This window comes from Zootoca vivipara, chromosome 5, assembly GCF_965207765.1.
Source record: "Zootoca vivipara chromosome 5, rZooViv2.hap1.1, whole genome shotgun sequence".
Taxonomy (NCBI): Eukaryota; Metazoa; Chordata; class Lepidosauria; order Squamata; family Lacertidae; genus Zootoca; species Zootoca vivipara.
The window spans coordinates 90,120,666-90,263,608 of NC_142588.1; the positions used below are offsets into that span (position 1 = coordinate 90,120,666).

The 142,943-nt window shown below is 47.6% G+C and overlaps 4 protein-coding genes and 1 pseudogene across 10 annotated transcripts in view; 2 read left to right on the top strand and 3 right to left on the bottom strand.

The window, feature by feature from the left end:
- Positions 1–7,312, bottom strand: part of EIF4G1 (eukaryotic translation initiation factor 4 gamma 1) — an 83,668-nt gene extending 76,356 nt beyond the window's left edge. For 4 of the 7 annotated variants that reach the window (XM_088669236.1, XM_088669235.1, XM_088669233.1 and 1 more), the window contains exon 1: positions 7,172–7,312. The gene's annotated coding sequence lies outside the window, so the exon portion shown is untranslated. Of the gene's footprint in view, positions 1–781; positions 826–2,546; positions 2,640–7,171 lie in introns of those variants that run through there. The other 3 variants (XM_035133984.3, XM_035133981.3, XM_088669234.1) reach the window with 3 other exon arrangements.
- Positions 7,313–12,273: 4,961 nt separating this feature from the next.
- On the bottom strand, positions 12,274–33,032 carry PSMD2 (proteasome 26S subunit ubiquitin receptor, non-ATPase 2). The gene is made up of 21 exons (XM_035133418.3): positions 32,848–33,032; positions 31,464–31,520; positions 30,474–30,638; positions 29,915–30,036; positions 28,993–29,217; positions 26,846–27,004; positions 26,039–26,183; positions 24,722–24,782; positions 23,331–23,477; positions 21,329–21,435; positions 20,720–20,847; positions 20,550–20,637; positions 20,096–20,258; positions 19,872–19,973; positions 19,627–19,772; positions 18,197–18,280; positions 16,827–16,995; positions 15,768–15,862; positions 14,276–14,402; positions 12,825–12,943; positions 12,274–12,586 (listed from the first exon to the last, which is right to left on the bottom strand). The coding sequence occupies exons 1-21, from the start codon at positions 33,007–33,009 to the stop codon at positions 12,404–12,406; spliced, it is 2,754 nt and encodes a 917-aa protein (XP_034989309.1). The 5' UTR covers positions 33,010–33,032; the 3' UTR covers positions 12,274–12,403.
- Positions 33,033–41,576: 8,544 nt separating this feature from the next.
- ECE2 (endothelin converting enzyme 2) lies at positions 41,577–97,706 on the top strand. Its single transcript, XM_035133145.3, has 19 exons — positions 41,577–41,916; positions 55,678–55,764; positions 60,085–60,232; positions 62,467–62,682; positions 63,959–64,083; positions 65,384–65,530; positions 65,904–65,969; positions 69,855–70,043; positions 75,500–75,642; positions 80,352–80,466; positions 80,887–80,997; positions 81,722–81,820; positions 82,640–82,717; positions 85,309–85,412; positions 86,600–86,710; positions 87,834–87,901; positions 93,434–93,624; positions 93,815–93,910; positions 95,205–97,706. The coding sequence occupies exons 1-19, from the start codon at positions 41,884–41,886 to the stop codon at positions 95,379–95,381; spliced, it is 2,304 nt and encodes a 767-aa protein (XP_034989036.2). The 5' UTR covers positions 41,577–41,883; the 3' UTR covers positions 95,382–97,706.
- LOC118094105 (U2 spliceosomal RNA) lies at positions 84,679–84,857 on the bottom strand (annotated as a pseudogene).
- Positions 97,707–102,835: 5,129 nt separating the features above from the next.
- Positions 102,836–111,300, top strand: LOC118093875 (mitochondrial ubiquitin ligase activator of nfkb 1-A). Its single transcript, XM_035133665.3, has 5 exons — positions 102,836–102,905; positions 104,582–104,717; positions 106,648–106,735; positions 107,931–108,051; positions 109,215–111,300. The coding sequence occupies exons 2-5, from the start codon at positions 104,601–104,603 to the stop codon at positions 109,939–109,941; spliced, it is 1,053 nt and encodes a 350-aa protein (XP_034989556.1). The 5' UTR covers positions 102,836–102,905; positions 104,582–104,600; the 3' UTR covers positions 109,942–111,300.
- Positions 111,301–142,943: the final 31,643 nt, after the last annotated feature.

Sequence of the window (142,943 nt, forward strand, 5' to 3'; positions counted from 1 at the left end):
TGAGGGGAGGCTAATACTGGCTTGCGTAAGTTTTTAATCTGGGACTTCCTGGCTCACACTTCTACTCGCAACGCTTCACAACTTCTCAAGGTAGCTAAAGTTAATATTCCAGATTAACAAAAATTACAAGGGAGCGCTCTTGTGCCTCTTGCCTGTGGCAGTATCATTGTTTCCTGAAATGACTTCTCCAACAAGGGATTTGGGTAAGATAAAAGAAACCTGGAAAAGCAGGATTCTCTCCAGATGACGAAGTGGGGAAAGGGAAAGAGGAAGCATTTTGCACCTCCACCCTGTCATTAGTCCCTTCCTTGCACTGCTCCTGAAGGCAGAACTTTGTTCCATCTTCTCTGTGACAGGAAGTGAACATGGAACAGAGTGCAACAGGCACCATTTCTAAGGGAAGTTAATTGAGGGAGGACCTTTCTGGGTGAAAGGGAAAGTCTTGAGACTATAAACTGCTCTTCTGAACTTCTTAGGGGTGTTTTAAGACTTCTGCACAGGGAATTCTATAGGCATCACTGCATGCAATGAGCACTTGTGTACTTCACCAGTATACAGACTGACCAATTCAGGCTTTTTGCTACATGTGGACTCAATAAAAAACAAAACTTGACCATTTAACACACACACCACTATGTACATACAATTCTCTACACAGAAGCTACTGTCCATTACAAATATTTATCTCGGGTTAACGAAAGGTAGTGTGGTAAGATGAACAAACTTGTATCCTTGGATTCAGAAGACCTGGGCTGAAAACCCAGCTTGGCCACAAACTCACCAAATGGCCTTGGGGAAGTCACACTCTCAGGCTCAGCTCCTAAACTGCGTAATGAAAACAATAATATTTAGCATTTATGTAGCACCTTTCCACATTTTATCTCAGTATTTTTCAAAAATAGCAACAATGTAAGGTAGGTTAGCATTATCCACAAATTTCTGAGGCTTGACAAAGGCCTCCCCTGTGAGCGATTACATTCATATTCTGCCTTTCATCCATCATGGAATAAGGTAGATGGGGGAACTTTCCATCCAAGCACTAATACAGACCTGCCTTCAGAAATGCATCCTGTGCCTTTAAGATTGTACAGTGTGAGATTTGAACCAGGACCTTCATGGGTCACAGCTTAATCCTGTAACCACTTGCAAATGCCAACAGTGAGAGAAGATAAGCACAGGGAACATGTAACATGCTAGACGACAAGGGAAAACCGCTTTGGATAGAGGGGAAACTGCTTCCCATAGGACAAGGCCAGCAGCTGCCCCACAGTATAGCCCCAGAAGTACAATGGAGGCATCAAACTAGGAAACCACTCAGTTTGACTTGTGATTCTCACATTTGCCCAGTGATAGGGTGATGAAACATGGTGGTAGTTCCTCTGCATTTTGACACTTCCTGCTCCTGGGCAGAGCTGGCTCCTATTTTTTTTATTTTTATTCTAGAGCTGAGGAATTTGAAATATTTTTCCTAGCCCTACTTTTGAGGGACACACCCATGTGTTCTGCAATTATAAAGAGGAGCCACAGTATTCCTCCATTACAGAAGGCCCCACACTCAACTATGCAGGAAAGTGAAGCAAGTCTTCAGATGTGAACTGAGCACCCTTATTCCCTGACTCCCTTCACCCTTTCACTTAACACAAACACACTCCCAGACAAAATAGCAGAGAATTCCACCCACCACCATTGCCAGAAGCAACCCAGTAAAACGCTGTTTAGCACGAAATGCGAACGTGGACTGTTACGTTACAAGCCTTCCACCCTCCCCTGTAGGGCAAACTACATAAAACCAGGAAATGTGCAATCGAGGTTCAAGATGTCCTCCCTCTCCCACACTTTCAGAGACAGTTGGTGCTACTCCACACTGTAAGATCTCCTTTAATCACCATCCAAACCCACCATGACAGCAAGCCTCCTTCCCAAAAGGAAAATGCACAAACAAGTGGCAGCCTTTCAGGGACTGAACAAACAGATTAATATGGGTTGTTGTTTTTTTTCAAAATAAAAACCCAACAACTCAACTAAATCTTAAAGTTTAGATGTGCACAAGTAAAACTGGGTTGCTTAAGAAATTGCTGAGTAATTTTTAACGTCTGATCTGGGAGGTAAGAGGACTAACATATGTTTGGGGGAAACAAGGCGCAACCAATGTGCGCGGGCATGGGGGGGGGAACACAAGCAAAAACTAACAGAGGGCACAAGACAAAGGAGATGCAAAGGTTTATTTACCCTCTGCATTTATTTTATTTTGTACAAAGGGCCGGAAGGCAAGCATGAAGAGACATCCATTGCGCAAAGGGCAGCAGCCGGCAAATAAGGGCGGGCCAGGAAATATTTTAGAGAAGGGGGTGCCTTAAATACAAAGCACCAAGATCCCCCACCACCCCAAGCCCTTTGCCCCCCTCTCCTGCTCTGCAAAAGCCCCAAACCCAGCCGCAACCAGAAAGCGAGGGGTACAGGTAATTTGGGCCGGGGGTTGGAGAGAGAAAGGAACCGGACGCTCATCCGCCAGTGGCACATGGGCGCAAAAAAATAGAACCCCAAACCTCGAGACCTTCCTCCTCCGGGGGTGGAGGGTGGCCTTTCTTCCCCTCCGAGGTTCCCCCGCGCGTCGCGCCGGCCAGGATGGCAAGCAGGAAGCCAGGCCCCGGCCCGCCTGCTCCAAGGACACGTGTCCTAGCCGGGCGGCCCCGCAGGGGAGGGAGGGAGCCGCGGCCCACGCGGTGGCGACTGCCGAGCGCCCGCGGCGGGCGGCGAGAGAAAGGCAGGCGGGCGGGCAGGCGTAGCGCGGCCGGGCCCCGTCCCCCCACCGCCGCTTCCGACCGTACCCGAGTTGCGCCGCAAGCACGTGGGCCTGGCCCGGTTCTCGGAGGCGGACGCCAAGCACCGGCGCGGTAGCAGCCACAGCCAGCGAGGGAGGAGGTGGAGGGAGCGGAGGAGGTGGAGCCGCAGCAGGGCCAGCCCCGACGGCGGCCTAGGGCAGGGCGAAGCGAGCGAGGAAGGAAGGAAGAGGCGAACACGTGGGCCCAGCGGGATGCAGGCACCGGTCGGGCTTCGGGCCTACAAGCGGGGTGGGAAAGGCCGATCCGGCGCCGCAGGGTCCTTGCGCGCGGCGACTGCTCCGCAGATGTGGGCGCGCAGCTGCAGAGCAGCCTTCGCCCGGATTCCGCCCCGTTCCCAAGTGCGCAGAGGCCACGGAAGGGGAGACTCTCCCGGGTGCGGCTGCTTGGAATTTTAGAGGAGGGTGCACCCTCTTCCCCCGCCCCGATACCAGTACAGAACGGGGCGATCCTAAGCTTACCGGCTTCGCCTGCGCACACGCGGAGATGCCTAAAAGCGGGCAACTGCTGCGCCGATGGGCCCCGTTAAGGCGTGCACCCACCCACAGCACCCGATATGTTTGGATGCAAGAGTGAAGATCTGCATTTCCCAGCGTGTTCCATAAATTCAGACCCCGCAGGTCCTATGCGCTTAGGGCAGGACCATTCCGAACTGCGCGGGGTGCTTACCTATGCCAAATGAACCAAAACACGCAGCACAACAGTAGTCTTAGATACCACAAGTTATGCGGGGTCGAGAGCCCTGAAGGTTTCAAACACGGGGTGGGGTGAGAGGAGTGCCACATTTTATGAGGTCATATACTGGGACTGGGAACTCCGGAAGCGGGGTGGGGGTCGGAGTTATCGCCTATCTGAGCCCCCGTTTCAGAGCATATGGGGCGGGGTACAGGATCCAGGAATCTAAATACACCACCACATGCTAAACCTCTACAGAGGAACGCATGCAGACCTTGCAAGTATATCACTGAGTTCAATGGGTTTTATGAGTTCAATGGGACACGGGTGGCGCTATGGTCTAAACCACTGAGCCTAGGGCTTGCTGATCAGGTCTGCGGGTGAGCTCCTGTTGTTCAGTCCCAGCTCCTGCCCACCTAGCAGTTCAAAAGCACAAGTAGATAAATAGGTACCACTCCAGCAGGAAGGTAAACGGTGTTTTCGTGCGCTGCTCTGGTTTGCCAGAAGCGTCTTAGTCATGCTGGCCACATGACCTGGAAGCTGTCTGCGGACAAACGCCGGCTCCCTCGGTCTATAGAGCGAGATGAGCGCCGCAATCCGAGAGTTGTCCGCGACTGGACCTAACTGTCAAGGGTACCTTTACCTATACTGAGACTAGGAACTCCAGAAGCGGTCGGGGAGGGGGCGTTGCAGTTATGGGCAGATCTGAGCCCCCTTTTCAGAGCACATGGGGTGGGGTACAGGATCCAGGAATCTAAATACACCACCACATTGTAAACCTCTACAGAGAAACGCAGGCCTTCAATGGGTTTTACTTCCAAGAAAATGTTTACACAATCAGCAGGCACATCACAGCCTTATATGGGGCATGCGTATTTCAGAGGAGTGGCTGTTTTGTTGCATAATATCAGCCTTCTCCAACATGGGCAAACATCAGAGAAGCTGTTGTCCAAAACATGCAGGTGGTTGGGAAGGCTATGTAAAGGGACTGGTCCTCTCAATAAAGGTATTCTGTCTGGGGACATTCAGTATACATGCAGAATAGGAGACTGGAATGTCACAAGCATGTACCAAAACAATTGATTCCTGCCTATATGTACTAAGAAGAACAAAAGCTTCTGTGCCAGAAGATCTTCAGATGTCCACTCAAGGTTATGCAGCTTTCACCTCCCTTTTATTCATATTTTAATCCATGTTACAGAGTTCAGAAAAGGACTAGATTATGGATTAAACTACCGAAAAGGCATAGTGGTAAATCCAAGGACACCCCGTAGCTACCATGAACTCTAAAAGGAAAAGTGGGGTAGAAACGTTTTTGGAAAGAATGAGAGGAGGGTGTTAACAAAAGATTTGTTGGGGACAAAGTTACAATTCAGTGGAAAGCAGGATCGGACTCTCCAGATGCAGTCTAAAAAGCTTAGATGTAAAGAAACTCAAAGAGAAAGAATCCTATAAGAAAATGAAATAAACTATAAGAACCTTTTAAAGGTCCAGTATTTTAACAGTCCAAATAGGGTGGGGGCTAGTTGAAGATATTAAATTTCAGGCCTCAGAAGAGCATAACCTCATAAAATACAAGCTGCCAGTACATTTTGGGACAGGCCTGGTTTGTCTCATAGTACTGGCCAAGAAGGGAACCTGGTTTAAAACCTCAAGCTATTTAAACTCAAGTTGCATAAAATTAAAGCTCAATCCCCATCAATGCTATGAATATCATAAATATGACATATAGGGGTGGCTGGAGGCCTTAGAAGCTCCACACTTTCTTCTAAATTGTGGAACGGGTGCCCTAAATACTGTGTGTGCTAGATACTGGGCTCTATAGATAAGCAGGGAGGGGACTTTAACAAGGTCTAACAGAAATGAATTGGTTAATAGTTTCAGCAGCAAATAATATAATATGAGATAGCAGCTGGTCTCAACTTTAGACATTGTAGTACTGCGCTAGCATGCCAAAGTTGTCATGCAACTAAGCTCTAGAAGACCCCTTTAGTTTCAAGTATCCTTTCAGAAAACGGGATTTCATGTCTTAAACAGTGCACAATTCATGGGAAGAAGGGATTTGTTGACCCCATACTTTGTGGGGGAGAATTGATTATGGAGCTGGAAATTCTGTTTCTTTGGTAATTTTGATTAACACTTTCAGAGTGCAAACTTATTTAGAAGTCATGTTTTATTCATGGCACACTGGCTTCAGACTTTGTTCACACTGTACTTATAAGTCTAGAGCTAACTGTACATATAGCAGAAACCCTGAAGAAGCTTGCATAGAAAGGAATTGGGCTCCATACATATTATACAGATTCAGCAGCAGAGAAGTCTGTTTATTATAGTGATTGCCCATTGGAAAGACTGTGTTTTGAGTTCCTACTGATACTTACACAAGACTGGCTATGCTTCTAGAGCACAGGCCTCTCTTCTGGGCTCATATGCAGAGTTTGAGAGAGGCCGAATACCTGTAACTAAGGCCCTATAACAGCAGCACATATAAAGCACTCGAGTTTTAGGGTCAAAATCTTCCTCAGTACCTGGATAGATAAGGAAAGGCTCCTCTAAGTTTCAGGGCTTTCTCCGAAAGGAGGCAGACTATGAGGGTGGACCTTTGTCCCCCACTACTGGCCAGTGCCAAGGGCATATTTGCTTGGAAAGCTCTCATCCTTAAAACACAGCTTGAGTATGATGCAGGGGGGGAAATAAATTTACTGCTTATTAAAATACAGGCACCACAGGCACACTAACAGGAGACTGCATTTGGGATGGGGAGGGAGAGAAAGAACTCGAATTCAGGACCGAAAAACCTCTGTTCCAGGTGCGGAGACGTTTTAAAAACAAGATACTGGCGTTATGTGAAAGAAAGGTTTGTTTGGTGGAGTAGACAGAGCCTCAGAATGAGAGGCGTAGCTACGAGGGGGCTAGCCAGGCTTTTTTGGCCCGGGTGAAGCTCCCCCGAGGGGAGCCATGGAGACTCTCAGCCTGCGTGTGTGTACCCAAATGCGCGTGCGAGGGGATGCCAAACTGGGTCTTTGACCCGGGTGAAATGGAAGTCCAGTGAAATGGAAGTCCAGTTTCGCCCCTGCTCGGAGACACCCTTTCCGTAACCTTGCGCTTCGCACGCACGCGAGGAAGCCGAGAGAGAAGCACCGTCTGCACGCGCCCAGGAGCACCCTGCGCAGGCCGAAGAAAGCAGGAGCACAAAGGCCGGCTCCACTCTCCCAGAGAAAGCCTCATCAGCGGGATAAGGAGGAGGAGGAACCGGGGAGAGGCCGGGTCTCTCTTCTCTCTCCCGGCAGCCGCCCTTCACCCAGGCGCGGGTACCACGAGGCCTAGCCCGGCCGGCGTCTCCTTCCTTCCTCTTACCGCCCCACGTGGTACTCAGGCGAGGCCTCCGAGGACCAGGCAGGCGGCCGGGTAGGCGAGGGGGCAATGGCGGCCGGAGCCCAGTCAGGGCGCGACGAGGCGGGTTGGGGGTGAGGGTGGGGGAAATGCCCTCGTCGCGGGAGGGGGGCAGCAGGGGGAGGAGACCGGCGAGGCCCCGCCTCTCTCCTCCCACCCACCCCCCTCCACCGCGCCAACCGCGGCCTACTCTGCCTTTCTCTCTTCCCCCCCCCTCCCCCGGGTCCCCCCGCACCTTCCCCCCCTCCCCCCACCGCGGTTACCTTCAGTCTCCTTCAGTCCGGGGAGCGGGGCCCGACGCAGCCGCAGCGGAGCCCAGCACGACCATTTCCGGAGCCGCTCTCCGAGGGGAGGGGCGGGGCAAAAGGAGGAGGAGGAGGAGGAGGGTCGGTCACGGGGCGAGGGAGGACGGCGGCGAGGGGGCGGGGCTCGCCTGAAGCCTCTCAGGGGGAAGGGAGGGAGGTGGGGCGAATTAGGAGGGGTAGAATGAGCTGCTGCCCCGCCTTCGTCACGTGGCTCGCGCCATGCTCTGGTATTGGGGGACGAAGGGGAGAGAAAGAAAGAGGCGGTCAGGTGACCCCCGCGCGACCGACGCGGCCTTTTGGGCACGTGACCTCCACGCGACTCAGAGGCGGGCGGGCTGGACGGCCGGCGCGCGCACCTGCGTCACGTGGTAGAGAGGAGCTTCCGTTTCCCCTTTCCTTGTCGAAAAGCCTTCTTGCCGCTGCCCGGTGCCACTCTATGGCTAGTGACACGTGTGGGTGGTGGGGGAGGGGATCGGGCCCGGAGTACTTTCCTCACTCTTAATGAATAAGCACAGGGAGATTTTATACACACACACACATATATTGTATATATACATATATTGTTATAAACACACACCAATAATTTCAGAGAGCAAAAAATGTTTTTATTCTATTCCTGTTTAGTTGTTTTTAATCATTTTTTTCTCCCTAAGTTTTTAGCTCTTCCTATTTTATCTGTAGGGACCCAGGTGGTGCTGTGGGTTAAACCACTGAGCCTAGGGCTTGCTGATCAGAAGGTCAGCGGTTCGAATCCCTGTGATGGGGTGAGCACCCGTTGCTTGGTCCCAGCTCCTGCCAACCTAGCAGTTCAAAAGCACGTCAAAATGCAAGTAGATAAATAGGAACCGCTACAGCGGGAAGGTAAGCGGCGTTTCCGTGTGCTGCTCTGGTTCGCCAGAAGTGGCTTTGTCATGCTGGCCACATGACCTGGAAGCTATACGCCAGCTCCCTCGGCTAATAATGCGAGGTGAGCGCGCAACCCCAGTCGGTCACTACTGGACCTAATGGTCAGGGGTCCCTTTACCTTTATTTTATCTGTACGCCACCTCGAGACCCTGTTGGGGGAAAAGTTGTGATATAAATAAATGCACAATAATTATACTAAACATCCCAGTGTTCCAATAGGACTGGCCCTAACAGCATACGCAGTATCAGGAGCTGCTGGTGGCCAGGGGCGGAGTCACCTCATTCTTCTCTTCCACCTGGTTCAGAATGTGATGCTCCCAGCCAATGATTGACTGACATTCTGTAAGGCCCCTGCCGTTCCCTTACAGCCTCCACCCTGGATTTCCTCATGGCACCTTTGTATCAAGTTCAACCCACAAGACCTAAATGGAACTTCCAGGTTCACAGGAACTCTGCTCCCAGATTGCAGGTCTTGGAGGACAAAAACATATAGAGGGTGCCTCTGAAAACTTCAGTTGGCACAGAATGTGGCAGCAAGGTTGCAAGTGGGTGCTTGGGCACGGGAGCTCATTATACCTATCTTACAGAAGCTGCACTCATTGGCTGGCAGTGTGTAAATGGGCTTAATTCATGCTGGTCAATACTTCTTAAGTTCTAAATGGCTTGAGTGCAGGCTGACTTGAGCGGTCATCTCCTTCTGTTCCCAACTGTTCACTCTTAACACCTTCCCTCCAAATATTGCTTATTTCTAAATCAGGTTGTTCCTCTCCTGCCTCTCCCTGCCCCTATTCAAAAACACATATCAAGGGGCATTTCCTCACTTTTTCCTCAACTCGCCTCTATGACTTAGACTCACTAAGCTCCAACTAATAATAAACTGCATGTTGATTTAAAAGTGAGTAAATTATGTACTGATTGACTGACCCTAGACCACAAGATTGGATGAAGATCCTATGTATGAATACGTTGGTTTAAAAATAATAATTGAGAGTTCCATATGAAAGATTTACCTACCTGTCAAAATGGCGTAATGAAACAGACAGTAATGAAAAACATCAACTGAAAGTGCCCTGCAAATATTTTGCTGGCCTTTGCTTGCAGATGTTGAAAAGTGCCCTCTCTGCGACAACAGCGGGTAGACTCTTAGTCGCCAAAAATTGGAAGAGCGAAAAAACACCAAATAAAGAAGAGTGGTTGACCAAATTAATAAATTATCAAAATTTAGCAATCAAAGTTGGAATATCTAAAGGTTTAAGCGAAGAAAAAGCAGAAGAGTGGAAACCGCTCAAGATTTATTTACAAAAACAAGTGGAAAAGGCGCAACTAATAGCGGATTTATGAGGGTCTTAATATTAAGAAAACAAATTAAATTAGAGAGAGGTATGCGGTCTATCAGTGAAACCTAAATCAGAATATAGGAGCGGTTGGAAGTCACGATATGGTGGAGGGGGGAAAGGGTGAGGGGATAGTAGATTTTAGCAATGCGCAATGCTACAGTGGTTGAAATATATATGTTCTTCTTTTTGCTTTTTTTCTCTCTTTTTCTTCTTCTTCTTTCTTTTATTTTCTTCCCCTTTTTTCTCTATCTTCTTTCTTTCCTCTTCTTTTTTTCCCTTCTCTTTTCTTAAATTGTACCTGTTATGTTATGTGAAGATATATTAAGTTATGTTATGTTATGTTTTGCTAAAAATAGTTATATTTTACGTTATGTTATGTCAGGTCTTTTTAAGTTAGATTTTTTTCTCTTTCATTTGAAGTAATTCTTGTGTCGACATTATTTTTTGTTTCGTGTGGTTATGTTTGTTATATCTGCTATCTATATTTTATTCTTTCTATATGTTGAATTTTAAAGATTTTCAATAAAGATTATTTTATTATTTAAAAAAAAGAAAAAAGAAAAGTGCCCTCTCTTGGATGTAAGTTTGTATACAGAGGAAAGGAAAGGCCGTGAACTTGCCTGAACCCAAAGTCATCAAATGTTCTTTTAGACATTTGTGGAATTTGAACAAGCTAGAGTCAGAAAGGACACTTTTTAAATAACATAGTACATCCGTATCTTGAATTCTGGCTTTGATCAGCAGATGAATCCAACTGTCAAGAGATGCTTCAAAATCACACACTGTTGGTTAGTCAGCAAGTAAGATAATTGCTAAGTGTTGCTTATGGTGACAGATAACGATGCAAACTCTCTGCAGTAGTCATCTCACCCCACCATCCTCTCACAAAATGAGCCTGAGTATGAATGAGCTAAAGTGTTTCTTTCATACGAGATCATGCTTGTTCACCATCACCCAGTGTTCAAGTCAGGAGGGACGGTTAGTCTTTTCTGTAGCACTGACTGAGCACGTAAATCCCTTTTCTTCCCTTCAGCCACCCACACTACCTCTGCAAAAAACCTATCCGAGTCAGATATGAAACCCACTCACTCCTCTGCCCTGCCTTTCTGTTCCCTTTTATTTTGTAAGGTTGTGTTCTGTCCCCAACCACTAAAAACTCTCCTCCTTTCTTGTCATTTATAATCCAATATATAATATTCTCAGCTTTTATTCCAGTATGTGGCCCTGCTCATTTAAAGTTCTCTTTTCCTTTTCCTACTCCCGCTCTCCCAGGCACTTCTCCTCCCTGATATTGCTCCCAGTTATGGAAAAGTGTTCCCCTGTTGAGCTTTGGTAGGATTTTCCAAGATCCAGGGTCCTCTAATATTTAGATTTTTTCCCAATCCTTCAGTCACTTTCATTCACAAAACAGCTCCACCATTCACAAAAACTGAGGGTACTCCAATTCTTTCATTCATGAGTACTCTTTCAAAGTTCACAAAGCAACAGTTTATTTCTTTATAGCCAGTGAAGAGATGGTTGCTAATAAGTGCAGTTTTAAAAGTAGCATAAGACTGATGTATCTCTAAGTATCTCTTATCCCTTTCACAAGTCTGTACTGCAGAATCTGTCCTTCAAAAGACGGAAGTTTACTTCCTTTTTAGATTCAGTCTTTGCCAAATCAATTTTAATGCAAAAAAAAATTGTTTGAAGTCCAAATAATCTTTGCAATAAATACCTTGTTTAGAAAGTCTGCTGCTTCAGGTGGCGATTCGTGGTTTTGGACTTTTAAGCTGCATTGGAGCCATGGGCAAACTCTAGCCACTTCTCTCGCCCCCCTGTATAGTTAAAGCTATGGTTTTCCCAGTAGTGATGTATGGAAGTGAGAGCTAGACCATAAAGAAGGCTGATCGCCGAAGAATTTATGCTTTTGAATTATGGTGCTGGAGACTCTTGAGAGTCCCATGGTTTGCAAGAAGATCAAACCTATCCATCCTGAAGGAAATCAGCCCTGAGTGCTCACTAGAAAGACAGATCGTGAAGCTGAGGCGCCAATACTTTGGGCACCTCATAAGAAGAGAAGACTCCCTGGAAAAGACCCTGATGTTGGGAAAGATGGAGGGCACAAGGAGAAGGGGACAACAGAGGATGAGATGGTTGGACAGTGTTCTCAAAGCTAGCAACATGAGTTTGACCAAACTGTGGGAGGCAGTGGAAGCCAGGAGTGCCTGGCGTGCTCTGGTCCATGGTGTTACGAAGAGTCGGATATGACTAAACAACAACAACAAAAGTGTGGGAGCCACGGCAGAACAATTTCTGCAACTGTCTTTGCATTTTTAAAGACCTGCGCTTACCACCAAGCTAGAAGGCATGCTAGCAACGTGGAGTGACCCTGTAATCAAAGCAGGGGAACAGGATATGACACAGATAAGACTTGGAATCTTCCAATGGCTAGGGGCCTTCAGCCCTCTGCCCAGTTTTGTTGTAATCTATAGACCTCTGTAGCCCGGGTTCTCAAGGGAATCCTTTCTTTTCAAGCATTACAATCTTTGTCAAATAGTTTTCCAGCTGTCAAAACCACCCAAGTTCTCCTTGGCCTTTTCAAGTGTAGTGATGAATATGAGACACTTTGTTCAGTCATCGATAGATGTCAGCTACAGAAACCTCTTAATAACAGTGTCCAGTTTGCAGCTGCTCCTGGAAGACTACAGGCAGCCCTGTGCACAGCCCAACCAGTTTACAACCTACCTTCCCTATTCCTAAGTAAGAGCCAAGGAATTTCTGGTTACCTCCGTTCTACAGATAGGAAGATCAGAACAAAACAAACGGGAAGCCAAATGAACTCCGGTCAATTTATTTTCCTAAGAAGAGCTCCTTCTGTAACAAAAAAAGATGGAGGAGGCCAGTTCCTCCTCACAGTGCCGCATCCTATTCCCCACTCCCACCCCATCCCAAAACCTCAGGCAATTCAGACATCATAGTTGGGATTCTTGCGAAGAATAACAAAGCCCTCCAGGATGGGTGTCACTGGCAAGTGCTCCTCTGTCGCCAGCTCTGCCCGCTCACCATGGGCCAGCAGCACTGGTGTTGTGTGGGTCTGGAAGCCAGTGATAGTCTTCGGTTTGCCTGCCTGGCCCACCACATCCACCGCCTGAGAGGAAGGCCAGAGGTTAGTGCTAGTGAACAGGGAAGTTACTCCCCCAATCCTCTGGTCCATGGTTTCCTTTTCCTGATCAAGACTTCAGGAAAGCCAGGAAACAAAAGAGCTCCAGATCCCCATTCTCCACTAAGGCTACCCATAGTAACCCATGAACAGCCAAATTCCAGTGCCCCATGGGATCCCCAAGTAAAGCAGGGACCCTCCCAGCTACTGTTCAGAGCCTACTTACCTGCCCCACTCTCACAGACACTGGCAGGGGGCGCAACTCCTCATCAAAGGTCACAAGCATACGTGGCTGCATGGCAGCCACAAGGCCATACAGTACATAGTGGGACTTCCCCAAAATTACTAGGAGAAAAAGGAAAACTTAAGTCAAGGCTTGCAGAGACTGGTCCACTAAGGAAGTTTCCTTATTCAATCCAATGGTGCCCTCATACTTAGATTTGTTCAACAGTAGAAGGCAGAGACGAATTCTGGGGATCAATGAACCACATTAAAAAAAAATATCTAGTCTATTGATTCAACCATCATTTCGATTCACAGTAATATAGAACAGAAATATCATTATCTTCCTTTGATCATCAACAGCACTTTCTCACATTTTATTTAACTAGAACACAAAAAGGACATGGTCCTCATCAGCCAAGCAAGCTCTTCTCAGCAAAAGACAAAGGAGTGCACTTACCATATTTCTCTATCTTTTTCCAAGTGGCAATTTAAACGGGCATGTGCTATTCTCTACTGCCACTGGGAACATGAATGTTGCTCTTTGTCATCTATACTCCAGTACAAAACCGAAGCAGGATTATGGCCCAGAAGCCTAGGCTCACACACATACGAAGGAATCCTTTATGCATGTCAGAACAATAACCCACCGAACTGGATAACTGTCAAGCCTGACTTGACGAAAGCTCTCCAGGATCTCAGGCTAAAGAGAAAGGAGAATTCTAGGGGCACTGAATTTAGGATCTTGTGTACTAAGGCTTCTCCCTTGCAGCTATGTGGATCTCTAGAGGAAAGGAGCAGTGCCGCCGAGCGAGGCATTCTACCGAGAGGCTGGAGCTGGAGGCTCAGCTTTGGAGTTGCGGGGGGGGGTACCCCTTTACGTAGCACGCATGTGCAGCGTCGCACTGCGCATGCATGCTACGTAAAGGGGTAGCGCCCCTGCCATGACTACAAAGCCGAACCTCCATTCTCCCAGTAGAAAGCCTCGCTTGGTGCGGCGGGCGCCACCCTGGAGGGGGGTGACACTCCCCCCTTCCCGGCGACTCCCAAGCCGAGCCTCCAGCCTCCCGGTAAAAAGCCCGCTCGACGCGACGTGCCCACTGCCCCGAGCAGGATTTTTACCGGGGAGGGGGGCTGGAGGCTTGGCTTGGGAGTCGCAGGGGGGCACCGAGTGTCACCCCCCTAGAGTGGAACCCGGGGCGACCCGCCCCATTGCCCCCTTGCTACGCCCCTGGAAAGGAGTTCCAGAATTAGACACCTAGAACTCCTCCACTTACTCTCAACTGTTCACATCTGAATGATGGCTGCAAATGGGGGCCAAAAACATTTAATGATGGCACCTGCCTCCAGTAAAAATGAAATAGTCTCTTAACCACTGAAAAGTAATTAATTCCAGAGATTACCATTAGAGGGGCCAGCCAATTATACTCCCCAACTCCACAGGGCAATACTTACTGTTACGGACATCCAGGAAGGACACCAGCACAGTCAACAAGCCTGCCACAGCCACCTGGCTCATGAGCTGCCGATCACTGTGGTAAGGACAGAGAGTGAGGGTCCCTTTCCCAAGGTGTGTCAGGCCCTGCATAGCAAGCGGAAAACAAATTGATGATGGGGGAATCCGTGGCTGGGACCAAAGGACCACTCACAAGCAGCCTTGAGGTTCATTCAACTGAAATGTGGTGTATAAACCTAACATTTAATAAATACCAAACATTTGGCTATTCAGGACTTCTTGTCACTATGTGAGGAGTGTAAGGAGTCAGCAGCATGTATGCATTATCATTCCAAACTGCTACCATATATCTGCTCTGAGTACCCGGCGGTGGTGCTTCACCAACCCTTGCAGACCTGCTCATAAGCTATAGTCCCTTTCCCTCCACGTTCTCTCCTTGCTTTCCTTCCTTCTACAGGAAGACAACCCACCTCACCATGACAGTGATACAGGTCACAGCAGGGACTGTTTGGAAATGCAAGTCCCAAGACTCCAAATAATTTCCCCAGACTGAAAAGCTTTCATGTGGTACTAGACTGCATCATTATTATTTTTACAAAGCCCCAAATCCCATTTCTTTCTCAGAAAGTTGATAAGCTGCTTGATTTCTAATTGCTCTTTTCTAGAAATCCCCCTAAACTCCCATTCAGGGTTGCAAATGCAGCATGATCCTGTGAGTGCTTGATGCATGGGCAATGCTTGTGGAAATCTTGAAAGACTGAAAGGTGTGGCTGAATATGGTCCCCAGGATTCAGAGCAGGGGCTTTGGTACTCTCCATAGCCCCTTGCTCCACCCAATGACGAGCATAAGCAGATTACACAGTGCAAAAATAAGTGTAAATCTGCCCAATCTGCATAATTTTTTACAAGTCACAGACTGCCTTGGTGCATAATTATTATTTTACTGCCTTTTCTTGCAGTTACTCTTTAAAATGCCATGGGCATTGACGGCACTGGAAAAATATTATTCGGAAAACAACAGGATGGAGGCAAAACTGAGAGGGGGGATTTTCAAATACATTTCTCTCCTTTGAGAAAAAAAAATGCCTCTGTCTTCTGGTAATATTTAGTGGGGATGGAAGCACACCAAGGGGGATGAAAATCAGCACAGAACACACAACAATCCTATACAGACACTTCTGTAGCCCCCCCCCTTCCGCCACTGCTGCAAAACCCTGCAGACATACTTCAAAGCAAGCCCATTAGCAACCCTAACATAGTTCTGCTGCTGTGAAACCTCTGCCTAGTTACAGTGGCACAGTACAAAAGCACAACAAAAACCCACCTATGCTAAATTTCAGGCCTCATCAAAAATCACTGTTTCTGCTGAGAAGGTTAATCACAGATACAGCCTAATAATAATATTTGGTATGTTCATCTAGCTGTTTAACAACTCTAAAGTTAACAATGCTACCCATTAGCTTGGGGCAGAGTTTAAGCTGAGCCACTTACCTGGGCCAACCGCACCATGAAGAGGTTATTGGGATCCTTGGCATGATATTGTGCCAACTGTCGAAGCATCGCAGCCAGGCGGGCATTATTGGTACCTGTGGGGTCCGGAAAGGAGGGATCAGGAAGCAACCAAAGCGAAAAAGGCCAAGCTTCCACAATCACTTTCTGGGCAGGACAGGGGATTACTGTTGCGAGCAAGGGGGATTCCCCACCACCACTAGACAAAACGAAAAGGTATGCACGGGGAGGCTCCATAGGGAGTGCAATTTAGGGCATGTAAAGGGGTCTGCAGGGAGGTACAGCCCTTAATCTCCCATCACAGAAAGATCCAAAAGACTTTAGCTTTGTTATTGCACATAGTTTAATTCATGCTTAATGGGGGAGAAGAAACACTGAAGTGAATGTATAGAGGGGCACTGTGGTCCACATGTTTTCAGTTTGTTTTCATTTTAGTTTGTTTTCGCATGCAAGAGCCCAGCATCTGCAGGTATGGCCAGGAGAGACTTCCACCTGAAACCCTGCAGTCACTGACAGCCAGAGCAGACAAGACCAAGCCAGATGGGCCAATGGTCGGACCATGTGTACAGCAGCTTCCTATGATGCTGTGCCAAAATGAATTCTTAGGTTTTTAAAGTGCCACGAAATACTTTCTCTGAAATAGACTTAACACTGTGTCAGAACAGAGCCGACAGTAAATCACACCATTCAAAGTTGGAGTTAACTCTTTATCAGCAAGAACACGATCTGCACAGACTGGGCGGTTTGTCAGGCCTAATGAGCACAGTGGCTCCTCCCTGGTAGGTCTTGCCCCATGGATCAGTTGCCAAGACTGAAAGTCCCCGCCTCCCTATAGCCACCTAAATTCTCTCCTCTCCAGGGCTTTCCCCCAAGCAATCGGAGACTGCGCCTGCATGAATCCAACCTCTCCTCTGCACTTGTCAATGCTGTATTCTAAACACCAGAGCATTCTGGATCATCAGAAGGCATTTCAGACCAGCTGCAGGGATTCCCCTTTGGCCCATGGCCTGCACAGTCACCCAGGATTCTGGACGTGCTTACCGCTGCCTACCATGCCCATGGCAAAGATAGAGTTGTAGGACACTTCTGGGTCAGCATCGTGGGAAAACTTGCTGAGGGTGTCAAGTATATTGAGGCGGGGGTTAGAGACAGAGATGAGGGCCAGGGCTAAGGGGACAGCTCGGCGAAGAGTGGGTTCCCCATACCGCAACTGTAGAAGGAAGAGGAGAAGGTTATGCCACTGAGGCCAGGATTGCAGAGCACTATGCACACTCTGACACACGCAACCAAGGACAAAATGCAGCCCTTCTGAGGGTTGCAGCAGAAGCCCAAGAGGCATCAGAGCATCCACCAGCTGACAGGGTAACAAAAAGTAACTCCAAACTCTTTGCAGAAGGGCTTCACACAGACAATATGTACCAACCATCCAATTTATCTGGAGATAAAGCAAAGCTAAAGTTTCAACAAACCCAAAAACATCTGTTAGATGCAAAGCTTTGTAGTTTCAAACTGCAACTCCCGCCCCTCCTAAATTCTCAGGAATGCAATGCTCATTTAGGTCCACAGCTCACACCCTGCATATGGCTGGCTGACCAGGGGTGGGAGCAGTGCAGCTCACAGGGGCAGTAGCAGCACTATTTCTTTGGCTGAGGTCACCCTCCCTTTACAGTGGTGCACCAGAGTGCAGACCACCCAGCAAGCCAGTATAAATTGTGATGTGAAGCAGGGCCGAGAAATGTTTTGGAAAACATGGAATGTAGATCTTGGAACTTGCAGGCAATGAACAGGATGGGACAGACTTTCACTTTGTTCCCCAGTGCAGTGCAGTCCCTTAGGAGACACATTTCTAGTTCAGAATTCTTCTCTCAGGGTAGACTTAATATATCTAGCTGTATTACACACAAACACCAAAAAAAGGCATGTTGAAGCAATATATTCCTAGGCAACTAGGGACTTTCCAGAGACCTAGCCTGATCTGCATTATTCACACAAGAGAGGGTTGTTGTTGTTTTTAAAGTCAAAAGGCTCTCTCTCCTCTACCCCACCCTTCCAACAAATAGTATTTCCCTTGTCATGACTTAATGGTAGGTGCTGCTCAAATTTAAGAGCAGACCAATCCCTTATTTGTAAGGCTAAATGAAGAATATGGCTTGTAATCCTGGAAGGTCTTCTCTCTTTTCCATTAGTCCTGCAAAACTATCGTATTTCAAAATTGTGGCAAACTTGGCTCCACTGAGAAAGGAATTTAGACAAGGGGGTGGGGACAGCAGGCAAGTTTATTCTGTTTTTCAGTTCAGACTACGGCAGGGCTGGCCAATGACACAGAACGATCCCTGACTGCACAGTGGATCCCAAGTGACAATCTTTGCCCCCAAATGGGGAGAGCATTTCCCCCACACCATCCTACTCACCAAGTGACCGAAGGTGCGCAGAGCCATCTCGGCCCCAATCTCTTCCCCCATAGCGATGAGTGCAATCCCCAGTACAGCTACACCCTACAGAGGGAATTACAAATTCTGAAACCACAGGATACCTTGTGACATGGATGAAACACATTTTCCCCAAAGCTAAGTGTGGCATCCCAACTTCCTCAAGCAAGGCCACCGTAAGACTGCCCCAGAGCTTTTTATAGTGAGAGTAAGAAAAAAAATGTGTCCCAGGCTAGTACTAACTTTACACTCAAATCTGTCAGTCCAGTTCTGGCTCGTTGCTGTCCATTGGTTTAGTTGAGGACTTTTTTCACAGTTGCACAAACACGCAAGTTGCAATATGCAGTGCAATATCCAGAGAATCTCAGCCTTAAAGGTTACATAGGCAACACACCACATAGTATTGGGTCCCAAGGAGAAGCTTCTGTTGATAGGGGAGATTCTTCAGCGCCCCATATGGACCCCCCCCCCATGACTAGAAGAATTAAATCACATTTTGCCAAACAGGAAGGAGACACCATCCAATTGGTAAAGCACCTGTTTACATACAAGCTCAATCCATGGCATCTCCCAACTAGGGCTGGTAGTGTCCCTAGTTTCAAATCCTAGTGTCCCTAGTTTCAAATCCTGGAGTCACTGCCAGTGTGTGTCAACATCCAGTATAATACAGCTTCCTATATTCCTACAACCATGACCAAGTGCTTTCAAATACCCCATGGAGTGAAAGAGCGCCCTTGTGCTGATTTCAAGATGAGGAAAGGACATAACTGAGAACATTATAACCAGCTGATGCTGCAAATTATCAGCAATTTCTCCTCAGTTAGGAACAAGGACCCACACTTCTGGGCTGGTACAACCAAAACTGCACTTTAAGACCAGCTTTTGGTGTTGATTGTTACTATGCATATACAATTATACAACCCTACAAGCAAATGACATTTGTTCAGGATTTATTTTTTCATCATTTCTGAACTAAGTTGGTGGTTTCATTTGAAGCACAAACCCAAGGCAACAATTTACAATTATTTAACCAGACTTTTTGTCTTGTTGCACAGTCAATCCCAATGCCAAGGAGCAGAATCACCTTTGTCTATTGCAGCTGCCAGCCCATCTGTCTAGGTTGGGAGCACAGGAATCAACCTTATACCAAGGCCAAACTGTTTGTCCAACCAAGGAGAATCAGTTCCGACAGGCAGTGACTTTCCAGGGCTCAGTCAGAGGCACTTTCCCATCATTGACTATTGGTTAATTCGAGTAAAAATGCCAGGGATTGAGCCTGGGAACCTCTGCACACACAGCAGATGTCATGTTTGCCATGCCCACAAGCTCCTGTTCTCCCACTCACAGCATCCAAGAGAGAAAGAGAGAGCGCGCGCGCTCGCCTTTTCTCAGACCTCGAACCTTTACCCTACCTGATGGGCCCCCATGTCGGCAGAGTTCTCTTTTTTCTCCTTGTCCTTTTTCTCTTTCTTCTCTTTCTCTTCTTCCTTCTCTTTGGAGTCAAAATGCTCACTACAGATGTGGAGAAGCTGTTGCACCTTCAGCACATTGCCGGATCCTGGAGGAAAAACCCAAGACCACGAGTAAAATTGGACTGGGGCCTCCAACACCCAGTTCTCTCCAAAAGCAGCCAGAACAATGCTGAGCCCAGACTCACCTGCATAGGCACAGATGTCCACCAGCGTGTTGGCAAAGCTGCGGAAGGGCTCCGACACAACCTGCAGTGCTGCCAGGATTGCTTCAATGGCCTCGCCCTTTCCTGTAGGAAACATCACAACAGCAGCTCAAGAGAAGCCCAAAATACTGAACAGAGACCCTTCCTCCTCACTACACAAGTGTGTGCCTGACACCCACAGATCTGGCCATAGTGAATGTGCTTACCAAGGTGATTCAAGCCCAAGCCAAGAGGTAGCCATCTGGCATAAGTGTCCTTCAGCTCTGTCTCAGATTTCTCCATGATGGTTTGGAGGATGGTGGAGGTAACATCTCCATTGCATGAGCCCACAGCAATCATTCCGCAAGCCAGGGCTGTCACACCGGCCACCTGGGGAGAAAAATAAGTGTCACACCAAAATCCTTGCAGCTGGAAAAGACAAGGAGGGCCAGCTAGATCAGGCCACTGGCTCGGCTAGGCCTACACCCCAATATTACAACATAAAAGTCTGAGTCAACTAAATGGCCCTCAGCCATTCACACAAAGACAAACCCAAAGCTAGAGCACAGAAACGCTGCTTCTAATTGCCTTCTACACTCCATGAAAGACACAGCCCCACCCATCCACCCCTGGGCAAGCAGCTGACCCAAGCGCAAGATGGCTGTGGCGCTGCTCCCTCACCTCCATGTTGGACTTGGAATCTCCCATTACAGGAAGCAGCAAGGTCAGTACATCTTCTCGATTGGAACCAGCATACGCCAACCCCAGCCTGCAATAGAATACCATTTCACTTAGAATGATATATGCGATGCTCTGCGGAGAAGAAAATGGAAGCCTAGGCAGGTCCTCACCCAAAGATGGCGCCGATCCTCATGGTGTTGCTATTGTGGAGGACATAGTCCGAGAGCAATGCAAGGGCAGGGTCACACTCGTTCCTCACGCCAGAGTTCACGATACCACAAGCCAGAAGAGCCCCCGACTATAGGACACAAGATAGGAAGCGGGGAGGCACTGTTAAGTACAACGAATGTCATGACAAGCGTATACAGTATCTAGTAAGCTATAAGGGCTAAACCAGGCATCCCCAAACTGCGGCCCTCCAGATGTTTTGGCCTACAACTCCCATGATCCCTAGCTAACAGGACCAGTGGTTGGGAAAGATGGGAATTGTAGTCCAAAACATCTGGAGGGCCAAAGTTTGGTGATGCCTGGGCTAAACTAACTGGAGGGTGGCATTATGTTAAAGACTGAAGCTATGTAGTCTTTGCCTGGCCAGAGGATCTGTCACTCGGGTGCCTCACATGCCAACCTAATAATCAGTAGAGTCAATAAGGAGATAGATGGACTAGTGGTCTCAGTATAAAGAAACTTCCTATACTATTAAGAGTCTGTCTTGTTATTTTGATATGACTGGATTTCTGTGAGCAGTTAACACTCAGGCTGAAAGGAAGGTCACCCACCTTGATGTAGTCTTCTGAGGAGTACAGGTACTTGTCAATCTGTGTAAGCCCCCCATCCACATCCCACAACAGGATCATCCCCAGTGAGGCTGCAGCACTCAGCATCCCTATAAAACAGATTTAAAAGTTTCTTAGGGTGAAGATGGACGCGCTTATAAGAGAATGAGGGGATGCGTGTCTCGTTGGGGTTATGGGAATTTACACTGGGGAGGAAGGAAGGGATTCAGGACAACTAGGAGGGGCAAGCAGCTAGGGCAAAGGCTGCTTAACAGATGACAGCAGTAACCAAAAATATTCCAGGCTTTCAAAGAACAACTTGTGTTAAAGTCAAAGAGCCTGAAAGGTCAAGAGACTAGCCCTTATTTAAAAGCTGGGTGTTTCACATCAAAGACACTGCTTGGCACAATAATGAGATGTGTTTCAGATGAGAAATTATCTAACTCAAACACTCTCAGCTGTGCAAAGGCAAACCAACCCCACATCAAATGGTGAGGATTTCACACTTTGAAGAACTAACCCAGGGGAAAACATGGCTCATGCCTGGGTTGGAGTGAGCAATCTTGACAAGGCAGTAGCAATCTCGTTCCTTTATGCCTTTCCTATTCACATATAAAGTAAGGCGAGGGGTCCCAAGTCTTAAAATGAAAAGGTGTGAGGCAACATCACCCACAACGTTCAGAGATCCAGGCTGGGGAAGTAAAGTGCCTGATGTGACAAAGGATGGTGAGACAAAGCAGGAGATGGATCCACACCTATGCACACATTTCTTTGTAAAAATTTGCTTCCCACCTCTGCTTTATGCCAGATCGATCTATAATTAAAAGCATTTCCTGGGCCACCTATCATCCATGCAGATGCCACGAATGAAATATGAAACGAAACAAAAGTGGCTAACCCCTCACCCCTAGCAAAATAAAAAAATTCCTTCAGTAGCACCTTAAAGACCAACTAAGTTTATATTTTGGTATGAGCTTTCGTGTGCATGCACACTTCTTCAGATACACTAGAAACAACATCCAACATACCATCTCAGGACTATTTAATTGCTCATCTTCTAACATTGTGTATGCCATCAAATGCCAACGGTGCCCTTCAGCTCTCTATATTGGACAAACAGGCCAAACCCTACGCCAAAGGATAAATGGACATAAATCTGACATCAGGAACCATAAGACTGAAAAACCAGTAGGAGAACACTTCAATCTCCCAGGACATTCTATACAAGATCTCAAAGCAGCTGTTTTATTACAGAGAAATTTCAGGAACAGACTGGAAAGAGAAGTTGCTGAATTGGAAATCATTACCAAGCTTAAAACCATGGAAGCACCTGGGATGAATAGAGACATCGGATTCTTATCTCATTATGCATGATCAAGCTTTCTTTAGCACCTCAGCCCAGGACTAATTGCAGCCATCAGCAGCCATTAACAGCCATCTACAGGTTTACCACTCCCATCAGCCCATCTCCCATTCCCACCCACCCCCACCACCCTCTGTATATATATAGGGTCTGACACTTCTGTTTCTAGTGTATCTGAAGAAGTGTGCATGCACACGAAAGCTCATACCAAAATATAAACTTAGTTGGTCTTTAAGGTGCTACTGAAGGAATTTTTTTATTTTGCTTCGACTCAGACCAACACGGCTACCTACCTGTAACTAGAACTATGGAAGGCACCCTCACCCCTAGTTTGGCCTGAAGCAACCAATTTAACTGGGTGAATGTCACACATGCAGCACTCCCAGTACCAATGAACAAAATGTACGAAGCCCATAACAGCCAAGAGAATTAACTCCAGATTCAAATCTCAGCAATGAAGCCAAGAGCACAAAGTTAGAAAGTATGACATACAAAATTATCACCAGGCCCTTGTCCAGAAGGTCATTCAGACAAATTTTGCCACAGAAATAGTAGGGGAGAGCTGTCCAACCACCATCCCCACCCCACCCCACAATGTTCTCCCAAGCAAACCAGCTGCTGCCTGCTCCTCTTCTGACTCACCATGGTCCTTGTTCTTGTACAGCCACTTGTTACCGTCGTCTGTCAGCAGCTTGTCTTGCCCAAAAGCAGCATTCACAAAACCGTTAACAAAGGACGAAGCCAAGTTCATGCGAGCTGAATCCACTTGAGAGCCGCTGCCGCCAAACCCTGAAGGAGCAGAACGCACAAGAGTGACCCAGTTGAGGATGACAAAACTCCGATGCCAGCCTAGAACTACTCAAACAGGTCCTCCTCTCAGCTAGCACTCCATTCACACTTCTCCCATTCATCTCACATGGCAGTCAAGGATAGACAGCATTTTTGCAGGATGAGCAGTCACCAGCTATTAAAGACACCTACACTTTCTAGCTGATTGATTGCTTGATTAAAATAGAAAACTGCATGCAACAATACACAAGTGCAGTAAAACACAAGTGATCTGGTGAGTCTAAGAGCTCGGGCAGAACTACTTATTTATGAGCTTGGAGTATCATAATACCTTGCACATGGACAACCCTTGAAAAGTTTGGAATACCCCAGCTCTTATATATAACAATACCATATCATCCCTGTGAACTAAGCAGGCAAGACATTGCTCCAGGTGCCACCACTGCGTGCAGTTAATTCTTAAGTTTGTTTTATTCCAAACCCACAGTCATCGCAAAATAGATGTGCAAATATTAAAACAAGCAGCAGTTGGCAGCTTAATATTACTATTCCTGACAACCCCAAGATCACTGGATGGAGTAATGTTTTTAACTGAATCTGCTTTTAAATGTTTTTTAACTGATTTAGAGTAGACTGTTTTTCTTTTTAAATTGTGGGTGTGTTTGCCATCCTGGGCTCCTTTTGGGAGGAAGGGCAGGATATAAACTCAATGAACAGTAGTAATAGCTAAACTCAACCAGACTATCTGCTTACAGTTAGCCTCTACTTAAGAACAGAGCCCATTTCAGCAGTGATATCTGTGTGGTGGAATTCCCACCCAAGGGAAGTTTGCCAGTCCCACTCTACTAAGAGCTTCAGTAGCATGCCTATTTCATAAGGTCTCTTCTAGCTCTGATAAAAGCTCACTGATTTGATGCTGTGTAATAGGTGCTACATATTCCAATGTGCGAATTTTAGAAATTGCTATGATGATCGAGAATTATCAGTCTCAATATGCTATATCGGTATATAAGCTGCTTTGAGTGCCTAAAGACAATAGCAGTATACAAATGAAAATATACACATTAGCATGCATTTTATATGACATTCAATATCTAATAGATATGTAACATAGCAGGAAACCATTTTTATTACTTTATAAGTAAAATTCCTTTACTGTAACTTGAATAAACTTTGGTTGCGCCATCAGGACCCTGATGAAGCTGCCTGGATGGCTACTCCACTGCACTGAGTAGAACACTTACGGTTGTTTTCTAGATGGGTTTTGTAAATATCATCTGGCACTTTTGGCTCCATGATGTCCAGCTGGAAGGAAAAGAAGAGGTTATTCTTCTTAGCCATATGATGCCACAGCATCAAAACATGGCTTTCCTAACTTTACAGGAAAGCATTACAGTGGTACCTTGGTACTCGAATAGCTTGGCTCCCTAACAAATCGGCTCCCGAACGCCGCAAACTCAAAAGTGTTCTTGTTTGCAAACGTTTTTCAGAAGCCGAACACCCAATGCACTTCCGATTGAGTGCAGGAAACTCCCGTCAGAAGCCGCACCTTGGTTTTTGAACCATTTTGGGAGTTGAACACACTCTTGGAATGGATTATGTTCGAGAACCAAGGTACCACTGTATAGCTCATCTCCACTGTGGACCAATCAGTTGCCATGATACACATTTTGCAAAAAAAAAGGCTGTATGCCATTTTTTAGAAGCCATGCTCCAGGTCAGCCCACCCCACTGCACCCAAGCAAACTTTCACTTGATCTCCCAAGTTGTCAGTCCTTTAACCCTAGTCGCTCTGCAGTGCAAGCAACCTACTTGCAAGCCTGTCTTCCTCCCCAAGACACCACAGCAAAACCTCCAATCCAGAGACCAAGGTATGTAAAAAGGATTGAGAATATTTCTGCCTCTAATGAGCTCGGGTCCCTGAAGTTGACTTCTGCATCCCAGCCCAGTCCACACAACACTGCAGCCCATGGTAATAAATTACTATTATCATTACCATAATTATTATCCTCAATTAACTGCCTTCTAAACAACCATTTCAAGGTGTTGTACATTGAAAATAACTAAAAACATAAAACAAATAATGTTATTCCACAGAACAGGGTAAGCCACACTAAAAGCCCGGCTCTGAGTTACTGCAGAACAGGCCCCTGAGACCTTTTAAACTTGCAGGAGAAACTCTCCCACAGATCACAGCAATCTATTGGGAGTTTAAGGGATAAGGTGGTCTCTCCAGTAACACACACCCTTAGTCAGAAGGGATAACTGAATAGCCTATGAGGCCCTTGGCTCTTAATTAAGAGGCATTTCATCAAGAACAATAAATTTCAGTTTTTGTTTGCAAAAGACAAAGGAAACAAAGTTTCACATGGTTTTCTGCCTGCCTAGGTAAGCATTCCCAGACATCTCTAATAAATTTGGTATTTCCAATCAATCTTCACCAATCCACTCCATTCTAAATGTGTCTTCTGCAAATCACCAGAGACAACCGCTCCCCTACATGATCCAATAGTTACTTCCATCCATGAGTGTGAGCTCATAGCAGTCTGTAAGGCACTCACCTCCCTGGCAAGGGCCAGAAAGTTGCTGTTGAGTTGGACATTAGACATGATTTCTGTGAGATCCTCATACTCTTCTACATCCTCACTTAGCTCCAGAAAGACTCCATGGCGACCCAGCATGAAGGCCATTTGCTTTTGAACAACCCTGCAGTAAAGGACAGAAAATGCAAGCATATTGGCACAAGGAACTGTGCATGCAACATTCAATTCCTCACGTAACAAGGCTTGCAGAAACCTCACTAGTACCTTCCTAGCTTTCAGCCAACAAAAGAACTATAGACCAGGGTTAGAGCAAGTAATTTGCATATTTAAGGCATCATGGAGATGCCAGGAATAGAACAAGTGAATTTCTGCATGCAAATTAGTTGCGCTACCATTATACGATGACCTTTCAGGTGTGGCCAGTTTAAGTGGCCATGGCCAATTTTTAATTTTTAAAAAATCAAATTCTGGAGGAACTTTGAGGGGGAGGTTAGCAAAAACCTTTTGGCATCACAAAATCACAGCAGGGGATCAATGTCAGCGGTCAGCAAAAAAAGGGGGGGAGTAATTTAAAAAACTAAATGAAAACATTGGTAGGGTCATAGAAAACATTTTGGGAACCCGGATGTGACCTGTGGGGTGCAGTTCATCCACTCCTTACCAGTTCAAAGGCCATTCCCCTCCCTGGCCTGTGATTTAAGTGAGCATAACCACACCAGCTGTGCTCACTGCATCTGACCTTCTCACTACTTATCTGCTCTCCTTTTCCTCCAACAACCTGGACCTCTGTGACAACAACCAGCCCTAGACAAGCTCCCCACATACACATCTTTGCAGGAGATGAAGATGTTCTCTGCCAGTTCCATGTCATTCAGCATGAGAGCCAGGCGCAGGGCTTCTGGGTAGCGATTGAATTTTCGGAAGATGCTGAGGGCACAGCGGAGGAGGGCAGAGTTTTCTGGCTCAGGGACATAGCTAACACAGCTGCAAGAAAGAGAGGGAGATGATTAAGCTTGGGTGGTATCTTCTTTTTTTACTTTACTTTTATTTATTTCTTAGTAAATGATACAGAAAATGAAAATAAAATGAACAAATACTGATACAAAATCGACCAAAAGGAAATACATATACACCCTACACTGCAAGCAAAAGCCCTACACCCCCCCCCCGTGACTTCCCTCCACCACAACTTGACTTCCTTTGGTTCAAATTTGAATACAGCGGTGCCCGCAAGACAAATTTAATTCGTTCCGCGAGTCAATTCGTTTTGCGAAAAATTCATCTTGCGAATCACGGTTTCCCATAGGAATGCATTGAAATTTCTTTTTTTGCCCATAGGAACACATTAATTCAATTTCAATGCATTCCTATGGAAAACTGCAATTCGCAAGACGAATTTTTCGCAAAACGAATTCGTCTTGCGAGTCACCATCAGATCGCAAGACACATTCATCTTGCAAAAAATTCGTCTTGCAGGGCATTTGTCTTGCGAGGTACCACTGTATTGTCATTGCATTCTTTGGATAATACATCTTATAACTATTTCTAATTATTATTCTCGCTTGCACTTTACATACTTAATCCATGCATATCAACATATTCTTTTTAGAGCAATGTTTTTCCATATACTCTTTGAAACACTGCCATTATATTCTTAATTTTTTATTTGTCTGGAGCCTTATGGCTACTGTTAGAAGTTCAGGTGGTATCAACATGGTGTGCAAACCCTTTCCTCAATAATGGATGAGAAGGCAAACACTACAACATTCGGGGGGGGGGGACACCGTACCTGCATGCACAGCTAAATATTTGCCATCACACACACACACATTGTTGAAGCAGCCAGAAATCTCAACAACTAAGATCCACCTTTATGAGTGTTACCAGACTCAAGGGGCATCCCAGTTCAAATTGTGACAACAAAACACTTTAAAGATGGATTAACAGATAGTAACACCACAGTAAATATTCAACAATAACTTCAGTTCTGTGAGCCAAGACAAGAGATCAATTCACTCTGCAGACACTCTTAGGCCAAAGTTACACATTATTTGCCAACTTGCATTTCCTATTGCTTAGCTGTACATTTTCCACTACAGGGTGGTGATGGCACAATTTACAAGAGAGTGAAGCAGTGAATGGGAGAAAGGTATTTAACCCTTCCTCCATCCATTACCTTTCCACAAGTCCCCCGTTATGATTTTATTGCCAACAGAGACTTGGAAGCTCAACTATAGAGAACAGAATTGCACAGGGAAAGAGGTACGCAAGGGTTAAACCCCCATCCTCCAACTGCCATTTTAGTCCTGTAAATTGTCCCCTACCAAATGATACATTACAAAGGAGGAGAGATGGGTGGGCATTTGGAAACACAAGTTAGCCCATGTGGTTCCAGCCTTCTTTTGAAGTGCACTGCAGAGTCAGAATCATAAAACTGGAATGCAAAGATCAGCTGGCTGTGAAGTAACAGAACAATACCTCCACTCCCCATCTTGTACTCTCTTAACCCTTTACACTTCCCATTCTGCACAAGCTCATCTCCTTTTAGCCCTCAGCTGCTGTTTTCCAGATTGTTCTTCTATGGCCTCCTCTATACCTGCAAATATACTATACCCGCCACTCTTCATCAGGCTGTTGCCCTCCATTTTCCAAGTCTTTCTGTGTGATCCTACAGGGTCTTGGCTACTTATTTGTTGCCATACCAGGTGCCTCTCATGCAGTTACACCTCAATATCCACAAGCTGGCTTTCTTAGTTCCACAGATTTTTAAAAAAATTAGGTATCCTCTGCGTTACCAAATCAAATACCTAGATCTCATTATTGCTGTCCTCCACTCAATAGTTGAACCAATCTGTGGAGACAAGGAGGTTCTGAATACACCAACTTCCTTAAGCCCAAGTCTCCATCCTAGCCCTGCAAAGCAGTTCACTCACTCACACACACCACAGAACCAAACACCACAGTTCCCTCACCTTGTCAAATAGAGGCAGACTTTGGCATACGCGTTGTCATCAATATATTCCTCCAGCATGTCCATCTGCTCAATCTCCATAAGCAAGTCACAGGCCTCGTGCTCTGCATTGTGTGCCATGTTATATGGCACAATTTCCTTCACTAGGGTCAGAAGACTGTCCTTCTGGGTCTTGTCTGCCTCTTCTATTTCTTGCCATTCCTTGGCCACCTCACCAGCCAAGTGTCTGTAAAGGAAGAATCAGGGGGAAGAGTCACAACAGAACAGTGTTTATTCATCTCTTTTCTGGCAGGATTTATATCCTACGTTTGACCAGCTGTTCTCAAAGCAGGCTGCAAATGAAGCAAAATTGCCAATAAAATTATACTAATAGCAATAATAATAATAAATATTATTGTGAAAATTCATATTGTTTAGTGTGGCGACACCTACTCTTTGGAACTCCCTGCCTATTGAGATCAAGCAGGTCCCTTCATTTTACGCTTTTTGGCACCTGCTAAAAGGTTCCCAGATGCTTAGAAAGTTCAGTTAATTTTAATCTGCTTTAGCATTTTAGCTTTTGTACATTTTAAAGTAGCATAAATTTATCTTGATTTTTTTATCTTATCTTTTCATAAACCACTTTTGAGTGTGTATTTTACAATCAAGAAATGTATAAAGATTTTAATTAATTAACTCTTTGAGCTGATAAAAGCATATTATCTTGGCAATGGAAAACAGCACTGAGCTGCTATAAAAAATTAATGAAGCAATTCTGTGGAAGCTAAGCTGGTCCACGTAGTTCCTGGATGGGAGATCACCTGGGAAACCTATGCATGCCTCCTGGAGTTACCCAGAAGGTGGCGTTCAGTTAATAATAATTAAAATACAAAAAATACACCCCAGAGTTTCAGTAAAGTCAAATATCTCAATTTGTTGCTTACCTGACATATTCATGCCCCCATGAGGCCAAGGGTTCCTGGGATCCCACCAGCCGGTACTTTAGACACTCTCGCTCTCCACTCATTGTCATGGCCAAAACTGATATTATATCAGCTGCAAACCGCTGTGGGTAGAAAGCAAGTATTAGAGATCCATCCTATGGTCAACCATGAATTTGGTTGGTAGAAATTGAAGAACGGCAGAACTGAAAACAATTCAAAATGGAAGAAAGAGTCTTGCTGAATCAGACCAAAGCTGCATCTAATCCAGTACTCCGTTCCCATAGGGTCCCACCAAATACCTAAGGCACAATGGTTCAAGGTGAAGGTTGTTCACTTATTTCCAAAGAACAAACAACAGCACCAACTCCACTAAATACTAGTCCTCACACTGCAAAGATAGGAAGTGGGCTTGTGAACCATATCAGAAGGGCTTCCTTCTCTCTTTTCAAATAAATTTAACGCACTTGCAATCCACATTTGCTCTTGCAGTGCTGGGAGAGATGAAAGCAAGACTTGATATGACATCTAACACTTTCTCAGGCCAAACAATGTTACATACCTTGTTCTCCCCAGCAGCCATAGCCTCATAGATCTCCTTCAGCTTGCCATAATGTGGCCGCAGAAACTTCAGGGGTTTGGGAACAGAAGTCATGGAGGTTGTGGAAGAGCGGATCTGCCTGCGCAGCTCTTCGAGAGCAGGTCGATAGAGAGCGGTGTCATGCTCCTACAATAAAATCAGTTGCTATCAGGAATGGGAGGGAATCTAAAACAACACCCAAACATCACTTCCAAGACCGCCTCTTTCTATCTAATAGTGTCAATATCTTTGCCACCAGAAACCCACATACAGAGCTCAGTTACTGGAAACTGACAAAGGTAACTTTTTGCAGCCAATAACCTTAAGAACCTGCCCAAGCCCTGAGATCTTCATCAGACTCTCTCCTGGTGACGTACCAACCTTTTCTTGGTAACGATACCACACTTATGGAATAAGAGGTGCCTTATCTGAAATTGTAGGTAACAGGTTGATTATACCTTTTAATTTGCTGCCGCTTTCAACATGCAGAAAAAATATAATTTTATCTACTGATGACATTTACATAGATTGTCTCCTACCTGAGCATTAATTCTATGGTGTTTCATTTTCGGTGCTACTACTTGATCTAATTTGTATATTTCATTTTTATTATTAATTAAATTTCTATGCCACCCTTCATCTGAGGATCACAGGGCGATTTACAAAACATAAAAATACAGAATATAGTAGCTAGCTAGCAAACAAACAAACAAACCCCACACACAGTTTCAAAGGCCATACGTTGTTTAATTAGCCAAAGGCCTGGGAGAAGAGAAGAGAAATTGTTTTGACTGGTGGAGGTAGAGTGGGGAGAATAAGGACTGTTACCAACACAGCCTGCAGACTCCACCATGCACTCTGCCTTTCTAGAGAGTGACTGCACCACACAGTGTTCTGTACTACTGATGTAGAAAAGCATAATGCTTTACTATTTAACTTCCACATGCTCCCAGTCAAGAACAGGGAACTTACCCCCAAGCGCTCCACAAGCATCTCCAGCTCATCCTGTAACTGTTTGTCTTCTTCAGACTATAAGGAATGAAGGAAATATGTGAAACTTCAGGCCTCTTGGAAAACCTGTACTGTTGACCGTTTTGCACACATCCAATTGACAATGTGCGGATCCTTTTGGACCCGGAGAAGGGCAGAACAGGGGCAAGCTTCTGCATGCTCTAACAACATGTGCAGGGGCCAGGAACAGTACTCCCATGCAAAATGTTCTCCTGCACTAGAAAATCAACTAGGCCTTTCAGTTGCTCTGTTTGCAACAATATGCAGTGGGAGGGGGTGCTCGCTTTCTCCCAGCCCAAAAGATCCGCAGCTGCTGGGCAAAACTGCTGATAAACACTTTCAGAAAAGGGGGGAAGTAACAGGAAGCACTAAGACTGCCTAAGACACCTAGGAAGGTAGTTGAATAGATTTGTTGCCAGCACTGGACTAGACTGACTACCAAATTGAGGGGGCTTTCATTTAAGTTAGATGAAGGATTCTCTTTCCTATTAAGGAATACATTGTAATGCCATATGTAACCCATTTTCATTTTGCTCACCTAGGAAGAAACCTTCAGGTCCTAAACTCTTAACACACCTGCTCAGGTGCATAGGCCCAGATACAACCTTTCTGCCCCTAGAAACAGAAGAAGGGCCTCCCAATCATAATATTCTCAGCAGAGGGAGGGCAAGCCCTTCTTACAGTGGCAGACATAACCCATCCCAAAGTATTGCCAAATAGGCAGCACTAATGATTGTCATTAGCATTTTTATTACCGCACCTAAGCAGCTACTAGCTCCACTGAGCAAGTGGTCCCATTTGGCATACCAGGAAAACCCAGGTTGTGAGTGTGCGCAGAAACAACACTAATAATTTTTATTTGTTGCCCATCTTACTGGGTTGCCCCTGTCACTCTAGTATAAACATTGCACATTGAAAACTGGAGAGGGGAGAAAAGAGGGATGAAATGCACATCCCGGTAAGCCCAGCTGTGGCTGCCAGAGGCAACCCCCCCCCAAAAAAAAAGCATTCCGCAGATGTTCAGAAGCACTCGGCTCTGTGTGGCACTCTGCATATGCTCAGAAGCAGTAGGCTTGCCACAGAGCTCTCTCTGCACATGCTCCTTCGGCTCTTTCCACATTCCACATTCCGGAGCTGACCTTTCCCTGGTCGGAACCCATCCCTGCCCACAAGGGAATGAACTGCCCGCGGGAGGGGGGGTTGCGGGGTGTTTATGTGGCCCATCCGCCCCCTCGCGAGATCGGGGCCCGACGTCACGCGCCGCCGAGGCGACGGCCGTCCCCGCTAACTCCCGGCTCCGGGCCTGGCGGTGACTCAGCTCGGCTCCCTCCGGCGCAGCGCTCACCAGCTCCTGCTCCTTGTCCGCCGCCGAGGCGTTGGGGTCCTTCTTGTCCTTGCTCCACAGCGCCGCCGGCTTGTCGTCCCCGCCGCCGGGGCCCGACCCTCCTCCTCCAGACTGAGACCGCCTCTGGCAACTGCTACTGCCTCCGCCACCGCCGTCCTCCATCGCCGAACGCTTCCTCTGAGGGGACAGGAGAGGAGCTGCGCAGGCGTGAGGGGGGAAGGGAGGGGCCTAGGCGGGCCAATCCGCGGCGCGATATGTTAAAAAAATGAAAAAGAGCGGCTGGGCGCCGGCGCCGTGACGCGTTACGTTACGAGGCAGAAAAGCCGGGGGAAGTAAGGCGGGAAAGGGGAGGAGCCTGGCGAGCAGGGGAGGAGGCGGGGCGACGGCGAAGACCACGTGGGGATCATTCCATACCTCCAGAGGCCGCTCGCTTCCAATTGGCTAAAATTAGAGAACAGTATTTTTTTTATCACGTGATGCATTTTGTATAATCAGGATTGCCATATTTCAAAAGTGAAGTTTTTGAGATCATTTTTAGGAAATTCGCCCCAAAAAACAACATGGGTTGCCTTACCCCCGGGTTTTCACGGACATTGTAATCGATTTTCGGGAAATCCTCCTGGACGCTGTTTTCGAAGGTCGAATCGAATCCCTTATGTGTCCGGGGAATTCTGGACGTACGTCAGCCTATTTGCGTACATATGTATATGTGCAAAGAAAAAAATCTTTAATTTAGTACCGGTAGGTATAAAAGATGTATACTGTATACATTTGCCCACAAGAAGTTTGACATAAAAACATCCATTTATTCATTACATTAATATGTCACCCTTGAAACGAGGTTCATAGGGAAGTGTATAAAAACACGTGTTTGTTTGTTTAATAAAATTTATACACCATTTGTAAACAAAGAAAACTCTCAAAGTAGTTTACAAAAAGATACAAGAAAATCAAGAAAAAAATTCACAACCCTATTTTAAAATACACAGATTAAGATTGCCTTGACTTTCTAAGCGTCTGGACAGGCTTGTCTAAACAAGAATGTTTTTAACAGGTGCCAAAAAAAAGTACAGTGAAGGGCAGCTGCTTGATGTCAATAGGCAGGGAGTTCCAAAGCATAGGCACTGCCACACTAAACAGCCCAAGTTCTTACAAATGTGGAATGGGTATTGTGTGTCACCTATAGTAGTGCCAATTTCACCAATCAAAGCGGTTGAGAGGGCACATGTGGGGTAAGGCAATCTCGTGGGTGACCTGGCCCCAAATTGTTAATGAATGAAACAATAAATCACACACAGCCATACTTTGTTTAATTGTGGCCAAAGGACTACAGTGATGATCTCAATCCCAGTTTCCTGTTACCTACAGAGGGCAGCCAGGTGCACCTGGAAAGCCCACAGGTGATTGGTATTCAGAGACTGATTCCTGGAGGTAGCATACAGCCAGGACTGCCCCAAGACATTTTGACACCTGAGGCAGATCCCAAAATGGTATCCCCCTCTCCACCAGGGAAGAAGAGGTGAGAGAAGATTTACTTCAGGAATAAGGAGGGAAGAAAGATTGACATCAGGATTTGCTGCCCCTGTAGATCTTGCTGCTTGAGACAGTTGCCTCACCTTGTCTCATAGGTGAGCCCACCCTGCGTACAGCTATCACAAAGCCATGGATACCGGTATGTTCTGAGCTGTATGTTATAGCTGTACAGGGCCAGCCTTACCGTTAGCCAAAAAGCAGCACCTGTCACAGGTGGAAGATGCTTTTCAACCCCCAGTGTTCGTCCTAAAACAGAGCTGTTATTGATATTGAAGTGTCTGGGAACCATTGTACATGAGAAGCTACCGGTGTAAATTGACTTCCCACTTTGGACAGCCAAGTTTAATCTTCCCACAGAAACCTTTCAGGAAAATCCGGATGGTGCATGAAGACATGATTGAAATAAGCAAGAGGCAATATCAGAGTTCAATGGCACATTTCAGGCAGGCAAAAAGCAAAGCAGGTTCCCCAAGGCTACTCCCCAAGAATCCCAGGATTCACTTCTATATATTCAAGTTCAAAACTCCCTGCCTGCTTTATAATCACTCTGTGTCCACCATCCTATGAGTCTTTGACCCCAAATTCCTGCTTTCTGGGGTTGGTTTCCCCAAGCTCTTGCCTTGGAAGCCCTTACTTTTGACTTGGCTTCCCGAGACACTATTGGCATCCTTTTTTCTGCTGCTGGTTCTGCTGTTTGGCTCTGCCGCACTTAATAATTGGCTTTCACCCCAGCCTTGGCAGCTTGTATTGATGGACTCATGAAATAGATCTGGCAAACACTTACTTTCCTGGCCTTGATCCTACAAAGGCCATTCACATCTTCTCCTTGACCGCTCCATTGTTAATCGTCCTGGTGCCTTTAAATGCTCCAAGGCATGATCCTGCAGGCCAGGTCTGTTGGACCTGTGGCCCCCCAGGCGTTGTTGGAATACAACTCCCATCAGCCCTGAGTCCCATTGGCCAGACCAGCTGGGGATGATGGAGCAACATCTGGAGAGCCAGAGGTTTCCTATAACCAGCATCAGGAGTCAGAATGCTTTCTATGGCCTTGGTTGGGGCAGGGGAGGTAATATATTCCATACGGCTCTGATAGCCAATTTTTATCAGGAAAGAGGCTTATTTATTAAGCCAGGGCTGGTGCTCCTATGGTCCTCCAGATTTGCTAGACTTCATCTCCTAGTTCCCCTAATTATTGACCATGCTGGCTGGGGGTGGCAGCATCTGAAGCCCACTAATATCTGCAGGGCAAAACTAGCATTTTGCATGCCAGAGTGGTACATACAAAAGTGATTATGTCAGTGAGAAGGTTAGACTAGGACTTTTCTTCCTGACATGCTCCTTTGTATGTGCATGAGGTTTTATATACTGCAGAGCATTAAAATATGCAACTCCTCCCTCCCCCCCAAAAATGGCATAGCTCAGTAAAATCTGAATTATATGTTTATAATTTAATAAACATTCTACCTACCGGTTTGCAAGAAAAAGAAAAAGAAAAGAAAAGCATTTCTAAAGCCTAATGCCACATATACCTCCCCAGTCCCCTGCTTCTATAATTTCACTACCATTTTGCCTCAAAGTACCTTCCACGGTCATGTTCTCTACCAATCGATCCTGGTTTGCTGATCCAACACACATTAAATGGAACATAATGAAAGTAGCATTAACATTTCAGTCCCTATCAGTGCTTATTTGAAATTAAGACTCACTGTGTCCAGTGAGTCTAATTCCCAGGTAAGTATGTTTAATACTGCAGCCTAAGAACAAACTGCGGGAGGCAGTGGAAGACAGGAGTGCCTGGCGTGCTATGGTCCATGGGGTCACGAAGAGTCGGACACGACTAAACAACTAAACAACAACAACAAAAGAACAAAGAATTTAAAAAAGGAGTTTCTTCTGACACTATTTCATGTTGTGGCAGTAAAATGCAGGCTTCCTCGGTTCAATACAGCCACAGGTACTGAACACTTTTAAAAATTAAATGTTATAACAATACAGTAGCTGGATAGAGTTGTTCTGCTTAGTATTTGCCACTGTTGCTTCAGACCCTCCAAGTGTCCCTATTTTCCAGCGACGTCCCTGATTTAGAGAAGCAATCCCGGTTTCTGATTTGATCCCAGAATGTCCCGTTTTTCCTTAGGATGTCCCTATTTTCATTGGATAAAGGTTGGAGGGTATGGAGTTATCCAACCCCCAAGCCATCTGAAGGCAATCCTGTACAGGAAAGGTGTGCTTTTTTAATGTTTATTGTTTGATTATGTTTTTATATATGTTGGAAGCTGCTCAGAGTGGCTGGGGCAACCCTGTAAGATGTGTGGGGTATGAATAGTAAAATTATCATTATGGAATGGGACACCCCTATTTTCATCAGATAAATGTTGGAGGATATGCTGCTTTACTCATCTCAAATAACATGAGTAGCTGAGTTGAGAGCAGTAAAGCAAAAACTGCAGTAAAATTTCAGACATGTCCTGTGGCACTTTAAAATTAAGGGTTGCATTCTGCTTGCCTGATGGAACAATCTCCCATCTTCTTCCCCCAGCATGCTGTTCAGGGACTTATCTTGTCTCTCCAGAGCAGTTTTGGCGAGGGGGGGGAAGTCCTGTTTCACTAGCAGACATCATTCCACTGACTTCTGCTAGTGTGGTTATTTACTTTTGTCTAGTCTGCAAGAGCCTTTTGCCTCAATAAATCTGGAGGGCGGGGTGGGGGTGGGGAGTTCTGTTCCACTAGAAGCTTTCCCATGTTCTTGGCTTAGCTATTTTATGTGTCCTCAACTATGCTCTACCCTACAACACAATCTGCTTCTGTTTACCCGCAGCTCCACCAGATGGCACTGATCAAGCTTCCCAGCAGATGACAGGCAAAAAATGCTGCAGCTCAAACCTCCCTCCCAGCTATTAATTACATCTGGGCTACTGCCTGAGTCACACAACCATTTTAAAGAGGGGGACAGCTGTCAGCTAGAATTATTGATGTTTTGTTGGTGCTTTTATGGCCCTCTCGTTGATTTTATTACTCTTGTATGTTGGTACTCTAACTTGCTATATATTTATGGAAGTGCAGATTATAAATTTGTAAATAAATGGTGCACTTAAAATTTTCCCTTCCTCCCCTTAGGGTGTGACAAGGCTGCCAGCAACTACTTCATCCCGTACCCATTTTGATTTTTTTTAAAAAAAGTGCAGCCACATTCCATTGCAGCACTCATGCCCAGAACTCATAACATTGTGACTTCTCTGGTCATCGTTGGTGTCGTGATCCTAAAGTCCAGCAGCGAAGAGGACACTAAGCTGAGAATATAGTGTCATCGGCTAAGGAGTCAAACTATGTTCTTGCTTATCAGAGGACCACTGAACTCAAGGCTGGCTGGCAGAAACCTACTGAACCAGATACCACAGCACCAGAGTCCATAAAACCAAACCAGGATAAACATGCGTGTCTTCCCTTGGAAATGCTTCCCAAAGTACCTTGCTAGCCCAACAGTCTAGGAAGCATCCAACTCAGGAGCCCATGGAGTGCAGGAGAGGTGGAATAGAAGCAGAGTGTCACAGGCTGGTTGGGCACAGGGGGAAATTGGGAAGAACCAGCTGGGAATCCCCCAAGGGAATAAGGCTCAGAGCCCAGGGAGGGTGGTAGGTGATCATGAGTGGTCAGAGGGAGAAGACTGGAAGGAGGTCGTGTCGGAAGCTGAAGAGGAAACAGGGCTTAGTTAGCAGGAGGAGTCTGTGTCAGAGAGAAGTCCAGAATCAGAGGCATAAGCTGAAGCAGGGAGAAGCGAGGCCAAGAGGCAGAGACAAATCCAGCTGGTGAAGAGGCGCAGGTGTCTCTCCCCTCCTACAGTGACAAGCTCTCCTCCCTCCTGGTCTCCCAGAAATGGAAGAGGTATAAAGAGAGTGGAGAAGTTGGCTTCACGCAGGCACAGTCTCAGATTGCTTGGGGGAAACCCTAAAGAGGCAGGGACTTAGGCAGCTGAGGGGAGGCAGGGACCTTTAGTATCTGCATGTGTTTCATGGGGGCAAGACCTGCCAGAGAAGTTGCTGTGCTCAGTAAGCCTGGCACTCCTGTGTAGATCCTATTTCTTCTAATAAAGAGTTAATGCCAACTTTCTCAGTGTGGTTTCCTGCTGGCTCCCTCCTGTCACAGAGGCTGCAGCTCAGAGGTACAGCCTATGCTTTGCATGCAGAAGGTCCCAGGTTCAACCTCCAGCATTGTCAGGTAGGGCTGGGAGAAACTGCTGCCTGAAACTCTGCCAGTCATTGAAGGTAATGGTCTGATTTGGTCTAAGGCAGCTTCCTGTGTTCTTAGGCAGAGGCTCAAAAGACTTCAGTTCATTTCCAAGCCTTGCCAAAAGCAAGTTGCTCACTAGGAACTCTCCTTGGTGCTGAGCAACAGGCTTGCCTTGTCCTGTGGGCACCGGAGCAGATTTTGGAAGCATTTGGGAGTGATGGGAGAAAGGGTTTTTTCACTTGTCCCACCCCACACATTTGGAATGCCCCTCCCAGAGAGACGTTCCTGGGGCTAAGTCAGTTGGCTGAACTTTCAGCATCATACATAGACACTTCGTTCTTATTTTCCTAGGCCTTATTTGGTAAATTTATTGAGCAGACTAGTATTCTGCATTTTAGGAAAGTAGCTTCACAAAGCAGCTGTTATACAATCTGAACAACAGCGAATAACCATAATAAAAGTACACTGTTAAGGCTTACAAAAGCACCCCAATCCTTTAAAAAATAATGCCTTCTAGCTGAGCCTCTCAAAAGCATGATGTCCCTGACCCAGGACTCCAGGCAAGCTGTTAATTTTGCAGGAGGAAAAGTGGGTACAGGATACACAAACCGTGAAGTACTAGGAATGAGATGATGGTGAAGAGATCATTGTGCACCTGGCAGAGTGGTCCCTAGTCCACACTAGCTTCTGCCAAAATCTACCAGGGCCTCTCCATATGGCATTTATATTGTGCATTCATGACTATTTGTGCACATGATGGTATTGGGAAGGTTATACACAATCCCGCTTTCAGTACTGTTTACAACGTTTTGGGGTGGTCATTCTGCTTTGTTTGCAATCAGCACATCTTCCAAAGCTTCCTACTGAAGTCCTGGGAGAGGAATTACCGGGACAGCTGTGTACCAAGCACTCTGACAGCTGAGTGTGGAGTATGCCAGAAGGGGTGTGGCAAGACCACTCACTGGAGAAAAGAGCAGCAAGATAAACCAGCAGCTATTAAGTGTGTCAGTCCAAGGAAGGGGGAGGTTGGAGGGGAAGGAGTGGAGATTGGCAGAGTTGCTAGTGAGAGGCTCCCAGAAGCAGAGGCATAAATACAGAGGAAGCAGACAAGGAAAGGGAGAAAGGAGGAGGACAAAGCAGGAAGGCCAAGAGGAATTGGCAAGCGTTTCCCCAGAGGAGCCATAAAAGGCAAGGTAGATGAAAGGAAGGGGTATGAGAAACTTCCTTAGCAGGAGAGCTGGTGTTAGCAAGGACTCTGAACTTGTGTGCAATAGTGTCTACTGGAGACATTGTAAAATCTTGCTAAACATGAGAACCTGGGACTTTTTTTTCAAAGGATGTGATTTACCACCTAGCTGTGGCATCTCCCAAAGACCAGATGGGCAGGGTGGAAGCACCCTATATCAACAAGCCCCAAAGCCCTTGGCTTAGTCAAAACCTCAGAAAACAAGACACATCCTGACAGTCTGAGGATCCTTGGGACCTGAGGAGGACGGCTTAGAGAAGTTCACTTCCTGCAACTTTTTATCCCTCAAAGGTTCCAGGTTGTGGTTTGTTTGTTTGTTTGTTTGTTTGTTTGTTTGTTTGTTGCTGTTCCGCTTTTGTTGTAGTGCAAGAGTGCCCCTCCATAGAGCAATAATGCATTGGGGAAGCATCACAGAACTAGTAATAAAGATTAATGATGTGTGGTCCAGTCCAGTATAAGCCAAGCACTAAGGCAAAAGTGTTGCCATCCTTCTGCCTTGAGAGACAATGGAAGAGTGCACCATTGGGGGTGAAGTCAAGCTGTTGGAGAGTTACAGCATCTGCTGTGGCTGTAGAGACCAAAAAATGCACAATTATATGTTGCAGAAAACACCCAGATGGGGGAGGGGAGAAGCACCAATCTAGATGGGCCTTTGGTCTCTAAGGCACCAATAGTTTCAGTCTTGATTTTGCAGGTAAATATCCCTACTGTTAAGAATCAGTCATGAACATCATGTGGCACATGCATTAAACACAAAAGACGATGCATAGCTGCCCTGCACAAAATCACCCCAGGGCTGCAGTAATAGAATTGTAGGATTGGAAGGAATCCCAAGGGCCATCTAGTTCAACCCCCTGCAAAGCCAAACAATCCAACAGAGAGATCCTGTTTTAATGTTTGAGTGGGAGCAGGAGCAGGTTAGTGGGGTAGGAAAATAATGTCAATATATTTTACATCTGGCAGCCAATGAGCCACTATAGCTGCCAGAGGGGCAATGAAAATTGTGTCTCAGGCTTTTTAGACTCATCTACTCATGTACTATCTGAAACCAAAGGGGCGCACAAGTTGCCAGGTGTGAAAAAAAAATTTCCAGCTCTCCTACTCTGCAAGTGCAGAAAGTGTTCTTTTAATGTTTAATAGATTATTGTGTTTTATTCTTCTGTTGGAAGCCGCCCAGAGTGGCTGGGGAGACCTGGCCAGATGGGCGGGGTATGAATAATATATTATTATTATTATTATTATTATTATTATTATTATTATTCTCCCTGTTAAAAAGCAACTCCTCCTAGGCTCAGGGTGTACATGAGGTAAATTGCCATGCCAGGCTGCCTGCAAGGGGTTGTTCCTCCTAGCTGGGCATCCCTAGAACCGGAACTCACTATTCCACCCCTGAACGCTCTTAAGTGTTTTGTGCTGGTTGGCTATTTTGGCTTCTTGGTTTGGGGTTGTTGGGGGGGGGGTTGCTTCCATGAGGACTAGCAACTTGGGGAAGGGTTTGTTCCGAAAGCTCTGCGGTGGAGTCGATCTCATTCAAAAAAAAGAGCTCTGGGAGCCTGGCGGTCAACTCACCGCCTGGGTGTGCCCGTGCGTAAAGATGGAGAAATGAGGGAGCGCGCCAGAGCAACTCTGCCTGATTCTCGCGGCAGAGCCCACGCTCGCTGACCTTCTCTGCCGCCGGCGGCACTCCAAGGCCCAGCGTCTGCCTTGCGCTGGGAGGAGCTGAGCGCGCCGCTTGCGCGGCGGGCCCGACAGCTGCTGCTGCTGCTGCGATGGTCGACTCGCCATAGCAACTCTCCGCGTGCGCTTACTGCGCGCCTCCTCTCCTCGTGGCGCGCTGGGCAGGGAGGGACTGAAGGGCCCGGCTCGCCCAACGGTCGCTCGCATCCCCCCTGGTGGAGCAGCTCGGCATGGCCCACGAGGCGGAGGACCTCGCCGTTCCTATTCCAGCTCCTGACCGGCTCGCCCGTGGCTGGGTCCGGCGCTAGGAGGCGGCGGCGCCCGCCGGGTCCCTCCGCGTCCCCATCGCCAACATGAACGTAGCGCTCCAGGATCTTGGCAGCAACGTAAGTAGTGGCGGCACCTACCGCCTTGTCTTTGCTGCTTTCGGGGAAAGGAGAGCCGGGTCCTCGCCTCGCCGCTCCCGGGTGGGCGGGCTTGTTTTCCTGGAGGGCCGGGCGGGGCAAGCAGGAATCCCCGCGACGACGCCGGTCCGCGCGCAATCGCCCCTCGCCACCTGCGTGCCCCAGGCGAAGATGCAAGTAAGCCCCGCGGGAGGGCGGTGGTGATGGTGGGTGGGGGCGAGGAAGGGAGGGCGAAGGGGTGAGAGATGGATAAATGAACCACCCTCAACTTTCCCCCCTCAGTCCCGCACTAGTCCACCTCCACCTTTTTAGCAGGGGAAACCTCCAGCACCATCTCCTGTAACGGCGCACACAGAGAGACACTTTTCAATCTGGAAGTGGGTGCCAGAGATGGACGCTGAGTGGTCGTTTCCCGTGCCCCCACCCCGGTCCGAACCTGGCTCTGCCACTTAATAGGTTTGGTCGAAAGAAAAACCCTACGAAGGTATAAGGCAGGGGGTCCGATTCGTTTTCTCATCTGAAGGCGAACCCGCCTCGTTTGCACATCTCCAATTCAAGAATGGAATAGTGGCCGCCCTTAGAAATTCGCTCTTCTCCGAATTTTGCAGTGCGGCCCTCCAGCCAAGTAGCGCGTGCAAGAATGCAAATATAGGTGAAGATAACGTGCGTTATATTGGGGGGTGGGTGGGATTCCTCTGTGCATGTTAGCAGAAATTGGAATTAAGATGCTGGTGGATTTTCCAGAAGACTGAAAAAATAACTATCACAGAGTGTTGTGGGAATGTGGGGAACTGAACTTAAGAGTGGGAAAATGAGAAAGGGGGAGAAACCTAAACTGACAAATGCCCTGCTCACAAGTAAAATGTGTGCAGAGGATTGGTGCCTGGGATGCTGTTTCTGTATGTAGCCTTGGACCACCCCAGCTCGCAGCTCAGTATCATAGGTTCTGCATCCAACTAGCATCTTGATCTGTTCGCCAGCATTTCATGGCCCACATCTCAAACAGCATGCTCCCCCCCATGCACACAGCCTTGCCCATGCCCAAATGTTAATCACAGGCACACCCTCCTCCCAAGCACAAATTGCCCTGGTGTTTGTGGCCAGGAGCTTTACAAACAGTCTCCTTTGTTGTGTGCTTGCCAGGGATCTGCGGGAATGGTGGTAGAGAATTAGGTGCGAGGAGGGTAGGTGGTAAGGAACGAGCTTTGTGGCATCAGAAATGTAAAATGTAATGCTTGTTCAAGCTCACTTGGCACCAATTAGAATCATAGAATTGCAGAGATGGAAGGGACCCCGAGGGTCATCTAGCCCAACCCCCTGCAATGCAGGAATCTCAACTGGATTATACATGACAGGTGGCCCCATCTGACCTCTGCTTAAAAGCCTTCATGGAAGGAGAGTCCACCACCTCCCGAGGGAGTCTTTGACTACTCTTGTATATTGTTGGAAATCCTAAAGTATCCTCTGTGTGTGTGTGTGTGTGTGTGATGGAGAGAGGGTAATGAATGGGTGTGAGTGGGGATGGATGGATGAGTGTGTGTTTGTGTTCTACGTGAGAATGAATGTGCCGTTGTTACATGTGAGTGTGGGTGTTCATGTCTCCATTTATATGAGTTGGTGGGTGTTCCTGTGTATGAATGGGGATGTGTGCACATAGAATCATAGAAATCATGGAAATTATAGCTTTGGAAGGTACCATGAAGGGAATCCAGTCCAACCCCCTGCAATGCAGGGGTCTTTTGCCCAATGTGGGGCTCGAACCCACGGCCCTGAGATTTAAGAGTCTCACGTTCTACCAACTGAGCTATCCCTCTGTTTGTATGAGAGAGTGGATGGCCACACCCACTTTCCACTGGCTCCAACCACCACTGTCATGTGGCTCCCAGAAGGCTATCCACAAGGAAATGTCCCCCCCCCCCGTCATAGAGTGTACAGTTGGCTCATGCAGTGGCCTGGCCTGGCCCTATGAGTCTTGCACGACACCCTATGCCAAGCGCTGCCAGTATTCTGGAGCCCTTTAGCACATGTGCAAAAAGGTGAGACTGTCATGGGCACACACCCTGCAACCAAGCACACGCCACACCCTTCTCTACTGGCCACAACAGGATGCTTCCAAGCCCTATTTCATCTGTGGGGAGGATATCCCTATAGGCATGGGCATTGGCAACCCCTGCCCTATGCTGTCTTGCAGCTCCTCGCAGCAAAGAAAGGATGGCAGCCGCAGGAGACCTGCCATGTTTTTAGAGAAGCTTGTCTGCCGTGATTCGCCTTCTCGTGGGTGAGCTTTGAAGGAAGCACAAGCTCCCCTTGAAAGAACCCAGTTTGCTGGGGCAGGGCAGGGTGGGACAACTGCTGGAAAACAACTGTTCTGTTGGGCAAACACAATGAGCAAAAGGGGAAGATTAAGATCAGGTGTGGGAATTTGGAAGGAAAGTGAGTAGCTTAATTTTCATTGGCCTTTTACTGGCAAGGGAAGGAAGGAGTCAAAGAAATACAAACCACAGGAGAAGGGGCAAGAGGAGGAGATGCAGCCTTGTCGAGTGAGGGGGAGAATGGATCCTTCATTTCCCCCGCCCCCAGGAAATGGGCATCCCTCAAGCTGTTTGAGTGGGTGGCAGGGTGGGGATGCCCATTTCCAACTGGCAACATATTGGCGAGGCATATGCCGCGATGCCAACGGTTCGCTGGAACCTTCCTTCGCCGACTCTTGTTTTCCTTTGCCTGCCAACTATTTGTTCATCAGAAAACTGAGCATGGCTCCTGATTCAGCAAGGTGTTTGTATATTTGCAAAGCCTTGCACGGTGCTAAGTGAAGGTGACACTTTCTTGGGCCTTGGCTCCTTGCCACTTGGATGCTGAGGACACAAGGGTTGAAAATGTATTCTCCCTTTTTTAAAAAAGAAAAAGAAAAACAACACTTGAATGGAAAGGTCATGGTTGTGAGAAGGAAAGCAAGTCATGGTTTCCATTTTCCGGCATCCCTGAGGCTGCAGCAGGCTTAGAAACCCAGAACTCTGCATGGACAAGAGCTGTGTCCACATTTTGCTGCAGGGTTTCCCAAACTTGATGAATTTACTAAGCTGCCATCAACCCCAACCCAAATTCTTAGGGATGTGAATGAAATAAAGCAAAGAAATACCAAAATACAATTGGCATTTATCACTCGTCACCATTGCTCGGAGTCATAACATGTAAAAACAAAACAAAAACAAGGAATACTATTGCCCTGTGGGATCATCTCATTAAGCACAAAGATTCTTCGTTGAGCAAGGAAGGCAACCTGAATAAAGCAACACCCAACTAGATTTGTATTTTCGGTACTCACGGTACAGTCCTTTTTAGTTCCAAATTTAGAAAGAACCAATCGCTGTTGCTGGCAAGGTCGCAGCTTCGTGCCTCCGAGATAGCTTTGCTCCGAAATGCGTCACGTTTTGCTCCTACCCCCTGCTCTCTCAGTGCCCAAAAACTAGGCAACCGATGGAGTCTCCTGGCGTCTGCCGGATCCATGTCCCCATAACGCTCGATTAGGATTTTTTCTGGGGGGGGGTCGCTGTGCTGTAGCAGCCCCCCCTTGCTTCGAAGGCACCACATCCTCCTCAGCTGAGGAGAACAGTGCCTGCCATTGCCTCGTGATCGGGCGGAAGTCCCAACGCCCAACTAGATTTGGAGACCAAACAGAATCGAGAAGAACTTGGTATTAAAAGAAACAGCAGATGGACTCCTGACCTGAGCAGCTTGATCCACCTAGCTGTGTGTGTTGCAGAACTTTGGGTTTACTGGAAGATGTTTAATGTAGAAGGTTTGTCACCTTTGTGATGAACAGTCATGAACCACCTTAGCATTCAGTGCTTCTTTTGATTCCATTGCTTCTTTTGATTCCATCCTGCTCCATGACTCAGGCATAGGCAAACTCGGCCCTCCAGATGTTTTGGGACTACAACTCCCACCATCCCTGACCACTGGTCTTGTTAGCTTGGGATGATGGGAGTTGTAGTCCCAAAACATCTGGAGGGCTGAGTTTGCCTATGGCTGGCATGACTGCTCTATATAGCTGGTGGTATGTATGCCGCTGTTCAGTTTTTATCCAAATTTAACTTTTACAGTGTGGAAGAGCAAGAATTTCTTTCCCTCAAAGGAGCCTACCCCACCCAACTATTGCGTTTTTCAACCCTAGTCACTGGTTCTAGGTACTGGGTAGGTTTCTGGATTTGGAGAAAGGCCAGTCCAGAGCAATGACTCTGAGGGTCCCTACAATGCAGGAATCTCAACTAAAGCAACTATGGCAAGCGGCCACCCCTCCTCTGCTTAAGAACCTGCAATGAAGGAGAATCCAACACTCTGAATACAGAATAGCATCATGCCCCTTGAACCTGTTCTGGGGAATGGTGGGCTCTAATTGCTCTAAAAGAAATAAACTGCATTGGCTGCAATGCCTTTTCTTTTTTTCTTTTTAAAATCATTTTTAAAATTAATTTTCCAATAAAAACAGCCAGTTAACATATCCATCAAATCATAATCCAATTAAAAACAATAAACTAAAATAAAAAAACCAAATTACAATCCAATTATTAATTATTAATTTTCCCAGGCTTCCCATAGTCTGGACCTCTTAAAGTATGTCTCCAATATCTTTGTTCCTGCCTTCTTCTTGTTATTCTCATATTTCCCACATTCCGATCTTAATGCTTTAAAGTTCTCCATCCCTGGCTGTGTGATTCTCAATCATGTCAGAAATAATATATCCTTCCATCCATCGAATACAGCTTTATTTTATATATGTATTTTTTCAACTGTCTATTTGCCAGCACAGCTTTCTCTTACTTCATTCCAATCTTTCAATCCGGGCTGTTATCCAAGTTTATCGTTTAAAATTTAATGACGCAGCCACTCCCATGTTGTTAAATTATTCCAATCCGGGCTGTTGTCCAAGCCTGTCATTTGAAAATTGTTGAGCATACTGTTTGCAATATTGCAATGTAAATGAACTGTATTCCACAGATATCGATCGATGGCGATCAATCAGCTTTCGGAGACCACACAATCCCCCCTTCTGGGCCCTAGAAGGGGGGCTGCTAGACATCCATTTAGCCTTCTCTCTCGCTCATAATGAAGAAATTCTGTTTCCCCCTGGAAGCAAGTATCTCAGTTTTTTGATAATTAATTTTGAGACATTCAATTTCACAATATGCTGCGAGCTTTCTTAATGCTTTCTTGAGTCCAATAGGAGTTCGAGATAGGATTACCACGTCATCGGCATATAACAGAACTGAAATATGCCTATTTGCGAGCTTCGGGGGATGGAATTCTAAGTCTTTGAGTGGGGATACTAAGTTATTTAAATAAAAATTGAATAGCAGAGGGGCCAGTTTGTCAATGAGATGTTGAAGCGTTAGACAGTGGCCTATCATGGACCTACCGGATCTAAAGCCAGCTTGTTCTGTTGCCAGGATGTCTTCATTCTCTAGCCATTCTGTAAACTTATTAAGAAGGTGCTTTGTGTATAGTTTACAAATCATGCTTAGTAAGCTGATCGGTCTATAATTCGCTGGGTCACTTCTGTTGCCCTTTTCATAGAATGGGACTATTATGGCTGTTCCCCATTCCCTTGGGATGCAGCCAGTGTCATCTATGTAAGTAAAGAGGCTGGCTAAGAAAGGTGCCCACCAGTCCGCCTGAGCTTTTATCATTTCTGGCGTAATGCTGTCTGGGCCCGGGACTTTGGCCATTTTCAGCTGGTTTAAATAATAATAATAATAATAATAATAATAATAATAATAATAATAATAATTTATTTATACTCCGCCCATCTGGCTGGGTTTCCCCAGCCACTCTGGGTGGCTTCCAACCGAATATTAAAACAGTACAGCATTAAACATTAAAAACTTCCCTAAACAGGGCCGCCTTCAGTTGTCTTCTAAAAGTAAAAAAGTTACTTATTGCCTTGACATCTGCTGGGAGGGCGTTCCACAGGGCGGGTGCCACTACCGAGAAGACCCTCTGTCTGGTTCCCTGTAACCTCACTTCTCGCAATGAGGGAACCGCCAGACGGCCCTTGGTGCTGGATCTCAGTGTCTGGGCTGAATGGTGGGGGTAGAGACGCTCCTTCAGGTATACAGGACCGAGGCCGTTTATATATGATTTCACTTCAGTTATTGAAACTGGCGGCCATTTCACCAGTTGTTCTATATTCTAGTTCTATAACAGGGGTTCAACGTCCTCTTACAGGGATTGGAAAAATGAGACCCAGTGGTTAGGGTGAATTTGTGAGGTTAAAGGGGAAATAGCCTTTTGGGTGCCAGAAGCTACCAATTTCCAGAATAGGGTCTGTTCTTTTGCTTTTGCCACTCTAATAAATTCCAGCCAGCATTTTCTGGTATAGGCGGATTTTGGTGGATTATTAGATCTTTGTATTCTTTTTTTAAGGTACAGACGGCAAGATAGGCTTGCTGTCTGCCAGAATTTTTGGCTGTCAGGGTGGCTTTGTAGACATTTTTCAGGGCTCTCTTGGCCTCAAAGTAGGTGTGATCAAACCAGGGTTTGTTTTAAGTTATTGGTTTAGTTGGCCTTTTCTCTGTGGTATTAAAAAGATGGGGTTTTAATTGTTGGAGCAGGCTCTCATAATTGGAAATTGGGTCCTCAAACCTAGGATTATTCCCAGAGCCAATTAAAATTGTACGGAGTTTTTCAGAGGTTAGGATCTCCTTCAGTTTGGAGTCAAGTGTGGGGGTCCATTTAACTTGGCAGCCAGGTCGCTCTAAGGCGGTGATCTCTGTAGGGTATACTGTTCTCAGGAAGAGTGACTCATTTGTAGAAGATACCTGCAGGTGCAAGGGGAAATGGCCCCCCTCTATGCAGTTCTGCAGGTTTTTCCTCAGTCTTCTTCAGTCCAGACTATGTCTGTTTATTGTCCAAATCTAATTATTTTATCAAACAGATATTTCCAGCTATGAGAGTGGCTTTAGAGAGTGCCAGCTGTGTCGTTCTCTGGGACCCAGTGTCCTGCTGCTTGAGCCTTGATGCAAGCTGACAATCTCGGACAATCTGCAGGTCTATGAGACAGTCCTCCTCCACCCTGGGGAGTCTGCCAGGGCTAATTACCCCCATATCAACCATGAATTACCGGCACGGCTGAGGTCCGATCGTATGGGAGTAAGCCATTTCTCACCACTGGAAACAGGAAGCCCCTGCAATGCCTTTCCTTATAGACGCAAGGGGGCAGTGTATCATTGCCCTCCATAGGGCACCTAGAATCATAGAATTATAGAGTTGGAAGGGACCCCAAGGGTCATCTAGTCCAAACCCCCTGGAATGCAGGAATCTCAACTAAAAGCCTCCCTGACAGATGGCCATCCAACCTCTGCTTAAAAACCTCCAGGGAAGGAGAGTCCACCACCTCCCAAGGGAGTCCGTTCCACTGTTGAATAGCTCTTGCCAGCAGAAAGCTCCTCCTGATGTTTAGTCGGAATCTCCTTGCTTGTAACTTGAATCCTTGGGTTAGGGTCCTACCCTCCAGAGCAGGAGAAAATGAGCTTGCTCTATTTTCTATTTGACAACCCTTGAAGTATTTGAAGATGGCTATCATATGTTTCCCAGGCTAAACAATTCCAGCTACCTCAACCGTTCCTCATAAGGCTTGGTTTCCAGACCCTTGATCTTTTTCTGCTTTTATTTATTTTTTAACCAAACCCCACTTGAAATATGTGCCTCTCCCTTCCCTGGGGCAGACAAAATTCCAGCTTACAGCCTTTTGGGTGCTCTTGCCCTCCGTGCAAGAACCATTACATGCCTCTATGGGTCTCCATTCTCATTGGGTGCTGCATGCATAAATAGATGGTTCTCTGATGCTGGTTCTTTAGGCATGTCCAGGAATATTCGTTTCCCTACGAACCCTCTAGTTTTCTTACTATCTAGCCATGTTAGTCTGTTGCAAGATCAACAAAGAGTCTTAAAATGGTAATGAAATGTGTTATGGCAAGAAGCTTCAAGTTTTTGTGTGGACAAGAGTCCACTTCAGCAGATGCAGGAAACGTAATCCTCAAATATGTTGTTGTTGTTTAGTCGTGTCCGACTCTTAAACATTCCACCTAAATATTCGGAAGAACTTCCTGACAGTAAGAGCTGTTCGGCAGTGGAATTTGCTACCAAGGAGTGTGGTGGAGTCTCCTTCTTTGGAGGTCTTTAAGCAGAGGCTTGACAGGCATATGTCAAGAATGCTTTGATGGTGTTTCCTGCTCGGCAGGGGGTTGGACTGGATGACCCTTGTGGTCTCTTCCAACTCTATGATTCTATGATTCTTTGTGACCCCATGGACCAGTACATGCCAGGCACTCCTGTCTTCCACTGCCTCCTGCAGTTTGGTCAAACTCATGTTCGTAGCTTCGAGAACACTGGCCAACCATCTCATTCTCTGTCGTCCCCTTCTCCTAGTGCCCTCAATCTTTCCCAACATCAGGGTCTTTTCCAAGGATTCTTCTCTTCTCATGAGGTGGCCAAAGTATTGGAGCCTCAGCTTCACGATCTGTCCTTCCAGTGAGCACTCAGGGATGATTTCCTTCAGAATGGAAATCCTCAAATATAAATATGTATTATACATGCATATTGTGGTGGCGGTGAATTGTAAGCAGTGAGGTCAGAAGGAAAAGAAATGGAAGAAGTACTGATACTGGCAATTCAATTATAACTGGATTCGGGAGCAGCCAATGTGCTGGTATGGTGCCACACCCCTGTCCAAAACTGCCACTTGCTGGTGCAGAACAGCAGTGAAACCACGGCTGTGCAACCATACTGGTGGTGGAAGCAATCTGACATTCCTACTGGACTACTGGAAGCAATCTGACATTCCTACAAGACAAGCACAGCGACCCTTTTACAACAGCAGCGGTAGGTGACAGAACCATCCCCTTGGCAGCAGTGCTGAGTTAATGAACATCTGTGCTGGGAAAGGAAACCGTTGTCTTGATTCAGACCGAAACGAATGGGGTTGAACGTCTTGATGAATTGTAATTCAGCAGTTTCACACTGCAGCCTCCCTCTGAAATTTATTTGTTCACATTATGGCCACCTTAAGATCAGTATCTGAATGCCCTGGTTAAAAAGAAATGTCCCCCTACTGGTTTATGAATATTGCTACTTCAGGCATCAGGTTTGTGCCCATTGATTTAAGTAAACTTCTGTAGAGAAGCAGGAAACACAGCAACTTATGAATGCTTAAATTCGCTTGCACCTGATATTTTTTGAGAATAACAGTGATCCTGGATGAGCTACTATTTTGTCCTTGGTTATAGGCCTGTGCCTGTTTTTCATGAAAACATGTCATTTGATACCTTGAGATCCACTTGTTGTTTTTCTTGCTTTTGCCTGTCCTGTTTTCCTAGCCCTTATTATCTCTGGAGAGAGAACTGCAAATCCATGGGGCAGTGTCAGATGGCAGCTTGGGAACCCCCACCCCCACCCAGCTCCTAAACCTCGTCAGTTTCTCCTATCTGCAAGATCTCAGATCATGTCGGCCCTCACATTTCACATTCTGAAAGGCTGAGGGCCCTATATAAAGCTTCCTTGGACCCTCCAAGTACCCCTATTTTCCAGGGACAGTCCCGGATTTACAGAAGCCGTCCCGGTTTCTGATTTGATCTCAGAATGTCCCACTTTTCCTTAGGACATCTCTATTTTCATCAGAGAAATATTGGAGGGTATCGAGTTATCCGACCCCCGAGCAAAGGAGATAAGTAACTATACAAGGAGACACCTGAAGGCAGCCCTGTATAGGGAAGTTTTTTAATGTGTTACTGTGCTTTTATATATGTTGGAAGCCACCCAGAGTGGCTGGGGCAACCCAGTCAGAGGGGCAGAGTATAAAGAATAAAATTATTCTTGTTATTATTATGGGATAGGACACCCATATTTTCATCGGAGAAATGTTGGAGGATGTGCCATTTGTCAACTTTTGGGGTTGAAAGGCCTGTTGGCTAGCCCCCAGCTGGATCATCTCCTTCCAGCCATGCCGCTGCGAAGATCCATCGACCTCTGGCTCCTACATAAATGAGCCTCCCAGACTTAGGCACACTATACTTAGCAGTGTAACTGCACAACAGATGAGGCTGAGGCTTGTGAATACATACTATTAACTACGGATTTATTAAACATAAATCAAGACAAAGAAACATGTCGTCTCTCCTTGCCGTCTCCTCGGAGAGAGAGTCTAAAGCTAAAGCAATACAGTGGAAGTTCCGCTCACGCCAGCAAACTATGCTGGAATGTAAACAGACATGTGACACATAATAATCCCATGTCTGCAACTATAGGTGGAATGGAAAATCCCAACACTATTTTGATACCCTTTTGCACCAAGCATAGACAAAGGGTGTCAAGAGGACTACTTTGTAGTCTGTCTCCAACGAGACTTGATGGCTTAGTTCCTCTAAAAGCAGGTTCAAGCAAGCTGCTTGTACCCCTTCCCTCCCGAGCTTTGCTCATACCTGCCAAGTTGCTGTCAGAGAAATAAGGGACCGGGCCGGAAATAGCAGGCCGGAAGTAGCGCTGCCGCCATTTTGGAACTGGGCAGAGCATGCTCAGAAGTGACTTTTGATGCTGCTTTGCCCAGTTCCAAAATGGCCGCCACGCCAGAAGTTGCACTGCAGCCATTTTGGAACTGGGCAGAGCAGCATCAAAAGTCGCTTCTGAGCATGCTCCGCCCAGTTCCAAATTGGCCGCCGTGCCAGAATAAACCGGGGGAAAACAAAAAAATCTGTTTTTTCAGCTAGGAACAGCTGGGAAAACGGGGATTTCCCGGGGAAAACGGGAGACTTGGCAGCTATGGCTTTGCTTTTCAGAGAATAATAGGAACTTTACAACCACCAAGTCAGCCAGGTTAACAGCTCAACCTTTCCTATGAGGCACAGGTGTCAGCTAAAAAGGTCATGTGGTTTGCAAGCAGAATCTGGGTGAGAGGACAATCATGGCTACACCTACGCTGACCCCTTCAACTCTGCCTTGTGTTAGGGCCGGCCCTGGTCCCGCTTTCCCCTAAATGTATTTGGGAGGGGGAGAGGGCCTGTGAGCACACTTACATCTCATTCGTCCCTCCCTCACTTAGGTGGTTGGGAGGATAAAAAGGGACAACTTCAAGTCTACTAGCGAAAGCTTCTTTGGAAGAAGGATGAGATAAAGTAGTTAATTAGAACGACAGCCGTCCCTCCCTCCCAATATCAGTACAAATTAACACTAACATAAATTGTTAACCGTACTCATTAATATTAGTAACCAGGGCAATTTTAAATCTCTCCTTCCCATGACTCATCACTGCCTGCATGTGGTTAACTGCTTGGGTGTGCATGGACTGGGTGATTTTTCTGCATATTTCTCCTGAGGGGAAAATTGGCTGAGACCCGTGGAAAGCTAGTGCCAAGGAGTGACCTAAAATGTCCTCAACACTGAGGGCAGATTTCCTGCGCTGCCCCTGAACTTTGCCCTCTGAGGTGCCTTTCCCTTTCAAGCCACCTTTGCCTGTCTCCATCTCGGCTGGTTCCTTGGTGTGGCACCTCAGCGCCTTTCTGCTTATATGGGAAGTTCCAGCATGGTGGGTTGAGGAGAGGTGCTGAGAGAGGCAGGAGGAGGAGGAGGAGGCCCCGGCAGCCACGATGGTGTTGCTAGGGGACAGAGCCTCCGGTTGCCAAGGAATGGAGGATAAGCCTCTCTCTCAGAAGCAGGTGTGACACTTGTCAGGGAGACAAAAGAGCCAGCAAGACAGTCATGACAACCTAAGGAAGAAAAAAGGGCTCTCAGCTCGTGAGGCCCTGCTGGGCTTCCCTCTTCACCAAAGTGGCACCTAGGCTGGGGCTGACCTGTGTATTTGGCAGGGACTGGGTGCAAACGACCCCTCTGGGCCAGCCACCATGCACAGCAGGGGGAAATGAAAACTTCCAGCACATCTGAGGCCTTTAATTTACTGGAAAGGACCATCATCATCAGAGATGAGAAATTGCGTGTCTGTTTCAGCTGCGGTACAAGGAATTATGGGAGATTCTGCAAGCGATGGACACTATGGAAGTAAAGAGGGTTGCCAACTAACCTGGTGTGTGTGGGGAGGGGCACGCTCTGCTCTTTTGAGCAGCATCCTGAGATGCAGATACTAACAAAGGAAACTTTTAATGGCATAGAGATAGAAACAATAGAAGTTGGAAGGGACCTCGAGGGTCATCTGGTCTGACCAGAGCTTTTTTCAGCCTGAATTCACTGGAACTCAGTTCCAGCACCTCTCAGGTGGTTGCCATTATAAGAGAACAAGGGAGGCATTCATGGTGAATTCTGGCACACCTTTTTCTAGAAAAATAGCCCTGGGTCTAAGCCCCCCCCCCACTCCCCGCCATGCAGGAATCTCAGCTAAAGCATCCATGACAGATATCTGGCCATCCAACCTCAGCTTAGAAACCTCTGACATGATCACCTGCTAATTCCTGCAGTTATTAAATGCACCATTTCAGGAGCAGATTCAAAAGCTGGCAATCGTAGAAATGGAAGAGCAGGTGTGGAATTGCCTTCATGCACGACTTACTGAAACAGAAGACCACATTTAGCAACTGCAAATTCTGAGAATGCAGTGTGAGGAAGCATAGATTGATAAGTGTTGTTTTGGGTAATTTCTTTTGAATATAGAATTTGAATTTTCTTCCTACCTACCGGTAATTTGAATAATGCTCCCCCCCAACAGCCCTGCTCTCTGCTACCCGTGTTTCTCCAAAAATAAGACACCGTCTTATATTTATTTTTCCTCAAAAAAAAAACCCACTGTGGCTTTTTTTCAGGGGGTGTCTTATTTTTTTCCTCCTCCCCCTGCCGCGGCCGGCGCTGCTGCACCTATCACTATGTCTTATTTTCGGGGTATGGCTTATATTCCTTGAATGCTTAAAAATCCTGCTATGGCTTATTTTATGGGTATGTCTTAAAATAGGAGAAACAGGGTACATGCCTGTCCTGAGCTGCTGTCAATGGTTGGAAAAGATTAGATACTTTTAAAAGTGCATGTGTTTTGTATAAAGAAAATAACTTTGTCTATAACAGAGAGAGAAAATGAGTTGCCACTTTTAAAAAAATAGAAGTTATATCCCTTTGACTGCTGTGTGACAGGCAGAAATTCATTCACTACCTCTTTCTCCATCGCTGCATCTCCAAACCAGAAAACGCAGTATCTGTTGAATTTCTGCCTGTTACTTAAGAGTGCAAAACTATCAGGAGAAAATGTGGCAACTCTGAATTTCTAGAGTAGACAAACCTATGCTGTTCTTACTGTTTTCCCACACATCTGCATTTTCAGTTTTGGATTGTTCCTTAAAATTGTGGGATTCTAGACCCATTAAGATTTGCATTCCTTCAACTGAACAAAGGGGTTTCAAAACAGAATAGCTGAGTGCGAAAGGACAAAGGCACTCAGAGCTCAGCTGCACTTCAAGATGTGCCATGCATTTCATCACGGGAAATTAAGTTGCAATCCAATATGCAAAAGCCTCTACAGTGTCGTAGAGGCTTGGTTATGTGCACTTCAGAGTTCCCTTTGACAGAGAACCCCCTAATTAAACTACAACTCCCAGGGTTCCTTTGGTGAAGACTGGACTACAGTATGAATGGCATCATGTTGGCAGTGCCGACGGAACCTTAATGGAATTTATGCCGCCTGCGAGCCTGAGAGTCGGGCCTGTTAATTGTTTCAGCAATTAGCGTTTCTCTCTCGCGCATGCTTTCCCTTTTCAGATGGCGGAGTATAAGCGAGCTATGTTTCAGGACGACGAAGCGGCAGAGACGGCCGGAGATGGAAGCATCTCTCCTGACAGTGTGGAGGTAGGGTAGACCGGGCCTTTCCCAGGTGGTTGAGCAATGTGCAAGGCGCCTGGAGAGCATCCCTGCGTCGTCCCAGAGGACTTGCCCCTGCTGCCGCCTGGCAGCACAATTACTATATTAAATTAATAATAAAGGCATTGTCTCTGCTGCCTACATAATTAACGTGCCTAAGCCAGTTGCCGAGCCGGGACAGAGGGAGGTGGGGGGGGGATAGGAGATAGATGAGCAAAAAGGCTGTTTCTAAAGGGAAGGGAAGCTCTTTCGAAAGAGCTTGCGTAAAGGATACAGGCAGCAGCTTTGCCAAAACCTTTCATTGCCCTCCAATGTCACCGATATTACCAGTGATTTATGATTATGCCTTTAATCCTCAAGAGAAGCCAGGAAGATTTGTCTTATGGGGCAAATTTAATAGTCTCAGCTACAATGATCTTATTTTTGATGATATGGTTCCTTATGTATGAAATAATTAAAACCAGATGGGCAAGATAAACTGCATTTAAGGTACAGTAACTTCAGAGCAGGCATGGGAGGGAGGGAAGGAGACTTTTTTTTTAAAGGCAACTGTAAAAACTACTGGGAGGAAATACCTTGAACATCTTTAAATGCCATTCCTAAACACGTCTGCTAGCTCCATTGAAATCAGTAGGGCTTACTTTTGAGTAAACCTACACAGGATTGTGTAGTAGATATTTGTTGGCATCCAGAAAAGGTAGCACCACACATACTGAAATTGTTTCATGGTGCCCAGAAAAGCTATTCGCTTTGAAATATGGAAGGAATTGGGGTGGAAATATAATTTATTATCTTTAAGCTAACCATTTTTTAAAAGTATCTGATGAAGTGTGCATGCACACGAAAGCTCATACCAAAATAAAAACTTAGTTGGTCTTTAAGGTGCTACTGAAGGAATTTTTTCATTTTTAAAAAATAGATTATGTATGGAGGTAAAGTTTATGTGTTAGGGTTTTTATTAAAGCTTTTCATAATATGGTAAGGTATAGATAACAAGAGACAAAGGCAAAAACAGGTACAAAAGGGGGAAAAGGAAAGGAAAAGAAGCAACAACAACAACAATTTATACCCCGCCCATCTGGCTGGGTTTCCCCAGCCACTCTGGGCGGCTTCCAACAGAAAAGTAAAATACAATAATCTATTGAACATTAAAAACCTCCCTAAACAGGGCTGCCTTCAGATGTCTTCTAAAAATCTGGTAGTTGTTTTTATCTTTGACATCTGATGGGAGGGCATTCCACAGGGCGGGCACCACTACCGAGAAGGCCCTCTAAGCCAAAGCGAAAAGAAGCAATAAAGAAAGATAAACAGGATTGCCATTTTTCCATCTGCCAGTTACATAAATAGAAGTTATTTAAGAGGTTTATGACAGGCTTTTGCCATATTAAAGTGTCTACCTCTGATTCTGAGGTGTTAGGGGCAGTTCACAGAGGACTCTTGCCTCCCGCATGACCTGCCTGTGGAGTTCCCAGGGTTCTGGCCCAGCTTTCCACAACCTGGTGCTCAGGGATGACCATCATCCAGCAACATCTGAAGGGCACCCAAATGGGTAACAGCTGGTCTGGTCACTATTAGAGCCAGAGATTAATCTTTGGGGATGATCCAATAAAGGCAGTTCTTACATTCTTATTCCTCCCCTTTTTATTTACATGTTCCAGGAATTTGAAACAAGGACTGTGCCTGAGTCCTAAGGCAGCGGTTCCCAAACCTTTTTCCCATGGATCACTTGAAAATCACGGAATGTCTTGACAAACCACTTGATAGTTTTGTTTTGTTTTTGCTTGTCATAGCAATTGCAGGGTACTGTGGTGCCTGATGCTGTTTGGTTTTCAATTGTATGTGTATTGCTTCTTTATTTCTTGTTTGTTGTGTTTTGTCGTATTGCAATTTGAATTCAAACGGTAGTCCCAAGACAAGGCAGCCTAGGCACTAAAAGAAGCAATACAAATGCAATTAAAAATCTATGTGGTCATTTAATGCGACGGAAATGTGCCATTTCCTGGTTTCAACAACAAATTCACAGACGTGCCGCAGACCACTTGAAGTAACCTCATGGGTGGTCCACAGACCACAGTTTTTGAGAACCCCCCTGCCTTCAGCCTCGTCTACAGGAGTTTTTTTTCTCTCTCTTTCAAAGGTTTTATGTGCATTCATTTAATGCACCTGATACTCAAAAGGCACATTGCTCCTGTTCACAACGGCATCATATGTGTGGGTTGCTCACAGAGGAAGGAGACGGATGGTCTGGTTCAGACATCACCAACATATCCCTCCAACAAAAGGGTATATGTGCACTGCTTTGAACACCAAACAGGCTCCCTCCTTGTTGTCCTTTTGCCTGCAGGTGGAGACTTCCTTGTTCCAACAGGCTGTTGGGAACTGACTCTTTTTATTGAAAGGGCTGGTTCCGCATGGTTTTTATTATAATAATTTGTAAGTTTTAAATGGGGGTTGTTGTTTTGGTATGCATATAGTTTTGATTCTATTGTTATAAGCAAAAATCTGCCCTTATTCCCTTGCTTATAACACTATCCATGTTCCATTTTTTAAAATGATTTTTAAAAAATGGTTCTTCTTTTTATCTGTAAGCTGCCTTGCATCCGATGAGGGGAAAAGGCTGGGTATGAAATGATGATGATAGGGCAGGGGTATCTATTATTCAATAAATTTATTCAGAGCTCTCTGCCGTTATTTCTTCTTCCTCTTTTTCTTCTCTCTCTCCCCCCTCTCTCACTTCAAAACGCAGCATTGATCCTGCAACCCACCGTAGGTCCACAACCCACCAAATGAAGATTAGCTCTTTAGCTGTGGATGCCAAGGACTGAACCTGGGAACTTTTAACATGCCTGCCCTGCCACTGAGCTATGTCCCCTCCAGAAAAAGGGATGGCAGACAACTTGCCACGTCCCTGGAGAGGCCTTAGCCCAGGCACCCCCAAACTTCAGCCCTCCAGATGTTTTGGACTACAATTCCCATCTTCCCCGACCACTGGTCCTGTTAGCTAGGGATGATGGGAGCTGTAGGCCAAAACATCTGGAGGGCAGTTTGCAGTTTGGGATTGCATGCCTTAGCCCATGTGTGCTCCATGTGAATGCCAGGGTGCTGCTGCTGGTGAGAAACGCAGGAGCTGGGAAACACAGGGAACTTCCTTATACTGAGTCAGACCATTGATCCATCTAGCTCAGTATTGTCTACACTGACTGGCAGTGGCTCTCCAGGGCTTTAGGCAGGAATCATAGAATTGTAGAGTTGGAAGGGTCCCCAGGGGCCATCTAGTCCAACCCCCTGCAATGCAGGAGTCAGCTAAAGCATTCCTGACAGATGGCCATCCTACCTCTGCTTAAAAACCTCCAGGAAGGAGAGTCCACCACCCTACAAGGGAGTCTGTTCCACTGTCGAACAGCTCTTACTGTCAGAATTTTAATGTATTTTGGTATTTGTTGGAAGCCGCCCAGAGTGGCAGGGGTAACCCAGCCAGATGGGCGGGGTATAAATAATAAATAATAATAAATAATAAAAGAAAGTTCTTCCTGACGTTTAGTCAGAATCTCATTTCTTGTAACTTTTGGTTCGAGTCCTGCCCTCCAGAGCAGAAGAAAGCAAGCTTGTTCCCTCTTTCATGTGACAGCCCTTGAGATATTTGAAGATGGCTATCATATCTCCTCTTTTCCAGGCTCTACATACCAGCTCCTTCAACCGCTCCTCATAAGGTTCATAAACTTCATAAGGTTTCCAGACTCTTGATCATATTGGTTGCCCTCCTCTGCACACCTTCCAGCTTGTCAATATCCTTCTTAAATTATGGTGCCCAGAATTGGAGACAGTATTCCAGGTGTGGTCTGACCAAGGCAGAATAGGGTGGGACTATGACTTCCCTTGATCTGGACACCATACTTCTGTCGATGCAGCCTAGAATAGCATTAGCTTCTTTGCTGCTGCATCACACCCTTGACTCTCCCAGTCCTCCCTGGAGACTCCAGGGATTGAACCAGGGACCTTCTGCATGCAAAACAGAGGCTCTACCACTGAGCTGTGGCCCTTTCCCCTAGCAGAGCAGTCCGGGGACACATGTCAGCAGTTCCAGCCCTAGAGATCAGAGGTCTTCGAGCAGAGGCAGGGCAGAGGGATGTTTTCCTGCGCTGAGCAGAGAGTTGGACTTCCAAGGCCCCTTCCAACCCTGATGCAATGCTCTTTCCGAGGCTTTGCTGTCCATGGAGACAGTTCACTTCTCCAGCTGATTTTAATAACCACCTCTCCTTGCCCTTTTCTTCTTTTCATTTCCTGGTTCCATTTTTGCTTCCTTTCCAGGTGGGCTTCAGGAAAAGCGATGGCCCCCTGCTGGGTCGCCTGGGCTCCCGAACCCAACTCAAGCTGGTGCTCTGCGCCCTCTCTCTCTTTGTGCTGTTGCTGCTGCTGCTGAGTTCGGTCATTGCCATGGGCATCCAGTACAGTAAAGGTAGGCGAGGTGGTCTCAGGAACTGGGCAGAGGAGGAATGGTGGAGACCACTATTGGAAAATTAAATATATATGATATATATGATAAGAATAATATTGGAGAAAACTGGGTATTGAAACTTGCTTAATCTAAATCATATATCCCAGTTTTACAGTGGCCCTTTAAAGTATGCTTCACACAGAGTATACGCAGTCAGAAGTTGACCTGGCTAAGAAAACACCACCAAGAGCGTAGGGAATTATCTCCCTTATATGAAACCCCCTTACTAGCTGTACGCTTGTAAAAGCATACAGAAGAAAATACAAACTGTTGGGTTTCTTTAACTGAAAAACAAACTGACTCTAAAGAGACTTTAAACTAAATATAAATGCTTTCTCCCACATTCCAAACCTCCCACAAAACTCCCATTAAACTACCCAAGAATTAACAGCAAACTAGCATTATAACTAAGCAATCATACTAAGATTCAACTAAGGAATCTCTTAAACTGAGAACAACTGAGAGAGTGATCTACTACGAGATGAATCAAACTGAAAGATCTAACTAAGAGATGCAGAAGGCTTTCTGGCAGAGCCTTATATACAAGAAGCAGAGCCCACGCCCGTGAGCAATTAACAGAAACACCAGCACCTGTTTCTCTTAAACAGACAGTATTTACATTAGACCGGCTCTAAAGTAACTTGACTATTCAAAAAATCCAACAACCACCTCCCCAGCCTGACCCTTCCAGAGAAGAAGAAGACAGTTCAGAATTACAACAGAGGTTTGAGGGAGATCACAGCTCAGAGGAAGACGAGGTGGAAAGTTGGGAGATAATGGGAGTGGAGGAAGAGGCAGAGGCAGAACAGCTGGCTGACAGAATCCAGAAGGCCTTAAAAGTAGGAGAGCAAAGGGCCCTCAGCACCACCCGTAAAGAGATGATGAATGAGGAAGTGGGAGGGGAGGGGAGGGGATATTTACTCTAGACAAGAGGCTACATTCCAAAGCCTCTCTCTGTAAATATTGAATAAAAGCAGGTGGTGAGGACTTTCCCTTGTCTTATCTGTTCCTGGCAACCTGCCGTGGGGGTTAGTTCCTCTGCCACCTGACAGTTGGTGTGGCCACAGTGGATTTGGGCATCCTCCACAAGCCACATATCACCCTCCACCCCATTTGGACCTACAATAATTAAACGTCCCGGGTCTGCTGGGAAGCAAAATGGCAAGGGGCAGGTATAGAAACTGAGTGCATGGGAGGGAGAGCTGCAAGATTATTCCTTTAAGCCAGGGGATTTTGAACCACCTGCATTCAGGGATTTTTTTGGACATTAACCTTTCCACTGAGGAATCTGTGCAGCTGCTTCCTGCTACAGGAAAAATACAGTCCGCTTTGTTCAGGGTCACGGGTCGGACCTGTCCGTACTATTAATATTTATTTATTTATTTGCAGGTCTTTAAGCCTCTTTGAAACTAAGAGTTAATGCCTCTGTGTATAATAACAAACATAAGATAGAAAAGATCACAACTCAGTAAACTAAAAGCAATAAAAAAGCATTTCTACTATTGAAAGTGTCGTTAGTTGCCATCTACACACTTGTCTCATTTCAGTTGGTAACTGATTCCAGAGGGCTTAGAGCGGCAACACTAAAAAGCCAATTTCTAGTGCATAATAGTTATTGACACAGCATGATTAGCGTGTCATGCTAATCCATGCCATCCAAGAGGACGGGTTCCTGCCCTGAGGAGCTTACAATCTAAAATTCAGCACAGGGAAACAACAGCAAAAAGGGAGGGAATGGAGTCAGGAGCAATTTATGGCTGCTTGATTTGCACATGCTTAGGGTGAGTTGCTGTTGCCTGAGCTAACCAAGCGACCACCGTGAAGTGGCTGTAAATTGTAGGGGGCAATTGGCAAAGGTGATCTTTGGAGCAGGGCTGGCTATAACCTTTTCACCACAGGGCCACACCTTTTGGCATCTGTGGCATCGTTTGTGGTGGACCGTTTTTGCCTGGGCCATAGTAGAGCTGAGCCATCCGCGGCAAATTATCGCTGCCCCCTCGCCATTGTGCCCTGGGAATCCTCACAATGTGATGCACTGCTGTGCCAGGACTTCCTCTCCCCCCCCCCCCGATGGCACAGAGTAGGGGGAATGACACATGGCAAGCGCTCTTCCAAGTTATGGCAAGGGCTGAAGAAGGAGGTCTTCTTTCTCCGTGAGGGATGCTGCCCGACGCCTGTTTGTGTGCTCCTTCCAGATCCTTCGCACACCACTTGCCTGACTGAAGCTTGCATCATTGTGGCTGGCAAAATCTTGGAGGCGCTGGACCGAGAGATCAACCCCTGTGACGATTTCTACCAGTATGCATGTGGGGGCTGGATCAAGCGGAATCCACTGCCAGACGGGCGTTCCAAGTGGAGCACCTTCAACAGTATTTGGGACCAAAACCAGGCCATCATGAAACACCTGCTAGGTGAGGCGCTCCTTTCCACACACACACACACACACACACACACACACACACACACACACACACACAATATCTCTCTTCTCTGCGCCACCTTTTAATTTCAGCATTGGAAAAGGAAGGTCCCCTTTCGGGTAGCTGCTTTACTGAGCACCTGTCCTGACTTGTTTTCACAAAGAATGCAGGGTTCTGCCTTATTTACTGAGCACTCACTTTGATCTGTTTGGGAGGTTAGCTGATATTGGACCAGGCAAATATTATCCCATACTTTGCAGTGCATTTCCCCAAAGTCTGATGTGGGGTGGGGGGTGGTTGGAGTGCGGGGGGGGGGGAATAGTTTGTTGCACAAAAGAGCCAAATCAACCTTTAATTGAGCAACCTGAATTGCAGGCACCGACCATTTTAGGCACATTCCCATTGATGCGCCATCGAGGGGGTGCTTTCGGACCTGGAAAAGGGCAGAAAGGGGGGGCGTAATGGGGCTGGGGGCACTTAAGTGCACTCCGTTGATGTGCGCGGGGCCCAGGAACGCAACCTCCACACTAGATGGTTGTCGCAGGTATTATATTTTTATCCCAGCCTTTCTCCCCTAGGAGCTCAAGGTGTGATAAGCAATTCTCCCCCTCTCCATTTTATCTTCACAACAACCCTGTGAGGTAGGTTTGGCTGAGAAACAGTGACTGGCCCAGGGTCACCCAGCAGGCATCATGGCTGAGTGGGGGATTAAACCCTTCTCTCCCAGGTCCTAGTCCAGCCCTGCAACCATTACACCACACCACACTGGTTTCTGGTAGGTTACCAGGCATCCCCAAACTTCGGCCCTCCAGATGTTTTGGACTACAGTTCCCATCTTCCCCAACCACTGGTCCTGTTAGCTAGGGATCATGGGAGTTGTAGGCCAAAACATCTGGAGGGCTGCAGTTTGGGGGTGCCTGGATTAGACCATGTTGCACCAAGCGGTTATTCTTCTGCACCTTCTAGTGCATTTTCCTGCCACTTCCCTTGTTGCAAAAAAAGTTTGATTTTTGTGGAGAAGGAACTGGTTCATTTTGCAAGTGCTCCAAGTAAACTTTAATTGCAGGATCTGGATTTGCTGGTATGTGACTGAATCCTGCTCCCAAATAGTGGCAACTTGGAAGTGCCTGTCTCCTACCCAAAGCGTTGGAATATCTTGAGATGCTGGGAACCAGGAAACAGTAGGAAACAAGGTGCCTTGTTGTTGGGGCCTTCAGACTGACCAGTGTTTACCACTCCCTCATCAACCGTGTGCTTTCCTTGGCAGAGAATGCTACTTTCAACTCCAGCAGCGAGGCAGAAAGGAAGACCCAGCGCTATTACTTGTCTTGCCTTAAAGAGCAGAAGATTGAGGAACTGGGCTCCCAGCCGTTGATGGAGCTCATTGAGAAGGTGAGCCTGGCAGGGAAATGGGTGCAAGCAGAATGTATAGAGAAGGTGGGAAGGTCTCAGTCCAGCATGTGAGACCTTGCCATCTTTTTACTCCTGCTGCTGGGCTGAGCTGGGTATGAAGTCAATGAATGGCAGTTACCATGTTAGCACCAAAAGAAGGATAGGAGAAATGGCAACAAAACTCTGGAACTCTCCCTGCGTTGGGTGCTTTTGCAGCAAAAACTGCAAAAGTTTAATCATTATGGCATAAGCTTTACAGACTAGACTTCATCAGATGCCTGAAGTGTACTCTTGAGTTGCAGTTGTGTGTGTGTGTGTGTGTGTTCACACACACACACACGGAATGAAAGTGAGGAAATGAAATGTGAAAAGTGTAGACAGTGACAATTCAGTGACAATTCAGTTAGAGCTCAAATGGATTCAAACAGCAGCAGATGCAAAATTCACCCTCCTGGGAATCGCTGCTTTCATTTCTAGTTGTCAGAGGTCCAGGAGAAAAACGTTGGGAAGGAGAGGCAGAATTTAGTGAAATCACAGAAGCCAGAAAAACGAGACAGGGGAGGATTTGCAGGGGCTTGGGTTGTTAGCAACTTGCATAGCTCTTTCCTTCTTGTTACTAGAGGTTATGAAATGTCTATTTAAGAAATTTGTATGCCATCATTTGTCCTACAAAGTCCAGAGTGGTGAACAAGAAGTGTAAAGAATTAATAACACAACACTAAAATATCTATAATAAAATCCATAATATTAACAATAAAATGAGGCAACAAGCAATAACATGCAGCAAGTTAAGGAAAGACACTCTTTAAAATGCATGGGGATGTTGTTATTTTTAATCTTAGCATGGGGCTGAAAAAAATGGAAATGCAGGTGTCATCTGGGGAGGGCATTCCGTATGCAGGATGCCATTGCCTTACACTGCACACTTCTGATGAAGGAGGCACTTAGTATAAAAGAACTTCAGCAGGTGATCTCAAAATGCAGGCAAGATGCTGGAGGCGATTTCTCTCTTGTTGATAATAATAATAATAATAATAATAATAATAATAATAATAATAATAATTTATTATTTATACCCCACCCATCTGGCTGGGTTCCCCCAGCCACTCTTGGACGGCTTCCAACAAAACATTAAAATACAAAAACCCATCAAACATTAAAAGCTTCCCTAAACAGGGCTGCCTTGAGATGCCTTCTAAAGGTCTGGTCATTGTTGTTCTCTTTGACCTCTTGGTGGGAGGGCATTCCACAGGGTTCACCTTACTCTCTGCATCCTCCTTCTTCCCCCCCCCCCCTCCAGATTGGAGGCTGGAACATCACCGGCCCATGGAATCAGAGCAACTTCATGGAAGTCCTGAAACTGGTATCGGGAACGTACCGGGCTTCTCCATTCTTCACCGTTTTTGTGGGTGCTGATTCCAAGAGCTCCAACAGCAACATCATCCAGGTAAGCCCCTCTACCTGAGAGAGCATTTCTGTGCAAAAGGAGCTTGGAGGAGGGGGATCTCTATCGGCATCCTGATCTCATCAGGAAGCACCGTAACTCCATAACAGAGCCTCTGCTTTCTTTGCATGCAGAAGGTCCCAAGTTCAGCCCCCCCCCAGGTGGGACTGAGAAGGTCCTCTACCTGAAACCTGGGAGAGCTGCTGCCAGTCTGTGTAGACAGCGCTAAGCTGGATGGGCCTATGATCTTACCTGCGCAAGGCACCTTCCTTATCTCCCTCTCCTGTGTTATAGGGAGCTAGACGGAGCTGTAGGGAAAGCTCAGGGCTGGGTGTTCAGCCACATAGACTCACTGGTTCCCTTTTGTACATGGCAGCTGGACCAGTCAGGACTTTTCTTACCATCACGGGATTACTACCTGAACAAGACAGCCAACGAAAAGGTAAGGTGGTCGCAGTCCGCACTAGATACCAACCCCTGCCTCTCACTTTGGGTCATGCACATTTCCACTTGTCTTTTGCTGCTTTCCCCTGGAGAAACCTTCTGTTTACTGATGAATGAACACCGATCAGTTTTTCTGTGGATCAACACTCGTTCCAATTCAATGGTAAACAGTGAGTTTCCCCAGGGAAAGTGGTGGGGCGGACGAAAAACCGCTCGGGCCCACACTTAGGAAGCACATGGCAAGCAAGCACAAAACCTCTTGGATCTGTGCTTTCTAGGCAGTGGACAAGCTGAAGGGTGGACGAGCCCTCGCTCTCTCGCTCTCATGAAAGCTGAGTTCCAGCAACATCTGGAGGGCAGCCAGTTCCCTGCCAATGCTTTAGTAAATAAATACCACGCCCCCACCGACTCCGAAATGGTCTGCTTTTCGTCATTGCTAGTCACATTTACCAATAAATCTTTGTTCTCCAGCCCAGCGAGCTGTGTGCACAATAGGACGAGGATGGGCAGTACAGACCCCTTTGGTTGACATTCTGAATAGCTGCTCATTTGCAGGTATTCCTCCTTTATCGGGTTGGCAAATAAAGCATAGATACTTGAGGATAAGCAGAGGTGCCTATTCCTTTCTGTATACCAGGGCTTCTGTGCATGAATATTAGTTTTATTAATATTGATAAGGGCGGAATTTGGTGACGCACCAATGACGAATGTTTCGTCTGAGCAAGGATTGCTAGACAGAGCGACTTCTTCTTTCCTCCCCCTAAGCTGTTTTCCCAATTACTCCCCAGCCAATTTGGGGGCAGGGGAGGAAAAGCCCCATTGTGCAAGTGGAAGTCCTTACTACGGGTGTTAACTGATGGGGTTGGTTCGGTGAATGCTGCCCTTTAAATATTTATATAGCACCCCATATAAGTATATTTCACATTTATTATTATATCCCTCCTTTCCTCCAAAGAAGCTTAAGGGAGCACATAGTGCCCCCCCCCCGCTTTCATCCTCACAACAACCCTGTGAGGTAGGTTAGGCTGAGAGATGTTGACCCGCCTCAAGTCTCCCAGTGAGCTTCATGGCTGAGTGGGAATTCGAACCCCCAGGACACCACCTGACGCTCTTAAGCACTAAGCCGCATTGGCTCTGCAAAGGTCAATGCTTTACAAAGAATAGGTGTGGCAAGTCCCTACCCCAGGGAGATTACTATCCAAAAATAAATGCAAGAAGCCAGCAGAAGGAGGAAAGAGAAATGGAAGCAGCAGCAAATAGGGAAAGAAAAACAGGATCATAAACAGAATCATCAAAACATAAACAGAACCATAAAATCGTAGAATTGCAGAGTTTGAAGGGACACCCAAGGGCCACCTATCCCATCCCCTGTCTCAGCTAAAGCATCCATGACAGATGTGCTGGACTCATCTGACCATTGGCCATGTGGCTGATGGGAGTTGGGGCCCAACAAAATCTAGAGGGCCGCAGCTTCCCCCTCCTATCATTCACAATTTGACAGGTGAGATATTGTCAGCTGCCTGCCTTGTTGAGCATCAAGCAAAGCCGTGTGTTGCAAACTTCAGCTGGTACAGCTAGGTGATTAACTGGGACTATGTTCATGGTATTCCTTTAGAGCATATTCGAAGAACATTTCTTTCCCCTCCACCCCTCAAAGAATTCTGGGCCCTGTTGTTCTCTAAGGGCTTCTGGGAACCGTAGCTCCCTGAGAGGTAAATTACAGTGCCCAGAAGTATTTGGCGCTTTGAATGTGCTTTAAAAGTTCGGTGTGTGCACAGATCTCTACGCATGGATCGTAGTTAAAACTACGTTGGCGGTGTTAAAACAGCTCTGCTGGCTTCCAGTATGTTTTCACACACAATTTCAAAAATGCTGGCTTTAACCTTTATAGCCATTTCAAGCTTAGGAACTGGGACTCCGAAGAAAGCCCACAATCCTGCCTGGGTGCTGGGGGTTGGGAGACTGCTATTAATGATTATTTTATTATTGCGCTGTCTGTTCTTATGCTTGTTCTTATGCTTGTATTATTGATGCTCCGTAAAATGTGTTCTTAATGTTGCATGCTGCTCTGGAATCTTTTGATAAATGGTGGTATATAAATTGAAAAAAATCTGTGGAAGCTGTTCTATCAGTGCCCTTAACGTCAGGGCAAATGTGGTGGCAGCAGCAGCAGAGTAGTGGGGCTTTTCAGCTTATGAAACACCCTCCCTAGAGAAATTTCCCTGCTGTCAGTTCCATTCCATTCTAGGCACCATGTCAAAATAAGTATTTTTACCCGGGATTTTAATTGAGCACCGATGGCAACAGTTATGCCCAATGAACTCGTTTCCTGCAGCGTTTTATGGGCATTTTCACCTGGTTTTATGCTGCCTTCTGCTGTGTTTTTTTTTTAAAAAAAAATCATTATGCTTTATGGTTTTGTTGTTTTGGGAGATTGGTGTGAGGTTTTTTTTTGGCACAACGAAGAAGCCTTGTGAATTTTTGGCTAAATTGAAAGATGGTAGAACAGGTACATTAGATAGAGAAATAAATGCCATCTAGCATGTCTCAGCAGCCACCAGAGGCTAGAAACTTGCTTTAAACAAATAAACTGCTTAGATTCTCTGACTGGGGCAGAGATTCTGTGCCCAAACTGAAATAGCATTATTATTATTATTATTATTATTATTATTATTATTATTATTATTATTATAAATTTCTGTACATGTCAAGGTAAATGAAATTGAAAAGATAGGTGTGAAGAGAAAGGGAATTGATGCAGAGGCCAGGACACCTGGCGGGGAACTCAGCACAGCACTTTGGTCTATCCCAGGGGTCTCCCTCACCCCCCATGGGCCAAGTGTGACAGGTGAGTAACTCTGCCCACCTGCCAATCACACCTGATGTCACAATGACATCAGGTGGCTTCTTTTTGCCTGCAAGGGTCTTCAGAAGCCCTTTTCAAAGCACTGACTTCAGACATGACAATCAGCCAACTGGCGGAGCCTGCAAGGACCTCTGAAAAGGGTTGGGCAATAAAGCGTTTTGCAAACACTGACAGTCTGGAGGCCCCCCTGCCCGCCCCCCCAAAAAACGTTTTCACAACAGAGAGAAGACGCTTCGAGAAGCAGCTCTGATTGCTCACCGCTGGAGGCAGCCACATGCAGAAATGAAAATAATTTTATAGTATTATTATTGTTATTATTTTATTAACATTTCACATGTGTTTAAAGTGCTTGACTTGTGTTATTCAGAAGTAATCTTTACAACAGCCCTGCAAGACATGGCAGTGTTGATGGAGGTGGAGGTGGGGGCTACTGATTCAGAGCAGTTTGCCTGAGCTCACCTAGCAAGCACATGGCAGGGGCAAGATTCAAACTGGTGACTTCCTCATTCATAGCTCCATCTCTTTAGCCACCTGCACTGCACCAGCATAGATCCTCACTCCACCCCCCACAGCTCCTGACACTTCAGTCCTGAACAACAAAAGATTTAAGTTTTAAAAGATTTCAGTTTTGGAGGTGCTTATATGTGCCATCATTCCTCATCCTGGTGAAAGGAGGAGAGCAAGTTTTTGAAGTGGAGATTTTTATCCCAGACATTAACCGATTTCATTGGGGATGTGTGTGTGTTTTTAATATGTGCAATTGTTTTCATTGCGTTGTGGGATTGCTTAGGGATGCTTCTTGTGAAGAGATTTATAAATAATAGCAATAAGGTTTGGGGAGACAGTGGCAGCCCAGCCTAAAGCTCCGTGACTCCCATAGTTTGAAAAAGGTGTTGGGGAAGATAAGAGCTGAGTGGGGAGGGAAGGTGGCTTTCCTGTTGCTGCTGTCGCCTTTTGTTCTCCTTGGCTGGCAAAATTTCCTGGAATCACCCAGGTGCTTTGCACCCTCTCTGGCAGGTGCTGGCTGCTTACCTGGACTACATGGTGGAGCTGGGGATGCTGCTGGGTGGGGCCAGAGCTTCGACGGAAGAGCAGATGCAGCAGGTGCTGGACCTAGAGATCGAGCTGGCCAACCTCACCGTCCCCCAAGACGAGCGGCGGGACGACGAGAAAATTTACCACAAGCTGAACATCGCCGGGCTGCAGGTGGGACTTGCCTGGATAAGGCCCTGGGGAGGAGCGGAGCTGGCGGGGAGGGGTCTTGTTCAGTCTCTTGGTTTGGTTCTGGCTCTAAATGGGGTTCTTTGGCAACTGGGGACATCTTGCGTAATTTGAGCAGAGAGAGGTGGCATCATTCCTTGGGCCAGTGATGGCTAGCCTGTGGCCTTCCAGGCACTGTTGCTGGAGGTGTGGCCGGCAACAAGGGCTGCTGGGAGTTGTAGTTCAACAACATCTGGCGGGCCGAAGGATCCCCTGGGTGCAAATCACAAGAAAAATGAAACATTGGGAATAACTTCTTAATAGTATGAACTGTTGGACAGCAGAGCAGACTGTCTCAGGAGGAGGTGGTGCGCTGCTAGAGGCTGGTCCGTTAAGGGCAAATGGGGCACTGCCCAACCAACCCCAGTCTGCTAACCACCTGCCATCTTGGTTACAACCTAGCAAGGTGTGGCTGTGCTTGCCATTGGCTGTGGCTCCACCAGCTGCTGATTTCCCTGCCTTCTGTCCTACCAGTGGAAGCTGGTGCATTAGTACAAATGGGACCCTGCTCCACCAACCTCGTTCTGCCCTTAGCCCCACTCCCAACACTTACCTACCACCTGTGCAAGGCGTGGCAATGCCTGGTGGCTCCCTCCTCCTTAGCCTCAGCATTGCCCATGTAGAACTCGGCAGGGAGGAGGGTGAGAGGGACGCAAGTAGAATTAGTTTGCTCTGTCGGTCGTTGACTCCAACTCCACCTGCTTGACAGGAGAAGGCATCAGGAGTGGGCCAGCTCACTAAATCACATGAAGTAAGTGAACTCTTTATTAGAAGAAACAAGGCCCAAAGAGTACAGCAATTCTTCTTGGTAGATCTTGCCTCTATGAGGCATTTGTGAGACTAAAGGTCCCTGCCTTCCCACAACTGCCTAAGTCTCCTCCTCTTCTGGGTCCTGAGACTATGTTGACGCATCTGTCTTTGCTCCTCCCTCTTCATACCTCTTCTAGTTCTGGGAGACCAGAAGGGAGGTGACCTTCTCGCAGCAGGAGGGGGAGACACCCTGGCTTCTTCACCAGCTGATTCATCTCTGTTTCTTGGCCTCCCTCATCCCACTCTCCTGCTTCTGCTCTGATTCTGGACTTCTCTCTGTCACAGACTCTCCCTGCTCACTAAACCTGTTCCCTCTTCCACTTCCAGCACCTCCTCCTCCCTCTGACAATGCAGCATCATCCCATCACCCCTCCTCTGGCTCTGAGCCGTCTTCCCTCGTGGGTTCCCCAGCTAGTGCCTCCCACCATTACTCTGTGTCCATCCCAGTTCATGGCACAAGTTGCCCTGCCCTGCCAGTCCCAAAGGGCATCATCCACCCTGTTAGTAAGCATTCCGCCAGCTGAGGCTTGTGGGCAGAGGCTGGATTACCCCCTCACAGGGATGCTGCAGAAGTGGGTCTCTTGCCTCAGCATGGAGGGTTGGATTTGAGAGCCTCTAAGGTCCCTTCTCTGTGATTTTTGGAGGCTGCAGTTGTGTCGTGCAGGTTTGGGAGGTTCCCCAGACATATAGAGGCAGACAGAGGGGCATATAGCAGTGCCTTCAAAGGTCCCCAGCCAACCAGCTTTTCCTCTCTCCTTTCCTTGCAGTAGCACCCTCTTCTCCCACCTTCCTCATCCTGCTTTCCTGCAGCCTCCTTAACAGAGAACCAGCTTTTGTTGCATAAGCCCAGACCTCACTGCACAGGCGGCAGCCAACACCGTCACCAGACCCTTCATTAGGATTCCATCTCCGTGCCGCCATTCAGTCGCTGTGAACGTCACGCCCAGGAGCCTGGCTAGCTGATCGGCATCCCAATGAGCCCAGAGTTGCAGCTGTGATGCTGAGGCCAGCCTCCAGGCCTTCCTCGGATGCAGTTCTGCTCCTGGAGGCAAGAGGATTGTGTTTGACGTAAGCGCACCAGCGCACAGTGTTTCTCCTTGCGGCATGGGACAATCTCCCCCTTTCCTCCCCTTGTACGCCCTCTGATTCGGTCCCGGAGGCTCCCTCAGTCCTCCGGGGCAGATTTGGGGATGGTGCATCATCGTCGTTTCATTTGCACACCATTTTTGCATGGTTAAAACCAGGCTCAAGGCGGCTTTCAACAAACATGAAAGGATTTACATAATTGCAAAAGCAGTCAACAACAGCAAATGGAGCACATTTGTGTGTGTGTGTGTGTGATTTCCACATAATAAGCTCTTAAAAGAAAGATACAAACAATTAATATCAATAACAGCAACAACGAAAACTCTGAACAATACTCCAGCCCAAGAGTCCGTTCAGCAGGCTCAGCTTTTGTAGTTGGAGTCAGTCCGAGCACACACAGAGGGAGGAGCAGGGGGCAAAGTCCCATTGCACCTGTGCTGATCCTTGCACTAGTGCAAATATTTCACTGAGTACTGTACACAGTTCATTCTCCCCACCCACCCCCTTGGGGATCATTGCTTCCCAAAAGAGCCATTGCAGCAAAAATGCAATAGAAATGTTGCATTTATTTATCTGTTTATATCCCACCTTTTTACCCAAGGAGCTCCACCTGGCGTACGTGTTTTCTCCCCACAAACCTGTGAGGTAGGTTAAGCTGAGGAGGAGTGACTGGTCCAAGGTCACCCAGTGAGCTTCATTGCTGAGTGAGGATTTGAGTCCTGGTCTCTCCCAGGTCCACGACAACATTCATATCTCACCTTCCCTCCAAGGAGCTCAAGCAGTCCTCCCCATTTCCAGTTTATCCTCGCAACAACTTTGTGAGGCAGGTTCGACTGAGAGGCAGTAACTGGCTCTCACTTCCTGCTTGTGGGGTTTTCAGAGGCACCTGAAATAATAGAAAGATCGGCTAGGCCTGACCTGATCCAGCATCCAGGATCTTAGATTTTTATGTACTAGCTAGGAAACTGAAGCATGAATCAGGAAGATCCCAGCTTGAATTTTGTCTCTGCCACTAGTTCGCTAAGGCAAGGTCCTCTCAACCAAACAGTGGCATTGTGGTTGGAGTGTCGGACTGGACTGGGATTTGGGACCCCAGGGTTTGAACCCCCACTTGGCTACATGAAGCTCCCTGGGTGCTGCCTCTCCATCTAATCTACCTCATAGGGTTGTTGGGGGGATTCAGTGGTGGAGGAATAGATGTGCAATAAAGAAATACTGTAATGAATAAACAAATAATAGTGACTCGCCTCGGAAGGTTGCTGTAAGCATTGCAAGCTCTTTTAAGACAAGGGTTAGGCCATTCCCAAGGCTTGTGAAACTCCACATACCCCTCCCCCCCAAAAAACACCCTTGTTTTTGCACCTCTATCCACTGGCTTCTGGCATTCCCACCCCATTGGGCGCAACTGTATTCATGATGTTTAACTCCCCTACCCTGGCCTCTTTCTCTCTCCCCTCACTCAGCTCTGCATTCTGTTCCTCTGCTCCTCTTTGTTCTTCTTGCCCCCCCCCATCCCTTGGACCTCCCAGTGATAGGTGAAGCCAGCTTCCTTCATCACTCATTGGTTGCCAAGCAACTCTTTGCCATGGCAACAGGGGGAGAGAGAGAGAGAGAGAGAGAAATAAAATCCAATTGTAGAAGTGTCATTTCTGGGAAGTCCAGGCTTTGGCCTGTAGTGGCTAGAACTGGATTTGGTCCCTGGGGGAAAGGAGCCAGGAGCCAACAAACTGGTCCCTTGCTATGGGGGGAGGGGGGGTCTGCATTAGGACAGGGCTGTAAACTGAGGGAAGTAAGAGAAATCACGTATTGCTCACTCACACGCCCAGCATCTTGCTCAGGACTTGGCCCCAGAACTTGTTTTCAGTGCTTGAGCCGATTGCCAGGACATATACAGACTAGAATCATAGAATCATAGAGTTGGAAGAGACCACAAGGGCCATCCAGTCCAACCCCCTGCCAAGCAGGAAACACCATCAAAGCATTCTTGACATTCCTGTCAAGCCTCTGCTTAAAGACCTCCAAAGAAGGAGACTCCACCACACTCCTTGGTAGCAAATTCCACTGCCGAACAGCTCTTACTATCAGGAAGTTCTTCCTAATGTTTAGGTGGAATCTTCTTTCTTGAAGTTTGAATCCATTGCTCCGTGTCCGCTTCTCTGGAGCAGCAGACTAATGTGAAGGAAATCGGGCGCGTGCAGAATTCATTTCTGCCACCACAATCACATTTGCAATCGGGCAATATCTGTACGGCAGCAAAACAAAATGTCACAAGTAGAGAGCAAGCTCTTGAGTCCTGCAGAACATTAGCCTGGGTTTGGGGCAAAACTGGAAGGGGATGTGTGCCAAGGAGCTGGCTTGGTGAAGTCGCAAAGTTTGTCACATCCGCACTGTGCATTTAAAGCACGTTTGTACCACTTTTAACAGTCAAGGCCTTCCCCCCAAAGAATCCTGGGAACTGTAGTTTACGCCCTTACAGGGCTACAGTTTCCAGCACCCGTAGCAAACTACAGTTCCCAGGACTCTTTAGGGAGAGCGATGTGTGTTGAATGTATGCTGCAGGTGCATAGGTATCGAGATCCCAAAGGACCAGAAAAAACTGTTCATGTACGCAACAACAGCTGCACGAACGTTACTAGCCCAGAGATGGAAAGAACCCCGACCAGAGAAGAGTGGCAAACCAAGTTGATAGACTATGCCGAAATGGCAAAATTAACTCGGAATCAAGAAGACAAGATATTTAAAAAAGAATGGGGAAAGTTTATAATGTATATACAAGATTATTGTAAGCAGGTTAAAACATTGGCAGGATTTTAAATATGCTTGTATGTATGGATAACTTAGGAAGATAAAAAACTGGAGAAGTAGTGATATGCAGTTTAAAATAGGATTAATAGGGCCCATGGAAGGGATGGGGGGGAAGTCAGCAGATTCAGAGTAATCTCGACGTTTGGATTTGGAATTGGTTTTGTTGTATGTTTATATTTCTGAAAATCAAATAAAAATTTATTCCATAAAAAAAGAATGTATGCTGCAGATGTGATGTAACTTAAGACAGACAGGTCACGTTGCAGACATCATTGGATTAAGCTCTGCTATGCACTAAGGTCAGCTGGGCTGCAGATGACTGAGCCCCTGCCAGATGTTTTTAAAATACAAAATTCAGCAGTTACCGTGTTTCTCCGAAAAGAAGCCATTGTGATAGGCAGTTTAACCTTGTAGGTTAAACTGCACCATACTTAATAAAAAAAAATAAGACATCCCCTGAAAATAAGCCACCGTGGTTTTTTTTTTTTAGGAAAAATAAATATTAGATGGTGTCTTATTTTTGGAGAAACTGCATCCTCGGCTTTTTTGAATATAACTCACAAGGCATGAGTTTCTAACATCTGCAGCATGGGAATGAAAAACTGGTCAGAGGGTGTGGCCAACCAGGCTGTCTCACCAGTTCCTTTTCGCTTCAAGCTACATTCATTTCTAAGCTTCAGGTTTCTTCTTGCTTTCTGCAGATTCTTGCCCCTGCCATTGACTGGCTAGACTTCATCTCCTACTTCCTCTCACCACTAGAGCTAACCGAGGCTGAGCCAGTGGTGGTTTATGGCAGGGAATATTTGCAGCAGGTGTCCCAGCTTATCAATAACACCGACAAAAGGTACTGGGAGGTGGGGATGCAGCAGGAACACAATGCCTGTTTTTTGTTTTGTTTGTTTGTGTGTGTGTGTTGGTGTGTTTCCTCATGCGCAGAAGGCCTGGACGCAATCTGCTCCTGCCACCTTCGCTCAGTGGTGTTCTTCTCCGATGTATTCTGTGCCTGTAATGCTGGGTGCAGAATACTGTGCTGCTGTGAGATTGATTTAGAAAATGTTCGAGCAGCCCCATATCAAAGGGTTCCCAGGACAGGTGTACAATTTAAAAGGATAAAACACCACAATGGAATTCTACCAGAAAATCCAAAAACAGCAAACTCCATTTGACAAGTCAGGTTGAACCATAAAACAGCAATTAAGGGCTCGTCTGCACTTTTACTTTGCCCCTTATTTTGATCCGATTGTATACCACAGAATGGCCAGTGGTCACAGATGATGGGAGTTGTAGTCTGAGAACAAGTGGAGGCCACAGATTTCAGCATCCTTGGCATACTTTGGTTTTGGCTGAATCAACCTCTGGCACCTCTGACAACAGCGGCCCCCTTTTCGAATGTGGCAAAGCTCAGTTCTGTGAGTGTTTACTAACAAAGGCTCAGAAACCAAATGAGATTGTAGGCAAGGTTTGCAGCTAATGGGGTGAAATATACTCGGAGTCAAGAGTGAATTTCATGCTCTTTATTCAGCTCATATTCATCAAGGAGAAGAAGAGAAGACGAATGGCTCTTTTCCCAAAACCATCAGCTTATATACATTATTTACACAATGGGCCTTGCGTGATTGGCTACTTCAGGGCTACACCTGTGGGCCAATTATATTGTGGATTGACTTCTGCCTGCAGCCTGATTGGCTGCTCCTACAGGCCAATCAGGTAGCAGATTCACTTCTGCCAGCCGCCTGATTGGCTGCTCCAGCAGGCCAATCAGGTTGCGGATTCACTTCCACCTGGAGTTGGATTGGGTAGCTCCCGCTGATTCTGAATCCTATTGTTCTAGGATTCAGCTCAGTACATAACACCAGTGAAATCTACTCGGAGTCGAGAGTGAATTTCATGCTCTTTATTCAGCTCATATTCATCAAGGAGAAGAAGAGAAGACGAATGGCTCTTTTCCCAAAACCATCAGCTTATATACATTATTTACACAATGGGCCTTGCGTGATTGGCTACTTCAGGGCTACACCTGTGGGCCAATTATATTGTGGATTGACTTCTGCCTGCAGCCTGATTGGCTGCTCCTACAGGCCAATCAGGTAGCAGATTCACTTCTGCCAGCCGCCTGATTGGCTGCTCCAGCAGGCCAATCAGGTTGCGGATTCACTTCCACCTGGAGTTGGATTGGGTAGCTCCCGCTGATTCTGAATCCTATTGTTCTAGGATTCAGCTCAGTACATAACATGGGGCATTCGTCATGGCTGTTTACAATGCCTGCCCACAAATGCACGATGCAAGCGTGTTTTAGCGCTCTACGCAGTGATGTGCCCTTATCCTTCCCACGGCAACCCAGCTTTTACTAAACATCAACACACACTCTGCTTCATTCTACCCAGAGTGCTATTATGTGTCACCTCCTTGTGAAGGAAAAAGCAGCTCAAAAAGGAATTTGCAATGAGTGTGGAAGGGAGCCATGCAAGTAGATTTAGCGCCTTGTACTTAACCATCTCCCCTACACAGGTCCCTTCTAAAACTTTAATCTATTTGCATGTGGAGACCCTTTAACCCAGGCCTAGAGATAAATTCAGACATGACTCATATTTTATTGATTACAAATCAAGTGAGTGGTTGCATAGGCTCTGGTTCCAAAGCTACCTAGGGTAGCACTGGCTCAGGGCGCACCATGAGTCAACAGTCAGGTCCACACCTGGGACGGGAAACCTGACTACCGCCAGGCCCTGATTCCCCCATGTGTGCCCAGAACTCTGGAGAGGGCACACCCCGCTTGGCAGGGCCGTCTCAAGCCGGTCGGGTGCCCTGGTGCCGTGGCGCGGAGATCGCTCCGGCGCCCCCGCCCTAGTGGGCGGGAGCAGCACGCAGCACGGCTTCCACGCGGCTTTGCCACACAGCGCCCTCCTACCGGCCCCGCGCCTCCGAGACTACCCCTAGAGCCAGGCCTGCCACTTGGGGGAATACCAACCAGAAGTCCAATGGATTCCTTTAAGAGGAATACCTGTGGATAGGGTGGTAAGGGATCATTCCACCCCTATCAGCATGAACCAGAGCCTATCCGCCAACCTTTCAAGTTGTGACGAATTGCTAAGCGGCAGGCAAAACCCAAATGGCAACAGCCAATCAGCCAAGTGGGGAAAATTCCTGCCGTGCCCCTGCAACAACGATACACGCCGATACACGCCGACATAGCAAGGTCAAGTGAGAGCCCTAAAATTAGGAAGCAGTGGGCGGGTGTTCTGATGCACTGTGCTGGAGAAGAAGGCTCTCTACGGACACATGCAGTGTTTAAACAGTGGTCCATCTGACTCTTTGATTGGCATGCCCTCAGCCCAATTGCACCCTGTCAGATGGACCACCAATAGGGTGTTGTGGCTGCTCCAATTGTCCCTGCCCCAACACCTAGACCTGGTTGTCGGGACCAACCGCAACACGTGCCCTCTCTTGCAGTGAGGACCCGATTTGCAAAAAACAACAACAACCCTAGAAAGCATAATTATTACCTCAAGGGCCACTTCTCCCCATATCAACCAACCTGGACCCTGTGACCATCATCTGAGGCCCTTCTGTGTGTGCCTCCTACCAAAGAAGTATGGAGGGTAGCAACATGAGAACAGGGCTTTTTCTGCGGTGGCTCCCCACTTGTGGAATGCTTCCCCAGGGAGGCTTGCTTGGTGCCTTCTTTACATACCTTTAGGCACCAGGCAAGATCATTCCTCTTCTCCCAGGCCTTTGGCTAATTAAACAACCTATGGCCTTCTAAACTGGGGGTGGGGGTGGATATTGTTTTTGTTTGTTACTAAGTTTTGCATGTTTGTGTTTTTATATTGTAAACCACCCTGTGATCCTTGGATGGAGGGCAGTAAAGAAATTATTGTTTTGCATTCCTGTCCTGTTCCTCCCCTTCCCCTTCATTACCCCTCATGCAAACAGGCAATGTGAGAAAGCACAATAAATGCTCCCAGGTGACTTCTTTACTGAGGACTCATCCTGATTTGTTTGCAGGGAGATTAGGCAACACTGGCTCTTTATTGAGCATTCATTTTTTTAATCATTTGCTTGAATGGAGGTTAGATGATGATGCATCAAAGCAAGTGTTATCCCACATTTCCCAGTGCATTCTCCCATCACTTTGCTTATCGCAAAAATTCTGATCTTTTGAGGAAGCAAGTTTTTTGCTCAAGTGTTTCCGATCATCACCCTCTGTCAGCCCAATGTTTTGTTTTGTTTTTTAATTTATTTAAACATTTTTTTCAATACAAACAACAACCGCAAAAGACACATACAACAAAAACCATAATAACAATTGTGCTGGTTGAGAACCGTAACAATAAATTAATTAATTAACTAACTAACCATAATAACAATAATAACACAATTTGACAATTCAGATTTGAATACAGTGATATACCTATGACTACACCTTTTTAACAATATTTTCCCACCTCTCTCTCCTTCCCCTACTTCCCACCACTCTCTGCCTTATCGCTTAAATATTCGTTCCAGATTTCTTCATATTTATCCGTTCTTATTTTGCGTCGACATGCAATTTGTTCGTATGTAGCTAATCTGTCCATATTATCAATCCATGTGCTCAATGGAATCTTGTTGCAGCTCTTCCAATTCATCAAAACAAGGTTTTTTTTTTGCTTCTAATATAGCATGGTACATCCATTTTTTTTTTTGACCCCTTGAAATCTCCCACATTTCCGGAATATAATTTAGAATTAAATTCAGTTCCCCTAAATAACAATTACTTTTTATTACTCTTGCTATAAATATCCTCACCTCGCACCAGAATGATCTTATCATTGGGCAGTTAATCAACATATGTACAAAGTTCACATTTTTACTCCCACATCTCCAGCAGTTGCCTGCACTTGTTATTTTCTTCTGGTATAGTTTTGCTGCAGTCCAGTGGACTCTGAGTATTATTTTCTGTTGAATAAGTCTTAGTCTTAGATCCATAGAGGCTATTTCTGTTGATTTTATACTTGACTCCCATATATCATTTGTTATCTGTACCCCTAACTCTTCACTCCATTTTTGTCTATCATATTCTAAATCATATTTCTTCCTGTTGAGTAGGATTTTATATAGTGCAAGTGTAGAGTTTTTTTTGTTTTTGTTGCAGAGATTAAATCTTGAACAGCATGGGTGTTTCCGATGCTGCTATAGCGTCAGGGCCAAACTGCCTTTCCAACATATGTTTCAATTGTCAGCCCAATGTAGCCTTTCAGGTTATTTAAAAATCTGGCACTTTTGAACCATAGGATTGTAGCACTGGAAGGGACCGCGAGGGTCATCTAGTCCAACCCCTCTGCTATGCAGGTATCTTTCTTCCAACTTTCCTCAGCATGGTGCAGGTCACACTTGGGTTTGAGGCATGCAGGTGCCCAGCCAAAGTAGGATCTAAGACTATTGTGCCTTCCCATAATAAGCGGCTGGGAGGAGAGTGTCTGAGCTTTGCAGAGGGTAGGGAGCACTCCAGCCCTTTGGCCACCAATCCTGGGTCTCAACTGGGTCTTTTTCTCTTTCTTTTCCTTCTTTGAGCGTCTTGAACAATTACTTGATCTGGAACCTGGTTCAGAAGACAGCTTCCAGCCTAGATCAGCGGTTTGAAGCAGCCCAGGAGAAGCTTTTGGAGACCCTATATGGTACCAAGAAGGTAAGCGAATCTTCCTTTGGGGCTGCATCTAATGATTTATTTGATTTGTAGGCCTCTGGAGCTGTCGGCACCCCAGGCCTCCCAGTTAGGTAGTCTGAGAACCAGCTGTAGCCCACCTGACCAGCTGTTTGTTTTGGGGGAGGCCTGTTGTTGGGTCAAGGCAGGACCCTCAGCCAACCAGTGTCTTTACAGAGCAACACACATGCCTAGCTCTGCTCCCCCTTACTTATTTATTATTACTACATTAACATCCTGCCTCTAAGGATCTCAAGGTATTGTGCATGTTTCCTCTCCCTCTCCCCATTTTGTGCTTCTTCCAACAACCCTGTGAGGGAGATTAGGTGAAGAGGTATAAGACTCTAACCCCAACACCATATGGGCTCTCCCACTTATGTCTCTTTCTCTCTCATTTCTCTGGAGTCCTGCACCCCCCGCTGGCAAACTTGCATCTCCAACACTGATGACACTTTGGGCTTTGCCCTGGGGGCTCTGTTCGTAAAAGCCACCTTCGACCGGCACAGCAAGGAGATTGTGAGTATCCCCAGGCATGTCGACAAAGCTGCCCTCTGAATGTCCCCACCTTTAACAATACCCCATGATGACAAGTTCTCCTGTCCATGCGCTGTATGTGGCCCCTACATATTTTTCTTCCTTGGGAGAAAAGCAGCTGGGGACAGGATGCAGTAGCCGCAGACAGGAAGGGGAGGGTTAAGCAGCTCCTTCCTCAACCGCAACCTGCCAGCCTGTCACTCAACCTGAAGCCATCTATAGCTGCTCTGCTCATCCTTCTCGGGAAGGACGGGACTTACATGCAGAAACAATCGCGGAACGACATTTAACCTGCAAGGAATCAATCATTTATAGAATCAATAGAATTGTAGAGTTGGAAGGGTCATCTACCCAACGTGAGGCTTGAACCCACAACCTTGAGATTAAGAGTCTCGTGCTCCACCGAGAGAGCTATCCTAGCACCAACACTCTGGAACTCCCTGCCTATTGATATCATGCAGACACCTTCATTGCATTGTTTCCAGCAGCTGCTAGCTGCTTTCATGTTTAGGCAAGGCTACCCATGGTGCAGAACAGACTTCCCCAAAGGCTGGAGTTCACAGGATGTCCTCTCCTGCAGAGCACAGTGATTAATTGGGTGTATAGTGAATGAGATGGTATTCTGGTGATGACGTGCTGAGGATGAGATGAGTGAATGGTAACACACTGATGCCCTTCCATAGGCTTCTTGTGTCTTTTCCTTCAGGCAGAGGACATGATTGCTGAGATACGCACCGTTTTCGAGGAATCGCTGGACCATCTTGACTGGATGGATGAGAAGACAAAACAAGCCGCTAAAGAGAAGGTGCCCCAGATATTTATTTGCTGCTGACTTTGGATTCCTGAAAACATGGTGTCAGAGGGTCATCGTGACTAGAGTAACTCCACTTGAGTCCAGTTTGTCTTTAAAGACTTTTATTGTGCAAAGTATTTACAGTGCAGCTTAAAACATGACCTCTCATTCCGAATCAGAATCCGGCAATGGCGTACGTCTGTTCTTACGCCAACAAAGTAATCGGGCCACCCCAAAACGCCTCCCCCTTGACCTGCGTCGCGGTGCTCTCCTTAACTCTTGCGCCGGAAGGAGCGATGCCCTCTCAGTCTCCTCCCCTGAGCTTTCCCATCGTTCCGCACGCTGGTTTCTCTCTCCCTCCAAGTCTTTCCCCTCCCCCCTGGCTGCTTCAGACCCACTGCTGCTCCCTGTGCTTGGCGAGGTAGACGTTAGGATGATGGGGGTTGGCTCCCTGTAGGGAGTCACCCTTACACATGGCTTTAATTTTTAAAGGAAGTTTCTAGTCCTTATGACTGTGCATTTTACATTATGAGAACTTAGATATACGAAGGTCCGTATAGGAGAATGCAGTCCTTCTGATAGGTTGGGCCTAAGTAGAGCATGAAAGCAATGGCTATCCCTGGTTGTTTTCTCCTCTTGCTGTTCAGAGATAGACTACCTCTGAGCATGGAGATTCCATGTTGGCCAGTCATTGGGAGGTGCCACCTGCACATTTTATCAGCTGCCTGTGGCGTCACCTGCTCAGCCTGTTTCCCCCCTCCTCACCCCAACCCTTTATTGCAGTTGTGCAGCCTGCAAACCTTGGCTGCCCATGCTTTTCTTTCTCTGCAGGCTGACTCCATTTACGACATGATCGGCTTCCCGGAGTTCATCCTTGATGACAAGGAGTTGGACGACGTCTATGATGGGGTAAGAGTAATGTTCTACAGGCTTTAATATGTGTTTGTGGGAAGTGGGGGTATTGTTTATGTTTTAACTAGTTGCTTGTGTTTTTACCTTGTTCTGTGAACCTTCCTGAGATGATGATGATGATGATGATGATGATGATGATGATGATTTATTAAATTTGTATACCACCCTATACCTGCAGGTCTCGGGGCCTGTGAAAAAGGGTGGTATAGTAATTAATTACATTCAAGTTAGTGGCCATCCTGCAGGAGTGAGTTCCATAGTTTAAGTACCGTGTTTCCCCTTTTTTAAGACACCGTCTTATTACTTTTTTTCCTCAAAAAACCACAGGGTGGCTTATTTTTGGTGGGATGTCTTACTGGTATTTTTATTATGAGTCTGAGGGAAGGGAGGTGTGCGTCCCTGGCCCAGCCCTCTCTCCCCAGCCCTGGGATGTTCGCAAAGGGCTGCTCTCTCTCTCCTCTGATGTGGGGACTCACTTAATAGCAATCTGCTACACTGGAGCTTCTTAAATCTAAACCAGTATAATGGAATCTATCTGTGTGATACAGTCCTAGCAGTAGCCTATAGTAAAGCAAATAAGGATCTCTACTAGCCAGCTGCCCAAGACTTAAGTTCCAACAATGTAACACTTTGTAGTGCTAAAATAAAAAAAATCCTTCAGTAGCACCTTAAAGACCAACTAAGTTTTATTTTGGTATGAGTCTTTAAGGTGCTACTGAAGGAATTTTTTTATTTTACTTCGACCCAGACCAACACGGCTACCTACCTGTAACCAGAACTTTGTAGTGCTATCACTGATAGCAAAGAAGCTACCTGCTGAGAACAAAGAAGCCAGCTAAACAGCAATTAAGATTGCTGACTTGGTAAATGGTAGCAATTAAGAAGCAATTGAGCTAGCAAGGTAAAATTTTGTGGGTAAAGGAAGCTAGGACCGGCAGTTTAACTTTTGTGCTCACAAACAGCAAGAAGGAAAAAGTCCTTAATTTTTTTAAAAAAGTCCCCAAGGCAAGGACTGCGATCCAGACTACTTACAAATCCTTAAAGGGGCAGCTCCACAGACAAGCAAGCATAAGGTAGAAAGGAAGGCTGCAAGGAGACAACAATCAGACACAGGAGACTGCCGTCAAGAGGAAATCAACAGGCAACTCATGGGTGGACGCATAGAATGGAAGGGAAAGGTGGAGGGAAGCGAGAGGTGGGTTCTGTGTGTGTGTGTGAGAGAGAGACAGAGAGACAGAGAGACAGAGAGACACAGACGCGCACACGGAGATCTCTCCCTTAAAGGGAAAACAGCCTTTGCATTCAATCGCTCCTCTCCCGTCAAGAGGAAATCAACAGGCAACTCATGGGTGGACGCATAGAATGGAAGGGAAAGGTGGGGGGAAGCGAGAGGTGGGTGCTCTCTCTCTCTCTCTCTGTGTGTGTGTGTGTGTGTGTGTGAGAGAGAGAGAGAGAGAGAGAGACGCAGGGGGCGGGGGGAGAGAGAGAGACAGACGCGCTCACGGAGGTCACGAGGCTTCGGCAGCCAGCAGCTACGGCTCTTCAGTGCATTTTTACAAGCTTTTAAAGGAAATACGTGTCTGTGGAGCGACAGCAAAATGGAGATATTTTTAAGGGGGGGTTGGCTGGCGGGAGGGGGGTTATTGCTACTGGGTGAAGGGTCTATCAGTATGTCTTATTTTCGGGGTATGGCTTGTATCGCGCAATTGCTTAGAAATCCTGCTATGGCTTATATAATGACTACGTCTTAAAAAAGGGGAAACACGGTATGTGCTGCATGAATAAGTCTTTCCTTTTTTCTGTCCTGAATCTTCCAGCATTCATTGGATGTCACAGAGTTCTAATGTTAGGAGATGGCACACACATTAAAAAGGCAACCTAGAATTCTAAAGAGGACTATTCCAAGGTTTCCATTATTTATCATCTGTTTTTTGAAACAGAAATAATCTCCCCTACAGGAGAGATGCAGCAGTCCTGGAGATACTGCCATACCAGGTCCATGCATGAAGTGGATGGAGGCAGTCCCTGCCCCATCTCCCATTTCCAAAAACCCATTTAATATATAATCCTCCAATAGAGGACTCATCAGATATCAAACATTACACTTGATCTTAGCAGTTGTGGAGGCTGAAGATCCTCACCTTCCCTTGGCTGCCTCAATCTCCTCCTCTCCCAGGTCTTTCCCAAGCAATCTGAGACTACGCCAACGTGCCTGTCTCAGCTCCGCCCTCTTCATGCCTCTCCTGGTTCTGGGAGACCAGGGGCACGGGAGCTTGTCACAGCAGGAAGGGAAGACACCCTGGCTTCTTCACCAGTCAGACTCATCTCTGCCTCTTGGCCTTCCTCCTCTCCTGCTTCTGCTTCTCTCTGCCACAAACTTGCCCTGCTCACTAAGCCCTGTTACCTCTTCAGCTTTTGACACATCCTCTTCCCAGTCTGCTCCCTGTGACCACTCATCATCGACCCACCACCACTCCCTCGGCTCTGAGCCTTCTTCCCTTGGGGGGGGGGGTTTGCCAGCTGGTGCCTCCCACCATTCCTCTTTGTCCAGCAAGTCCATGACATCTCTTTTCTGCTCTTCTCTCTAGTATGAAGTCTCAGAAGACTCCTTCTTTCAGAACATGTTGAACTTCTACAACTTCTCGGCCAGGTTCATGGCAGACCAGCTGAGGAAGCCCCCCAACCGGGACCAGTAAGGTTTCTCTCCATACATTTCTTGCCCTTCTCATTACATTGAGAGGTGGCAGAAGGAGGGCAGCGGGGTCTGAGCTGGTGGAGCATAGGGAAGATTTGACTCCAGGCTTGAGGAGGCCCCTGGCAAAGTGTGCTTCATTGATCAGCCCCCTGGCAGCAGGCTTGCCTGGCAGTGGCACAGGGCACCCACGTGCTGCCATTTTAAATTTCTCCAGCTCTCCCAAGATGGCATCACTGGTGTCAAGCTTGACAAAGAGTGTCACAGAGAGGGGAAGGTCCACACTCAGATCACCTTGGGGCTGATCCTGTTCCAGAATGATTGCTTCTGAAAATATCTTAGAACACCTTAGGGCAGTAACCCTAACTCCGTTTACCTGGGAGTAATTCTCAATAAATTCAATGGGGCTAACTTCTGAGTAGGCACCGTCAGGATTGCAGCCTAGGAACTGGGAATGACCTGGTTTTACATTGATTGAGTTTAGGGTCATGTTTTAATTCAAACAGGAGAACTGCGTGGAGGGGTCGGTCAGCATGAAGCCGAGACTTCCAGAAAATTCAAATCCACAGACAATCAAATAACCTTTTTTTATTGCATCACGTGCAACTGAAGGTGGCTGGTTTCACGAAGAATGCTTTCCCACACGAAAGCAAGCAAACTCACCCATGCTGCATGTGGAAAGCGAGCACATCTCAGGGAGAGGCTAGGCTAAACATCATCTTGTCATGTTAGCTTTTCATATGAAGGGAGTTTCCCCCTCTCCATAGGACAGGGCATTCAAGCAAGGAGTTTCAAGCAGCATAGGCCAGAAAGAGCTCCGCTGTTGTGTCATTTCTGCAATTTCTTAGGCCCCATCTGAACTTCCCAGGGAACTGTGACTTTGCGAGGGGAATACTGGTCTCCTAATAGCTCTTAGGACCCTTAACAAACTACAGTTCCCAGGACTCCTGGGGGAGGGGGAACCATGACAGTTGAAAGTGGCATCATAGTGCTTTAAACGCATGGTGCAGTTGATGCCTAAAACTCATTCTCTAGGGCAACGTGGCCACGCTGGTTGTGGCTGGTGGGAACTGCAGTGCAAAACAAGTGGAGGGCACCAGTTCAGGGAACACTGCTCTAAGGTCTTCCAGCCTCGAGTCTTTTTTTGCTAACCGTGGTCCTGATTTTTTTTGTTGCTCCTTCTCCAGGTGGAGCATGACCCCTCAGACAGTCAATGCTTACTACCTGCCCACCAAGAACGGCATCGTCTTTCCCGCGGGAATCCTGCAGGCTCCTTTCTACGCTCACAACCACCCCAAGTATGTCTGGGTCTTTTGATTGTTTGGTAGGAAAAGAAAGCTTGCGGGGTGGGGGGAGGATGTGGTGGTGTGCTGGGCATGCTCTAACTTGACCTTTCTGGTCTGCAACTGCCTAGCTTGCAGGGAGGGGAATCAGATCCGTACCAAGATGGACAGGTAATGATGGCCTTCCTGTGTGCGGATATTTCTGACACGCACACACGCACGCACACATACACACACACACACACACACACCAGGCTTGCAGTGGCGTTGCAGTGCCACTCCATCGGACGCCTTCCACTAGAAATTTCTTGCTTGTGGTTTCTGCCCCAGTAATTGCTTCCTGATCAGAGGGGACCCAGCATTACTTAATTGCACCATAATTGGCCTATAGTTAGCCAGTGCTCATTCCTGGAAGGGGAAAGGAAGGGCTTTAATTTCAGGCTTTCTTCCATTTCCCCCCATCTATTTATAGTGTAAAATAACGCTGTTGCGCAACTTGAAAATGAAAGAGAGGCTCTATATTTGGTGATCCATATATAATAGGGGGGGGGGGGCTGAAGAAATGTTTGTTACATAAAGGATGGGGAAGCTGTGGTGCTCCAGATATTATAAACAAACTAAAAAAATTCCTTCCCGTAGCACCTTAGAGACCAACTAAGTTTGTCATTGGTATGAGCTTTCATGTGCATGCACACTTCTTCAGATACCTTCTTCTTCTTTCGTGTGCATACACACAAAAGCTCCTACCAATGACAAACTTAGTTGGTCTCTAAGGTGCTAGGGGAAGGAATTTTTTTAGTTTGTTTTGACTACATCAGACCAACACGGCTACCTACCTGTAACTAGATCCAGATATTATATTTAGTCACCAGCACCCATCAGGTCCACCCAGAACAGCCAGCTGCCCATTTTTGATGGGAATGGCAGTCCCAGCAGCATCCATCATGTTCTATGTTCCCCATTCCTGTGCTACACAATGTGTGATGCAAGACACCTAACCCCTTTGATGCTGTGTCCAAAGGTACCTTCATTTTATTTTATTTCAAACATGACCTCACATTACTTCTCATCAACTGTGTACCAAAGGTGGCCTGCTAGGGTCATAACCTCTTGCTTTCTCTTTGTTTCTTCCCTCGAGGGCCCTTAACTTTGGAGGCATTGGCGTTGTGATGGGGCATGAGCTCACCCATGCTTTCGACGACCAAGGTAGGAGCAAGGCGCTTGGGATAGCTGGACCAGTGTCATGGCTTCTTGTGTCTTGCATGTATGCGCTGTCTGTTCCTCCTACGAGGGAGGCCTTTGGTTGGTCTTGCCTTGCGTAGGCCTTTAGATCCGTAACAAATCGTGATGAAGCTGGTGGAACGAACCTCTCTTTATGTTCCTTGGGCATCTCTTCCCCAGTTATTCTGGCTCCATCCCATTGGACTTCCTAGTACCTCGTGCCTTAGCCAGGTTTTTCAGCAGCAAGGGCAGTTGAGGGCTTTTGCCACCCTAGGCAGACCAGGTCACCTTGATGTTGCAGCGGATTCTGGGAGGCGGTTGGGGAATCAGCCATGACCAGAACAGAGCAAAGCTTGAACTGTTTCCACTGTGAGCCTCCCTAGACAACTGCCAAGATTGCATTAGGGAACCTACAGATCTGAAGATCTTGTTGGACGCCCAACTCTCATCATCCCCAACCATTGGCCATGCCTGGGCTGTGAATAGATGCTAGGAGGGGATTTATTTGTTAGATATAATTCTTCCTTCTTCATGTTTGTGAGTGCAGTAGAGGGCATCCTTTGGCAACTTAAAAGGGAAGCTTAGCTAGGTTAGTTTTAGCCTTGTAAGTAATCCAGGATGCTTTAAGGCAGGCTGGATTCTCTTTTCTCCCTCTTAAAACAACAATCACACAGTCTTGTAAAAGGTAAAAATAACATTTACTCATTCTGGATACCTGTTGAAGAGCAACAAATAGGGCAGCTTTGTTCAGGCAGGCTTAAAATGGTAATTCAATTACAAAGACATACTTAGGTCTAGCTTAAGATGTAGAAGCTCTCACATTGTTGGCAGAGTGGAAAGACATAGAGGAAGAGGTTGTTCCCAGGCAGGTAGGAGAATATATATAGGTACCGTATGCCCTCCATCTGTCAGGGCACAGTGGGAGCATCTCTCACAGTGTCCTCTCTCGCAAGTTCACAGGAAAACTCAGCTCCTAGCATGTGCCTATCTAGCAAAACATGAATTGGTGGTTTAGCTGCACTTTAAATATCCCACACAGCTGGCCAGGGCTGATGGGAGTGGGAGTCCGACAACGTCTGGAAGGCCACAAGTCCCCCCTCCCTGGTTTATAGGGTTGAGCCAGACCCGTCCGAAAGACTCCTGTTGGTGGCCTGTCCATTCATTTCCCCTGCTCCCCACTTGCACCTATCTCCATGGTAGCTTCCATTCCGCCATTGCCATCAAGCCACCCTTTCCTTTCTGCAGTCCACTTGCTTCCCTACCTGTTTGCAATCCTTTCTCCCCAGGTGACACCTCCAGTCATCTTTCCCGGCTTCTTTGTGCTGCTTTTGCTCCTGCTCCATCCGCTTGGTGAGCATTCATTATCTCTGCACCACGAGTGGGCCACAGCTGGCAGCTTAGGGAGTTCACTGCCACCACAACCCCACCGATCCATTCCTCTCCTTTTAACTCACAGCTGCTTAAGGCTACTTCAGGAGCAAGCTCCGGGTCCCCTTTCCTTTAAAGCTGGGGAATCCTTTGCCCAGGGCAACTCAACTCTTCCAGAATTGCAGTGCTCAACAGCTGTAGATAGTGCAGGACCCAAAGGGCAACTGTGCCTTGCTGGGAGGGAAGGAGGGTGTGAATCCCAGGGAACCTTGGAATATAGGAAGCTGCCTTATACCTAGCCAAGCCACTGTGTTCCTTCTAGCTCAGTATTGTCTACAGTGACTGGCTCTCCAAAGTTTCAGACAGGGTTCGCTCCTAGCCCTACCTGGAGATGGCACGGATTGAACCTGGGACCTTCTGCATGCAAAGGAGATGCTCTGCCACTGAGCCGCAGCCCTTCCTGGATCTGAGATAATCCCTCCTGTATGGTGGAATGGAGTTGAGGATCTCTAATGTATGGGATCTAATGTATGTATGGAGTGGCCCTCATAGTCAACAAAAGAGTGGCAAAAGCTGTAATGGGATGCAATCTCAAAAATGACAGAATGATCTCGATACGAATCCAAGGCAGACCTTTTAACATCACAGTAATCCAAGTTTATGCACCAAGTACCGGTGCTGAAGAAAGTGAAATTGACCAGTTCTATGAAGACTTACAACACCTTCTAGAAATGACACCAAAGAAGGATGTTCTTCTCATTACAGGGGATTGGAATGCTAAAGTAGGGAATCAAGAGATAAAAGGAACAACTGGCAAGTTTGGCCTTGGAGTTCAAAATGAAGCAGGGCAAAGGCTAATAGAGTTCTGTCAAGAGAACAAGCTGGTCATAACAAACACTCTTTTCCAACAACACAAGAGACGACTCTACACATGGATATCACCAAATGGGCAGCATCGAAATCAGATTGATTATATTCTCTGCAGCCAAAGATGGAGAAGCTCTATACAGTCAGCAAAAACAAGACCTGGAGCTGACTGTAACTCAGATCATCAGCTTCTTATAGCAAAATTCCAGCTTAAACTGAAGAAAGTAGGAAAAACCACTGGGCCAGTAAGATACAATCTGAATCAAATCCCTTATGAATACACAGTGGAAGTGAGGAACAGGTTTAAGGATTTAGATTTGGTGGACAGAGTGCCTGAAGAACTATGGATGGAGGCTTGTAAAATTATACAGGAGGCAGCAACGAAAACCACCCCAAGGAAAAGGAAATGCAAGAAAGCAAAATGGCTGTCCAACGAGGCCTTACAAATAGCGGAGGAGAGGAGGCAAGCAAAATGCAAGGGAGATAGGGAAAGATACAGGAAACTGAATGCAGATTTCCAAAAAATAGCAAGGAGAGACAAGAGGGTCTTCTTAAATGAGCAATGCAAAGAAATAGAGGAAAACAATAGAATGGGGAAAACCAGAGATCTGTTCAAGAAAATTGGAGATATGAAAGGAACATTTCATACAAATATTACCATAATAAAGGACAAAAGTGGTAAGGACCTAACAGAAGCAGAAGACATCAAGAAGAGGTGGCAAGAATACACAGAGGAATTATACCAGAAAGATATGGAGGTCTCGTACACCTCAGGTAGTGTGGTTGCTGACCTTGAGCCAGACATCTTTGAGAGTGAAGTCAAATGGGCCTTAGAAAGCATTGCTAATAACAAGGCCAGTGGAAGTGATGATATTCCAGCTGAACTATTTAAAATTTTAAAAGATGATGCTGTTAAGGTGCTACACCCAATATGCCAGCAAGTTTGGAAAACTCAGCAATGGCCAGAGGATTGGAGAAGATCAGTCTACATCCCAATTCCAAAGAAGGGCAGTGCCAAAGAATGCTCCAACTACAGCACAATTGCGCTCATTTCACATGCTAGCAAGGTTATGCTTAAAATTCTACAAGGCAGGCTTAGGCAGTATGTGGACCGAGAACTCCCAGAAGTGCAAGCTGGATTTCGAAGGGGCAGAGGAACCAGAGACCAAATAGCAAACATGCGCTGGATTATGGAGAAAGCTAGAGAGTTCTAGAAAAACGTCTACTTCTGCTTCATTGACTATGCAAAAGCCTTTGACTGTGTCGACCACAGCAAACTACGGCAAGTTCTTAAAGAAATGGGAGTGCCTGATCACCTCATCTGTCTCCTGAGAAATCTCTATGTGGGACAAGAAGCTACAGTTAGAACTGGATATGGAACAACTGATTGGTTCAAAATTGGAAAAGGAGTACGACAAGGCTGTATATTGTCTCCCTGCTTATTTAACTTATATGCAGAATTCATCATGCGAAAGGCTGGACTAGATGAATCCCAAGCCGGAATTAAGATTGCTGGAAGAAATATCAACAACCTCAGATATGCAGATGACACAACCTTGATGGCAGAAAGCGAGGAGGAATTAAAGAACCTTTTAATGAGGGTGAAAGAGGAGAGCGCAAAATATGGTCTGAAGCTCAACATCAAAAAAACCAAGATCATGGCCACTGGTCCCATCACCTCCTGGCAAATAGAAGGGGAAGAAATGGAGGCAGTGAGAGATTTTACTTTCTTGGGCTCCTTGATCACTGCAGATGGTGACAGCAGTCACGAAATTAAAAGACGCCTGCTTCTTGGGAGAAAAGCAATGACAAACCTAGACAGCATCTTAAAAAGCAGAGACATCACCTTGCCGACAAAGGTCCGTATAGTTAAAGCTATGGTTTTCCCAGTAGTGATGTATGGAAGTGAGAGCTGGACCATAAAGAAGGCTGATCGCCGAAGAATTGATGCTTTTGAATTATGGTGCTGGAGGAGACTCTTGAGAGTCCCATGGACTGCAAGAAGATCAAACCTATCCATTCTGAAGGAAATCAGCCCTGAGTGCTCACTGGAAGGACAGATCGTGAAGCTGAGGCTCCAATACTTTGGCCACCTCATGAGAAGAGAAGAATCCTTGGAAAAGACCTTGATGTTGGGAAAGATGGAGGGCACTAGGAGAAGGGGACGACAGAGGACGAGATGGTTGGACAGTGTTCTCGAAGCTACGAACATGAGTTTGACCAAACTGCGGGAGGCAGTCGAAGACAGGAGTGCCTGGCGTGCTATGGTCCATGGGGTCACGAAGAGTCGGACATGACTAAATGACTAAACAACAACAACAATGTATGGGGGAATGACTAAGAAACAGCTGCTCAGAGATCTTGTAGAGATCAGCTGCCAAGGAGCCATAGAGCAAGACTGTGTGCGTTACACATCGATGTTTCAGCACAGATAAAGCATGGAGCACAGCATTGGGCACAGAATTCTGCTCCTGGTCATCTGAGCTTTTGTTTTTGAATCAAAACAAGTTTCTACCTCTTACGTCTGAAAGTGCGTGGGCAACGCCTGGCAGAAAACTCAGAAAGCAGGTAGCGACAGAGTTGGATTTGCATTGGTGAGAGGGGCAGGATTTGGTTCCTCTGCACTCTCCATGCCTTGTAGGAGCTGAACAAATTATGCAAAAAGAAAATGCATACAGATTGGCTGTGCGTAAAGTGTGTGTTTCCTTAATTCAGCAGGAAGTAGGTTACCTCTGCATAGAATTCTGATTTTTTTAAAAAAAATGCAAAGTATGCACAGCATTAACTGAACCGAAAGACCCAAACTGCGGCTTGCTGGCTGTAACTTCATTGTAGCTGAACCAAAGCCAGCAGCTGAGGTTTAAGCCCTGGCATTGCCAATTAAAAAACCTCCAGCACCTGATCTGCACAATGAAGGATCAGTCCCTTATTGGAGATCCATTGCCAATAATAATAATAATAATAATAATAATAATAATAATAATTTTATTATTTGCACCCCGCCCATCTGTCTGGGTTGCCCCAGCCACTTTGGCAGTAAGAATCCACATTACTGCAGGAGGTGGACCCAGAATAAGGCAGCTTCCTAGAGTTCCTTGCTCTTTTGTAAGTCCATGCCTGGAGCCAGTAAACACCTGATTAGGAACAAAGGAAAGGGGGGTTCTTTTCTTCATCAAGCCCCTCTTGTGAGCTTCTCTGGGGGCACCTGGTGGCTGCTGTGGGAGCTCAGAAGTTGCGCCAGACAAAACTTCAGCCCAGTCCAGCAAGGCGATTTTATTCCAGGCCGCGAGTACGACAAAGAAGGGAACTTGCGTCCCTGGTGGCAGAACTCATCTCTGGAGGCTTTCAAGAACCGGACGGCATGTATGACGGAGCAGTACAGCAAGTACCTTGTCAACGGGGAGCATGTCAACGGCAAGCAGACCTTGGGCGAGAACATCGCTGACAACGGGGGGCTCAAGGCAGCCTACAACGTAAGTAGCATGTCCGGGGAAAGGTTGTACGCCCCCCCACTGAAAAGGCAGGCCCGGGGGAAGAGGCCTGGCAGGTCTTGAGCTGGTTGTCTCTGCAAGGTGTCTTTTCTCTCAGCGGCCGTGAGGTGAGGGAGGCGCTTAGGCCCTGCCGAGCTTGGAAGCAAAGGCTCTGCTCTCACTTTCCTTGCAGGCTTACAAAGTCTGGCTGAAAAAGAACGGGGAGGAGAAGCGCCTGCCGTCCGTGGACCTCACTAGCCACCAGCTCTTCTTCTTAGGGTTTGCACAGGTAACTCATGGCTTGGAGATTGGGGGGGGGATGAGAAACAGAAACTTGCCATGCCCAATATCCTCCTCCCCACATCCATGCGCATTCTGTCTGCCACTGCCTCTACCCCTGTGTTAACAGTCCTCCTGGCAGGTCTGAAGATAATGGGCACAAGCCATCTCAGAAGTCCAGGAGCCCCCCACCCCCCGTAGGTCAGTACTGGAAAGCTAAAGTTCAGTCCCTGCCATCTCCATGTAAAGAAAGCCAGTGTGGTGCAGTGCATTAGAGTGTCAAACTGAAGCCTGGGAGATCAGGTCCGAGATCCCCACTCAGCCATGAAACTCAGTAGGTGACCCATGGCCACTCATGATCAGCTTGGATGGCTCAGTTGGTTAGAGCATGGTGCTGATAACGCCAGGGTTGCAGGTTCGATCCCTGTATGGGACAGCTGCATAACCCTGCCTTGCAGGGGGTTGGGCTAGATGATCCTCGGGGTCCCCTGCAACTCTGCAATTCTGTGAGTCTTCTTATCCCTTGGCCCTAAACTACCTCACAGGGTTCTTGTGAGGATAAAATGGGGGGGGGGAGAGAACGATGTGCACCACCCTGAGTTCCTTGGAGGAAAAGTGGAATTTAAATGTAGTATAATAATAATAATAATAATAATAATAATAATAATAATAATAATAATAATAATAATGGTTTTCAAGCAAGAAAGAGCCTGGAGAAACCTCCAGAGAGCTGGAGGAACTGTTGCCATGCAGTGCCCTGTCATTGTACCATGGTGCTCACAGGGTCCTTAGAGCGATGTTCTGCTCCAGTACCATCTCTTGGGTGGGAACTGCTGGAGCCCAGTTCAGCGCCAGCCGTGGATTCAACAGAATGATCAGGTGGGTATGGAGCCAAAGGCCTGTACAGGGCAACATGAAGATGCTGCTTGAAACTCATAGAATCAAAGAGTTGGAAGGGATCCCAAGGGTCATCTAGTCCAACCCCCTGAAATGCAGGAATCTCAGCTAAAGCATTCATGGCAGATGGCCATCCAATTTCTGCTGAAAGACCTTCAAGGAACGACAGTCCACTACCTCCCAAGGGAGACCATTCCACTGTCAAATAGCTCCCCCACTTGGCCATGAAGCTGCCAGGGTGACTTCCCCTCAGCCTGACCTACCTCACAAGGTTGTTGTGGGGATTAAATTAGGAGGAAGAGAACCACGTACGCCAGGCGGAGCTCCTTGGGGGGGGGGAGTTGGGATATACAGTAAATCTAACAAATAAATTAATAAAATAAACAAACACCTCCTTCCTGACGCAGGTCTGGTGTTCGGTGCGTACCCCGGAGAGCTCGCACGAGGGCCTGGTGACCGACCCGCACAGCCCGGATAAGTTCCGCGTCATCGGCACCCTCAGCAACTCGCGGGACTTTGTGGAGCACTTTGACTGCCCTGTCGGCTCCCTCATGAACCCTGGGAAGCACTGCGAAGTGTGGTAGAAAGAGAGAGAGAGAGAGAGGCTGCCCTTGGCAGGAGTCTGTACATACACACAACTGGCCTGTGCTCAAAACCCAGCCCATGGGGTTGGGGTGGGGGGAAAGGCTGAGCGCCGGCAGTCACATTTTTGGGGTGCTACTGGTGGTTTCGCCTCATCAGCTTTGGTCCCCTTTACGGCCCTAGGAAAAAGGTGAGCTTAACGTGAACTCCCCCCCCCCCCCGGCCCGCCCAGAGCCCGCTTCATGGGGTGGTGTGCAAAAGCACAGCTTCACTTCTCTTAGCTCACCCCACCACCTGCTCCATCTTCCGTGGATTCTGCGAAGGATCTCCAGCTCTCCTCCTTCAGCTATAGCTCTCCTGCCTCCAGCTTCTCCAGGAAACGTCTCCCCGATCCTCCTCCACACCCCACCAGGCTGGCCCCAATGCCTTTGGCTTCTCGCTCTCCTTTGTTTTGCTTGACCGCGTGCAGCAGCTCCAGAGAGGATGGAGCCCCAGTCTTTGTAAACTGCTACTTTTAAGGGAGGGGAGTCTTGGGGTGGCCAGGCAAAGGAGGGTACCATCACCTACTAATGCACTTCGACTAGCAGTGGGGAAGTTGTCGGCCTCTACATGCTGCTGGGCTCCAACCCCCATCTGCCCAAGCCTGCATGGGCCAAACAGTCTTGGGTGATAGAGGGTGTTGTCGTTCAGCAACATCTGGATGGCTGCAGCTTCTTGACCTCCAAGCTGGACACTGCAGGGTTTTCTTTGGAGGCCGGCAATGCTTATTCAGTTGAGGAATTCCCAACCATATAGTGGGACTAGTTATGAAAGCTTCAGGTATAGCAAAAGACCCTTTGAAGCTTGAGCAAGGATCGGGTGCATAACAGCATCGGAAGATCCTGGCTACATCGGAGCATAGAATCAGAGAATTGTAGAGTGGGAAGGGCTCCCCAGGTGTCATCTAGTCCAACCCCCTGCAATGCATGAAATCTCAACTAAAGGATCCATGATTGATAGCCATCCAACCTCTGCAGGATTCATCCAGGATAGTGTTCTCTTTCTAGCAGGCTAAGGAGCTTACAGGCAGATCATAAATAATAATAATAATACATTTTTATTTATACCCCGCCCTCCCCGGCCACAGGGGCGTAGCAAAGGGGTGTGATGGGGGCGGGTCGCCCCGGGTTCCACTCTGGGGGGGAGCCACTTGGCGTGGCCCCCCTGCGACTCCCAAGCCAAGCCTCCAGCCTCCCATTTAAAAGCTTTTTACCGGGAGGCTGGAGGCTCGGCTTGGGAGTCGTGGGGGGAGCGCTGCCCCTCTACATAGCACGCATGCACAGTGTTGCGCTGCGCATGCGCACTAAGTAGAGGGGCAGTGCGCACCCCTGCAACTCCACGCTACGTAGCGATGCATGCGTCGTTATGTAGCAACGCTGCGCATGCGCACTACGAATGACGCCCCGCCCCCGGGTGCACGGCAATTTGCCGCCCCGAGTGGCTCGGGGTGGCTAACACTAAATATAAATACAGTAAAAACATACAAAACAAAACAAACAAAAAACAGTTGATTAAAATATAAAATATAAGTTAGAATACAGTTTAAAATGCAGCTTAAACATGCAACCTCGTTTTAGTGGTAGCCTATATATCAAAGCCATAAAGGGAGAAAATGTCAAATATTCACCCAGGCCAACTATCCATGCTGGTCCTACATGGGTCAGCAAAAGAGCCAAATGGAAATTTATATACAAATCCCATATAAGGGGTTCCATTAAAAGAGAGAGAGAGAGAGTGGGGGTTAGACTGAGTCCAGCCCAAAGGCCAGGCAGAACAGCTCTGTCCTGCAGGCCCTGTGGAAAGATGTCAAATCCCGCAGGGCCCTGATCTCCTGCGGTAGGGCGTTCCACCAGGCCGGGGCCAGAGCAGAAAAAGCCCTGGCCCTGGTTGAGGCCCATCTGACTTCCTTGGGGCTTCCTTTGGACTTCCAAAGTGTTGTTATTTATGGACCTTAAGGTCCTCCGCAGGGCATACCAGGAGAGGCAGTCCCGTAAGTACGAGGGTCCTAGGCTGCATAGGGCTTTAAAGGTCAAAACCAGAACCTTAAACCTGACCCTGTACTTCACCGGGAGCCAGTGCAGCTGGTAAAGCACCGGATGAATGTGATCCCACGGCAAGGAGTCTCGCTGCTGCATTCTGCACCCGCTGCAGTTTCTGAGTCAGCTTCAAGGGCAGCCCTGCGTAGAGCAGCAACCCATTCCTGGCATTGATGTATACTGGCTCAACATGGAAATTATTATATTATATCTGTACATCGCTCTTCAGCCAAAGATCCCAGGGTGGCTCACAACAAAAAAATACAAAATGAGAAGACAAAATACGTATTAAAACAAAAAGAAACCCAATAGCCCTACAAATACATTTAAAAGGCTGAAGATCATTTAATCAGCTGCAAACCTGGTTATAGAGAAACACTTTCACCCGGCACCTCAGTTCTCTAACATAATCCGTTCTGGAAGATTCGGCTTCTGAAACATTCAAAAACTGAGTCGCAGCTTCCCATTGGTTGCAAGAGCTTCTTGCACTCAGCGGAAGCTGCGTTACATGTTTGAGTTCCAAAAAATGTTCAAATACGGAAGCATTTACTTCTGGGTTTGGGGCGTTCAATAACCAAAACATTCAACAACGGAGGCATTTGGGAACCGAGGTACCACTATATAATGAAGGTGCCAGGCAAGCCTCCCTGGGGAGAGCATTCCACAAATGGGGAGCCACCACAGAAAAGGCCCATTCTCATGTTGCTGCCCTCCAGAACCTCTTGCACAGGAGGCTCATGAAGAAGGGCTTCAGATGATGATCGGAGGGTCTGGGTCCGTTCATATGGGGAGAGGTTCCACTTAACTAAAGGCAGATCTATCCTTCATGGTAGTTATCTCTCTCTTTTTAAACACACAAATAAATAGCCATTTCAGCCAGTGGCTTTCCCATGCAGCGCAAGGGTGTGCAATGTAGCTAGGATTTGTATGCCTATACCGTAGTATGGGCGCCTGGACGCAACAGCGAGTGCAGGGACGTGGCTCTCCCATTTTCCTACAAAGTCAAATATCCAAAGCAGCAGCAAGCCTCTGGCCATGGTACACTTTCCTCTCTTGCTAGCCTGGGCTATGGCGCCATCTCACCGGCATTGTGCAGCAGAGGAAGGTGCCGCACCACCCATGCGTGCGCACAATCCCACCCCAATCACTGTGTAATGGTGAGCCTCTTTCTGGCTAGAGTTGCACCAACCAAGCACCCCACTCCTTCACAAAGAGAAATCCCCACCAGTGTCAGAGGAACCTTCTCCGGCACCTGGGGCGGGGCAGCCCGTATGCAGTGTGCATGTGTGGCATCCCCCGCATGCGCACTCCGTACAGAATGCCGCACATGCGCAGTCCGTAGCGGCTGCTGTTCGTGTGTGGTGGGCCATACAGGCTGCCACTCGCGCATGGCGGCCGTATGGGCTGTCACTGCGTGGCAGCTATATGGGCTGCTGTTTGCATGGCGTCTGTACGGGCTGCCGCTTGCACAGCGACAGTACAGGCTGCCACATGAGCAGCATTCCATATGGAGTCCACATGTGCAGCAGCCCGTGCAGTCACTGTGCGAGAGGCAGCCCGTACGGAAGCCCATATGGACGGCGTGTGAGGGATGCCGCATGGGCGGCGCCTATACAGACTGCACGCGCTGTCAGCCGCTCTACAGCTGGGGGAAGGCAGGGGCCATCTTGTCACACACACACCCAGAGTGGCACCCGGGGCGGCCCGCCCCCTCTGCCCCCCACTTCTTATGCCCCTGACCCCACCTCTTGCCACCAGATACCTGGGCAGATCCAGACTACCCTGTTGAATGAATTTATTAATACGGTCGCAGACCAGCATCAACACATACAGTAATACAGATCAACACAAAGCATAACAAAATGCAAAAGGCAGTGTGAAAATAACGAGGATTTAAATACAAAAATTAAAATCACTTCTTAACGGACTCCCTGTAGTTGACATTTAGGGGTTGGGTCATTATGGGATATCACTTGCTTCCTGCGATTGATTGCAGACACGCAAAATTTGGCTACATTTAATGTAGTCTTGGAATTCTTGTCCTCTAGCAGTAGTTTTAGACTATGATGTTCAGATCCTTTCATGGACTTTTGCAAGACAGGTGTAATAAAAGTCAAACGTATATCATCATCACTACCCTGTTGAAAGCACACGAATCCACGCAGCATCTGGGCATTAAGGAGACTGACCCCAGGAGAGATGGGGGAGGGAGGGACCCACCGGATCACTTCGGAGATGTTTCCTTTCACCCCTTTTCCAGGATCATTACCGATCCGAAACTAGCTTGGCTTAGAGATTTTCCAAACTTTTGCTTCCCATCTATTGAGCTTGGTGGGGAATAGTGCCTTGGATTAGAACGTTTGTGTGTGTGTGTATGTATGCGTGTGTGTGTGTGTTGGGGAGGGGGGGATGCTGTTGGTGTATTTAATTATTAAAAGCACTTTCTGCTTGGTTATTTCAAAGTGGTCCTGGATAATGATTGGTGAAAATGAAATCTGGAGAGAGAAGGTTCGTGAAACTGCAAACACAGCCTCCTGCTTTTAGGCTAGAAATTGGGATTAGGAGCATACCCTAGACCAGGCATGGCCAAACTTGGCCCTCCAGCTGTTTTGGGACTACAACTCACATCATCCCTAGGTATGTTTCGTTTCTAGTGTACATAGAATCACAGAATTGTAGCCTTGTAAGGGGTCCAAAGGGTCATCTAGTTCAACCCTGCCTTGCAAGGCTGGAATCACTACTAAAGAATCTCTGACAGATGGCCATCCAACCTCTGTTTAAAAGCCTCCAATGAAGGACAGTCCACCACAGCTCTTACAGTCAGAAAGCTCTTTCTAATGTTTAGTCAGAATTTCATTTCTTGTAATTCAAATCTTACCCTTTGGAGCAGCATTAAGCAAGCTTGCTGCATCTTCCATATGGCAGCCCTTCAGATATTTGAAGGCGGCTATCATGTCACCTCTCAGTCTCCTCTTTTCCAGGCTAAACATATCCAGCTCCTTCAACCGTTCCTCATCAGGCTTGGTTTCCAGACCCTTGGTCATCTTGGTCATCCTCCTCTGCACACCTTCAAGCTTGTCAACATTCTTCTTGAACTGGGGTGCCCCGAACTGGCCACAGAACTCCAGGCTGGGTGTGGCAAGGCAGAATAGAGCAACACTGTTGTTGTTGTTGTTGTTGTTGTTTAGTCATTTAGTCGTGCCTGACTCTTCGTGACCCCATGGACCAGAGCACGCCAGGCACTACTGCCTTCCACTGCCTCTCGCAGTTTGATCAAACTCATGTTCGTAGCTTCGAGAACACTGTCCAACCATCTTGTCCTCTGTCGTCCCCTTCTCCTTGTGCCCTCAATCTTTCCCAACATCAAGGTCTTTTCCAGGGAGTCTTCTCTTCTCATGAGGTGGCCAAAGTATTGGGGCCTCAGCTTCAAGATCTGTCCTTCCAGTGAGCACTTGGGGCTGATTTCCTTCAGAATGGATAGGTTTGAACTTCGTGCAGTCCATGGGACTCTCAAGAGTCTCCTCCAGCACCACAATTCAAAAGCATCAATTCAGCGATCAGCCTTCTTCAGCGATCAGCCTTCTTTATGGTCCAGCTCTCACTTCCATACATCACTACTGGGAAAACCATAGCTTTAACTATGGTGAGGTCTCTGCTTTTTAAGATGCTGTCTAGGTTTGTCATTGCTTTTCTCCCGAGAAGCAGGCGTCTTTTAATTTTGTGGCTGCTGTCACCATCTGCAGTGATCATGGAATCCAAGAAAGTAAAATCTCTCACTGCCTCCATTTCTTCCCCTTCTATTTGCCAGGAGGTGACGGGACCAGTGGCCATGATCTTGGTTTTTTTGATGTTGAGCTTCAGACCATATTTTGCACTCTCCTCTTTCACCCTCATTAAAAGGTTCTTTAATTCCTCCTCACTTTCTGCCATCAAGGTTGTGTCATCAGCATATCTGTGGTTGTTGATATTTCTTCCGGCAATCTTAATTCCAGTTTGGGATTCATCCAGTCCAGCCTTTCGCATGATGAGTTCTGCATATAAGTTAAATAAGCGGGGAGACAATATACAGCCTTGTTGTACTCCTTTCCAAATTTTGAACCAATCAGTTATTCCATATCCAGTTCTAACTGTAGCTTCTTGTCCCACATAGAGATTTCTCAGGAGACAGATGAGGTGATCAAGCACTCCCAATCCCAAAGAAGGGCAGTGCCAAAGAATGCTCCAACTACCACACAATTGCGCTCATTTAACATGCTAGCAAGGTTATGCTTAAAATTCTACAAGGCAGGCTTAAGCAGTATGTGGACCGAGAACTCCCAGAAGTGCAAGCTGGATTTCAAAGGGGCAGAGGAACCAGAGACCAAATTGCAAACATGTGCTGAATTATGGAGAAAGCTAGAGAGTTCCAGAGTAACACTAGAATCACAGAATTGTAGAGTTGAAAGTGACTGCAAGTGTCATTTAGTCCAACCACCTGCAAAGCATTGATTTCAACTACTGTAGCTAGAATCATATTTGGAAGGGACCCCTTAATCTGGACACAACACTTCTGTTGATGCAGCCTAGAATAAGAGAGGGCATGACATTAAACCAGCATATGAATGGCTTTAACAATAATTGATTTATTATTTGTTTTTATTTATCTCATTAAATTTCTACACCGCTTGACAGTACATTAAAAAAAAAGCACCTCAGAGCGGCTTACAAAAACAAAACAAAAAAGGACAAGAAAATACAGGGGGGTGGGAATTGCAGGCGTACTTTAAAAACATACAAAAAACTGAAATGCTAAAGCAGATCAAAACCACCTCAGTTTTCTAAGCAGGAATGTTTCCAGCAGGTGCGGGAAAGGGCTCAGTGAAGGATAATTAAATGCAACAAGCTCCTCTGCCAGACCACGGTGCAAGCTCGGATAAATGGAGTAAACTCCGGGCAAGGTAAAAAAAAAAACCTTTCCGTCGCCCTCGTCCATTTCCACGCCTCCAAATCGCTGTCAAAGCCATTTAAACATAGCTGCCAAGTTTTCCCTTTTCTCGCGAGGAAGCCTATTCAGCATAAGGGAAAATCCCTTTTAAAAAAGGGATAACTTGGCAGCTATGCATTTAAATGCTTTGCTGGACAGACCAGCTAAGCTCGCCGCTACGCCTGATGGGATTTGTAGTCCCCGGTAACTTCGGAGCGAATCAGAACGTACTCAGCGTATGCCGCTGCCTTCCATTGGGCGATGCAGAGCATGTCGGGAGTCGTAGTCTCTGTCGCGGAGGTGGTCGCCGCGTTGCCACCAGGGCGCGAGGCCCGCTGGACTTCGCTTCCCGTGTGCCACCGCGGCGAGGGGCGGAGCAGAGCGGGTGTAATGCACTGGGCAGCTCGGCCGGGGATCTGATGCGCGTTGCTTGGTTCCGCTGGGAAAGAGGTCCGCGGAGATGGAGGTGACCGCTCTCGCTCCAAGAGGTAGGTGGGGCCGAGACCCGCCGCTTACCTGCACCTGCATGTCAACGTTGCCTTTGTACTGTATCCCACTTTTCTCGTTTCCCTTTCACTCCCCACCACAACCCTACCAAGTGGGTTAGTTAGGCAGACAGGCTGTCAGGTCGCTCGGCGAGCTTCGTGGCTTGAGTTGGGGCGGGATTTGAACACAGATCCTGGACGCGGAGTTGGGTGGAGGGAATGGGCGTGGGTGCCTCGGAGCACGTGTTTCGGGGGGGGCAGGGCTGGGCATGGAGGGACTTCCCTTTCCCTGGGTGGGCAAGCCTTGCGGCGCTCTCCTCTGCTGCCAGGGCCTACCAGCCCTTTGCTCCCTCCTCTGGAGCAAGTAGTTTCCTGGTGCAAAGGTTAGATTTCTCTGTTCCGCACGTCAACGCCAGCCCTGCTGGGTAGACCCTTTGAAGTCAGCAGCCAGCTTATTTATTCTACAATTATATCCCACCTCCCCCCCCGGGGGGGGTCAAGGTGGTGTACTGTACTTGGTTCTCCCCCTTCTGGTTTGTCCTCACAACAGCCCTGTGAGGTAGGCTAGGTTGAGAGACATTGACTAGCCCAGGGAGCTTGGTGGCTGAGTGGGGAATTTGAACCCTGGTCTCTCCCAGGGTAATGCCACATTCTAACCATTCTGTAGGTCCGTTCATTTCTGCTCTGAGTGAACTTTGTAGAATGCAATCCAAGGTGGCTCATGAACGAAATGCAGGTCACCAGTCTAAGGTGGTTTTGCGGAGTAAAGGTGGAGATGTTGAACCAGTAGTGCAGAACTTCTCATTCCTGTCCACCTCCCAGAAATCCTGCTTTCATCCTGGAGAGGCTGCCCTTTGGGTGTTCTTGATATCAGCAGGGCAACTGAAGGGGACACTGGACGGAGCATATGACACCAAGCAAAGCTCTGCAGAAAAATCAATCTGGCACTGCCTTCTTCCTTGTTCAGGCTTGATAAAGTGGTATCTCGGCCTGGGTCATGTGACCAGCATTCTGCATAAAGCGAAGGGCGGCATCTCAGCAGAAGTTTTGCAGTGCATTTATTTATTTATTTATTTAAAAGTGCTTGTAAACCGCTTTTTAAAAAAAATCTCCAAGCGTTTTGTACAACATAAAAGTGATAGGCAGTATCACGAGAACAACAACAAAAATAGAAACCACTAAAACAGCCGCAGTAAAGGAACCATCTAAAAATGAAAGTGGATGTTCGGGAGAATAAAAACGGCACCTGAACTTGTGGGTCCGATCTTCATGTATTACAGAGGGAAGGGCATTTTATAGCATAGGGGGGCAATAGCAGAAGATGCCAGTTTTCAGGGCACCACCCTATGATATTTTGTACAGTGGTGCCATGAGTGGAATTTCCCCAGATAATCTAAGTGGTCTTACAGATCTATAAAGGGCTAGGCAGACTTAGCATAAGCGGGGGAGGGGGGAGTCCCATGTTTGATCTTGGGTCTCCCCAAGTCAGTATAGACAGCACTGAGCTACATGGGCCAGTGTTCTGACTCTGTAGAAGGCAGCTTCCTCTAGTGTTATTCACACAGTGCTTGTTCTCCTAGGGTGTTTGTGGACACTTCCATGTCCAAGAATCACTCTTGGTGGGAGAGGTGTTTCCTTGTTCCTGTGTAACTCAGTATCTGATTTTGCTTCTCTTCCAGCTGTCAGGAAGAAGCTCTGATGGATGCTTTGCCTCTGACACCAGGAGAGCTGGTGTGTTTAGGATCCAGCCTGGCCTTCTCTGGTCTATTTTATTACCTACACAGGAAGAAGGCCAAGGTGGTGACCAAGATCCAGGTATGCTGTTGCACATCCTGCATCTCCCTTGCTCTCGGGAGAACAGATCGGAGTGACATTTAGCATCTATACAGCTTGTCTCAAGTATTCAAAGCATTTCCTATGTTGCTTCAATCATCTTTACGATATTACTATATGATAGACTGGTATTTACCCACATATTGTAGCTATTTTAGCTGGAGTTCGAGGGAGTGTAGTGCCAGAACCCAGGGTGGTTAGAAGGGTTGCCCAATGGTTGTCAGTTCAGGGCAGACACAAAATAGCATCCCACTGCACAGCATAGAAGTGTAGAGTGGGAAGGCACCATGAGGATCATCTAGTCTTCATATATAGGAATCTTTTGCCCAACGTGGGGCTGAAACCCACAACTATGAGGTTAAGAGTCTCATGCTCCACCAACTGAGCGAAATTCACCACCCTGAGATTTTGGGATGGGCACAAGCTTTGATGGCTTTGGAAAGGGTTTGTCAGGTTCACAGGGGGTAGAATTTTGCTGCAACTTGCAGGGTGTTGCTGGAAACTGAATGCTTGGCTAGATGGGCTTTTGGCCTAAACCAGCAGGGTAGCTTTGAAGTGTGAATTCAGCAGAGACATTTAGAAGTGTGAATTGGGCAGCTTTTAAGGGTTGGGGAGCCTGTGACACTAGATCTTGATAGACTCCAGCTCCCATAACCTGCAGCCCACGTGACCAGTTGTCAGGAACGATGGGAGTTGTAGTCCAGCAACTTCTGGGGGACCACAGGCTCCCCGTCCCTGCCATTGATGACCTTGGGGCATGGGGAGGGATGTACGGGGAGAGATCGTCTATTAGTACGCCAGCCACACAGCACTTGGTTGGATAACATCAGGCCCAAATCAATGTGCTGCTTTTAACCATTAAAGCCCTACATGGCTTGGAACCCCTGTCCCTAATGGGACATCTGTTTGCTTATGTAGCTACCTCTGCTCTGAGACCATCTGCGGAGACCCTCTTCTGATTGCCACCTAATTCTGAAGCACACAGGGTGGCAATGAGAGAGATGGCCTTGTTGGTGCTGGCCCCCCATTTATGGAACTCTGTCTCTAAAGAGGTTTTCCTGATACCTACTTTAATGCCACTTTGGTCCTGGACAGAGACCTTTCAAGGCTGCAATCCTGACCCCTTGATGGAGTAGCAGAGCCAGCACCACACCTACAGTCTGGGCTGAACGATGGAGGTGTTGTGCCAACTCCCAGGCTGGTGTAGCAAAGAGGACTGGTGCAGGCACATTGCCACTATGTGACAGCATCTGAGTTCACACAGGACATTAGGGTCACATCCCAGGGGTTTCCGCTGGTTACAGGCAGCTTTCTGCACTTTCTGCTCGTCTGCCATTTAGGCGGGTGTACTGGGGCAGCAGGACCCTTGGTGACAAGGCTTCCTGCCATGGCAGAGCTCTTCCGCTGGCAGAGGTAGGTGGAGGGACACCCCCGTGTCAATCCATCCCACTCCAACATGGAGGATGGTGGGGGCTTGGATTCTCTCTGGGCCTTTTAACATTTGTAAACATTTTCGTATTATTATAACGTTGCTAGTTTCAGCCTCCGTATAATTTGATGGTGTTTATCTTTAGCTTGCAATTGGGTTTTTAGCTTTGATATTGTTGCACTGGTGCAGATACTTTTCCCTCCCTTGCTGATTAGCTGTGTTATTTTGAAATGTTTGCAATCCGCTGGTGTCTTGCTATATTTTAATGTTTGTTCTATATTGGATCGTCTCTCGCCTAGAGGTTCGTTGCACAAGACGACTGATGAACATAAGAAATAAAGTTCTTGCGACATAGAGAATTGACTAGAGCTGTTGAATTGGAAGATCAGGAAAGAACTTAGATTTGAACTCGGGACTTAACATTTTTTTTCTTCTACTGCCTCTTCCATTTAAACCCTTGCTCATTTTTCTTCTTCCATGTAGGAAGCGCCAAAGCTTCAAGTCAATGACAGTCTTCCCAGCATCCTCTCTGCCACAGGAAGCAGCTGCCTACACTATGTTGCCATTGAAGGTGAGCTTATTTTGCCTGGCTTTGGAAGCCATCAGGGCCACATCAGAGCACCTCAACCCTTTTCTATTGCTTTCAGAGTTCTTTGCACAAATTCTGCCAGGAGAAACAGCAAGTCTCTGCTGTTGGGATTTATTGCAGGTTTGTAAATGGTCAGCTGTGGTGAGCAGGAATTGCCTCCAGGAGACCAGGCAGCGAAATTTTTGTAAATGAGAGAGAGGGAGAACTGAATGGCGCGTCTCTGTTTGGAGTCCCAGGCTTACTATATGCATTGCCTGAATCTTGTCCCAGTTGGTAGAACATAAGACGCTTAATTTCAGGGTCATGGGTTTGAACCCCGCGTTGAGCAAAAGAGTCCTGCATTGCAAGGACCCTTGTGGTCCTTTCCAGTGCTACAATTCTCTGATTCTTTGATCTTCTCTCTGTCCCTGTTTCATTTCATGGGTTTCATCTAAGTGGGTCAGAATGGGGTGGTTCTTAAAGGTAAAGGTAAAGGGACCCCTGACCATTAGGTCCAGTCGTGACCGACTCTGGGGTTGCGCGCTCATCTCACATTATTGGCCGAGGGAGCCAGCGTATAGCTTCCAGGTCATGTGGCCAGCATGACAAAGCCGCTTCTGGCAAACCAGAGCAGCACATGGAAACGCCGTTTACCTTTCCGCTGTAGCGGTTCCTATTTATCTACTTGCATTTTGACGTGCTTTCGAACTGCTAGGTTGGCAGGAGCTGGGACCAAGCAACCCCGTCACAGGGATTCGAACCGCCGACCTTCTGATCAGCAAGCCCTAGGCTCAGTGGTTTAACCACAGCGCCACCTGGGTCCCTTGGGGTGGTTCTTAAATACCTGTAAATCACATGGAGAATGAGGCTGTACTTTAACGATGGAGGGATGCAATCTCCTTCTCTTGGGGTTAGTGAGCTGGATTACACATTCTCCCCGCCCAACATGTTGTTGCTATGAGTCACGTCCAAAAATGATGTTGCAATAAAAGTAGAGCATCTGCTTTTCATGCAGAAGGTCTCTTGCCCAATCCCTGGCATCTCCAGTTCAGAATGGGAATTGTCTCCTCTCTGAAACCCTGGAGAGGCACTGCTGGGCAGTGCTGGTGATACCAAACTGATAGCCAGACTCAGACTCTGCAACGAACACCCTGGCACTTCCTTTCCTGAACCCCTGTCTCCTTCTCTCCTTCTTTAGGAGTAGTCCAGCCCGTCGAGGCGGCTCTGACCAGCCCATACCATGAAGAACTGCAGGGGGTGATCGAGAGGCTGGTGCTAAAGGAGCATCGACTGATCTGGAATAGCTTGGCCCGCAGCTGGTAAGCAAGGGAAACGTCAAGAGAGGAGCCTTGGAAGCAGCTGTTTTGAGGCAGCCCCATTGGCTGGCATGTGCTGTAGATCAGGCTGCCCAAGGAGAGCATTGAGGGTACATAGGAAGCTGCCTCACACTGAGTCAGACCATTGATTGATCGGCTGCCTGCTCTAGCTAGCAGAAGCTCCCAGGGGTTTTAGGCAGAGAGGGCTTTTCCCAGCCCTGCCTAGAGATGCTGCGGATTGAACCCTGGGACCTGATGCTTTGGTGCAGAGCTGTAGTCCTTCCTCAGGTGCGAGGTGCGCTGGCCTGTCAAGGCAGGAGTAGATTCCTCAGTGCTTGGGAATGCCTCACAAGGGATGTTGACGGGAGGACGGGACAACCAACCTGTCAATCATGTGACATCATGATGATATGTGATTGACAGATGGGCTGACCCACCCACCTGCCAAAGTTGGCCCTTAAAGCCCAAAAAGATTCCCCAGCCCTCCTTCTGAGCATTTTCTAAAAACTCTGCAAGACCCCCTATTTGGCTTTTGGCAGGACTAGAGGTGGGATGACGGGTACCACAGCTCAGTGTCCTAAGAATCTCTGCTTTTAAAGAGAAAAGGAAAACCAAGCATATAGCCCTTTTGGCTGTGTAACTGTCCTCACAGTCAATTGAGCAACAGTTGGTGGCCATATTTCTAGTGGGCAAGGCTTTATTTAGTGTCCTGAATAAAGTATCCTTTATTTAGTGTCCTTCCACCTCCCCATAGCTTGCAAAGAAAAAATGACTAAGGACGCAGTTGCAAACATGCTTTGTTTGCACCACCAAGGCACCTTACAGATTTAAACTTTTCTCGGTGCAGAATTCGTTCCCTTTCGGCAATGCAGAAATCACACAGGCCAAGGGTTGGGTGGCTGCAGCTCACTGGGAGTCTGGTTTTCATATGGATGCCCATTGCCTGTAGGCTGCAACCCTGCCTAATCCTCAGGGTGGAGCAGGCTAGAATGTGCCAGACGAGAAGCGGTTAGATCAGTGCAGCCTTGCCTCCCAGCAGAAGTGTTGCAGCATGAACGCCCCTGGTGGTCAGTGCTGTTTGGGGGAGATTTCGGACCGCTCCAAAGGCCGCTTCCTTGGCCGCCCTGCCCCAGCCCCTCTCCTCAGAGCTCTCTACGTCGTTGCAGGACGGACAGCGAGCGGGTGGTACTGGAGCAAGTCCACACGGTGCCGTTTGTCCTGGCGTCCCCCAGCGGCAAGGCCTCGGGGCAGGTGTGCGTGGAGTCGCCCCTCCACGCTGTTGAGCTGCCCGTGGAGACGGTGTACGAGCGCTTCCAGCAGACCTCGCATGGCTTCAAGGACTTGCTCAGCCACTACCTGAGTGGGGAGAAGCCAAAGGGCTTCCTGGAGACAGAAGAGATGCTCCTGGTGGGGAGCAGCCTCACCGGCATCGGCGAGCTCGCCCTGCACCGGGACGGCTCCCTCCACCTCCAGCCCCCGGCGGATGGTACCGGCTACTTCCTGCGCCTCGGGGACTGGGAAACCATCTTGGCTGACCTGCGCTCAGTCAGCAGCTTCTGGAAGTGGGCTTCACTGCTATGCAGCTTGGCGGCTGTGGCTGTTGTCCTCCGTGCCCTTTGCCGAGCTTACCGCCGTCACAAGGTGCACCAGGAACAGGAGGCACAGCGGCAGGAGTTTGAGAACCTCCGGCGCCACCAGAGTGCTGGCCTGGATCTGTCGGAAGAGCCGCCCGAGAACGCCTGCGTCATCTGCCTCACCAGCCTCCGCGAGTGCGTCCTGCTCCCCTGTGGGCATGTCTGCTGCTGCTTCCGCTGCTTCCAGGCCTTCCCCAGCCGCACCTGCCCCATCTGCAGGAGCCCCATAGACCGGGTGGTCCCCCTCTATCAAGCCTGAGGGCACAGCTCTGGGTGATGTTGAACGTGTCCCACTAGGTGCCCCCAGGAGAGCCTGCGAAGGTTAAGAGAACAGGCGTGTGTTTGCATGGAAAGTGAGGGTCTCCTTTAGTGTTGGAGGGTGCAAACTCCACCACATTTTCCTCCCCCCCCCAAAAAAAATTATTGTTCTTAAGAGGTGTGTCCAAAGATGATATTGCAATAGTTAGGTCATCATCTTGGCACTGCTTGGCTGGGAAGAGCTGCAAGCTGTGTTGATCCATTGCACTTTCTGCCCAGAGGCATGGAAGGAGCCCCTGAGCTACCTGGACCGCTCCTGCCCATGTGCCAAGTTGCCGCAGGAGACAGGAGGAGGACCTCGCAGATCCAGCAGCGGGTAAGGATCTTCACCCCCAACTTCAGCTTCTTGGAATCTGGGCCACGTTCCGCTCTGAGGCAACCTCTCTGAGCCCAGCTGACCACCATCTCTCCCTGCTTTGACCTCTCCGCCCCCAAGAAAAAAGGGTCACAGTGGGTTAAAGGCAACACATTTTTTAAAAAAAAATGGCTGAAAGAGCCACTTGTTCTCATGCTGTACTGCAAGCCGGGTTTAGATTTCGTAGTAGGGTTTTGTTTTTATGGAGCACCTCCCTCTGTTAGCAAGCAGGACACAGGATCATTTACCTGCTTGGTGTAATGTCGCAGCCTCTGCAACGGGACTACTGCTGCAGCTGGAGGATCTGCAGCTGGAGGCCTCACGTTTGGGCAGGAAGGTTTTCAGCGTTGCACCAGCCATGAGGAGCCTCATTTTAGCTGCCTTAACCTAGAGAATCATCCCACAGGTAGCCAAGGTGGGAACGGGGCAAGCAGGGGTCTGCTAAAAGCAGGCCAGCAGCTCTAGGTGAAATGTGCCAACTGTACTCTAGCTCTAATCCCTTACAAGTGCAGTCCTGCACCTGGGAGCTCAGGGCAATTCCTTTCCCCATTGAGTCAACCCAATCCCTGAGCAGCATGCCGTTGCTCAGTCACGATCTGCCAGTGGTCCCCTTGCTCATCCTGGAATTACTTGGATCTGTTTCCTGCAGAAGCATTTGAGGCAGAGAGCCAGACAAGTTCTGGGTGAGCATCCCAATGTGTTGTTCAACTGGCTGATGTCTTGCTGGTGGGGACTTGCCTTCCTGGACTGGCATCTCCCACCCCCCGGAAAACTTGCATCAAGCTCCTGGTGGATTAGCAACAGTCATTTGGCTTGTCTTAGTCTTTCTTTACTGGCTGTTTGGACTGATGCGTTGAGCCGAGGCTGGGCATGAGCCGAGCACTGGCAGAGCTTCACTGAGCAAATGCGGAATCAAGGCTTATTGATAAATAGATGAATCTTTCAGAGCCTGCCTTGTCTCTTTAATATAAACACTGCTTGAATCGAAGCAAAGGGGGGAGGAAGGGAGGGGAGGAGTATCTGAAGTGATGTCCTCATCTTTGGAAAGCAAGGATGAAGCAGCAGAACTTGGGGAGGTGGAGGGGTGTAGAGGAGGAAACAAGCTTGCTCCATCTTCCTTGAGGTATTTGAAGATGGCTATCAGATCTTCTCTCATAGGTAGGTAGCCGTGTTCGTCTGGTGTAGTCGAAACAAAATAAAAATATTCCTTCCAGTAGCACCTTAGAGACCAACTAAGTTTGTCATTGGTATGAGCTTTCGTGTGCATGCACACTTCTTCAGATACACTGAAACAGAAGTCACCAGATCCCCACATATAGTGAGGGGGGGCACCACTACATGCTTCTAGCTACCATACCAAAAAATCCATTGTATATAGCCAGGCCCTACGTTACAACCGCATCTGTTCCAACTCTACAGACAGAGACTTTCACCTAAGAGATCTACAGCAAACCTTTTTAGAACTAAAATATCCACCCAATGAAGTTAAGCAACAGATCAACAGAGCCAGACTGATGCCCAGAGAGAACTTGCTGCAAGACAGACCCAAAACAGAAAATAACAGAACACCACTAGTAATCACATACAGCTCCCAAGTTAAAACAGTACAACGCCTCATCAGAGATCTACAACCTTTCCAAGACGATGACAATTCTCTTTCTCAAACTCTGGGACTAAGACCTTTCATTGCCTACAGACAGCCACCCAATCTTAAACAACTCCTCACCCACAATAATACAACCACCAGACTTAACATGGACACTGGTACCAGAGCCTGCAATAAACCCAGATGCCAACTTTGCTGCCACATACACCCGGACAACACCATCACTGGCCCCAACAACACCAAACATACCACCTTAGGACTATTTAATTTCTCATCTTCTAACATAGTGTATGCCATCAAATGCCAACAGTGCCCTTCAGCTCTCTATATTGGACAAACAGGCCAAACCTTACGCCAAAGGATAAATGGACATAAATCTGACATCAGGAATCACAAGACAGAGAAACCAGTAGGAGAACACTTCAATCTCCCAGGACATTCTATACAAGATCTCAAAGTAGCCGTCTTATTACAAAAGAATTCCAGAAATAGACTGGAAAGAGAAGTTGCTGAACTGCAATTTATCACCAAACTTAAAACCGTGCAGAGACCTTGTCTGAATAAAGACATTGGATTCTTATCTCATTATACATGATAAAGCTATCTTTAGCCATCTCACCCCTCGCTTTTCGTGTGGGACCAGTTGGAGTTGTAAACGGTCGTAAATTCTTCCTGTAAGACCAAATGCAGTCATAAACAGTCCGGTTTCCCACCACCCTTCTGAGTGGTGCCCCTCCCCCCCTGACTATACATAAGGGTCTGGTGACTTCTGTTTCAGTGTATCTGAAGAAGTGTGCATGCACACGAAAGCTCATACCAATGACAAACTTAGTGGGTCTCTAAGGTGCTACTGGAAGGAATTTTTTTATTTAGATCTTCTCTCAGTCTCCTCTTTCCCTGGCTAAACATACGCAGCTCCCTCAACCGTTTCTCATAAGGCTTAGTTTGGGGGTGCCAATTCAGTGCTTTCTCGGATTCACTTGGGTCTCATTTAATCCTCACAACAACCCTGTGAGGTAGGCTAGGCAGAGAGGCAGCGACTGGCACCCAAGGCTATCCAATGGGTTTCAAGGCTGAGTGGGGATTTGAACCCTGGTCTCCCAGTCGAGCAAACTAACCACTACAGCACTCCGGCTCTCCTTGGTAGTCCAGCAATGACCTGGGCAGCTGCTGGCTGGTGGGTGGCTCCTTGTCTCCAAGCTTCTTAAGGAGCAAAGGGCCTGGCCTTTCTCCTTAGTTTGTGTGGGCCAAAGCACCTGGGGTCCCAGAGGACAGGTGGGGAGGCTGACTAGGGCAGGAGCTTGGCAGGCTCTGTTGTATGAACTTTCTCTGTGCAATTGCTGAGTCCAGGCCTTCGTCCTAGTTGATTTGTACCTATCGTTCTAGTTGATTTGTAGCTCACTTTTGGCAAGGGAGGGGGCCAAGAAAAGAGAGAGGGATTTGAGGGTGAACTGAGGGGAAGCAAAGATCCATTTCAAGCAATCGTATGATTCAGCTTTTCTGTGGGTGTGAGCTCACTATGCCCCCAGCTGGCTGCGGGAGGGGGGGGGAATCCATCCAGCGCAGAGTTGACTCAGCGTCCCCAAGCTGCGATTGCAAAGCAAACAAACACCCTCCGAAGAACAATTGGAGAAGAAGCAGCAGTGCAAGTTCAGGAAGGCGTCAATTTGCCTAATTATTCCCTTGTAGGAGCTGGGGGGTTTGTTTCTTAAAACACCAATTTCCAAGCCGCATGATCAAATGGGTCTGTAGAGCAAAGACAGAAGCCTCTTAAGTGGAAAGACAGTGGAGAAATTTGAGTGCAAAGAAAAGAGAACACACAAACACAGGCACGTAAGCTGACAGGATTAATGCGATGTCTAGGGATGGAGTTGGCAAAGAAGGCTCATGAACTGCAGAGGTGGCTTGAGGTTTGCACTTTAAGTCTGAGGCATCCCAAACCAGCCTCTTATTCTCCTGCCGCAAGCAGGGGGAGTCTGTTGCTCCTGTTTATAGATGTAGGTCCAGGCAGAGCCCAGTGGTAGAAGCTGTACTGGCACCAATCCACCTAAAAATTGATGGAGGCTCAGCCTCCCTGTGGATGTTCAGGGTTTAGTACTAAAGCACCAGGACCCATCTTTTGTAACAAGATTGTGGAGCCTGTTAGACTACAACTCCCATCACCCTTGACCATTTGCTCCGCTGGCTGGAACTAATGGGAGCTAAAACCTAGCATGGTTCGGAGGACCAAGAGTTCCCTGTCCCTCCCTTAGGGGTCCTTGGCTTGCCATTGTTTTAAAACAGAAATATTTGCGTTGTAGAAGATGCAGGCAAAAATGGACCACAAGAGCCTGCTGGACCATCTAGTCCAGCATCCTGTTCTCACAGTGGCCAACCAGATGCCTGTGGAAAACCAGCAAGGAGGGGATGATAGGATCCTTGAGGCAGGGGGAGCCTTCATTTCCCCCGCCCCCTTAGCTTCGCCCTTGTAGGGTTGAATGCCCCCACCCCCGGCTTGGGAACCCTAGTTGATCCCATTGGCCTTGTGGGAGCTAGGGAGCTGAGAGTGAGCTGTTGCTTTCTGATGGCGACTTTCCAGAGCATGATTTAAATATGGGGGGTATATTTTGCTAGACCTTTTTTAAAGCCAATTATAGAATCATATAATTGTAAAGGGACTCCAAAGGTCATCTGGTTCAACCCACAAGCCACAGAAACCCACAAGCCACACAACTTTGTGCAAGAGTCTCTGCACCCTCACCTCTTGAATAGATGGTTTGGGGCTGGGATTAGGGGGAGCCGGTCAGTATGGGCTCTAAGGGGGAGCTTGAACCCCCAAAGTCTGAGAGCGTCAGCTTAAGCAAGAACTGAGCAAGAGATGGTTGGCTTATTATTTCAGCTGTGATTAGAAACTCCAAAGGTAACCCACCCCCTACTCCAGAATAAAGGCACAGGCAAAATCAGACCAGTAAGGGCTGTACATTATTAGTGGTCCCACGACACTGAATGGCTGGCTTGTGGGGTGCAGTGGGGAGAGGAATGGAGAATGGTTGTGGGTCCCATTTGTATAAATTGGCTTCCAGAAAGGTAGTCATGTGTTCATGGGTGGCAACTAGAAGAAAAACAACACCAAACCCTCCTTAAAGGCGAACAGATTTATTGTGTTAAAAAAATACCTTTCAGGCTTGCTTTTAATGATTGGTTGAAAGGAAGAGTTTTGTTTTGTTTGTTTTCTGCCTCATGCAGAAGCTTCCCACATTAGCAAACTTGGAGGGCTAGGTGGAAGGGGGGTGGTTAAATATTTGTGTTGCGTTCAGGGAAATGGAAAAAGCTGGTCCCGTCAGTTGGCTTGTGAAGCAATACTTTCCGCCTCCAGCAGGGGGAGGAAGGGGACAGCCTTTGTATAAAAATGGGTGGCTGTTGTTAACAGATCTGGATTTCTACAGACTCATCTTCATATCAATAATTGCAGAAGAAGACGGAAAAGTTGGAAGAAATCATAGAAATGGAAGGGGTTCCCAAGGGTCATCTAGTCCAACCCCAGCATTGCAGAAATCTCAACAGATGGCACCACACTTCCTCAAAAGGAGGGACTCAGATGTGTAGCCCAAATGGTTATGGTACTTCCGGACAATTCACAAAGCTGACATTTGGTAAATATTTAGACAAATCTGAAAGGCAAATCTCTGCCAAATCTCTCCTCACAAACAAAGGGCAAGGCAAGCAGTGTATCTCAAGATGTTTGAGGTAATTCTAGGCCACCTAGAAAACTGATATTCGGTACTTTACAGATCTCCAGGAAACTTTAAATATGGGGATTTTATATATATATATCTTATCATGAAACAAGAGCATGAATTTTATCTCGCAGGACAGCCCAGCATTCCATCACAGAGCAAGCCAGGCCACACGTGGGCTGGAAGGTTAGACTAGTTTTTGTTCTTCTTAAAAGGCTCCTGCCAGAGCATTTATTTGTTTATTTATCCGGGTGATTTATAAATATAACTTTGTACTTCAAAGAAGTCTCTAAGCAGTTTGCATCGTTTTTAAAATGTCACAAATACACAATAAAATCACAATTGAAACCCCACATTTTGAAGTAACATTGAACAATTAATAAAGATCCTCTTAGACATCAATATAAACTAAGGCAGCTAACATTTGGGGATCATAATAAGTACTGTTGGGGAGGGGTGTCAGTGGCAGTTGAAGGGGGCAAACCTCCCCGAGTAATAAAAGGATACTGGCAACTGACTGATGGAGGATATTATATAGTTGTTAAGGTATTTTCATGTGACCTAGAAATCTGAGATTCAGCACACACGTAGTCAAAGGCAGCCTGATAACTGGGACAATCTGCCAGAGCGGTGTTTTGTACCTCTCTTCCTCAAAAATGGGGAACATGATGAATGTTTTCTCACGTTACTAAAAATCTATAAACTGGTACACATCCCAAAACACACTCATTAGAAGAGCAGCTGGATATTGGGAGTTTTTCCTCACCCAGTACTAAGAATCTGAGTCACAAAGTCATCCAAAACTGGAAACGGCGTACAAGAGGCAAAATCACGCCTTGGGTGCTGTGACAGACAGGATTCTGAAGTTCTTTGGCAACTGCACACTCTTGAATCAGGGTTGGGTTCGAGGTGAGGATGGAGAGGCAATGAGTTTTAGCAGCAGCCGTGAATGCATTCCTAGGTCTGCAGAATTCAAGCTTCTCATGCGTGTAGGCAGGCGGATAGACCTGTGTCTGTGCGCGTTATCTTGTTCCAAATCTACATCCCACATCTAACGGCAGCAGTCCATGGAAGTTTGTGCTGTACTGGCCTGATTTTGCAAGCAACTCGAGCCCTACGGATGCACACGATATTTGTGTGCACAGACTGGAGAGGGGGCACCAGGTTGGCAGTGGTGGGACACAGGGCAGGGACTCCCAAGAGTAGGTGGAGCTGATGCCAATACCAGGCAGAACCCACTAGTTATATTTTTGTCCCCATCTTCCTCCTCCCTGTCGGGTGTCATGGACTGGTTGGACGCAGAAGAATGGTGGGAGGAACCAGCTGGGGAACTACCAAGGGAAGAAGGCTCAGATGAGGGCCCTCCAGATGTTGCTGGACTACAGCATCCCAGGCCATTGGCTATGCTGGTTGAGGCTGATGGGAGTTGGACTCCATCAGCATCTGGAGGTCCACAGATTCCCCATTCCTTTGCTTGAGGACTCCAATATGAGGTGGTGGTGCCAATGAAGAACACAAGCCAAGGGTTTCACTTTGCCAGCCTCTGCAACATTGCAATGGGTCTTGAGGTGAACCTCGTGGTTCTTCAGGAATTTGGTTCGGGAACTGTTTTCACCAGGGATGGGGGACATGTTGTTCAACTACAAAGCCCATCATGGCCGATGGTCAAGAATGCTGGGACATGGAGTCCAAGGGCATCTGCTTCACACAGTCGCTGATTCCAGTGTCAGGCACAGTATTTATACACAGCTGGTGGGAAGACCCCAAAACTCTTTATTCCCAAATCGGGGAAGGAGGTTGGCATCTCTTGATGCTCCCGTGGCTCCTCTTCTGCTTCCTTACCCAAGAAACCAGAGAGGTTAGTTTGCAGAGACAAAGCAAAACCTCTTGCATTAAACAGGGCTGCTGCTACTTCTCTTTCTTTCTCTAGTCCTCCTGCCTGCGGAAGTCCATGTGCTCCCCCTCCCCAGCTGCCAAAGAGTTAAGAGGATCTGCCTCTGGAGCAACAATGCGGGCAAGCGCCATGCTCCTTCTCCCTGTTTCCATGGCAACACCACACTCCTCATCATCTCCAGCACTCTGCCGCTTGATCGGAGCGCTTTGGCGCCTCCGTTGCCCAGGCAACCCATCCCTGGGTGTTCTGCGTTTCCAAAGCCCTCGTACCTTATTTTGTTTTGGTTTCTGTGGTGGGGATGCTTGTGGGAAGACCTGGAGAGGGAGGAGGATGGTGGATGGGTTGGGGAGGTGGGAGAGGACACAAAAGCATCAGGGTGACCCAACATGCCTTCTCAGAGACGCGCCTTAACTTCCTCGGAGAGAGGAGTCTCTGAGATGCTCGTGCCATGCAGCTGATACAGAGAGGGGACAAGCAAGAACAGAGGTAGGTGGACCATTGGTCTGAATCACAGAGCCATAGAATCTTAGAGTTGTAAGGGGTCCTGAGGATCATCTAGTCCAACCCCCTGCAATGCAGGAATCTCAGCTAAAGCATCCATGACAGATGGCATCCCACTTGGCACTTTTTTCCCAGGATGACGAGGAACCATTAATGAGCACTCTTTGGGTTTGGTCAGTCAACCAGCTACGAATCCACCTAATTTCAACCCACTCTTTACCAGCTTCTCTTCAAAAATATCATGAGGGACTTTGTCAAAAGCTTTATTGAAGTCAAGATACACTAAGTCCATGGCGTTCCTCTGATCCACCAAGTGTGTATCTCAGCTTCCTAACCTGCGGCCTTGCATCTTTTTGGACTTCTAACTCCCACCAGCCCCTGCCAGCATGGCCAATGGTCAGGGATGAGTGCTGTAATCCTGAAACATTTGTCTTGGTTTGGAGACTCAAAACGACCTTGGGCTAGTCACACTTTCTCACCCTAGCTTTCCTCAGAGGCTTGGGGTGGGGGTGGAGTCATGTATGCCAGCCTTGGGAGGAAGGGTTATATAACAGTGAAATAATCTACACCTGAGAATAAGCACCATGTAATACAATGGTCTTACTCCTGAGTAAACATACAAAGGATTGGGCTGTCACGTGCCTTAAGTCTGTCTGGGCATGATGTACAAAACCCTTTCCTTTTTTAAAAAAAAGAGAGGATATAATCGCTCTTATGTATTCAGTGGTCTGTGTTTGCCTGAGCTTGAGTCTGGACTAAGGATGCCTAAAAGACACTACTTGCCTGCCATTTAATTTTGGGGTTTGCTTCCATCCATTGTTAAAAGTATCCATTAAAGGGGGGGGGATGCCAGTCAAGTCATTAACTGCAAGAAAAGAAAGTGTTCTTAATGTGTCAAAAAAGAAGTGTTGTTTTCAAATCAGCTGGTGTCCTATTTGTCATGCAACCAAATCCCCAGCCCTTTTTTAGTAATTGTTCTGCCCTTCTGATATCCCTTTAGCCCTCTGCCAGACCTGAAAAAGAGCCCCTGAAGAAATCCAGCCAGAATAGAGTTCTGGGGGAGAGGGTGGGGAACAGAGGAAGGAGAGACATCCCCTCCCTCCCTCCCGCCTCCCTTAGCACTTAAGACTTTTTAACATTCAAGCGCGAGATATTTCAGGAATGAAACAAACACCAGATGCGGGAGGCAGCGCTTGATTGTCAGAAACAGGCGGAGAATGTCTGATGTGTGAAAAAGTGAGTCGGCTCCTAGAGTGCATACGGTACGTGAGGGAGAGGCGGGCAGCGATCGCCTCTGGTGATTTCTCTTGTGCTTGCATAGACACTGATTCTTTTGCCGATTTGCACCCAATACTGTATAAGAGACTGAAAGCTCGAGGAGGAGCAGAGGAGCCAATTCTCAGCGTGCAAGATCCAAGGTGCCTCCTTGCCTCTACATCCAACTAGTCTTGGATGGCTTTAAAAGAGGATTAGGCTAAATTCGTGGTGGAGAGGGTTATCATCTGTCAGGAATGCTTTGGTGGTGTTTCCTGCTTGGCAGGGGGTTGGACTGGATGGCCCTTGTGGTCTCTTCCAATTCTATGATTCCATGATTCTATCAATACCGTAGATAAGTTCTGCCTCCACAGTTAGAGTCAGCAATGCTTGAATACCTGTTGCTGGAAACCACGGGGGGGGGGGGAGCCCTTTATGCTTGACTCCTCCTGCTTAAGGGTTTCCCATGGGCATCTGGCTTGCGCCTTTGAGATCAGGATGCTGGACTTGATGGGCCTGATCCAGCAGGCTCTTCTTAGGTTCTTATGCTTGAGTGCCTGCTCGAAAGCATAGGCTGCCAGTCAGCCAGTCCTTTACTGCTCCGAACAAAAAAAACCTCATGTCCAGTCCTGTCATATTTGGGTCAGAGAACCCAGCAAACTGCCAATTCTCCCAGGCTTCTCTCCTTAAAGTTGCTGACAAGCAAGGGAAATTAAAGGGGTTCACAATCACATGGCGTGTACAGAAATGGACTGACGCAGAATGCATGTGTGAATTGGCCGCACCTCAGGGCTTGTTCGGCCCAGCCTACAAGCAGGACCCAGGTGGTGCTGTGGTTAAACCACTGAGCCTAGGGCTTGCTGATCAGAAGGGTCGGTGGTTCGAATCCCTGTGACGGGGTGAGCTCCCGTTGCTTGGTCCCAGCTCCTGCCAACCTAGCAGTTCGAAAGCACGTCAAAATGCAAGTAGATAAATAGGAACCGCTACAGCGGGAAGGTAAACGGCGTTTCCATGTGCTGCTCTGGTTTGCCAGAAGCGGCTTTGTCATGCTGGCCACATGACCTGGAAGCTGTATGCCGGCTCCCTCGGCCAATAATGTGAGATGAGTGCGCAACCCCAGAGTCGGTCACGACTGGACCTAATGGTCAGGGGTCACCTTTACCTTTACCCTTTACAAGCAGAATGGCTATCCCATCTCTGAGCGGGCAAAACCTTTTGAGATTTGCAGAACATGTGCTAAAGCATCAGGTTGTGTTTGTAAACAAGGAATGGGCTGTCCCTACCCCACCCCACCCCACCTTGTCCTCCCCACGTTTATGTGCCAGCCTGCGCCCTCTCCCCTCCCAACCTCCAGCAACCCACCCCTTGTTGCGTCTGGCTGCTCCCTCCCCTCACTGTCTGTTGCTACAGCAACGATAGTTATGGCGACAGACAGGGTGAGATCGCAGCTGATGAATATGAAGCAGCAGCAGGTGAAAGATTGCTGAGCGGAAGCATCTTTTGCTCCATGTGATAGTCCAGGAGGAGGAGGCCGGGTTGAGACTTCAAAGATGAAGAGGCAGCTTTACAAGCTCTGGCCGCCAACTTGCAGGTGTCGGGTGAATTGCAGGTCACTTCTGACATGCCTGATGGACCCCGCACTGGATTACTCATCAGCTCAGGACTCAAACTTGGTGACTCACTACCAATTGTGCTGCTTCACACCACCTGGTCCCTAACCGCCAAGTAGTGCAAGATTTCAGGGTTCCGTTTCCTCCGAATGAGGGGGAGAGGCAACTGTGGTGTTTTTATAGGGCTTTTTTCCCAGCTGGAACTCGCTGGAACTCAGTTCCAGAACCTCCTGGGTGGGCACCACCTATTTTTCTCTTTCTAGAAAAATAGCACAGGGTTTATTTATACATTTCTACAACCTGGGCTATGATGGAGGGCTTCACAGCATTAAAACCCCAACAGGGTCTTGCTTCTGCCTTAGCCACAGCCTTGGAGTCCAGTAGAAATCAAACATGTCTCTTCCTCATGGGCTTCATCCTTCATCCTGCTTCTAGCTCACACATACATCTCAACACTGGCCCTTGTCTTTTTAACTACCAGCCAGGTAAGGAAGGGACCCCACCCATTTTCTTTCTGGCACAGAACCACTTCCTTTGTTACCTTAAGTACCCATACTTAAAGGGACGAGGGTGGCGCTGTGGGTTAAACCACAGAGCCTAGGGCTTGTCGATCGGAAGGCTGGCAGTTCGAATCCCCGCAATGGGGTGAGCTCCCGTTGCTCGGTCCCTGCTCCGGCCAACCTAGCAGTTCGAAAGCATGTCAAAGTGCAAAGTGCAACTCTGGCAGGAAGGTAAACAGCATTTCCATGTGCTGCTCTGGTTCACCAGAAGCGGCTTGGTCATGCTGGCCATGACCTGGAAGCTGTCTGCGGACAAACGCCAACTCCCTCAGGCTATAGAGTGAGATGAGCGCCACAACGCCAGAGTCGTCCGTGACTGGACCTAACAGGGGTACCTTTATCTTTTTTACCCATACTTAGGGGAGGCATTATGGCCCTTGCCTCGCTAATTCAATGATTTAATCTTTGCTGGATTCAGGAATTAGAAGGGACTCAGGGACACTGCCCAAACACCACCACTACCCTTGCAAACTCGCAACAGTACAAACTGGCCCTTCTGGAATCCTTGTGTTTAAAACAACTTACACCAGTCCCACGCCATTCAGATGTTTTGGACAACAAGGCCCACCAGCCCCCAACCAGTAGAGAGATGGTGGCAGTCATAGTCCAAAACCTCTGGGGAGCAACAGGTTGCAGAAGGCTGGTTTAAAATCATCAAAATAAATAATCCACTTGCAATGTCTAATCTGGCTGATGACATAGAATCATAGAATTGGAGGGCACCCCAAAGACCATCTAGTCCAACCCCATGCAATGCAGGAATCTCAGCTAAATAATCCCTGGCAGATAACCATCCAAACTGTTTGCAAGGCTCCAATGGAAGAGGGTCTACCACCTCCCGAGGGAGTCTGCTCCCCTGTCAAACAACTCCTAATGTCAGATAGTTCTTCTTAATGTTTAGTCAGAATCTCCTTTCTTGTAATTAGTAGTAAGAGATGGTGGGAACTCTCTCAACCAGAGGCCCTGGAGAGCCACTGCCAGTCTGAGCAAACTGAACTGAGATGGAGAAATAGTATGACCAATAGTAGAGGGCAGCTTTCTCTGTCCTAGGCAAGGCAAGATGGTACACCCATGCCCCGTTTCAGAATATTCATTTCCCACAGAAGCAAAATGCCAAACTCCTGCAACAGGCATTCCAAAATCTATGTACAGTTTATTCCAAAGATTATTTGTGCTTTGTAGTTTGGACAGTGTTCTCGAAGCTACCAACATGAGTTTGACCAAACTGCGGGAGGCAGTGGAAGACAGGAGTGCCTGGTGTGCTCTGGTCCATGGGTTCACAAAGAGTCGGACACGACTAAACGACTAAACAACAACAACAACAACAACAAAGTTCCATCCAGAGCTCTTTGAGCAGCATCAGAGGATTCCTAAAAACAAAGGGGAGGGGGAACACACAAATGATTTTTGTCCTTAATTGTCTCATACTCAGATACATTTTTGAAACACACACACACAGTGGATGAGAAGTTTGTGTTGCTGGCTGGTAAAAGCAGACTTGGAATCTTGCTAGGGCAGGAGCTGCAGATGGGTGCTGAAAAGCCTTTCTAGAGCCAGGAGCAGTTTTAGCGACACTCTGCTAGCGTGATGGGGGGGCTGAGTGGGTCTGAGCTGTGTGGGATGTGTTGATTCTGCCTTATGGAGAACACGGCTGTGTTGATTGCTGCTTCCCATCCAGCCCTCCTCAGCCAGCAAATCAAAAAGCAGGGTGGCTACAAGAATTCCACTGTCATGGAATCTGGCTCAAAATGGAAGTCTCATAAGCAAGTGATCTTGAACCCTGTTCTACCTGGGAGGGGAAGCTCCAGCTTGGAGTGGCAGGCAAAGGCTCTCCATGTGAACCTCAGGATCACCTCCATTTTGTACCCTCCTCCCCAGGTGACCCTACCTAGCAGTCCTGCTTCACACACCTTGCCTGTTTTTGCCTGGCTGGAATGTCTCCTATAACTCTGATAATGCCTCTTGCTTGACTCAATAGGAATGTGAGAAGAACCCTGCAGAATCAGCCCCATGGCCCATCTAGACCAGCATCCTGTTCTCACAGTGGCCAGCAAGATGCCCACAAGCAGGACCTGAAAGCAACAACACCCCCCCCCACTCCCGTGGTTTTTGTGGGAAGGTTTACTTTAGCAGAGTTAAACAATCCCCTTTATAAGTTTATACGGCGATCAGCTTGTTGCTGACTCGTCTGAGTTCTACTAGTAAATATGCCTTCCTGGTTAAAAATCCCTTTGAATCCCTCTTAAAGAATACACACACAAATCTGATTCATGTTAATATAAAACTATTTTACTATTAGCGAGTTCCAGAAAAACATCTACTTCTGCTTCACTGACTACACAAAAGCATTTGATTGTGTTGACCACAGCAAACTATGGCAAGTTCTTAAAGAAATGGGAGTGCTTGATCACCTCATCTGTCTCCTGAGAAATCTCTGTGTGGGACAAGAAGCTACAGTTAGAACTGGATATGGAATAACTGATTGGTTCAAAATTGGGAAAGGAGTATGACAAGGCTGTATATTGAGGAGAGTGCAAAATATGGTCTGAAGCTCAACATCAAAAAAACCAAGATCATGGCCACTGGTCCCATCACCTCCTGGCAAATAGAAGGGGAAGAAATGAAGGCAGTGACAGATTTTATTTTCTTGGGCTCCATGATCACTGCAGATGGTGACAGCAGTCACGAAATTAAAAGACGCCTGCTTCTTGAGAGAAAAGCAATGACAAACCTAGACAGCATCTTAAAAAGTAGAGATATCACCTTGCTGACAAAGGTCCATATAGTTAAAGCTATGGTTTTCTCAGTAGTGATGTGTGGAAGTGAGAGCTGGACCATAAAGAAGGCTGATCGCTGAAGAATTGATGCTTTTGAATTATGGTGCTGGAGGAGACTCTTGAGAGTCCCATGGACTGCAAGAAGATCAAACCTATCCATTCTGAAGGAAATCAGCCCTGTGTGCTCACTGGAAGGACAGATTGTGAAGCTGAGGCTCCAATACTTTGGCCACCTCATGAGAAGAGAAGACTCCCTGGAAAAGACCCTGATGTTGGGGAAGATTGAGAGCACAAGGAGAAGGGGACGACAGAGGACAAGATGGTTGGACAGTGTTCTCGAAGCTACCAACATGAGTTTGACCAAATTGTGGGAGGCAGTGGAAGACAGGAGTGCCTGGTGTGCTTTGAATGTTGCACTTGACTGCATCTTTACGTCCCACAGTTTTCAGCAACTGGTATTCAGAGGCATATTTCCTCAGGCAATGGGGGTGTGTCATAGAATCATAGAATTGCAGAGTTGGGAGGGACTCCTGGGGTCATCTCCAATGCAGGAATCTCTACTCAAGCATCCAGGACAGATGGCCATCCAACCTCTGCTAATAAACCTCCAAGGAAGGAGAGACCACCACCTCCTGAGTCTGTTCCACTGTTGAACATAGCTGTCAGGTTTAGCAGCCATTGATTGCCTTACTCTTTCATGACTTTGTCTAACGCTCTTTTAAAGCCATCCAAGTTGGTGGCAGCCACTGGCTCTTGTGGGAGTGAATGCCACAGTTTAACCATGTGCTATGTGGAGCACTTTTGACTGCCCTGAATGACTTCCAGTGTTCAGCATCAGTGCTGGAGGATAAAGGGGATTGTATGTGCATTGAAACTAGTGCAATGTGTAGGGCTGCCCGTACATCTGGCTTTTTCCAGACACATCCAGGAATCGGGCTGCCAAAATGGCATCTGGGTGGATTTTTGCTGAATTGGCAAAATGTCCAAGAAAACTCGGATGTATGGCAAGTAGGGCGATTTTAAAAAAATTGCTTTTAAAAAGCCCTCCAAACGCCCCATAATTATTTTTTTGGGGGGGGAGTGTTTGCAAAACCGGCGTACAGCTTCCGGGTCACATGACCAGCATTACTAAGCAGCTTCTGGCGAACCAGAGCAGCACATGGAAACACTGTTTACCTTCCCGCTGGACAAGTACCGGTACCTATTTATCTACTTGCACTTTGATGTGCTTTTGAACTGCTAGGTTGGCAGGAGATGAGAATGCTACTACTGAGTAAATGTAAAAAGCTGCAAACATCACTTCACCATTGTGTAAATAATGTCTATAAAGCCAGAGGTTTGGGGGGAAATTCATTCACTGTTTTTACGAGCTGCCATAAAGAGCATGAAATCACTACGCGACTCCGAGTATATTTCACTAAAAATAACATTTACTCACACAGAGTACTTGTTGAAGAGTAGCAGATGAAGCAGCTTTGTTCAGGCAGGCTTAAAATGGCAGTTCAGTTACAAAGACATACTTTAGTCTAGTTTAAGGTGGTGTCTGAGCATTGGAGGGAGCTCAGATGTGTTCTCACGTTGCTGGAATGAAGTGAAAGAGCAAAGAGCAAGATTATACATCCTCTCCCTGCCAGGGCACACTGAGTGTGGCACTCAGAGCTCTCTCTAGAAAACCTACAGGAAAACTCTTCCTATTATGTGCCATTGTTGGTTTGACTGCATTGTGAATATTCCACACATTGCTGAGCAGGGATTTGAACCAGGTTGAAGTCTGTCACCCCCCACCCACCCACTGCACCACACTGCCTCTGTTACTGTATAGCTCAGCACACTTTTTGGCTGAGCAAGGTTGCGTAACAGCACCATCTGCACTCAAACCCTGACACTGCACATCACACAATACTAGTTCTCATGGAAGGCAGGCCATAGAATTCGGCTCTATAGTCTATGCGAAAGTGCTTCCTGGACCGCATCCATCCTATTCCGGGGGGACCAAAACGCTTCCCAGCTTTGGGTGAAGCAAGTTTTTTACATTTCCATGCCTTCCTTCCTCCCTACAGCTGCAGTGGTGTCAGCGGCAGGCCTCCCTCCAGAATGCCAAGTGGAGGAGGAGGAGGCGGGGCTCTGAGTCGCAGTCTCATTCAAGAGATTTTATGAATAAAAATGGGCTACGTGCCTGGCTACCTCTTCAATGGATAGACTCAGGGTTTTAGTGAAAGGCGCTTGCAGACATTCCAGTGCCAATTGCCCCAGATGCAGCCCTTGGCACAGGCACATGAAAAAGGCACCCGCACAAAGGATCGCAAAACAAAAGGACACACTGCTGTGCACAGTTGCACAATCTCCTCCCCCACATGTTTTTTTTTGCTTGTTCAGGCCCCTTGCCCACCCCCCACCTGGCCCCTAAAACTCCCAGCAAGTGCTTCTCTCCTCAACCAGCTGCTAGCCACCAGGGAGGCCTTTATTCTACTAGGTGAAGCTGTCAGCCATGTTAGCTAAATCGAACCTCTCTGTTCAGAGGCAATGTACCATGCAATATCAGGTGCTAGGTGGTTGTCACCTTCGCGCTCTGCTTGAGAACTTCCTGGATGCACCTGGGTAGAAAGAGAACGCTGAGTCCTTTGGCCTTTGGACACGATCCTGCAGGGCTCTTCTTGTGTTGCTCTGCTCTTCCTAAAGCAACCCAGGCATGCAAAAAGTCACAAGTTCTTGCAAACCCACAGCATCTTGGTCCCATACAGAATCTCTTTCTTCCCCATTTGATTTGCCTTCCCCAGCCTTCAGGGCCATCCCAAGACGTTTGGGCACCTGAGGTGAACCACAAAATGGCGCCTCCCCTCCCTGACAGGGAAGAAGCGGGGAGTGAAGATTGACATCAGGAACAAAGGGGGAACAAATATCTACTGCCCTGTAGATCTTGCTGCCTGAGGCGGTCTCCTCACCTAGCCTTATGGGTGGACCGGCCCTGCCAGCCTTGCCCCAGAGGTTCCTAAGGCACCTTGAAAGACTATCAGATTTTATTGCTGCATAATTTTTGATCCAATAAATTTAGCAAAGCAACACAGCTACTGCTCCAGAATTTGCCTGTTCTCCCCTCCTGTGGTCTCCAGCAACAGGTACACTGCTTTCCTTCCATTGCACATCTACTCTTCATAAGATCTCCCACACACTTGTGTTATCCTAGGAAGCTGCATTATACTAAGTCAGGTCATTGGTCCATCTGCCTCAGTATTGCCTGCACTGGCTGGCAGCAGCTCTCTAGGCTTTCAGACCGGGTCCTCCCCCAGCCCTGCCTAGAAGTGCTGTGGCCTGGTCCTGGGACCCCCCTGCATGTACAACAGATGCACTACCCTTGAGCTGTAGCCTTTGCAATGTCATATACATCCCATGCTACACATATCCCTCACACAGCTACTCTACTGGAGTTTTGTCTTCTCTGCACCCCAGAAATTCGCAGTTTGCTTCTCCACTGGTGGACCAAGCAAGCGGGAGGGTTCCTAGCCCCACAGCCCTGCTGCTGAGCCTTGCCTTTGCTCCCCTTTGACCAGCTGGAGGAGGAGAAGTGGTCTTGCCGGCGGCGTTTGTCCCTCTGAGACAGAGATCATAGGAAGATAACGAGCTCCTTGCTGCAGTCCTGCCAGAGCCTTAGCGGAATTTCTCAATGCAGCCTGGCAGACGGGGCGGCGGTGCGTTAAGGAGCTGGCTGTGGTGCTGAATATTAATACAGCCCGTTTGCGCCAAAGGTAGCATCCTCGGCGGAAAAAAAAAATCTGGAGCTTCTCCGTCCTGGTTAGGAGATAGACTGGAAGTGGGCAGGGGTGGGGGAGAGGGAAGAGGAGCAGCCTCCTCCTCCTCTATGGCTCTCATTGATAAAATGCTCTAGTACCATCCCTGCCTGCCGCCTCTGCGACATCAACATCCCTTTGCAGGGAGAGGAGTCACAGAACTGAGAAAAAGACCTAAGCAGGTTATGCAATCCAACCCGGAGCCCTTGTCCTAGAGAGCTCCACATCATCTGCCTAAAGCTGCCCTTTTCTACGAAAGCTTTGAAAGGAATGGGTTTCCCATTATCACAACTTCTTGAGAAGGGGCAGATTCCCCCCTTGCCAGACCTTTTTCTTTAGCTCTTAGCTTTATGGAAGATGATGTGCCTTTGTTCTTTGTTTGCTTGTTGATATTGCTGCACCATCAATGTTCATGGTGTTTTAGAGTGCAAAAGGAAAGGTCCCTGCCCCCAAGGAGCTTGCTATGTGAACTTCAACACCACCAAGGATAACCAAGGAGGGGAGGCAGGAGTAGACTGGGAAGTCTATGGATTGCTTCAGTTGCGCCTACCGGGAGTTGGTTCCAGTAGAGCATATGATGCAAGGGGTCATACAAAAGGTTTCAAGGACAAGGTGGGATTGGAGGAGGAATCCGAAACAAGAGATGGATGACATCAGACAGGTGATCTGGGTGGCAGTTTGAGGCGTGCCTGGCAAAGTTTTTATGTAAGACTATACCATTATGTAAGTGTTTATGTAACACTTTCTCATTATTTCTCCGCTCACATTTGGGGGAAAGGGTTCTTAGAATTTGGGATTTGGTTTTCAGATATATTGGACAGGCATATGGGCATTGCTTTACTTGTTGTGATTTAGAGAATCTATATCTATATATATCTATATCATCTATCTATATCTGTCTGTCTATCTATCTATTTGCCCTGTCCTTATTGCACTAAAGTCTTCAGCCTTACTGACCTGGTGTGGGCTTAAGGGAGTTGAAGTTAAAACATCTGGGGGGCACCAGGTTGGGGAAGGCTAGTCTACCTGACCATCTAGGATATCCATTACTATTCCCATTTTACAGAAAGAAAACATGAAGCTGAGGATGACTCACCCAAGGCCAGCAAATAAATTGATGGCCAAGCAGTGGCTGAACCTCAAATCAACATTCTACAACTCATAATGATGGCTGCACAATATATTTGGTCCCAATGGGTCCTGTGAGAAACAATGACATGACATGGGCCCTGATTCAGGGCTTGACAGCCTGCTTTGAATGGGCATATCTGACGTGGAGGAGGAAGTTGGTGTTTGATTAATGGACCAAAGGTGAGCCTGGTAAGGGCAAGGTGGAGGTATAGTGGTCTGGCAAAGTCTTTGGTGAAGGTCTTGAGAAGAACCACAATGAATGTGGCTTGGAGAACTAATGGGGAAAGGTTGCTCCATTTGTACAGTGAGTGCCTTGGTAGAAGTCAAAGAGGCAGAAGTGGGAGATTAGGCAGGACAGGAGGCAATAATAGCAGAGAATCCTAGGAGAAGCAGAGTGGTCAAGAACAAATGACCAGGTGCATTAGGTGTAAATAAGCCACCAGAAACCACACTTTCCTTCAAACAACAGATTTCACTGGATAAACAGGGAAGAGTCACTGTTCTGCACAGTCAGACAATCGGCTCACCAGGTGCTGAGCAATCAAATGAAGACAAAACAAAAACAAATGATGTGGGCATGGGGTGGGTGGAGGAGGAGGAGGAGGAGGAGGAGGAGGAGGAGGAGGAGGAGGAGGAGGAGGAGGAGGAGGAGGAGGAATAATTGCATGTGCTCACCTTACCTCCCCTTTTTCCTGTTGCCCTCACGCATTGCTTCCCTTTCTCTGTTCTTTGCTATCCCCACCTATTCCTTGTGTTGTCTCTACTACTGGCAGACTCAAGACTGGAAGCTTCGGCGGGGGTGGGGGGTGGGGGGTGGAGGCATCCTTGTTAATTGCTGCATGTTGTTGTGTGAATGAATGAACCAGCTCACAGTCAGAGCAGCGCACGAAGCAACCTAAAAATGAAGAGCAGAGGTTTGTTATGGATGCCGAGAGCATGAATATGCTGGACGCCACTCATGCTGACTTCTGTTGTATTTTGTTAGAGGGGTAGCTTGCGGAGCCCCTAAGTGGCATGTTAAATCCACAGGTGTGACAAGAGAACCATGCTGAGGATCAGAGGCATTGTTGGTTGACATTTATTTCTGTTTGTGTGCTTATAATGGGGTCAACATTTTGATCACTGTCAACCGTGGGGGAAAGGGATCCACTATCATCACCATTACACACAGCTCACTCTGCGTCAAGGTGATGCAGATGTTAATTACTTTTTCCTTAAAAATCCAGCAGAGGCAGTGGTGGCAATGCAGGAAAAGATGAATGAGGCTCCCCCCCCCTCAAAGGGGCCCATTCAAAAAAAAAACCTGGGTGGGAAGGGGAGGATGTGCCGTGGTTCCCTCCCCATTTAATAAAAATGACCCAAAGTTTTGCAGAATAAGGATACCACCCCCTATTAACTGGAGGGTGGACATGCAAACACCATGTCCCTGCACACATATTGAGAAGCTGGTGGCTCTTCCAACCTTTCATGCTCATCAGGAAATATTACATAAATAGAGAATGAAGGTTCACAGACAGCTGCCAATCACAGTGGGATAGAGGAAAGGAATGAAGAGAAAGAAAACTTGCAGATTAGTGGGGAGGGGAGGATTTTAGAAGTGATTGCTGCTACTTCTCTGTCTGCACTTCTCCTGCAGTGGGTGTTAACAGTGAGCCTTTGGTGTGACCTTCACTAGGACTAAGCGAGGGCGGTCCTGCCTACTTGCCTCTTCTCGATGATTCTGCAGTCTGAACCGGAAGAAGGGAATGAATGGCATGCAGCTGTTTATTCAGTCTCTGCCAATGTAGCGCTCTGAGACTTCAGGTATTAATGGGATGTTCATCGTCACAGCAGCTCTGCCAGCTAAGGGAAGAGCTGCACCCCCTCTTCTCATCACTGCCACCTCATTTAGCAGCCGGGAAAAGCAATGCAGCAGTCAAAGCAGCGTCCAGGGAATCTGAGCCAGAACCAAGCGTTCCCAAATCAGTACCTTAAGCCACAAGGCTGTTCCAAAGTGACTCCAGAGAAAATTGCGAGCGAAGGAGGTTTGCACAGCTGTTGCCGCACTGCGAGTCGCTGGATCTGTCTTGCAACGTGGATTTTGTGGCCTCCTGGCCATTGATAAACTCCCTTGTATCCAGGAGGCATTTCCAGGTGCACCTGGAAACCCCTCCTCTCCAAGTGTGCGGGTGGGGAATGGAATCTGTGCAGCCCAACATTTCACCCCATGGGTGGATTTCCTTCCTCTGTCCGGGAGTGCTTCACTCTTTTATGGGGGTAAACACCATGCCTTGCATTTTAATTGTTGGCCGCACAAAGATCACTTTCCAGGCCTCCATTCATAACCTGAGCCTCTTCAATTGCATATGTGCTGCATTTCGGGTTTCTAAATTTTGTGGAAATGACAACTAGTCATCATGGCTGTGTTACCTCTGAATATCAGTTGCTAGGAGTGCTATTGTGCTCGTGACCTCCTTGTGGGCATCCCAGAGGCCAGGGGTGATTGGCCTGTAGCCCTCCATAGGTTGTTGGAATACAGCTCCCATGATCCCTGACCATTGGCCATGCTAGCTGGATCTGGTGGGAGTTGGTGGGCTACAGGTTAGCCACCCCTGGCATGAGCATATGGTTGGCCATAGCAGAAGCAGGACACTGAACTTTTCTTAAGTTCTGATGCCCTAAGAACATTGGCCCCTGACTGACACCTCAAGGTAGTGATGGAGGTCAACCAAACATATTTATATTGCTCATGGATGTGTTTGGGGGAGGAGAAGGACCAAGTGGTCCAGGAAGTCATGCAGATGCAGAACCTGAAGTAAGTAAAAGTGAAATTACTGGTGGTGTATTTTCATACCAAGTGGGCTACAAGAGTACTTCGACAGGAAACCTGCAGGCCCCACACTGCTTTGTCACGGAATGTGGGGGGGGGAGCAAGGCAAAAATTTCAGGCCCCCTCCCTCAGCCCTCATGCTGCCTCCCCAAAGCTGGCTAAGCCTTGGAAAGGAGGCACGAGGTTCTGGCAAGGTCCCAGAGTCCTTCCGTCTCCTTCCCAAAGCTGGGGAAGTGATGATAGACTTTGGGAAGGAGGGAGGAGAGCTCTAGGACCCTGGCAGAGCCTCACGCCTTCTTCTCAAAGCCCAGTGCTTTGCTTACTTGGCTTTGAGAAGGCAGTGTGAGGTCTGGGGTGGGGTGGGGCATCAAATGTTGCTGGGGGCCAATGAAAAAGGAATTGAGGGCTGCATGTGGCCCTTAGGTTGTGCGTTGTACCACCCTGTCTTGCTGCATATCTGTCTCTCTTGAAGGGCTTCAAATATCTCAACTCACCAACCATTCATCGCCAACCATTTAGTACTTAACAAAGAAAAGAAAGGGAAGTATTTGTCACCACAGCACATTTTTCCCCCTAATGTTAGAAAACATTAGAACATACCTGAAGCAACACATCCTTCCCATCAAAGCTGATGTCACCTAGAGGATGTGCTGTATTAAAGGTTCATTGTGTTCTGTTGTTCATTTGTCATTTTTCTGAGCAAATGCAAAGTGGAAGGGAAGGTTGCTATTTACCAAGCCCCCACTTCAAATAGAAACATGGATTTTGAAGAATGCGGCAATTATTTTTCTCATCCAGGTAATTAAAATACCTTGCTAGCACCATGGTTCCGTTTGCTCCTGCCCAAAAATGGTATTTCCCCCTTTCTCTATTTCTCATAAGATGATCAGCTCTGGTCATACGATTCTGCCGAGAGTTCGGCCTAGAAACCAACCTTACAGTAAGGGCAGTCAAAATGTTGAACCCTAGTTAACCCCTCATCTGTGCAACAACATTGCGGATGGTAAAATTAAATAAGAATTATGATAGTAGGGATGTAAGCTGGATCTGCCACTTTCACAAGAGTCAAACCTGCCAGAAGCTAAGACAGCAATTGTGTTTGTGTGTGTGTGTGTGTGTGTGTGTGTGTGAGAGAGAGAGAGAGAGAGAGAATGAAGCTGTGTGTGTGTGTGTGTGTGTGTGTGTGAGAGAGAGAGAGAGAGAGAGAGAGAGAGAAGCTTCCTATCCTAATTAATTAATTAATTAACCCAAAATGGCTTCTAAGTGGTTTGCAGCCATAACGTCAGTTATGAAAACCCATTTATGTTGAATACACACATGGAAAGAGTTCCATCAAAGATATTTTGACGGAGTATACAATGCAAAAGTTGACTGGACGACTAAAAAGTCCTTTAAAAATGTTGGGACCTTAGGTTGAAGGGAGGGTGATAAAATACAATAAGAATTATGGTGGTAGTGATGCAAGTTGAATCTGCCTGTCCGTAGGCACAAAGGCAGGTGAGCTTGGAGGAACCAAGACCGAGGTGGTTGGGGCAGCGCCCCATTTGCCCCAGTGGATTCACTGCCACTGGTTCTAAGCAGGACCGAGTGATGAATGCTGGGTTGTAGTTTGTTCCACTGTAGATTTGTCTCCAGGAATGCAAGAGCAAAAGGAAGGCAGGTGCTACTGTACTTGCCCAGGGATGCTTTGCTGTCAATGTTTTTTCTGATGGAGCATACTTTGTGCATGCCGTCCACCCATCCACCCCCCTATAATTGTATTGGGGTAATGGGCTATAACAAGTCTTCCAAAGCCCTTTCCCCACCGCTGCTGACTCTTCCTGGCTCAACAAATGAAGAGCCTCTCAATGAGCTGTGGTGACATTTCAGTATCTGTGAGTTCCCCATGTGGCTTGCATGCTGCAGACGGTCTGTGCAGCTTCCGTAAATGTGGGCTGTGCCTTCTGTACATCTCCTCCTGGACTTTTTGATTGGCCTCGTGAGAATGGAACTGGGGGGCGGGGTGGAATAGGCTCATTGTGGGACTCAGTATTTGATATCATTGCTGACAAGCTGGAAAAGATTCAGTTCTGACTCTTTTCCAGCAGATTAACTGCCAGCAGATTTATTTATTTTTTTAAAAAAAGAGGAAATTGGCAGTGCCCATTGCTGTGACCTTTCTGCCTACCTACACAGCCAGTTTGTGCTTATATTACCAGGGAGTGGAGCATCCCCAACAGAACTGTCATTCTTACTTTGCACTCAACACCCAAGGTGGCCCAAGGCAGCGTGGAACCAGTCTCTGTTTCCACACCTAACCTTTCCACGTTGAGGGGGAGAACTGAGTTGCCTTTCCTAAGGGTACCCCAAATCATGGAGCCAGTGTCTATTCTTGACTCTGAGCCATGGGGGAAGAGCCATAGCTCAGTAGGACATCTGCTTTGCATGCAGAAGGTCCCAGGTTCAATCCTTGGCATACCCAGGTAGGGTTTCGAATGTATCCCGACTGAAATGTGGGAGACCCACTGCCAAGCAGTGTAGACAACACTGAACTCAGTGGTTTGATTCAGTATAAGCCAACTTTCTAGGTTCTTCTGCTGTTGATACATGTTTCCCCGCTTCCAGCATTGAAAGGTCCTAAGGTACGGCTTTCAAAAGTTTGACTTCCTTTGGAAGGAGACTCAAAGTGTAATTGCAATATTTTGTTCTATATGCATCCCTTTTCAGGGATTCTTTAGTTGGTTAGAGTGTGGGGCTGATAATGACAAGGTTGCAGGTTCAATCCCCGCGTGAGACAGCTGCGTATTTCTGCATTGCAGGGGGCTGGGCTGGATGATCCTCGGGGTCCCTTCCAACTTTACAATTCGTCAATTCTATGATTCATATAGAGCAAGCAGCGTATATCTCAAGTAAGTGGAAGATCTCCTACCCCAGATCAGATCCCCAGAAGGAATTGCCTACATCCTCAAAGGTCTTCTAGCCTACGACTCAGAATTGATCTCTCTCCCTCCCTCCATCCCAAACTGGAAATTCCACTGAGCAGCCTTAGAGCTGCCCTTCCTCCTTGGCTGAGATGTGGTGGAAGGTAGACTGGCCTCCTGTACCCTTCCCCAGTAAGAAGCCATCAGCCATCCATCCTGGGCAATTGATTGATGGATTGAGTCATCGCCTTCCACACAAGACTTAAGATGATTTACAGACCTAGCAGAAAAACAGCCAAAATAGTTTTAAGAACAGTGCAAAACAATGACTTAGGATAGGTTTGAAAACAATACAGAATAACTCCTAAGGCAGAGGGATCTTTTAACCCAGCTTGTCAGAACAGGAATGTCTTCAATTGTTTCCAGAAAGCACAGATAATGGGTGCCTGTTGTAGCTCAGTAGTGATGATGTTCTACAGTAATCCAAACTTGTGGTTACCAATGCATTGACAACTGGTGGTCAAGCTATCTGGATCCAGAACAGCCTGTGGCTGTCTTAACAGCCTAACTGGAAAATGGCACTTGTACCCACCAAGGTCCATCGTGCCTCCAGTGACAGCAGCCGCACCCCAGGAATGGCTTCGACTGCTTGGCTAAACCAGGTGAGGGTAGCTGACGGGACTCAAACCCTTGGTGAGTTAGGGACTTCCCCTGTGTTATGTACTGAGCTGAATCCTAGAACAATAGGATTCAGAATCAGCGGGAGCTACCCAATCCAACTCCAGGTGGAAGTGAATCCGCAACCTGATTGGCCTGCTGGAGCAGCCAATCAGGTGGCTGGCAGAAGTGAATCTGCTACCTGATTGGCCTGTAGGAGCAGCCAATCAGGCTGCAGGCAGAAGTCAATCCACAATATAATTGGCCCTGAAGTAGCCAATCACGCAAGGCCCATTGTGTAAATAATGTATATAAGCAGATGGTTTTGGGAAAAGAGCCATTCGTCTTCTCTTCTCCTCCTTGATGACTATGAGCTGAATAAAGAGCATGAAATTCACTCTCGACTCCGAGTATATTTCACTGGCGACGAGGGTGGGATCCTGCTGAGCTGACCGCCACCACGCACTGCACCGCAGCACCGCCACCTGCTGCACCGCTGCATCGCACCGTGCATCCAGGCTTCAGCTCCAGGACCCAAGGAACCCAGAATGGCAACCGACAGCAGCTTCTTGCCATTCAAACCAGCATCAGAAGACTGGGAAGGGTACGCCGCCCGTTTCAACTTCCTCCTGCAAGCGAAAGAAGTCACCAACGATGCCATGAAGAGGGCGACATTCTTCAGCGTCTGTGGAGAGGAGACGTTTGAAATCGCCCGGGCTCTCCTTGCACCTAGAGATGTCGCTACCGTCTCTTACAAAACAATAATGGAACGGCTGAAGGAGCACTTCTCACCACAGCCCTCGGTGGTAGCTTGCCGAAATGCCTTCTACGCAAAGCGGCAAGCCCCGGGGGAAACCATAACTGGGTTTGTGACCTCCCTCCGCCAAGCCGCCCGGTTATGCAACTTCTCAGAATTGGAGAACATGCTTCGTGACCGCCTCGTCGGGGGCCTGAGGGACGAGATGTTGCAACGACGCCTCTACGCCAAAAAAGACCTCACGTTCCAGATTGCTCTGGAGGAAGCCCTGGCAACCGAAGCCGCCGAGAGGTCAACGCAAGAGGCACGACCGGCCCCGCCATCCCAACCGAGGGTCTACCACGAAGACCTCACCGACGAATCCGAATCTGACAGGGAGGAAGTACACAGAGTACAGCGGCGCACTCAAGCAGCACACACACCACAGCAGCCTCGACGAGAAGGAGGGAACTGTGCAAGCTGCGGGGAAAACCACGAGAGGAGGACCTGTCGTTTCCGCAACGCAGAGTGCAGGCAGTGCAGAAAATTAGGACACATCGCCCGGGTGTGTCGGGCTCGACTCACACGTCGACAAGCATCAGATGACCGACCCAGGAGCCCCAGGTCACACGGCACCATGCACCAAGGCAACTCGACGGAGATCACGGACTACCAGGTATTCCAGTTGCCCCATCCCAGCACAGAGAAAATTTATATAGAGGTACAGATAGAGGGAGCCCCATGCCGCATGGAGCTGGACACGGGTTCAACTCTATCCATAATCTCGGCCCGAACATTAAGGGAACTGTGCCCTAATGGGGGTCCCAAACTAAGGCCGGCCCCATTCACCCTCCGGGACTTCCAGAAACGTAAGGTCCCTACTATGGGGGTGGGGACCTTCAGGGTGCAATATCGAGGGCGAAAGCAACAATTGGACTTGCTGGTAGTTAAGGGCCCCTACGTTAGCTTACTGGGACTGGCATGGTTTGGACCTCTGGGGCTAGCCGTTACCGGGGTGAACCGCACTAGCTTACAAGTGGACGTGGACGCCATATGCAAAGAGTTTCCAGGGGTTTTCGATGGGGCATTGGGACGATATACAGGACCCCCCATTGCCCTACAGCTAGACCCCGCTGTACGACCCATCAGGCACAAGGCCCGCCGGGTCCCGTTCGCCCTGAAACCCCGCATAGACGAGGAATTGGACCGGCTCGTGGAGCAAGGAGTGCTGGAGCCGGTGCCCAACGCCCCCTGGGAAACTCCAATTGTCACACCCGTCAAGCCTAACGGTTCGGTCCGCATCTGTGCAGACTACAAATGCACCATAAACAAGGCTCTCACGGCCCATGCATACCCAGTGCCAGTGGTCAGCCATGTCCTCACCACCCTGGCTGGGTCAAAAATCTTTGGCAAACTGGACTTGGCCCAAGCGTATCAACAGTTGCCTGTGGACAAAGCCACAGCAGAGGCTCAGACGATTGTGACGCACAGAGGTGCATTCAGAGTAAAGCGGCTGCAATTTGGCGTTAGCGTGGCACCAGGCATATTCCAGAATCTAATGGACTCTCTCCTTAAAGGGATTCCTGGCGTCACCCCCTTCTTCGATGATGTACTGATCGCCGGGCCCACACCAGAGGAATTTGAGGACCGCCTCCGCTCCGTCCTGCACCGTTTCCAGACGGCGGGCCTCAAGGTGAAGCGGGAAAAGTGTTTACTGGGAGTGCCGCAGGTGGACTTTCTGGGATTTAAGGTGGACGCAGAAGGGGTCCATCCAACCGGTGACAAGGTACGGGCCATTTGTGAGGCCCCAGCGCCCAAGAGCAAGCCCGAACTTCAGTCATTCTTGGGACTATTGAACTTTTACCATGCCTTCCTTCCCCATAAGGCAGCGGTAGCGGAGCCCCTACACAGACTCCTAGATAAAAGGGCCCCTTGGGTGTGGGGCCAGCGACAAAGGGCCGCATTCCAGGCAGTCAAGGACTTGCTCGTCTCGAACTCGGTCTTAGCACACTTCGACGAGAGGCTGCCAGTGGTGCTGGCATGCGACGCCTCTCCCTATGGCATCGGCGCTGTCCTGGGACACCAACTCCCGGATGGAAGAGAGGTGCCGGTGGCATACTTCTCCCAGACGCTTGCTGCAGCCGAACGAAACTACTCACAGATTGACAAGGAGGGTCTGGCAATCGTGAAGGGCGTAAAAAAATTCCATGATTTCTTGTACGGGCGGCCCTTTACCATAGTGACTGACCACAAGCCGTTGCTTGGCCTGTTTGCCCCTGAGAAGCAGACCCCCCAAGTGTTGTCTCCACGTGTCCTCAGGTGGTCAATTTTCCTTGCCGGCTACCAGTATGCACTAATCCACCGCCCTGGGAAGGCGATGGGCCACGCAGACGCCCTCAGCAGGCTACCACTACCAGAAACAGGCCCCGACCCAGCGCCTGCGCAAGAGGTTATGACCCTGGAGCTGCTTCCCGACCGACCCATTCAGGCACAAGAAGTTGCGCACCATTCCACAAAAGATAGGGTCATCTCCCGGGTCCTGGACTGGGTGTGGCGAGGATGGCCCAGCAGCAGCCCCGGGCCAGAATTCGCTGGCTACACAAACCGCAAACATGAACTGTCGGCCCACAAGGGGTGCCTGTTATGGGGAAGCAGGGTTGTTGTTCCCCAGCCCCTCCGCAAAAGGGTCCTCACAGCCCTACACGAGACACACCCAGGGGTAGTGAGGATGAAGGCCCTTGCCAGGAGTTATGTGTGGTGGCCGGGGATTGACAGAGAGATAGAGGCCTGGGTCCAACACTGCCAGACCTGCCAAGAATCCCGCCCGGATCCCCCAAGGGCCCCAGTCCAGCCCTGGGAGTCCGCCCGACATCCATGGTCACGCTTGCACGTGGACTTCGCTGGCCCCTTCCAGGGAAAAACATTCTTCATAGTGGTGGATTCCTACACCAAATGGCTGGAGGTCGCACTGGTACCATCCACTTCTACGGCGGCAGCCATCCGGGTACTACGTAAGCTGTTTGCGACCCACGGGCTCCCTGACACCCTCGTCTCGGACAATGGAACCGCATTCATGTCAGAGGAGTTCCAGACCTTCACAGCGCAGAACGCCATCCGCCACATCCGCTCAGCACCATTCCACCCTGCCACCAATGGCCAAGCGGAGCGCATGGTGCGGACCACCAAGGACAGCCTCCGCCGCATGACACAAGGGGACTGGGAATACCGCCTTGCCGCATTTCTTCTAGCACAGCACAGCACCCCAAGCACAACGACGGGCCGGAGCCCAGCTGAATTACTAATGGGCCGGCGCCTTGCAACTAGACTGGACCGACTTCACCCCGACAGAGCTCAGGATGAGGTAGTGGTGGGGAAAGGCAGGAACCCCCGGACATTTGTGGCCCAGGACCCAGTGTATGCAAAGAATTTTGGGGCAGGCCCAGCATGGGTACCCGCCACAGTCACCAAGGTGACCGGTCCCGTGTCGTACGAGGTACTAACGGAAGGGGGGCAATGTTGGCGCCGCCACTGCGACCAGCTACGGCGACGATTCCCAGGAGGAACCCGGGAGGAGAGTGGGACAGAGGGGTCCCAAGGGGACAGCAGGGCAGTGAGGCCTGTAGAGCGAGAGGGGTGGGCAGGGGAAGCAGAAGCAGTAGGCACAGAGGGGCGCCCCGAGGCTGGAAGGACACCGGAACCAGAGCTACAACCTAGTGGTTCAGTGGCGCCAGACCAGACAGCCCCGGCACAGCCAGCAGCCTCGGAACACGAGCCAGAACCAGAACCCCTGACCAAGGAACACCCCAGGCCACAACGCACACGGAGGCGGCCAGCAGACCTTGGGGACTACGAATGCAACTTCCCGGGCAGGACTGGAACTTAGAGGGGAGGGGTGTTATGTACTGAGCTGAATCCTAGAACAATAGGATTCAGAATCAGCGGGAGCTACCCAATCCAACTCCAGGTGGAAGTGAATCCGCAACCTGATTGGCCTGCTGGAGCAGCCAATCAGGTGGCTGGCAGAAGTGAATCTGCTACCTGATTGGCCTGTAGGAGCAGCCAATCAGGCTGCAGGCAGAAGTCAATCCACAATATAATTGGCCCACAGGTGTAGCCCTGAAGTAGCCAATCACGCAAGGCCCATTGTGTAAATAATGTATATAAGCAGATGGTTTTGGGAAAAGAGCCATTCGTCTTCTCTTCTCCTCCTTGATGACTATGAGCTGAATAAAGAGCATGAAATTCACTCTCGACTCCGAGTATATTTCACCCTGCATGAGAAAACAGGCTTTGGCTGGTTGAGCAAACAAAACTAATAGCGGGTCCAACGGTCAAGAAGGTGGTTTCTGCACATGCTGTAGTGCAGAGGGAAGTGAGGGGCAGATGGGGCTCATCAACCTGGGACAGAAGCCCATGTAGGAAAATATGATCATAAACCTCTGCTACTTTGCAGGACATCTTCTGTATAGAAAAGGCTACACAAATCCAGAGTGGTGCCCCTAAGGCAGTTGGATGACTCCTTGTGTGTGCCTCCTTCCAGCAACTCCTGTAGGCAAGCTGGTGCCAGACATATTGCTTTGCTTTCCATTGGACCACATCAGTGAGGCTGAGAGGAGGGTCTGGTTACCATGGCAGCCCAGGACCTCCATACCCACTGCCCAGTCTTGCACCCCAGGGAGGTCACTTTGGTGCTGCTACCACAGCACTTCAACTTCACCCCTAGAGGCACACCCCATTGCCTCTTGATACAGACGGATGCCAACAGCAACAACAATAGGTTCGTACACTGTAGCTCGGCCTTCCCCAACCTGGTGCCCTCCACATGCTTTTGACTACAATTCCCAACAGCTGTGCTGCCTGGGACTGATGGGAGCTGTAGTCCAAAACACCCAGAACATGCCAGGATGGAGAAGCTTGAACTAGATGCTAACTAGGAGAAGGAGATGGAATGAATGGACAAAGCTCCAGGACAGAGGTGAATATGAGTACAAAAAGCAATTACATGCCCAGTCCGCAGTGGATCTCAAGTGATTTCTCTCTCTCTTCTTGGTATCGTCTTCCTCTATATTCACAACAGTATTTCTATGACACCCCAGCAGTGAAGTTCTCTGGGCAGCTTACATCAAAATCATTAAATGGTCACTAATAAATAGTTAAAATACAATATGAACAAAAAGGAAACAAGCCATCTCCACAATATAATACACACTGCAGCAGAAGGTAAATGATAACCATTCAATATAAACCATACAACTATTTACAACTATACAATTCAATAAAAACTTTTTTTAAAAAAAAACTTTTAAAATCCCCCAAACGGCCATCCTGTACTTGAAGAGCATCAATGTGTCTCTAGATGATAGATAGATGATAGATAGATAGATAGATAGATAGATAGATAGATAGATAGATAGACAGACAGACTTGATGCAACCCCTGATTTCCTCTGATTCCTTGTTGCATTCATCCACCAGTTTTGCATGTTGTCAGCCCCCTCTCAGAAATTCTGCGCTGGGCAAACAGGGTCTGAGTGCCAAAAAGATGCCTTTCCGGTGCTCCTGTGTAGGCAAGGTACTATGATGCCTTGAATCTTGGATGTAGTGTTTCTGTTAAAAGAAGTCAAAATGGCCACTGACCTTTTGGGTCCCAACATCACATCCCTTGAGTCACGTTTAGAGCATGGTTGGACTGGCAGTGCTGGAATTTTCCCATTCCAATTAACCACTCCAAATGCCACTTACACAGCCTATCAGAGCCACAGCAGGGAAGAAATATCACACCTGTGTCTGTTTTCTTATGCAAAGGGATGCAGTGAATCAACAGACCTTTGCCCAGTTGTTGTTGTTTTCATTGCAGTGGGTGGGTGTCATAATCAAATAACAACAAATTCTGGAAGCGGAAAGGTGTTTGAGGTTAGAAGCAAAATCTGTTTCATCATTAAGAACTTCAGGAGAGCTTGGCTGCTAGATCAGGCAAAAGGCACAACATGCCCACATCCTGTTCTCAGGGTGGCCAACCTGATGATCATGGGAAACCTACAAGCACAACCTGAGCACAACAGCACCTTCCCCCTCCTGTGGTTTTGAACAGCTGGTATTCAGAAGCATACTGCCTCCAGTAGCGGATAGTAGAACACAGCTAGCAGCCATTGGTAGTCTTATATTCCATTAATTTGCCAGCAGATGCCTTGGAGGTTGATAAGAAAAGCAGTGTCCATCATGGAGGCTGGTGCTCATTTGGGCTGGTAGGGCAGAAGGCAGAGAGGCCAAGAGTAGGTGGAATCAGGGCCCATGATAAGTGGAGGCAGAAGCAATGATAGTCAGAGCCAACTGACATTCTATACAAGCTGTCTTATTACAGAAAAATTTCAGAAACAGACTGGAAATAGAAGTTGCTGAATTGCAACTCATTACCAAGCTTAAAACCATGGAGAGACCTGGTCTGAATAAAGACACCGGATTCTTATCTCATTATACATGATAAAGCTTTCTTTAACCATCTCACCCCTTGCTTTTTCCTGCAAGACGAATTGCGGTCGTTAACAGGTTAACAGTCGTTAACAGTCGTCAACAGGTTTACCACTCCTATCAGCCAATCACCCATTCCCACCATCCTTCTGAGTAATACCCCTCCCCACCCTCTGACTATACAT

Bases quoted from the DNA above. Each gene is read 5' to 3' on its own strand.
- PSMD2 (XM_035133418.3), bottom strand. From the start codon at position 33,009: ATGGAGGACGGCGGTGGCGGAGGCAGTAGCAGTTGCCAGAGGCGGTCT. The intron at 29,218-29,914 runs GTAAGCAACAAA...CTTCCTTTACAG, and splicing joins TGGGGGCATGAATATGTCAG to ACACTTGGCTGGTGAGGTGG. The intron at 18,281-19,626 runs GTAGGGTAAAGG...TTCCCTCTGTAG, and splicing joins CCGACATGGGGGCCCATCAG to GGTGTAGCTGTACTGGGGAT.
- LOC118093875 (XM_035133665.3), top strand. From the start codon at position 104,601: ATGGATGCTTTGCCTCTGACACCAGGAGAGCTGGTGTGTTTAGGATCC. The intron at 104,718-106,647 runs GTATGCTGTTGC...TCTTCCATGTAG, and splicing joins AGGTGGTGACCAAGATCCAG to GAAGCGCCAAAGCTTCAAGT. The intron at 106,736-107,930 runs GTGAGCTTATTT...CTCCTTCTTTAG, and splicing joins ACACTATGTTGCCATTGAAG to GAGTAGTCCAGCCCGTCGAG.
- ECE2 (XM_035133145.3), top strand. From the start codon at position 41,884: ATGAACGTAGCGCTCCAGGATCTTGGCAGCAAC. The intron at 85,413-86,599 runs GTAAGGTTTCTC...CTCCTTCTCCAG, and splicing joins AAGCCCCCCAACCGGGACCA to GTGGAGCATGACCCCTCAGA. The intron at 93,625-93,814 runs GTAAGTAGCATG...CTTTCCTTGCAG, and splicing joins GGCTCAAGGCAGCCTACAAC to GCTTACAAAGTCTGGCTGAA.